This window comes from Hylobates moloch, unplaced genomic scaffold (genome assembly GCF_009828535.3).
Source record: "Hylobates moloch isolate HMO894 unplaced genomic scaffold, HMol_V3 SCAFFOLD_17, whole genome shotgun sequence".
NCBI lineage: Eukaryota > Metazoa > Chordata > Mammalia > Primates > Hylobatidae > Hylobates > Hylobates moloch.
The window spans coordinates 76,234,463-76,378,641 of NW_026652292.1; the positions used below are offsets into that span (position 1 = coordinate 76,234,463).

A 144,179-nucleotide genomic window follows, 5' to 3' on the forward strand; every position below is an offset into this window, starting at 1 on the left:
ACATGTCTCATTCCACCACCTCCCTCTGAGCATCAGGGGTCACACTAGAAGGGGGTGGCCATGCTAAGTGTCTTCCCTCCTTGTCATTGCATATACTATTTCCTCAGCCCAGAGCATCTTCCTTCCCTTGCTGATTCCTACTCCATCCACACAATTCATCTTAGGACTCCCACCTCCAGGAAGCCTTCCTGGATGCCCCTTCCCCACTGAGCTTGGGGTAGCTGCCTTCTCAGAGGCCATGCAGTGCTTCCTTCATCAGAACCATCACTACAGTAAGTGAGAGTGTGGACTCTAGAATGGACTTCCAGAATTTAAATAGTGACTTCAAGTGACTTTACTGTCCTCAGATGCCAGATGGAGATGGTCCTAATAGGACATAGCTTGTCAATTTGTCATGAGGACTAAATGAATGACACATGTGCAGCACTTGGAATGGTGGCCCCACATGCAAGTGCTCAGCAAATGGTGGCTTTCCTCTATCATACCACAACCTCATTGTTTGTTTATGTATCTCTTGACTGTGGCTCCTTGAGGCAGGGAACTGGTACGTAGTAGGTGCTAAGTAAATAGCAGTAAAATTGGATTAATAATTGCAAAATGGCCCAGGCGCAGTGGCTCATGCCTGTAATCCCAGCACTTTGGAGGCCAAGGAGGGAGGATCGCTTGAGTCCAGGATTTTGAAACCAGCCTGGGCAACATGGCAAAACCTTGTCTGTACAAAAAAATACAAAAAATTAGCTGGCATGGTGGTATACACCTGCAGTCCCAGCTACTCAGGAGGATGAGGTGGGAGGATCACCTGAGCCCAAAAAGTCGAGGGTACAGTGGGCTGTGATCGTGCCACTGCACTCCAGCCTAGGAAACAGAGTGAGACTGTGTCTCAAAAAATAAAAATAAAAAATTGCAACATGAGCAGAGCTCTCACCTCTCTGGCTTACCTGTCTCAGTGTGTGGGTTAAATGCAGGAATGGAAAAGAGAGCTCTGTGCCATTGTTCAAGTCCCGTAAAAATGTAGGAGATTGAGATTACCAGAATAATTTTGTATCAATATGCCGTTGTTAACAGTCTCGTCCCTTGGGTTTGTTGAAGCATTAGCTTCCTACTTGACAGCATTCGTGACATGATCTTCTCAAAGACAGAAATAGAAATGGAGAACCAACCCTTTGATTCAACTTTGGTTAAAGTGAAAAGGAACGGGCCGGGCACGGTGGCTCATGCCTGTAATCCCAGCACTTTGGGAGGCCAAGGCAGGCGGATCACAAGGTCAGGAGATCGAGACCATCCTGGCTAACACGGTGAAACCCAGTCTCTACTAAAAATACAAAAAAATTAGCCGGGCGTGTTAGCGGGCGCCTGTAGTCCCAGCTACTTGGGAGGCTGAGGCAGGAGAATGGCGTGAACCCGGGAGGCAGAACTTGCAGTGAGCCGAGATGGCACCACTGCACTTCAGCCTGGGCGAGAGTGTGAGACTCCGTCTCAAAAGAAAAAAAAAAAAAAGTGAAAAGGAACGAGATCACAACTTAATTGGATAAACCTGGGACAGAAGAAGTTGATTATAATGAGCACTTGAGAGTTTCAAAGTGTCTTGTTGGTGAGGTGAGCTATTTACATTCCACAGCTGCAGGAGCCCAGAAAACAGAGATTTTCCTTAGGAGGGGAAAAGGTTGGTTTACATTTAATTTTATAGAAAGCCTTTTGTCCATGTTTTCTGAGATGGAGCAAAAACTTCTTGGAGACACAGTAATTCTCAGTTCTTTTTGGATTCTCATTCATTGATAAATGGTGAATTCTTGCTAAATCTCTCCAGAATGTCACCATCAGTCTCAAAGCATGTGTACATCATTGCACATTAAGCTACCAAATATTCTATTTGCACTTTAAGCTATGAGATATTTTTTCTTTCTTTCTTTCTTTCTTTTTCTTTCTTTCCTTCTTTCCTTTCTTTTTCTTTCATTCATTATTATTATTATTATTATTTTATTATTATTATTATTATTTTGACAGAGTCTTGCTCTTGTTGCCTAGGCTGGAGTGCAGTGGCGCGATCTCGGCTCACTGCAACTTTCGTCTCCTGGGTTGGTTGAAGCGATTTTCCTGCCTCAGCCTCCTGAATAACTGAGATTACAGGCACACACCACCATACCCGCCTAATTTTTGTATTTTTAGTAGAGATGAGGTTTCGCCATATTGGCCAGGCTGGTCTCGAACTCCTGACTTCAGGAGATCCACCTGCTTCGGCCTCCCAAAGTGCTGAGATTACAGGCGTGAGCCACCACACCTGGCCTAGATATTTTCATAGCTGATGTAGCTTGTTCATTCATATTGTAACCAGACTCACCAGCCTTGAATCAATTGCTACATGCATGGTTTAATCTCCTCTCAGAAAATCTTGGATCCCTGAATCTAGTTTTTCTCCTTTCAAGCTGCAGATAATGTAAAATAATGCTTCTAGTGCACTTAAGTCCAAACAAAATGCCCATCTAGTTTCTTCAACACGGGAGACTTCTTGGCACTTTGGGGAATTAATTTTATGCAACAAGAGATAAGAATTAAGCAGCTTAGCTGCAGTGAGCCATCAGATGTGGCCAGGACCCCCCAGCCAAAGGCAATGGGGTGGAGTCTGCCAGGAGGCCCAGTGCATTCATGACACAGAGGGAGGATGAGTTGCTGGTTTTCTTTCTTTCTTTTTTTTTTTTGAGATGGAGTCTCGCTCTGTTGCCCAGGCTGGAGTGCAGTGTTGCCATCTCGGCTCACTGCAAGCTCCGCCTCCCGGGTTCACGCCATTCTCCTGCGACAGCCTCCCTAGTAGCTGGGACTACAGGCGCCCGCCACCACGCCCGGCTAACTTTTTTGTATTTTTAGTAGAGATGGGGTTTCACTGTGTTAGCCAGGATGGTCTTGATCTCCTGACCTCGTGATCCACCCACCTCGGCCTCCCAAGCTGGTTTTCTTTCAAACAGAGGCCAGCTAGAGCCAGGCATGGCAACTCGGAACGTGTCTAATGACGAGAGCCTTTCTCAGTTGGTTCACTCATTCCTTATTTCATCTATTCATTCACTGAGAAAATGTTTACTGAGTATCTGCCACATGACAGGCACTATTTTAGATATTAGGGAAACAGTGTATCTAAGACCACGATTCTCTACTCCATTATTTGAAATGGCAGGAAAGGGAAGCAGAAAGTAAACCAAATCCACAATGACTCCCATGTAAGGGACGGTGGTAAGTGCTATGAAGAGAAACAAAGCAGGTAAGGGCCAGAGAACAAGGAGTGCTCTTCTAGATGGGGAAGTCCCCTCTCTGGAAGGCGACATTTGTGCAGAGCTGGGAATGAAGTGAGAGGGTGAGCCCGGAGGTTATCTGGGGGAAGAACATTCCAGGCAGGGACTCAGCAAATGCAATGGCCCTGAGGTGGGCGTGTACCTGGAATATTGGAGGAGGAGCAGGGAGGCAGATGTGCTGGAGTGCAGGGAGTGAGATGAAGCCAGAGGGAGCTGGGACCAGCATTTCCAAGAGCTTCCTCTGATCTGGACCTAGGGGGACATGTGGGGAGCACAGAGATCCCATCGCCCCCATCAGCACCTCCGATTTGGGCGTCAGACACTCCTACCTGGAAGATGGGCATCTGGCAGAAACGCCTTGAGCTGGAAGCAGGAGCATCAGGTTTGAATCTCTGCTCCTTTCTTTATCAACTGTCACCCGACTGAGTAGCCCTTTCTGAGCCAGAGTTCCTTTATGTATAAAATGGAGCGCACCACATCTACTTTTGAAAAACTGCTGGAGGCTGGGTACAGTGGCTCACGCCTATAATCCTTGAACTTTGGGAGGCCAAGGCAGGTAGATCACCTGAGGTCAGGAGTTCGAGACCAGCCTGGCCAACATGGTGAAACCCTCTCTCTACTAAAAGTACAAAAATTAGCTGGACATGGTGGCAGGCGCCTGTAATCCCAGCTACTCCGGAGGCTGCAGCAAGAGAATTGCTTAAACCCAGGAGGAGGAGGTTGCAGTGAGCCGAGATCGTGCCATTGCACTCCAGCCTGGGTGACAGAGTGAGACTCTGTCTCAAAAAAAAAAAAAAAAAAAAAAGAAATGAAACCAATGGAGCACAGTTTGTTCTCTTCATTCCTGAGGGAAAATCCATCTCTTGCTCCTTAACACTTGGTCTGGTTCCTGCACTCTAAGCTGGGAGATAGTAGAGACATAAAATTAGAAGGTGGCATGCAGAACTATAGAACTTACAGAGCTTTATACATCTCGTTCAGCTCTTCTGGCAAACAGAGAGTGATGGATGGATGTATTACTGGTGATTATTATTTTCCTGTTTTACAGATGAGGAAACTGAGGCCTGGGACCTGATGTGAGTTGTTCAGGTGGCCAAGGGAGGAACTGAACTCAGATTAGTGTGACTCCAAAACCCAAGTATTTGGGCTGTTTTTTTCTCCTTTTGGTTTGTCACTTGTAACTTGCCTGTCCCTCTCACTGTAACACATATGGCCATGACTCTGACTTTCAGTTCACCTGTGTTCCTGTGCCCAAACCTTTGCTTTGTCAGCCTTCCCCATTAGACTATGAGGTGCTTGAGGACAGGGGAAGGTGTCACCTGTCTCCACATTTCATTGAACAAACTGGATAACACTGAGAGGTTGCGTGCTGCAAAGAGCACTGGGCTGGGAGTCTGAACCCTGCGGGCAGGTGAGGCTCCTTCTTAGCAGACGTGACTCATTTGTGGAGTAGTTGCATTAGTCAGGGGAGGCTAGGCCATGCCAAGGTGACAAATTAACAGACATCTCAGGGACTTGACACACTGAAAGCATATTCGTCATTTGTGTCACACGTCAGTGCTCTCCTGCAAGTGGTGACTTGGGGGTCCAGGCTTCTTCCATCTTGGGACATCATTGTCATCATTGTCTTAAACACATGGCTGCCAAGGTCACTTTGGAAGGTGCAGGGAAAGCGAGGATCAGCCAGGATGCTTTTTAAGGACCACCACGGCTGAGTGGCTTTCACCCCTCTGCCATATTCCTTTGGCCATAACTCAGTGCTATGGTCTCCAGTCTAACTGCACAGGAGGCTGGGAAATGCTGGCCAGGATGTGCCCAGGAAGAAATGAGTGGTGGGCCTCAAGGCTTGTCTGTGCCACAGCCACCCAATTTTTCAAATCTCACGTCGGGACGAGAGTCCAACAAAGCTAGCCATCTTATGGAGACAGTAGGGCAGGAGTTTTGCAGTTGGTATTTCGGGACTTACCATTGCCAGAGTCTCGGGGCAATTCCCTTTCCACTGTTGAGACTTAATTTTCCCCTTGATAAATATGTGGTTATTCCCCATCTGTGGCCTGTGGATCCCAGTAGGGGTGAGAGGACTGCATAGTTATTCTGAGTCTTAGCATTCCCCTATAAACCAGCACTGTGGTAGATGGAGGGAGTGTAGATGCTATAGGTACCAAATAGAGGCACACTTATTTTAAAACCTTGCTGTTTTTGTCATACATATTCTCAAGTAATATAAACATGGAAATAATTTCTATCAGGTGAATAATTGTGAAATACTTTAGGTTAAAGGTCTTCATAATGAAAAATATCTAGGCCAGGAGCGGTGGCTGACACCTGTAAGCCCAGCACTTTGGGAGGCCAAGGCAGGGGATCATTTGAGGTCAGGAGTTCGTGACCAGCCTGGCCAACATGGCGAAACCCCGTCTCTACTAAAAATACAAAAATGAGCTGAGTGTGATGGCAGTTGCCTGTAGTCTCAGCTACTCAGGCTGAGGCAGGAGAATTGCTAGATTGGACAACATGATGAAAACCCTGTCTCTACCAAAAAAAAAAAAGGGGGAGGGTGGTGGGGCAAAGGACTTGAATAGACATTTCTCCAAAGAAGATATACAAATGGCAAAGTATATGAAAAGATGTTCAGCATCACTGCTCATCAGGAAAATGCAAGTTAAAATTAGAATGAGATATTACATCACACCTATTAGGATGGATATTATTAAAAAACAAAAAACAAAAAGCAAGTGTTGGTGAGGATGTGGAGAAATTGGAACCCTGGTGCATTGCTGTGGGATGTAAAATTGTGCAGTCACTGTGGAAAACAGAATGGCAGGTCCTTAAAAAATTAAAGAATTACCATATGTATTAGTTCATTTTCATGCTGCTGATAAAGACATACCCGAGATTGCACAGTTTACAAAACATACCCGAGATTGCACAGTTTACAAAAGAAAGAGGTGTAATGGACTCACAGTTCTGCATGGCTGGGGAGGCCTCACAATCATGGCAGAAGGCAAAAGGTATGACTCACATGGCGGCAGAGAAGAGAAGAGAATGATAGCCAAGTAAAAGGGGTTTCCCCTTATAAAACCATCAGATCTCAGGAGGCTTATTCACTACCACTAGAACAGTATGGGGAAACCACTCCCATGATTCAATTCTCCCCCACTGGGTCCCTCCCACAACACGAGGGAATTATGGGAGGTACAATTCAAGATGAGATTTGGGTGGAGACACAGCCAAACCATATCACCATAGGATCAGCAATTCCACATCTGGGTGTATCCCCAAAAGAATTGAAAACACGGACTCAAACAGATATTTGTACACCCCTGTTCATAGCAGCATTCTTCACACTAACATTAACTTCCACCAAAAGGTGGATGCAACCCAGTGTCCATGACAGCTGAGTGGATAAGCAAATGTGGTTTATACCTACGATAGAAGAGTATTCAGCCTTGAAAAGGAATGAAGTTCTAACACATCCTACAACCTGGTTAAACCTTGAGGACATTATGGTAAGTAAAATAAGCCAGGGCAAATACTGTATGAGGTACTTAAAGTAGTCCATTCACAGCAACAGGAAGGAGAATGGTGGGTGCCAGGGGATTGTGGGGTGAAGATGGGAATGTTAGTGTTTAATGAGAACAGAGTTTCAGTCTGGGAAGATGGAAAAGCCCTGGAGATGGATGGTGGTGATGGTTCCAAGACAGTGTGAATGTGCTTAATGCCACTGAGTGGCACATTTGAAAATGGGTAAAATCTGCCAAGCTTGGTGGCTCATGCCTGTAATCTCAGCACTTTGGGAGGCTAAGCTGGGAGGATCATTTGAGCCTGGGAGTTCAAGACCAGCCTGGAACTGACCTTTCTCCCATTTGCTCCTGCTGAGGGCCCCAGAGGCCAGCTCAGCCAGGCCCGAGGTCTCAAAGGCATTTCTGAAATGCCTCACTCCAGAGGGCACCGCTTCCTGCCACAGTGACATGGGGGATGGTCCGGGGAACTCATCCCAGCTAAGTGACCTCTCTGGCTGGCTGGCCTCTGTCCGATGCCAGGCATCATCTGGAACCTCTAAAAAGTTCATTTAGCACGAGGGCAGAGTCATGGCATTCAGGGTCTGCCCCTTAATGGGAAACCAACTGTCCTTTAGGAAAAGGAATTAATTCAAAATCAGTCCGTGGGATCAAAAATCAACCGACACGTTCCAAAAATGTTCGAATCATTGCAACTTCAGGGGGATCTGTAAAGCTCTCCATTGTAAACAGACAAATTGTTCGGGATAAAAGGAGAGAAGAAACTCTGGTGATCCCAACTTCACAAGTGAACTGGCTCTTTTTTAAGCCAGAAGGGGTGTCTATTGTAGGAATTTTTGTTTCCTTTTCCCTTTTGTATCTTTGGGCTTCAAAGGGGATGGCGAGAGGTTAAAACACAGCGAGAGAGGCTGCCTTTGTGATTTTTTAGCCTGCTGGAAACAGAAAGATACCAGAAATCTACTGAGGTGATGTAGACATGGGGTCTTGGCTGGGATTCCTCGCGGAATCTGGGAATCATATCGGTGTGTGGGGCCATGGGGCCTGCGGCGCTTTACAGGTTTCCCGAGAGGAAAGCAAGGCCCAGGAAGCTTGAGCACCTTATCCAGGGCCACCTGGCTACTAAGGGCCAGTCCATAGTGGTGGCTGATTTGCCTCCAAATGAATTTTCTGATGTCCGCATTTCGCTGCAAGAAAGACATGAGTCATGCTGAATTTCAATCCCCGAGTTTCCCAGGAGGAGGCGTTCATTTGCTCCCCAAACTTTCACCGTGGTGGCCAGAGTCCTCAGCCCAGGACACCTCCTGTTGAGGACCTGGGAGCTGTCTGGGATGTTTGCCTGTTTCTCACTCCTCCACCCCGCCCCTGCCCTCCAGAGTACTCAGTTCACCTTTAACCAGTATCTTTCAGGCGCGCAGATAGTATTTCAACTTCAGAGGGAGCGACAGAGTTGGGGGGCCTTTATGGATCTGTGACCCCCGGCTCTTTGAGTTGCACAAACTAGCTCTCCCCCGCCCCCCCCCCCCCCCCCGCCCCCCGTCCAGCCGCTGCCAGCCCCAGCCCCCTTCAAAGGCCGGCTGGGTGCCACGCAGCAATTTCCGCTGCCGAATCTGACAGTGACAGTTCACTGGGACCTTCTCTCGCTCTCTCTCTGTTCTCCGTGCTGGGGCCTTCTCAACTTTAAGGCCGATAGGGTCTTGTCACAAAGTCTGGCTGGAATAGGCTGAAGGGAGACAGAAACTGATAAATTTTCTTTTGATCTCGGATCTGCAAAGCCGCTCAGAAAAAATAAATCGCAACAGTGGTCCCACGGTGGTTGGTCAAAGCCAGAGAAGACAGAAAAGTTTCCTTCTCCAGCTCAGGGTTCCCTGATTCCCCCTGGTACATTACATATCAAAAGGAGACGGGTGCACTGGGGAGGGATCCCTGGCTCAGAACAAGGCAAGGAACCTAATTAGGTGAAAATCATTTAAATGGTTTTCACAGCATCGCTTGATTTAAAGCATTTATCACCACCTAACGCATAATTAACAGCAGGACAAGCGATTGAACAAAGGCTCTCTTCTACTCAGAGGGATTATGTTAATTTTCATTAATCTTATATATTACCATCTCCTTCCAAATGAATGTTATCTTAAAGGCCCAAATGCCTTCTTTGATCTTGGGGAAAAGAAAAAAAGAGAGAGAGAGAAGAAAAGATTGTAACCTATGTTTGTTTGGAAATGACATTTTAACAACAGGCTCCAAGTACAGGATCAGAAGTTTTTGGTATTCAAGAGTTAATCCAGCCACAAAAAGAAGGAAATTCTGTGTAGAGGAACGAGGCACTGCGCTTGCCTGGAAACACAGGATTGGGCTAGATGGGTTGTCTGAGGTCTCCTTTAGTTTGATTGTTTATTATGGTTCTAAGGGAATATACTCGGATTCTGTCATAACATTCTCATGTTGTTGGACGTGTCTGCCCCTTGCCATTCTAGCCCGGAGGGTCCCTTACAATAATTTTAACTGAAAAAAAATCAGTGAAGACAAGTAGTTACAGAAACTGGCTTAATATGAATAATAAACACACACTGTGCTCTTCATCTGATAATTAACTACTTGACCTGTATTATGTCATCAAATCCATACCACAGCCTGATTGTCACCTCCACATTGCAGATGAGGCAACTGAGCCATGGGGAAACTGAGGTAGCTTGTCTCAGTTAATATTCGGGATACTCACCCAGGCAGGTGGCCTCCAGAGCCTGTTCGCTTGGCTGCTGGGCTGCACGGCCCGCCTGCGTGGTTGGTCAGGAATCTTGCTGTAACCCGTCTGTCTGGGCTCCCATCTCAGCTATGTCCCCAGCTTCGTGTGCAAACTTGGACAAGTGTCTGTGCCTCTGGGGCCTCAGTTTCTTCGTTACCAACTTCCGGAATATCAGTCTCCGCGCTGGGCTAACAGCTTGCATTTATGGAATGCTTTGTTGAATGTTGGTGCTGTTGTTTCCCCATTTTACAGATGAGGAAACTGAGATCTTAGAGGCCCTGCCAGGCTCACACGCTGTGAGTTGCGGAGCTGGGATTTGAACCCAAAACAGCACATGCTGAGCCTTTTCTTAATCTTTATGATCTGTTGACTCACAAAATCCAACTAGGGGCATTTCTAGCTTTAAATATTTTTTTTGTCTTTTTTTTTTTTGAGACAGAGTCTTGCTGTTAGAAATGCTTGTTCCTTGGTGCCATAAAGAAATAGCACTTGTACATAAGTTTAATTTCTTCAGCAAGGCCATTTTTTTACTTTCTGTAGAAAGGGTACACTCGTCAGCAGTTTTGCCACAAGAGTACACCTTTGTCATTTGTAACCTGACATGTCCACCTTACTGCTGTGTCCAGTTTCCATTGGCTGGAACCGGGCTTCACATTCTGTATTTGCCCTGATTGTTTTGTGCAATGCTGAGAAAGGTAAAAACACCTTCAAATAAGGAAGAGGAACAGGCTATGACCTAATGCTTGCTTGGACCAGTAAAAGCATGCCAGGGCAAATATTTAGGCTAAATTGTGGGAGCCAAGAACATAAAGTACATTAATTTCTTTATTATGGCTAGCAGATATTTAAGAATGTTAGCACAGGTCTTTGAATAAATTTTGCTTCTAAGAGAAGTGACTATTTATTCTTAGTTAGACGGGGAGGAAAGCCTTTGAAGAGGAAACTCTACTCTACTTTTTGCATTGCTCTGTCACCCAGGCTTGAGTGCAGTGGCGCAGTCTCAGCCCACTGCCGCCTCTGTCTCCCGAGTTCAAGTGATTCTCCTGCCTCAGCCTCCAGAGTAGCTGGGACTACAGGCGTGCACCACCATGCCCGGCTAATTTTTGTATTTTCAGCAGAGATGGGGTTTCACCATGTTGGCCAGGCTGGTCTCGGACTCCTGACCTCAGGTGATCTGCCTGCCTCGGTCTCCCAAAGTGCTGGGATTACAGGCGTGAGCCACGACGCCTGGTCTCTAGCTTTAAATAAATAGGATTTCTATGGGGGGGCAGGGTTGGGAGGTGGGTGTTATTATGTTAGATCTATTCAGTATCTTGACTGTGGTGGCAAATACACAAATCTATCCTGATGGAATTGTATAGAATTTAATACACAGACACTCATACAAGTAAAATTGGGAAAGTCTGAATAAGATTGGTAGATTAAATCAATGCCAATATCCTGATTGTGATATTATGCTATGGTTTTGAAAAATGTTACATGGGTGAGCAAAGTGTATAAGGAGTCTTTCTGTATTATTTCTTACAACTTCACATGAATCCACAATAATCTCAATCAATACATCAATTTAAAAAATAGAAATGGGTTGGGCACGCTGGCTCATGCCTATAATCCCAGTATTTTGGGAGGCCAAGGCAGGCAGATTGCCTGAGCTGAGGAGTTTGAGACCAGCCTGGGCAACATGGAAAAATGCTGCCTCTACAGAAAATACAAAAAAATTAGCCAGGCATGGTGGTGTATGCCTGTGGTCCCAGCTACTTGGGAGGCTGAGGTAGGAGGATCACTTGAACCCAGGAGGCAGAGGTTACAGTGAGCTGAGATTATGCCACTTCACTCCAACCTGAGTGACAGAGCCAGACCCTGTCTCAAAAATAAATAAATAAATAAACTAAAAAATATACAAGATTCTATCTATAAACACACCGAGTAACTTTATTGTGTATATGTGAAATGTTTGGAACAAACATAAGACCTGGTTCTTGCCCTAGAGGAATGTACTGAATTGATAATCATCATAATAGTAATAATTTTTAAATGACTACCATTTATTGAGTGACCATGTGTCAGACACAATCTTGAAGTGCTGTATTAATTTCCGCAGCAATCTTTTTTTTTTTTTTTTTTTTTTTGAGACAGGGTCTTGCTCTGTTGCCCAGGCTGCTGGAGTGCAATGGAACAATCAAGGCTCACTGCAGCCTCAACCTCCTGGGCTCAAGCAATCCTCCCACCTCAGCCTCTCAAGTAGCTGGGACTACAGGCGTGCACCACCACGTTCAGATAATTTTTGTAATTTTTTTTTTTTTTTGTAGAGACAAGGTCTCGCTATGTTGCTCAGGCTGGTCTTGAACTCTTGGGCTCAAGGAATCCGCCTCTTTCCACCTCCCCAAGTGCTGGGACTAAATGTGTGAGCCACCACACCCAGCCCATTATCACTTCTTTACAAGTGGAAGAAACTGAGCTTCAAAGAGGTTAAAACTTGCCCAAGATCACCCAGCACATAAGAGGTAATGTTGGTGGGCATGGGTCCAAGCCTGAGTCTGGATCCCACTCCTCAGCTGAGCCAGGGTTCCCTGAGCACCTTCTATGCCAGCACATTCCAGTAAAATAGTATCATTCTGCCCTGGCACAGTTTGGCGAGGCAGGCAGTATCATCCCCATTTTGCAGATGAGGAGACTGGGGCTCAGAGTTGGAGAAGACTTGAATCCAGCTGCCCCTTTTTCCTCCTACAAGGAGGAGGCAGAGCTGAACACAGGTCTCACAGCACTATGAGGTCGTTCTGGGGCTCAGGGTATGCCTCAAATAAGAAGGTGTCTGGGCAGGCCTGGGGTATGTGTGGGGTGCCGGAGAGTAGGCAGGACCTAGATAACTGAGTTTCAGGAGCTAAGAGCAGGGTGTGAGCTGAGCCTGGAGCTGTTTATTCAGCTTTAGGGGGAAAGATTTCATCCAGGGCCCTGGTTGGTGATAAAGCAGCTCTGTTTTCAAACCAAACATGGCCTTTCCTTCGAGGACTGGGAAATTTGGGAAGAAAGATATTGCATGGCTCTCCTGTGGATCTTTCCGGCCCTATCACCAACCAAATATCTCACTGGACTCTTAGGGGAAAGTTGAAATGCACTCCCAAAGAGATTCAGGCCACTGCGGGTAACTTCAAAGGACGGTCCTCTAGAAAGCTGAAATTTAAAAAGCCCATGACAGCCCTTTAAAGGTGGCCCGGACACACATTGTTGGTCTGAAACCCATTGTCCCTGACCCTGACCAAAAGCCTCACAGAGCTGCAAAAATGTCTGTGGGCAGGACTGGCTCTAATTCGGGCCTGGGAGGCAGGACTGAGAAGAAAACCCATGTAGTGAGCCTGTACCAGGTCCTAGGAACTTTCTACACTTTCTCTCTCTTTAAGACTCATAATAGTTCTGAAGAGAAGTCTCACTCCCATGTTCTAAATTTACAACCTAGGGGAAGAGACAAGAAGGGTCTCATTCACGATCACATGGCTGAAAAGTAAGAGATCTGAGATTTGTCTGACTCCAAAGAACTGAGTTGTAGTGGCCTGGGGGATCACAGATCATGACAATGATGATGACAACTACTATCACTTATTATTATACAGATAATATTTTCTAAAGATGGCTGTGACGATATCTCCCATTCCACATGTTCTTATAATGTGACTTTGACACTCCTCCCACTGAGTGGTGGGGGTGCCTGTATATTCCCTCCCTTTGAACCTGGGCAGGCTTGTGACTATGGCAAAAGTGACACTATGAAACTTCCAAGAAATCTTATTAGATTATAAAATGCCATGCATACCTACCTTACTCTCTTGGGTCTCTCTTGGAACCCAGCGGCCATGCTGTCAGGAAGCCCAATCTAGCCCACATGGAGAGAGCATGTGTTCTAACCAAGAGCCCAGCTGAGGTCCTAGCTGAAAGGCAGCAAAAATTGCCAGACATGGAAATGAAGACACCTCAGAATGGCTCCCACCTCTGAGTCACCCCCAACAAATAGAGTCTCCTGTGTGCTAGATGTTGGGGAACAAAGTCAAACTGTCTCTGCCCAAATTCCTGACCCAGAGAATCATGAATGTAATAAAATGGCTGCGCAATGCCACTGCATTTTAGGGTTCATTTGTTACTTAGCAACAGTATGTAGAGCAAATACAACAACCATTGAATAAGGGCTAACATTGACCAAGTACTTGCTGTGTGCTCAGCACTGTGTTAAGAGCTTATACAGTCAGAGGAAGAAGGAGCTTTGAAACTCAGCTTCTTCCACTTGTAAAGAAGTGATAATGAGGCTGGGCGCAGTGGCTCACGCCTGTAATCCTAACACTTTGGGAGGTTGTGTAATCCTAACACTTTGAGGCGGGTGGATCACTTGAGGTCAGGAATTCAAGATCAACCTGGCCAATATGGTGAAACCTTATCTCTACTAAATGTAGAAAAATTAGCTGGGCATAGTGGTGTGTGCCTGTGATCCTAGCTACTCTGGGAAGCTGAGGCTGGAGAATCTCCTCAATCCAAGAGACAGAGATTGCAGTCAGCAGAGATTGCGCCACTGCACTGGAGCCTGGGCAACACAGTGAGACTGTCTCAAGAAAAAAAAAAAAAAAGTGATAATGGGCTGGGCTCAGTGGCTTATGCCTGTAATCCCAGCACTTTGGGAGGCCGAAACAGGTGGATAACTTGAGCCTAAGTGTTCAAGACCAGCCTGAGCAACGTGGCAAGACCCTGTCTCTGCAAAAAAATAAATAAATAAATAAAAATAAAATAAAAAAATTAGCTGGACATGGTGGTGTGTGCCTGTAGTTCCAGCTACTTGAGAGACTGAAGTGGGAGGATCCGCTTGAGCCCAGGAGGTTGAGGCTACAGTAGTGATATACAGAAGTTTTTGTTTGTTTGTTGTTGTTTTTTGGTTTTTGGTTTTTTTTGGTAGGCTGGAATGCAATGGCACGATCTCAGCTCACTGTAACTTCCACCTCCTGGGTTCAAGCAATTCTCATGCCTCAGCCTCCCGAGTACCTGGGACTACAGGCATGCCCCACCATGCCTGGCTAATTTTGAATTTTTAGTAAAGACGGTTTCACCATGTTGGCCAGGCTAGTCTCAAACTCCCGACCCCAAGTGATCCCCCTGCCTTGGCCTCCCAAAGTGCTGGGATGATAGGCATGAGCCACCGTGCCCAGCCTACACAGAAGTCTTGTGTAGTTAGTACTCCTGGGAAGCCTTCTGAAAGAGAGATTTACAATACTGGAGAGATGAAAAATGTAAGTTTCCAGACCCCATCCCAAACCTGCTGAGACCACATCATGCACAGCACCCCAATGGCGAAGGCAGGGTCAGGCCAAGCCCAGGAGAAGGGTCAGGACAATGTGATTCCATTTAATGCAGCAAGTATTACTGACAGCTCTGAGTACATGCCAGGTGCCTGGACTTCCCTCAGCTATTCAGGAGGCTAAGGCTTGAGGACCACTTGAGCCCAGAAGTTTGAGGCTGCACTGAATCATGATCACATCACTGCAATTCAGCCTGGGTGACAGAGCAAGATCTTGTCTTTAAAATAAAATAAAATAAAAAGATTATTATAATGAAAGAATTTAAATAACACACAGTGTTGTAGAATATAGAATACGTGGATATAGATGACACAATGCTGATGGGGATGACAACTCATGACCATCAGGCTTGTACTGGGCCCCCTCCTGGGTTCTCTATACACAGATTCTAGTCAATTACCTTTTCACAACTGCTCCCCCCACCCTGCCCTTTCTATTTTTTAGATGCAGAGATTCAGAGAGTCTAAGCAACTTTTCCAAATCATCTAGCTGGAATTCCAGTAACTGAGCCAGGATCTACCCCAGGTCTGTCTGACTCCAAAGCCTGTGTCTTCCAGCACACACTGCTGCTGCCTGGGGTAAGAGCTCAACATTATGCTCGGAAAAAGGAGCTTTTCTATCTCATCATGGAGGGCTGGGATGTCTCCCGTGTCCACGCTCCCTTCTTTCTTAGTAATGGGCACGTTACTGTGTTCCCCAGCCTCTTTTGCAGCAAGGTGACCAAGTGAACACTTTCTGTCTAATGGGATGTACATAGAAGTCTTGTGTAGTACTTCTGGGAAGCTTTCTGAAAGAGAGCGAATATATCCCATTTTCCTCAAAAACCTTCTAGCAGGAATGTGGATATGATGTCTGGAGCTCTAGCAACCATATCAGACCACAAGGATGAATGTACATCCCAGGAATGGAAGGGAGGAAAGCCAGAAAAAGACTTGGTCTCTGAAGGCTGCAGAGCTACCATACCTGCCCCTAGATCTTCTATTTCTGATCATCTTCTATGCAAGAGTGAATGAACTCGTATTGTGTTAACGTCACTGTGATACTGGGTCTTGTTTCTTGCCAGTTGAATGTGATCCCAAGTGATACAATGGGTCAACTGAGAGAAGGAGAATGAACTTGGGTTGGACTTTGAAAGATGGGTAGGACTGAGACAGGAATGGGGGAAGAAGTTCCTTATAGGTGTTGGGAACAGCAAGAGTGAGAAGTGTCCTTGAGGTGGCATGTGGAGTATAACAAGGAAGATGTAGGGGCTAAGCAGGGTTAGAGCAATGTTTTGTAAAGAGCTTTGGCTGCCAGGCAGTCAAGATACAATTTCAACTGTTAAGCACTGGGGAGCCATAGAAGGTGTTTGAGTGGATGAGTGATGTGTTTGGTACTGGATTTTGCCTTGATGGAGATCTGTAGGCAGAACTGGAGAGGAGGAAGCCTGGGCCAGAATTGGAGCCCTAGGGAGTGGGAATTGCTTGGAAAGGAGGTTTGGAGACCAGCTTCGGCAACGGTCCATGGAATCACTATTGCATTAAACAGTGGTGTGCTAATACTGTGGATGATTTGGAAGCCACTGAAGCAATGATGCACAAGACAGTGTGATAACATGTCAAGCTGCTCACGGTATATTGTTATATGACAAAAATAGGTCTCCAAACAGTTTGCACAATATGATGAGTTCCTGAAAATTCACTCCATGCATTTTATTTAAAAGCCAAGAAGGTGATTCTCCAATTGTTAATAATAGTTACTGCTAGGGGGGAGTTTTTAGGATGATTTTTCTTTCTTCTTTTGCTTGCTATTTTCTAAGCTGGTAGTAGTAGTAGTAGCAATACTAATAATAATAATAGCTAAGCACTCCTGAGGGCCCACAGAGCTCGGTGCCAGCCTCATTCTCAGTGTTAATTCATGCATTTAAATCCTCATCGTCCTCCATGAGGGAGGGACTTTAATTTTCTTCTTTTTATATTTGAGGAAACTGAGATTCAGAGAGCAGGAGCCTATGACTAGGGGAGAGCAGCAGTGGAAAGAGAGGTGAAAATGAGGATCTGAGAGAGGGGACGTCCTAGCTGGATGGAGGAGTTAGGGAGTGAGGAAGGAAAGGCCTCAGAAATCCCAGGGGATGCACGCATCGGCCTTTACAGTTTATAAAGCACACCCTGTACGTTCGCTCTTAAAATGCGCTTGTTAGGAATTACGATTGCTATTTTATGGGAAAGGAAACAGGCTCAGAGAGGTTAGGCAGCTTGCTCAAGATAACAAGGGTGAGAATTGGGATTTGAACACAGCGCTCTGTGCCTGACTCAGCTTCTATCTCTGCCACACCCAGCCAGAAAAAGGGGGCTAGTTTCAGTGTGTATTGGAAATCTGTCTGTTTGACCCCTTGGCTCCCTTAAGCCAACGGACTTTGTGTTAGCAGCTAAACCACTTAAAAAGAGCAACACAGCAAGACCTGGAAAATTTTTTAAAAACCAGCCAGGTGTGGTGGCGCATGTCTGTAGTCCTAGCTACTCAGGAGGCTGAGGCGGGAGGATTGCTTGAGCCCAGGAGTCTGAGGCTGCAGTGAGCCATGATCACACCACTACACTCCAGCCTGTACCACAGAGTGAGACCCAACCTCTAAAAAAAAAAAAAAAATTAAATAAAGAAATAAAAAGAGGTTATTGACCCCTACCTTTTGGCCGAATCTTAGTCTTGAACGGCTTGCCTGAACTGTCAGGAATTTCGTGGCCCAACCTGACCCTGATTTCAACCAATTCTGTTCATTCCTTGTGCCCCACCATCCATCCTGCTTCCTTAGCTGCCTTCTTGACTGAGTCTGAGCTACCTTTGACCTCCTGGGGTAATGCTTCTGAGACAGGAGAATAGGGTCTGGAGGCAGGAAACCTAAGGTAGTTTCAGGCCGACTTCCTAGAACTAAATTGAAAGAAAAACCCGGGCCAGGCGCGGTGGCTCACGCCTGTAATCCCAGCACTTTGGAAGGTCGAAGAGGGTGGATCACCTGAGGTCAGGAGTTCCAGACCAGCCCGGCCAACATGGTGAAACCCCGTCTCTACTAAAAATACAAAAATTAGCTGGGCATGGTGGTGGGTGCCTGTAATCCCAGCTACTGGGGAGTCTGAGGCAGGCGAATAGCTTGAACCCAGGAGTCGGAGGTTGCAGTGAGCCGAGGGCCTGCCATTGCACTCCAGCCTAGGTGACAAGAGCAAAACTCTGTCTCAAAAGAAAAAAAAAAAAAAAAAAAAAAAGAAAGGAAAATCCTAACTTTCCACACCTAAGTAACAAAAGGTCCAGAGGCTACTCCTTTTGCAAATCCCTTTTCCACCAGGCAGATGGGAAATTGGCTGTCTGCAACCAATCAGACGGATTGAGGGCAGAGTCTTCCTTTGCATAGAAGTGGAACTTTGTAACTTCACCTTAGCCTTTGATTGGTTGCTTTTTGCAGCCAATCAGGTGTTTGCAGAGGAGTGTGACTTTTGTAACTTCACTTCAGCTTCTGATTGGTTGTTTTCTGCAGCCAATCACAAGGATTGCAGGCCACCACTTCATTTACATGAGGGGGCCAATGGGAAACCTGTAGGGGGTATTTGGACCCGAGAAGATTCTGTATCCGGGCTCTTGAGCCGCTGGTTGGGCCCCTCCCACACTGTGGAGGGTACTTTTGTTTTCAATAAATCCCTGCTTTGGTTCTTTTGTTGCTTCATTCTTTCTTTGCTTTGCTGGGCTTTTGTCCAATTCTTTGTTCAAAATGCCAAGAACCTGGGCAACTTACAGTCAAGACCCTCACGGGCAACACTTCTACCCCGCCTGGCCTGGGCCCTGAGCTGTCTCCCACAGCCCAAGCCCTGGCAGGTGGCTTCCCACCGCCTCTTCCCTGTCCAGGCCCAGCCAGCTGGGGATCTGGTTTTCCCATCCTCCACTCTCCCTGCCTTTCCCAGCCACATTCCACACCCACCAAGGCCCCTCCAGGAAAAGGCCCCAGAGAGCTCTCTGTCCTCAGTCAGACGTTTCCCTAATTCCCCGTGGCTTGATCTTTCGCTGTTTCAGTTTATCACAAATGATTTTCCAAGCCAGTGGATTTAATTATATTATACACTTAGGGAAATTGGTGCCATTTCTTAATTACTTTTATAGTTGAAAAGCAATTACTTAGCAATCACATGAAGGACTTCTCGTGTTTCCTGGAGTTCTGTAGAGAACCAGACCTGGCTTTGAAGAAGTTGGGTTTGCCCCGGGGGTAACCCAAGGAACTGGGGCAATTGGGTTTGGGGAGACAGGTAAGCTTTGTGGTATAGAACTGGATAAATAAATATTTTTTTAAAAATCATGATCCACCCAGTTGCTTAAGCCAATGCCTGACAGACACACTTAACATCTCCATCTTCCTCAATTCTGTGTACGTCGACACTGGTGAAGTGCTTGGATTCCACCTCCTGGTACCTCTGAAACCTGCCCATGACTCTGCTTCCCCCTGTCCAGTCCAGGCCACCACTGTCATGCACCTCTTAAGTGATCCTCCCTTGTCCACCCTGGCCCCCTGAGGGGAGTGGAATGGTGGTCTCCAAAAGATCCATTTATCCCGAACCTAGGAATGTAACCTTATGTGGAAAAAGGGCCTTTGCAGATGTAATTGAGTTAAGGATCTTGAGACAAGAACTTCCTGGATGACCTAGGTGGGCCCTCAATCCAATGAGAAGTGTCCTTCTCAGAGGACAAGAGGAGAAGACCCACAGAGGGGAAGCCATGAGAAGATGGATGCTGAGGTGAGTGATGTGTGTACAGGCCAAGGAACACCAGGAATGGCTGGGAACCACCAGAAGCCAGGAGACAGGATGGGCAAATCCTCCCTCAGAGCCCCCTGGAGGAGTGAGCCTGCCCATCACTTTGATTTTATTTTATTTATTTAATTAATTTATTTATTTATTTTGAGATGGAGTCTCGCTCTGTCACACAGGCTGGAGTGCAGGGGTGTGATCTCGGCTCAGTGCAACCTCCGCCTTCCAGGTTCAAGCGATACTTGTGCCTCAGCATCCTGAGTATTTGGAATTACAGGTGCTCGCCACCATACCCAGCTAATTTTTGTATTTTTTGGTAGAGATGGGATTTCATCATGTTGGCCAGGCTGGTCTTGAACTCCTGACCTCAAGTGATCCGCCTGCATCAGCCTCCCAAAGTGCTGGGATTACAGGCCTGAGCCACTGTGCCCAGCCAATCACCTTGATTTTAAACTGCTGGACTCTGGAACAGTGAGGAAGTAAATTTCAGTTGTTTGAAGCCATGCAGATTGTGGTTATTTGTTATAGCAGCTCCAGGAAACTCACACAGCCACATTTAGTCCATTTTTCAACACGTCTGTCCCGTGCCAAAGCCCAGTGGCTCTCATCTCCCTTAGAATAAAGAATTGCATTTTCCTGATGAAGAGTACTTTCATATGCCTATTGCTATTTGAATATTCCCTCTTTTTTTGTATCTGCTCAAGTCTTTTGCCCATTTAAAAAATAAGATTGTTTCTTTTGCTTATTGGTTTATAGGCATTCTTTATATATTCTGGATACTACTCTTTTGCCAGGTGTATATATTGTGAATATATTCTCCCGTTCTGTGGGCTGCTGCTACACTCTTTTAATGGTGTTTTTGGATAAAGTGCTTAATTTTAATATATCCCACTTTATTAGTTTTTAATCTTGTAGTTAGCCCCCTTTCTTGTCCTATTTAAGAAATCTCAGGCCGGGCGCAGTGGCTCGCGCCTGTAATCCCAGCACTTCGGGAGGTCGAGGCAGGTGGATCACGAGGTCAGGAGGTGGAGACCATCCTGGCTAAGACAGTGAAACTACCGTCTCTACTAAAAATACAAAAAAATTAGCTGGGCATGATGGCACATGCCTGTAGTCCCAGCTACTCAGGAGACTGAGGCAGGAGAATCACTTGAGCCTGGAACGCGGAGGTTGCAGTGAGCCAAGATCGTGCCACTGCACTCCAGCCTGGGCGACGGAGTGAGACTCCATCTCAGAAAACAAACAAACAAAAAAGAAATCTCAGCTTACTCTGAGTGAGATCATGAAGATGTTATTCTATGTTTCCTCTAAAACATTATTGTTTACCTTTCATTTTATTTAATTAATTAATTAATTAATTTTTGAGACAGTTTCCCTCGTGTTGCCCAGGCTGCAGTGCAATGGCTCTCGGCTCACCGCAACTTCCACCTCCCAGGTTCAAGAGATTCTCCTGCCTCAGCCTCCTGAGTAGCTGAGATTACAGGCATGCGCCATCATGCCCGGCTAATTTTGTATTTTTAGTAGAGACGGGGTTTCTCCATATTGTTCAGGCTGGTCTCGAACTCCCGACCTCAGGTGATCTGCCCGCCTCGGCCTCCCGAAGTGCTGGGATTATAGGCGTGAGCCACCACGCCCAGCCTACCTTTCATTTCATATTTGGATCTGTAAGCTATCTGGAATTGATTTTTGTGTGTGGTGTGAGATGGAATTCAGCTTTGTTTTTTCCCCACATAGACATTGAATTGACTGATCACTGCAATGCTATCTTTGACATAAGCAGATGACCATGTATGTTTGGGTATGGTAACTGGTTTTTAAGTTTATCCTGCCCCTGGAATCTCAGCTCCAAGGCAACAGTAAGCTTTTATTGACAGGAGGAGGCCAATCCATAGCCTTGGGCTGCAGGACTGATGAGGAGGAGGCAAGAAGGGTGGGGCTCTGGGTCCCTGGTTCTTGTCAAGCAGATCAACTCACAAGGTGTCTGGGTTCCTCTTTGGCTTAACTCGTGAGCCTGCTTGGGGAGGTGGTTGGTCCCAGGTTTGCAATGGCCTGTCACTTCTATAATCAGAAAAGCAGTTCTCAACCTATGGATAATTAGGAGTTGATAGTAACCACATTTTGATCTGTAAGTGCTTACATTTTAGGCCCTTTCCAGGCCCTCTAGGGTAGTGGTAGGAGCAATGATTCCTTTATCAGGAGTAGAAGGGACCATGAAGGAAAGCTATGAACAGGGGTGCCATTTGACCTAGGCATTGAAGGATGAATAGGAGTTTTAATATTAAAAAAGAAAGAAAGAAAGAAAGAACAAACAGGAAGGGCACTGCAGGCAGCACAGGGAATAAGCATGGGCAAAGGCAGGGAGACATGCATGAGCTTAGTAGGGGAGCAGGGTAGGCAAGCCGCGGTGGCTCACACCTGTAATCCCAGCACTTTGGGTGGCCAAGGTGGGTGGATCACCTGAGGTTGGGAGTTCGAGACCAGCCTGACCAACATGTAGAAACCTCATCTCTACTAAAAATACAAGATTAGCCAGGCATGGTGGCACATGCCTATAATCCTAGCTACTCGGGAGGCTGAGGCAGGAGAATCGCTTGAACCTGGGAGGTGGAGGTTGTGGTGAGCCGAGATTGCACCATTGCACTGCAGCCTGGGCAAGAAGAGCGAAACTCCATCTCAACAAAATAAAAGGGGAGCAGGCTGAACTTTTCAGGGTAGATATAATAGCAGAGGATGTAGGGAAGGGAAGGAAAAATGCAAAGCAATGTGAGTTTTAATAAAAACCACATGGTCCTCCAGCCTTAGAAGACGCTATGGTCTGAATGTGTCCCCCAGATTCGTATGTTGAAATTTAATGGCCAATGTAATGGTATTAAGAGGTGAGGCCTTTAGGAGATGATTAGGTCTTGAGGGTTCCACTCTCATGCATGGGACTAATGCCTTATGTTTTAGTCCGTTCTCCCACTGCTATAAGGAAATACCTGAGACTGGATAATTTACAAAGAAAAAAGGTTGAACTGGCTCATGGTTCCATAGGCTGTACAGGAAGCATGATGGCTTCTGGGAGGCCTCAGGAAAGTTTCAAACATGGTGGAAGGTGAAGGGGAAGCAGGGACATTACATGGCTGGAGCAGGAGGAAGAGAGAGACAGGGAAGGCGCCACACACTGTTAAACAACCAGATCTGAGAACTCTATCATGAGACAGCTCTAGTGGGATGGTGTTAAGCTATTAGAAACTGCCCACATGATCCAATCACTTCCCAGCAGGCCCCACCTTCAGCATTGAGGGTTACAATTCGGCATTAGATTTGGGTGGGGACACAGATCCAAACCATATCACCTTAAGAAAGAGGCTTCATTGCATACGTCCCTTTGCCCTTCTCTTCCTCCCACCATGTGAGGACACAGCATTTATCCCCTCCAGAGGATGCAGCAAGAAGGCACCATCTTGGAAACAGAGCAGCCCTCACCAGAACTGAACCTGCTGGTGCCTTGATTTGGGGTTCCCAGCCTCCAGAGCTTTGAAAAATACAATTTTGCTCTTTATAAATTCCCTAGTCTCAGGTAGTTTGTGATAGCATCAGAACTGACTAACGCAGAAGGCTTAGAATGGATGCAACCCTCCCACCTGCCATTCCTCCTGGCCATGGAAGCCGTGTGCTGTCAATAACAACAGTAACTACAATCTGCACATTGACAGGGGGCCAGGCCTATCATTTCATGCATTTGTGTGTTTAAATCTCCATTTCGCAGAATTGTTCAATGACTATTAAGCTTGGGTGTTTGGCAAACTTGGGTCTCACTTCTATTCATGGGCTGTGTGGGGCACTTACTGAGCCTCAGTTTCTCCACCTGTGAAGTGGGGTCACAGTGTTACCTACTTCACGGATGTCGGGAAGATTACACTGAGCGGGATCATTTAATCCTCATACTCAGGAGACCCTGATCCTAACTTATCTAAGAACTTTACAAGGAAACTGCTGAATGCTGAACCACTTTAGGGCCCTTGGTTGGCCTCTCTAAGATTCTTCTGACCTTTCCCACACAGTCACACGGTGTCAGCCTGGCTCTGAGCATCATCTCCTCACCCAACAATAGCACAGCAGGAAGGGAGTGACAGGGAACGCTCCCCTCTCCTTCCTCAGTGAGGAAAAACTGTCCCAGAAGCTTCCCTGCCCTGAAAGACATCACTGATGTCTCACTTAACAGACCTAGGACAAGGGGCCACTCCTAGTTGTCAGGGAGGCTGGGAATACGAGCATCTAGCTGGCGGTCTCGGCTTCTCCTGTGGGGCTGGTCTGCAATGAGAAAGCAGGGAGGGGATGAGCTGTGGGTGTATTTCAGTGTTGGCTGTTCTGAGGTGGGAACTGAGCAGGTGAGAAAGGTCTGTGCGTGTGTCTCAGAGGTAGAGATGACAGTGGGGGTGAGAGAGACAGAGCAGAGAACTGCTGCTGTCAGACAGATGTGGGGGCTTAGACACAACATTGCCTCTCCAGTCATTTTATAGAGGAGGACCCTGGGGCCTGGAAAAGGAAAGGATGCCCACTCAGCGCATGGCAGCCTGGGGAGTCAGGACAGGCCTGCCTGGAGTGGAGCTTGCAGGATGGGAACCAGTGGCAGATGAAGTTAGGGTGCTAGAACAGCCTCGGAGGAGAGGCACAGAGCTGGGGCAGAGACTGCTGCCCACTCTACATCTCTTTTCTTTTCCTTAGTAACAAAACCTAATGAATTCAGGGCTATAATATGCCCAAATAAAGAGTCTATTTCCTGGTTCTCTTTTTTTTTTTTTTTTTTGAGACGGAGTCTCGCTCTGTCGCCCAGGCTGGAGTGCAGTGGCGCAATCTCGGCTCACTGCAAGTTCCGCCTCCCGGGTTCACGCCATTCTCCTGCCTCAGCCTCTCCGAGTAGCTGGGACTACAGGCGCCCACCACCACCCCCGGCTAATTTTTTATATTTTTAGTAGAGACTGGGTTTCACCGTGGTCTCGATCTCTTGACCTCGTGATCCGCCCGCCTCGGCCTCCCAAAGTGCTGGGATTACAAGCGTGAGCCACCGCGCCCAGCTATTTCCTGGTTCTCTTGAAGGCAGATGTGGTCATATGGCTAAGTTCTGGCCAATGAATGAAAGCAGAAGTGTCAGAGGGTCTTCTAGGAAGTTTCCTTAAGGGAGCTGACTCATCCCTATCGACCATTCCTTCCTTCCTCCTTCCAGGTGTCTGGAATGCAGATGTGATGTCTGGAACCCTAGCAGCTCTCTTGTATCCTGAGAGGACTTTGGGTCTGGAAGCCACATGCTAAGCTGGTGGGACAGCATGATGGAAGGAGTCTGGGTCCTGAACTTTCACATGTGTCTTCTATGTGGTCTTCATGAGATTCCTGATGGTGGGTATCATTGCCTGCACTTTACAGATGAAGAAACTGAAGGAGAGAGAGGCAAGATTCTTACCCCCAGAAAGGCCGAGATTCAAACCCATTCTGTCTTACGTCAGAACTCCTGCTTGTATCAGTTGGAATTCTGTTTGGAAAAGTGAGTTTATTTTTCTCATGCAACAGGAAACCCGAAGGCAGGTGATCGCTGGTGTTGATTTAGCAGTTCAAGGGAGTAGGACTGACATGCCTGTTTTTCTCTTCACTGTTTTCTCTTGGTTGCAAGATGGCTACTGCTGCTCTGACCATGACATTCCTGTTCAAGGAAGAAAGAAAGGGGAACAGGGGCAGTACCAGCAACATGTGAACCTTTCACTGAAAAAGTCAAAGCTTTCCAGAATCTGCTAAAGGCTTCTGCTTAGCCCAGCATGGCAGATTGTATTTTCCAAAGATGGTCCCAGTGATATTTCCCATTACACATGCTCTTCTGCATGGTGCCCTTGCCACTCCCCCATCAAGAGGTAGGGGCTGGGCCGAGAGTGGTGGCTCATGCCTGTAATCCCAGCACTTTGGGAGGCTGAGGCAGGTGGATCACCTGAGGTCAGGAGATCGAAACCAGCCTGGCCAACATGGTGAAAACCGGTCTACACTAAAAATACAAAAATTGGCTGGGTGTGATGGTAGGTGTTTCTAATCTCAGTTACTTGGGAGGCTGAGGCAGGAAAATCGCTTGAGCCCAGGAGGCAGAAGTTGCAATGAGCAGAGATCACGTCACTGCACTTCAGCCTGGGCAACAGAGTGAAACTCTGTCTCAAAAAAAAAAAAAAAAAAAGGTAGGGGTTCTTTCTCCACTGTCTTGAACCTGGAAAGATTCTATGACTACTTAGAACACAACGGAATTGTCTGTGCACAGCTCCAAGTGTGGCCTGTAACTGGCTGGGAGCTTCCACCTCCTCCCTCCACTCTGCAAGAAGTCAGATAACTCAGAGGCTGCCATGTTAGGAGAAACTCTGGAGAAGGAAGAGCCACCTGGAGAGATGGGGGAGCTCAGGGGTCTGAGGCTCCAGACACGGGGTGAGGAGGCCATCCTGGAGGTGGGCCCTTCAGCCCCCGCCACCTTAACTGGGCCCACGTAGAGCAGAGACAGCCACCCAGCTGGCTCTTCCGGACTGCCTGACCCACAAAACCATCAGCAAAATACAGAGGTTGTCCTAGGCTCCTAAGTTAAGAGGTGTTTGGTTGGACAGCGGTGGGTACTAGAACCTCCACACTGGCCGAAAGATAACTGGCAGCAGTAGATCACTGGAACCTCCACTTGGCCATGCCTGACCTAAAAGGAGGTTAAGAAAACAAGTGTTTAGTTTTTCCAGCCCCGAGATAAATGGAGGTAAAGGAGAGGCTCCTCCCACCAGGTGCCCCTGCTTCTCTTTACTTTTGTGATTGAACTGAATAAAAACATCCACCACCCACTGGGCCCTATGTGCCAGGCACGCGCAGCTTCTTGCACAAGGCAGGTGGTATTTGTGGCTCCCATTTTGCACATGGTAATTACCCAGATTGTCCAGCTAGGAAGAGTTTGAGCCTGGCTTTGGACCCATGAAGGTCGACGCCTTACCCATCTGCTTTGTGGCTATAGCTATATTGGGGAGTGAGTAGGTTAACAGCTTGGGGAACAGCGTTTTTGGTAGAAGGAACAGCCAGAGCAAGGATACACAGAATGATGACACAGAGAGGCTGGGGCGGGGAACAGGGGTTGTGCAGGATGTGAGTCAGAGACCAGACTGTTTTGCAGCCTCAAAATCTTGTACTTGACCCTGGAGGCAGCAGGGAGCCACTTCAGGGTCCGTTTCTTTAATTAAAACATTTCAATCAACAGTACAGTCACATGGCTCACAAACCAACAAACATGTGAGGGAAACGGAAAAGTTTCCCTTTGACGTCCCCACTCCCATTTTCATTAGTCTCCCAGGTTAGTTTTCTGTGTCGCCTTTCAGAGTCTAAGTGAAACAATGGTGAATGAAGATTCTTATGTTTCCTGTTTGCACAAAATATTATGGTGTCATTCTGCACCTGGTTTTTTTTGCTTAGTGATGAAAAATTTACCCTTTAAAGTGTATAGTTCAGTGGTTTTTCAGTATGTTTACAGAGTTGTGTAACTGTGACCACTATCTCATTCTAAAATACTCTCATCACCCCAGAAAGAATCCTGACTTTCTACTTCCCTTTTTTTTTTTTTTTTTTTTTTTTTGAGAGAATCTTGCTCTGTTACCCAGGCTGGAGTGCAGTGGCGCGATATGGGCTCACTGCAACCTCCACCTCCCAAGTTCAAGCAATTCTCTGCCTCAGCCTCCCGAGTAGCTGGGATTACAGGCACCTGCCACCATGCCTGGCTAATTTTTGTATTTTTAATAGAGACCGTGTTTCACCATCTTGGCCAGGCTGGTCTTGAGCTCCTGATCTCATGACCCACCCTCTTTGGCCTCCCAAAGCGCTGGGATTACAGGCGTGAGCCATCACACCCAGCCCAATTTTTGTATTTTTAGTAGAGACAGGGTTTCACCATGTTGGCTCGGCTGGTCTAGAACTCCTGATCTCAAGTGATCTGCCACCCCAGCCTCCCAAAGTGCTGGGATTACAGGTATGAGTCATCATGCCCAGCTCTTTCTATTTCCTTTATTGCCCTGGCAACCATGAATCTCTTTTCTAATAGTTTATCTTGAAGATCTTTGCATATCAGAACACAGAACACGATTTTTTTTTTTTTTTTTTTTTTTTTGGAGACAGGGTCTTGCTGTCTTACCCAGACTGGAGTGCGGTGGCACAATCACAGCTCCCTGCACTCTCCTTGACCTTCCTGGCTCAAGTGATCCTCCTGCTTCAGCCTTCCAAGAAGCTGAAACTTCATGTGCATGCCACCACGCCTGGCTAAGTTTTAAATTTTTGGTAGAGACATGGATCTCCTTATGTTGCTCAGGCTGGTCTTGAACTCCTAGGCTTAAGGCATTCTCCCACCTCGGCCTCCCAAAGTGCTGGAATTACAGGAGTGAGACACCACACCTACCTAGCCTTTCCTTTTTTTTTTTTTTTTGAGTAATAGGTAGGGTCTCAATGCACAGGTATACTATGATTTATTCACAATCCCATAAGGACGGCTATTGGGTTGTTTCTAGTTGTTCTCTGTTATACACAGCCCTGCACTGAATAGCGCTGGACCACAATGGATAGCAGCATTTTGCCTGCACATAAGCAGCATAGTAGGACACATTCCTAGATATACAATTGCTGGGTCAAGGGCTCCATGGGAATTTGCAATTTTGATATATATTTCCAAATTGCCCACCACAGGGTTGTACCACATGGACTCTCAGATATGGAGGATAGATTGGGGCCAGTGTGGCTGTGGTGGGGTGGCAGGGCTGGTGGGGGAGGGGACTACTGTGGCATTCCAGCTGAGGGATGAGGACACTTGGAAGGTTAAACCCAAGGGACAAGGACATGGTGACTGGTTAGAGACTGTGAGGAGAGGATGGTGAGAGTTACTCAGGATGATCCCTGGAGGTGGCAGTACCCCACTGTCCCCCACTGTCCATTCTCTCCTGCTTCTACAGTAATTGAGTTCTCAGCTGGCATGTGGCTGCCTAGCTGATGCCTACTTTCCCAGACCCCCTTGCAGCCAGGTGTGGCCATGGGATCAGGTTCCAGCCAATGAGCTGTGAACCAAAGTGATGTGTGCAACTTGCAGGGCATGTCCTTCCTCTGCCCCTTTTCTTCTCACTGGCTGGAGTGCAGATGTGAGGGCAGGAGCCAGAGGAACCATATTGGGCCATGAGTGGGAGTTTCCTGTTAGACAGAACAAGAAGACAGAGGAAGCTTGGGTCCCTGGTGAGAGAGAAACAAACCTCTCTCTTGTTAAGCCACGATTATTCTGGGTCTCTCTTAGAGTCACTATACATGAATGACAGTTTCTGTTCTCCTGCCAGTGTGTGCCTTTCACTAAGCCAGAGGCTGCAAAGAGACAGCCAAGCTGTTTTTACTTTCTGGATATTGAGATCTCACTCTGTGCCAGGTGTGGTCCTGGGTGGTGGAGTGTGGTGTGGCCAGGGCAGATGCAGTCACCTTACCTGGGGACCATCACACAAGGGCCTGCAGGAGGGGCTGAGCTGGAATGGGGCTCAAAGGTCTCCTGAGGAGGAAACACTTAAGCTGAGACCTGCAGGAGGAGTAGGTGGCAGGGCCAACGCAGGAAGGGAGTGTAGTGTCAGGCAGAGGAAACAGAGAATGGCAAATTTGCGGCTTGGCAAGAAGTTGTGGATGGAAGTGGAGAGTGCAGTGACACAGTCATGGCTGCTGTGTCGCCGGCCACTTTGTCCAGGACAAAGTTTAGGATAAAAACTCTCACACGAAGAGAACACAGCCTGCCCTAACTTCCCCTTCTGGGTGGGTTGTGGTCATTGGGAAATATTTAGTGATTGGCCATTTAACTTAGAAAGATTCTTCCTAGATTCGGGACCCCGTGAAAAATTAAACACCAACCCGCATCTGGAACTTTTCTTCCCAGCGTCAATGTTACGAAGTTATCCAGTGGGCCCCTCTTGGTCATCCCAAGCTAACCACCCACACGGAATTAATCATATCGCTGTTCCTGCCAGCAACAATATTCATTCAGGAGAAAGCAAACAGTCAAAATTGCACACTGATAAGATGGTTTTGGAAGCTCATGAAGAAGAGAATTTTCTACAGCTAGACAAATTATAATTTTCTCACCAGGCACGGTGGCTCACACCTGTAATCCCAGCACTTTGGGAGGCTGAGGCGGGCAGGTCACCTGAGGTCAGGAGTTCGAGACCAGCCTGACCAACATGGAGAAACCCTGTCTCTACTGAAAATACAAAATTAGCTGAGGCAGGAGAATCGCTTGAACCGGGGAATTGGGGACGCAGAGATTGCGGTGAGCTGAGATTGCGCCATTGTACTCCAGCCTGGGCAACAAGAGCGAAACTCCGTCTCAAAACAAAAAAAAAAAGGAAAGAAATATATAATTTTCTTACATGCACATACCGAAAAGCAAGGGCTCATGAGGCATGTTTCATGTCCAGCTTAAAGGGAGCCCAACATAGAGAATTTACAGGGATTTTCCCCTTTATTTATCTTTGCTCTTTTAGGGGACAGAAGGCCTTGCTGGTTTCCTTTTCTCCTATTTCTGTTCCTATGTGGAGATGTGACCTTTGAGGTGAAGTTGGGATTCATATGGATGCATGTTTGGGGAGACTGTTGAGATTTACTCAGTTATTTATGGAGCATTTATTCATTTTAGGCATTTATTCACTCAACACGCATCCCATGCATCATTGGCTGGCAGAAGGCTGGGGGCCCGGAGGTGAGTGGTGCACGACCCCTGCCCTCAGGTGGTTGTGGGTGAGTCCTGTGAATGGACAATGACAGTACTGTATGACAGGTGCTGTGTGAGGGGCTGTGGGGACACAGAGGGAGGCCCTGAGCCAGGCTGGATGGGGCTTGGGGAAGCTCTGTTGGAGCCTTGAAGCAGGGTCGAGTTGGGTCTTGCCAGTTGAGTGAGAGCTGGCCAGGTGTAGAAGCAGGATGGATTAGACAGGGAGGGAGAACAGACTAGTTGAGGGCTGGGGGCTGGCAAGGCATCCCAGTGCCAGTCCAGGAACATGCAAAGACCCAGGGTAGCTGAGGCTGAGCGGATGGGGCCTAGGGGCCGGTGATGAAATGCAAGAGGCAGCCGGACACTCGTGGGCAGGGCTCATATGTCCAGCTGAGTGAGTGCAGGCTTCACTGCTCATACTGAAGCCCTACTATGTGCCAGTAAAGAGAGCAGGCAAAGCTGTGGACAACCTGGTCCCCACTCCCCCTGTTGCTGACAGTGTGCAGGACATGCCACCCCAAGACATAGGACCTCAGAAATGGAGAAAACAGCAGAAGCAGGAAGGCCACTATCTGCCTTTCCCAGGCCTTGCTATATGACCGCTGGCATGGAAGGATTCTCTGACCCACTCCCCTGAAAGTAGAGACCCTCATCTGACAGGTTTCCTGACCTGTACCCAGAGGAAAGGAATGAAGACACAGACATGCCAAGAAGCATCTGAACAAACAGGACCTTGCTGAGCACCTCCAGTTTCTGACCCTGAGATCACACCACCTCTCTCCAGTCACACGACTGTCCGCTCTCCCGCAAACCTAGGCAGAAAAATGCATCGTTTTCCTGTGTCTTTGAGTCTTGATTTCTGGAGGTTCGCATGTCACATAAAACTTAGATGGAATCAATGCATCGCACTTTTCTCTTGTTAATATGTCTTTTGTTATAGGGGTGTCCCATGAGGGAGGAAAGGTTATAGTTTTCTCCCCCTGCAATGCTCAGAGTCCACTTGGGAAACCATAAGCAGGTGATTATCATTGAGGCTTTAGGAGGTGTGTTAGTTTCCTGTGGCTGCTGTACAAAGTGCCACAAACTGGGTGGCTTAAAACAACAGAAATGATTCCCCCCTAGTTCTGGGAGCTGGAAGTGAAATCCACATGTCCTCGAGTCCATGTTCCCTCTGAAGCTCTTGGGGGTGGGGGATCCTTTCTCTCCTCTTCCAGCCTCTGTGATTGCTTGTAATCCTTGGCCTTCCTTGGCTTATGGCTGTCATCTCTGCCTCTTTCTTCACATGCCTCCTTCTCTGTCTGTTTCTGTGTCCAAATCTTCCTCTTCTTATCAGGACACCAGTCATGGGATTAGGACCCATCCTAATTGATGTGACCTCATTTTACCTTGATTGCATCTGCAAAGGGCCTATTTCCAAGTAAGGTGACATTCACAGGCACTACAGGCTAGGATTTGAACATATCTTTTGTGGAGACACAATTCAACCTGCAGTAAGATGCTAACCAAGCACACCCCTCTCCTCTGAATCTGCCTGAGCTCTAAATCCACTGAAGTCAGGTGGACAGCACCAAAGTATCCACTGTGCTGTGTCTAGAAGCTGGTGACTGTGTCGGATAAGTGCTGCACCAGTGCACCTCCTCTGGCCACCCCAGAATCAGGCAGGTTCACCCACGCAGTCCAAGCCAAACTGCAAGGCAGGAGGGACGAAGACGGCTATGAATGTCCCTCTCATGGAACCTGGAGCATGCAGCCAGGGCAGGAGGTTGCCCTATCTTGAAAATTCCAGATGATGAGCATGGGCTGTGCAGTGCCCAATGGGAACAGAGGACAGACGCAGACACCCCCAAACACGGTGCTTGGGTCTGTAGAGGGGTCCAGGAAAAGAGATGATTGTAGATGGGACAGATAGGAAGGAGTCAGAAGGAGTGGAAGGGCTCAGGAGTCTTGGCAGAAACCCTGCAGTGAGAACTCCGCTGGATGGGGGAATAGCACTCCCCCTGCACCCCACAACACATTCCCCTCACATCCTCACTTCTGGGATGTGTTCTTTTCAAATTGTCAAAAGGAGGCAAGCACGCACGGTCGGTAACCCATCCAAAATGAAATTGAACAACCCAAGGTCCTCCTGAGAACCAGCTAGGTCCTGACCACTTGCGCATTTGAATCATTTCTGATCTGGGTTTCTGGCCTGGGCTCTGCAGGCCTTAGCGCCCAAGGAGGCCGACTCACTGAAGTAGCCTATGCTTCAGTGTTTGGCTGTTTGCATTTCTTGACAAAGGAAATTTGTTGGGCTTAAGTTGCCAAGGGTTTGCATCTGGATCCTATGATGTTTGGCTTCGGGAGGGCTGTGCGCAGAACCCGCTCCGGGGCCTCCACCGGCCTCCACGTAATTAACTTAAGTGCTTCGAAGATGAAAGCTTATTTGCCTGATCCTGGATTATGGCATGTGCCAAGAAGGTAGGCAGAGCAGACCTCGCCAGTTATCTCTCGCTATTGAAGTTTCCAAAGAAACCAGTGGTGGACAGTGGAAGTCAGGAAGTTTGGGCATGTTGGAATTTATTAAATTTGCAGTTAAAAAAAAAAAGTTCTGGTTGCCAGCACAAAGAGGTTAAGTGGAAACAACTTTACATAATGAAGTGGTTAATCATATTTTGCTTTAGAAACACTAATATCATAAATTGGCCTCATACTTTTGTGCTTCCAGTTTCAACAATAGAGCAAAGACATTAATTTCCTGGTTTGGTATAACTTCTGGGATTTTCCTTTTGTGCCTCCTCCTCCTTCTCCTCCCTTCTCTCCCCCTCAGCTGGAGTGAGGAAGATAGCTTTGATCCTAGATGCTCTGGAGGCCTGGGGGAGGTGAAAGGGGGGATGGTGAGGATTCCTACAGGTGATTTTTAGGCCTGAATTCCATTGTGACAGCAATGATTTATTTTAACTACTAACCCAGGAAAGCAGGCGCCACCAGGATGAATACCTCCATCAGCTTCTAGCAGACTAATTTTACTGTTTATGAATCACTAATATGTTTAAGAAAAAAAAAGGGAGTACTATTTTAGATAAGTAAAAGTAAGACTTCGAGAAAAGACCTCATGGTGCTCAAACAGTTCCACATGGGAAAGATGACTTTGGATTACAAGATAGAGAACACATGGGGTCCAGAGAGCTGCCCCCAACCTCCGCAGCGGGCAGAGGCTACTGGCAGATGAAACACTTTCATCTCTCCCAGGGAGATAAACAGGCCGGTCTGGATGGGCCTCTTTATTTACAAAAGAAAATTAAATCCGTTTTAACACTTGCACCATTCATAGGAAACACATGTTGGCTGGTAATTGTTTTGAACTCATTTTGAGCTGAGCTGCACCACGTTGGGCTGCCCTTGCGTTTTCGCACTGGCTTGAGATGGCCGTGGAATTTGCAAGGAATTTTCTTCCCAATTCCAGAGGCTACACGATGGGGACGTTCCTTGGCCGAGCTGGCAGAAGAGCACTGTTTGGCTTCCTGCCTCCTGGAGGGAAGCACTTTCCCCTTATTGGGAGAGGTCTGTCCCCAGCGCCCCTTGGCTCCGCGTTCTTATCGGGAGATTGGAAAGAATCAAAGGGTCTCACGGCCCTAATTGAGCCTGACGGGCTTCCCTCCCACCTGGGAGTTTTCTCAGAAGAAGAAATAAAAGGTTGGATGATTTTCCCAAGAGTTTCTGTTGGAGTTTTACAGCTGCGAGGAGGCGTCATTCCGAATTTGGGTGTTACCCAGCTTTTCGAATGTTAATATGCATACGATTTCCTGGGGATCTCGTGAAATGTAGATTCTGAATCAGTGGGTCCGGGGTGGGACCTGAGATTCTAACATTCTCGCTGATTGGGCTGATCAGAGTCCCGTACATGACGTTCTCAGACCTTCCCTTCCAGCGCATCAGAATCGGGGCTCGTTAAAATGCAGATCGCGGGGCCCCTCCTGCAGAGGCTCTCGTTCCACAAGTCTCGGGTGGAACCTGAGGATTTGTGTCTCTAGTAAGCTCCCAGGTCACGCTGACGTTGCTGGTTTGCGGAGAACACTTTCAAAACCACTGTCCAAAACCAATGCCCTGAGAAGAAGTGAGCGCGTTTTCCCATGAGGTTCCCTACTCTCCAGGCACCAGGAATGGCTCTGCTTGAGGGCAGAAGACGGGGTTTGACTGAGAAGGTCTAGGCTGCCGTTCTCCATTGGATGTATTTTCTGGAGCTGTTCGCTTACCCTGGAAGGCCCCTTTTCTTCCTCTGTCTCCAAATTGCCTCCCACTCATTTCCAAAGCTCAGCGCTGGCATCACCTCCTCCAGGGAGCCTTCTTTTCCTCCAGGCCTGAGTTTGTTTCTGCAGTACATTTTGTATGTCTGTATCATCACTTCATTTCACCACAGTGACTTATTTGAAGGTAATAGATGGTGCGGGAGGTCCTCTCCGAAACCTCAGAGAACAGGACAGAGAAAGTAGCAAGCAGATATTTCTTAAATTAATGAACAAATATCCTCCCAGTGGCATCTTCGCCTGCAGTGTGTCCTTGGACAGGTTATTGAACCTCTCTGATGCTTGGGTTTCCTATCTAGAAAGTGAAAAAGGTAATGTCTACCCCACAGGGTTGCTGTGACTAGTTCTAATATATGTAAATGGGCCAGGCACAGACAAGTCGTAGATGAAGCTTTTGTTGTTTTTGATATTTTTAGTGTGAATTTTTATTATTGTCCTCAAGGTCAATATTTTTATCCTTAAAGTCACTAATTTGATTAAGGTTTTGCCCCAGTTGACATAAAACATATTTTGAAGATGTTAAGCCATTGGGGGGAGATACAAATATGACTCATATGTCTTCAGCACTTTACAGTTTGCCTGACAATTTTGCCACAAGTTAAGTCATTTAATCCTCACAAAAGTCCAGCCTAGCCAGTACTATCAAGTTGAGGCTGAGAGAGGTGCCGGCGCTAACCCACGTTCACACGCGGCCCTTTTTTAACCTCGTTGCCTCCACGAGGCAGAGGCGGGAGCTGTGCTCATTGAGGATTTGGTCTCCTTTCCCCAGGCCCACAGCTCGAGGACGAGAGACCTCACTGTCTTTTCTAGCTTAGAAAACAGCTCCTGCCGAAAATCGCAGAAACCCCTTTTCTGAGGTTCCAACGTGTTTTCTGAGGAGTGTTTATCCTGGATATGTGTTCCCTCCCCAAAAATTCTGGGGTTGGCTAGGCTTGGGAGCTTGGTATCCTCTGCCTCCTTCCTGAGGCCCTAGACACCCCTCAGTGAGGAAGCCCGCCTTCATTTCGGGAGGGTTCAGCATTTTCCGGACTTCACAGCTGTGGCATTTCCGTTCCTCGACGCCAGTGGGCGCTCTGCTCGCCCGTCTCCGTTCCTCCGAAGCAGCCTTGGCTCCATTCTCAACATGTTCTTCCCACCGCCTTGGGGATTTTGGAAGGCCGTTCTCCCTTCCCCACTATTTCTAGCTTCCTCTAGGTCTCTGAGCAGAAAGGCCTTTCCTGACCAGCTTATGGGCAACGGTGACCCCGCCCCTTACCTTCACCCTCCCCCATTTTACTTTCCTTCATAGAACTCATGACCAGCCAGCTGACACGATTCCTGTTTTATTTTCGTGGTCTGGCTCTGCCCAGTAGGATACAAGCTTCATGAGGGCTGCGACAATTGTACTTTTTCTCCACTGTTTTCCCGGTGCCTACAACAGCACCTGGCTCACTGCAGGCACTCAATGAACATTTGTTGATGAATGAATGAATGAGGCTGGATTTGGTCAGAGGTGCTGGAAACAGAGCAACTCCATCTTGAATAGGGGCTGGGTAAAATAAGGCTGAGACCTGCTGGGCCGCATTCCCAGGAGGTTAGGCGTTTTTTTTGTTTGTTTGTTTGTTTTGTTTTTTTTTTTTGAGACAGAGTCTCACTATGTCACCCAGGCTGGAGTGCAGTGGTGCAATCTCGGCTCACTGCAAGCTCCGCCTCCCAGGTTCACGCCATTCTCCTGCCTCAGCCTCCAGAGTAGCTGGGATTACAGGCACGTGCCACCATGCCTGGCTAATTTTTTGTATTTTTAGTAGAGACGGGGTTTCACCATGTTAGCCAGGATGGTCTCGATCTCCTGACCTCGTGATCCGCCCGCCTCGGCCTCACAAAGTGCTGGGATTACAGGCGTGAGCCACCACACCTGGGTGACGAGGTTAGGCATTCTGAGTCACTGGATGAGATAGGAAGTCAGCACAAGAAACCGATCATAAAGACCTTGCTGATAAAACAAGTGGCAGTAAAGAAGCCGGCCAAATCCCTCCAAAACCAAGATGGTGATGAAAGTGACCTTTGGTCATCCTTATGGCTCATTATATGCTAGTTATATTGCATTAGCATGCTAAAAGACACTCCCCCCAGCACCAGGACAGTTTACAAATGCCTCGGCAACGTCAGGAAGTTACCCTATATGGTCTAAAAAGGGAAGGAATCCTCAGCTCTGGGAACTGCCCACCCCCTGGAAAACTCATGAATAATTCACCCCTTGTTTAGCATATAATCAGGAAATGACCATAAAAGTGGACAGCCAGCAGCCCTCAGGGCTGCTGTGCCTATGGAGTACCCATTCTTTATTCCTTGGCTTTCTTAATAAACTTGCTTTCACTTTATGGTTTCAACTCAAATTCTTTCTCCAGCAAGACCCAAGAACCCTCTCTTGGGTTCTGGATCAGGACCTGTTTCCAGTAACAGACTGGCTGCATGAGTGTCACTCAGCATCTTCCCAGTTGGCTCTGGCCATGGGCATCTGGTACCCAGATCCTAGTGCTGGCTCCTTCCAGGCCCAGGCCTGAGCCCTGCCACGGAGGCAGCCCTGGAGAGGCAGAATTGCACCTCAGTGTGATCGGTTGTGTTCAAGAGGCAGGCAGCATAGAACAATGAAAAACCAAGGGCTTAACAGTCAGGCAGATCTGAGTTCAAATCCTGGTTCTTCCTCTGCTTAGCATTGTGGTCTTGGTCAACTTACTTTGGTGTCCTGAGCCTCAGGCTGCCATTGTTAAATAATGATTCCCACCTGGCACGGTGGCTAATGCCTGTAATCTCAACACTTTGGGAGGCCAAGGCCGATGGATTGCTTGAGCCCAGGAGTTCAACAACAGCCTGAGCAACATGGGGAAACCCTGTCTCTACAAAAGAGGAAATGTGTTCTGTATCCTCCTGCTGGCTCCCAAACCTACCTCTAGCTTACAAAACCCAAGCACTTTGCGCTACCCTGGACATGGCTAAAGCTAATTCTTGAAGCAGAAGTTGGTGGAATAAAAAAAAGCCTTTGCTAAGGAGTTGACCAGGGGAAAACTCCAAGCTTGGAGGCCTCCCAACTGCTTCATTCTCAGAGCAGTCTCCCGACCAGGGTGAGAGCTCCTGCCATTCAGAAGGGACCTTTCTCTCTGGTGAGCTTTGAGGATGGGCCTGTGACCTTTTCCCAGCACCTTGGCTCCAGAAAAAATGTGCAGAAGCCTTTTTTCCTAGAAGCCTTGTGATTACTCTGAAACCAGTGCTCATGGGAGTGGTTGCAGGAATAAATCTTGAAGATGTTTATCCTGAAAATTCCAGGTCTAATTTATGTCCTCCTCCAAACAGCATCTTGGCTTGCCAGCCATTAGGGTCATCATACACAGAACAGCATCTCTGGGTCTCAGAGCATAAATACCTACTGTCAACTGGGCTGGGAGAGGGCAGGCTCCTTATGGGTGGGGGATTGGGAGTGAGGGGTCTGCTGGGCTTCCAGTTACTTTCCAGCCCCTTCCAGAGGAGGTGATACTGCTTTTATCAACTCCTTGTAAGATGAGATTTAAGCCTAGTCAGTCCCCTCTAGGGACTTCAGACAAGTACAGTATTTGTCTTTTTGTGATGATTATTTCATTTGGCATAATGTCCTCGAGCTCCATCCATGCTGTGGCATGTATCAGTATTCCCTTCCTTTTTGAGGCTGAATAATATTCCATTGCATGTGTATGTATTACCTTTTTTTTTATTTTTTTTTGGGACCAAGTCTCACTCTGTCACCCAGGTTGCAGTGCAGTGGCGCGATCTCATATGTATTACCTTTTATTTATCAATTCATCTGTCGTGGACATTTGGGCTGTTCCCACCTTTTGGCTATCGTGAATAATGCAGTTATGAACATGTGGGTGCACCAGCCTTTTAAAGATTCTTAATAAGCTTTATCATCTGGAAAAGTTGTACCAATTTCCATGTCCACTAGCAGTGGGTGTGTGAGTGCCTATTTTACTATATTCAGCACTTGACAGCAATTTTCAAAATGGAAGACCTGTGAATATTGAGGGGGACATGCTGTAATGAAATTACATGTAAGAACAGGAAAGGGCTTATTCTCTTTACCCACCCACCTACCCTTCTTCCTTCCAAACACCTACCCATCCACCTATCCATCCACCTGCTCACTTACCCACCCTTTCTTCCATCCACCTATCCATCTACCTATCACCCACCCACTTACTCACCCATCTACCCACTCACTCACCTGTACAGCTATCCACCCATCTGTCTACTGGTCTTATACATTTAATCCACCTACCCATCCATCAGTCCATCCATCCATCCATCCATCCATCCATCCATCCATCCATCATCTATCCACCCATCCATGCATCTATCCAGCCATTCATCCACCCACCTATCCATCTACCCATCCACCCATTCACCCATCCGGTTATCCGCCCATCCATCTATCCACCCATCCATTCATCCACCCATCCACCCATCTTTTCTGTCATTTCCAGCTCCATCTTCTTGAAGCTACTCTCTTATTTGTTTACAACACAACAGAATAAGAAGATGAGAATATCTAAGAATCGTTCTCTCTCTGTCCTTTATTCCTGCAGGGGCATCTGAAAGATCACACTTTATTACCTTTCTAAGTCATTCCCCTGCTCCCCACCTTGGGCCCCCAGTCTCTTTGAAATTCCTCCATTGAATCTTTGAATCTTTTTAATAAAGATCAAATTTCTCTGCCTCCTCCCACCTCCTAGTTTGCACCATGTTATGAAGATACTTTCAATTGTTACTGTGGAGTTGCAGTTTCACCAAGGAGCCTCCCCTGCTTTTGTTCTTTCCTAAGCAGGTGGGTTGGTGAGGTGGCTGCCTGTGATTCTAGTGGCTTTTATGGGGGCTTTTGGCAGAGGAGGAGTTTCTGAGCTCTGAAATATCTCCTTTTGCAGATAGCATCTTGGGCCTGGAGCTAAGAGAATTAAGAGGTATTTACAATGATTTACAGCAAATGTTATACTATGTTACAGTCTCACTTTTCCTGAAATTTGTAAGGCAAGATCTGGTGTGTGTGTGCGTGTTTTAATGTAAGCGTAATGATAGGCATATTATATGGGGGCATTTCTATAAAAAGTAGAAAAGAACTATAATATTTATATCTCTATTAATTCCCTAGAAATCACTCTAGGATGGATTTAAGAAGAGAGGCTATCTCAAATAAATGGAATAAATAATAAGCAAAAAAGCATTTTAGAATGAGGCCAACTTAGCATCCAAAACAAAGTGAAGGATAACAAGAAGATGCTAAAGTTGGCTTAACAAATGCTTTGATCTTTTACAAATGAGTTTCTCAGCTAAAAAGAAAATAGAGAGAAAGGTGTACTGTCATAGAGTTCACATTTTACAAAGCAGGTCATTTCAGACTCTGCTGGAGGGTGTGCTGCTCCCCAGCTGGAGTCTGCACTGACTTCAGACAGGAGTTGTAATGGAGGGCACATGATTCATGCACACTTCAGTGTGCTTCTCCATCATCTTTTATAGCAGCACCCCCACTTCCCTACTTGTTTACTTCGAGGGCAATTTCCATATCAGTCCAATAGGTACTTGAGAGAAAGAAGCCCTTTTATACAATTTAGCTTACGATTAAGCCAAAAATACCACCATGTGGGGAAAGATTCCGGTTCGAATCATTACCTGTGTGTGTATCCATGCACAAGGCTCTCGGCTTCCAACTGCTGTGGGGAGTTCATGGCTAATACCGTCCATTTCCAAGAAGCCAGCATTGATCACCGTCGAGCACTGAGGAGATTGGAAACAGGGCACAGTTGTTATTTTAGAAGCAAACCACCCCCTTTCCTACTCCCTTTCCTAAGGACTCTCTTGTAGTTGGGTTTCCTGGGGCTATTTCAGTTCTTTTGGGCCCTCCGACCAAAAAAAAAAAAAAAGAGTTCATTTAAATTTACTTTTTTCAAATTTTCAAATGACATTTGGAGAAAAGAGGAGGCGAGCTGAGGTAGGACAGTGTTTGCCTCAAAGTAAACAACTGAGAGAGTGGGGGTGCCACTATAAAAGATGATGGAGAAACACACCCAAGTGTGCATCTTCCCCCAAATCCATATGGAAGAGTCGGCTTCAGGAGGACATTTCCAGAAAGGTCTTCACTTACCCCTTCAGAGAATTTTCACAGCCATTTCTTCTCTAAGGGAGCAAACTTATTTCCCACAGCTTCCCATGAGCACCAGTGTCACAGCCATTCTCAAGTAAGTGGCACTCGGCATGGCGGCCTCATGCAGAAGAAAGGCTACTTTTTGAATAACGCGTGTATTGTCATAGTTTTTACATCCTTCCCCCTCCTCCTTACCTTCTCAATTTCACTCTTCTATGTCATATTCTTTAGTAATGTTTTTTAAAAAATTCCCTCTTTTCTTGTCTGTCTTTTCCTGTTCTTAAATATGTAGCGTTACTGGCAGTTACTGATTCTTTATGACTAGGATCATATCTGTTGTGAGGTTGTGAGTCTTTCCCAGTGCCTTGCCTTCCTCCCCACCAAAAAAAAAAAAAAAGGCTCCGACTTGATAAGAAATTCTTTGACATTTTGAGCTGGGAAACCTCATTCAGAGGGATATTGCCGGCAGGAGGTCTCCCACCCAGCTTAGGGTGCAAGCAGGGCTGGGGTGTGGGCGTTTTCCTGGGAGCTCCTGATTTACATCGACCTCAAGTATGAAGCCAGTAAAAGTGCCAGCGATGCCGTGTCTTTGAGGTTAAAAAATCTCTTGTGTTGATATGGCTACTTCTGAGCCACATGTAGTAAAGTCTGCAGAAATGTATTTTCAGACTCAGAAAATCTCCAGGCTAAATTTAAATGCTCTACCTGAGTGCGCTTCTCAGTGAGGCTTTTGAAAATCGATATGTGAAATGAATCGCAGATCACTTTAAAATACGTTTATTCATCTTGGAAAAAGTCTCTCCGCTGAATTCTTTAGCCTCTCGGAGCCAAAATGTCTGTGCTGCATTAACACTCCCCGCCCCCACCTTTAGCTCCAGCCGCTTTCCAAGTGTGTCTTCTCTTTTCCTTAAAAACAAAACATTCTTCCCTTTTTCCCATTATGCAATTCAAGCCGGCAGTTAGCAAAGGCTGTAATTACTGAAAATATCTGAATAGCTTCATTACCGTGGACATGTTACTGTCAGTACCGTATATCAGTTTACAGCCATCTTTTCTCACTTTTCCCACACCGCTAACAATCCAGCAGTTAATACACATCTTTTAGCCACCCGATGTTGTTTGAGATACTTGTGGTTGACAACAAAGAAGAAGTATTAGGAAACATACTTTGCAAAACATGTATTCCCCTTGCAAGATGTAAATAAAGGATGCCTTTGAGCAGCGATGACCGCAGTGGGCTTGTAGTTCTCCGGTTCTACACAAGAGGGCACTTTGGTATCCCCTTGCACAAGACCCTGAGAATGACAGGGTGCTGTGTGGTGGTAACTTTCGTAAAAGTATTTCATATCCACGGCCTGCTTACTTTTGGCAAAATTACTTCCAGCCACAATTAAGAAAAGGGAAAGTTATATTTCTACAGAGTCCTTGTTTTACTTGTGTGCTCAACTTGCATAGATGACTTAGTTGCTTAATGACAGTGCCTTCTAAGGAAGGGACATGGATTATCCAACTGAGGTTGTGTCACTTTTTCGAGCAGAGTCTACTGTGGGCAAAACCAGGGAATGTTCAAAGGTTGTCCTTCAAAAGTCATCTCATCTCAAACTGTTATGCAGGTGGTAAAGGTTCTAAATGAGCACTATCCCCTTCCTGTTTTTCGTCCTTATCTCATTAATTAAACCCATGATCCATACCAGCACCTGCACCCCACATACAGCTTCTCAGGTAGAGCTAAGCCAGATTTTGAGAAAAAATGTATGGCTGAATTATTAATAATTCCCACCGAGACATGAACTAATCCTTCCATTCCTACCTAAACTCTTTTCAGAATTAAAAACAAACAAACAAAAAAAACCAAAACAGTTCAGGGCCAGGCACAGTGGCTCATGCCTGAAATCCCAGTGCTTTGGGAGGCCGAGGCAGGAGGATTGCTTGAAGCCAGGATTTCCATTCTGGACAACATATCGAGACCCTCTCTCTATAAAAAACTAAAAAATTAGCTCAGTGTGGTGCTATGTGCCTGTAGCTACTCCGGAGGCTGAGGCTGGAGGATCACTTGAGCCCAAGAGTTTGAGGCTACAGTGAGCTATAATTGCACCTCTGCACTCCAGCCTGGAAAACAGAGTGATAGCCTATCTCTAAACACACACACACACACACACACACACACACACACTTAACAGTTCAAAAGAGGGTACCACATTTAATCATTGTTAATAAAATTCAGACCAATGAAGTAAACACTGGTATAGCAATGTGGATAAAAGTTTTTATATTATATAGATATGGGTTGAAGTTCAGATCTTCCCACAAGGTGACTTTGGAATAGTCACTTTTCAATAATGTACTCAACAAATTTTATTGAGTACCTACTGTGTGCAAAGCACAAGGGATGCAAAGATGAGCTAAACCAGATGGGCCCTGTTCCTAGGAGCCATAGTCTAGTGGAGGGGTAGATATTCATCAGAGTCACACAAATATGTGGACATTCAAAACCATCATGGCAGTTACCAGGGATGTCCCCTCATTTCCTTCTTTTTTTCTTTTTTGGAGGTGGAGTCTCACTCTGTCGCCCAGGCTGGAGTGCAGTGACATGATCTTGGCTCACTGTAACCTCCGCCTCCCAGGTTCAAGTGATTCTCCTGCCTTAGACTCCTGAGTAGCTGGAACTACAGGTGTGCGCCACCATGCCTGGCTAATTTTTTTTTTTTTTTTTTTTGGTATTTTTAGTAGAGACGGGTTTTTTTCTTTTTGTATTTTTAGTAGAGACAGGGTTTTACCATGTTGGCCCGGCTGTCTCAAACTCCTGACCTCAAGTGATCCACCTGCCTCAGCCTCCCAAAGTGCTGAGATTACAGGCGTGAGCCACTGCACCCAGCTTGTCCCCTCATTTCTTGTTGGACACATGGTATGATTGTACTTTCCCACCCCATTTGAAGTTAGGCATGTCCATGACTTGTCTGGCCCATGAAATGCAAGCATAAGGGCCATGTGTCTCAGTGATGGGTAGAAGCTTTACAAGCCAGTGCACCGTTTGCCACATTCCCTTTCCACTGCGGCAGTGAGTGTGGAAGCGGGTATTAAATTAAGCCTCTTCTAGGCTTGGGTCCCAGAGTGGCTCCGATGAATTACACTCCCACCCCCTGGCATCCCACAATGAACACATAGCATGAGGGGAAATAAACCTTTGTTAAACCACTGAGATTCAGAGCTTGTTTGTTACTGCAGCAGAGCCTGGCCTATCCTGAGTGATGCAGCTGCAAGACAGGCAGGTACCTGGTGTTGTGAAAGGCTATCAGAGGGCGGATGGGCTGCTGGCAGGGTAGAAAAATATCTCTGAAGATGTGAAAGCAAAGCTGAGGTCTCAAGAAGATAGGTAGGGGCCCCAAAGGAAGAGCATTCCAGAGTTTGGACTAGGGGTAGAAATGAAGGTGGAGAGATTTGTATGGATCAGCCTCGCTGAGCTCATTGGTACATGGGGCTCATAGATTTGTAGAGAAGATGAGCAATAACAAGGCAGGGTGCCCAGCCTGGGGCCTAGAATGAAGTAGGTGCTCAGTGCATAGCAGTAACTAGCAATATGTGCCAGATACTGTGTTAAATGCTGCACATATAGGAACTCATACAATTCCCACACAGTCCTATTCTTTAGGAACAATTATTATCCAGCTTATTAACTGAAAGACAGGGAGGTTGAGTAACTTGGCCAAGGTCACTTAGTTACTGAGTGATGACACTTGGTTTTGGACTCCGAGTCTATGCCACCTGACTTTCACTGTTGGTTTTGTCATTACTAGGATTTTAGTCATAAAGGCAAAGGGCCTATCTTCCTCTCTCAAGCTATACCAGGAGCAACTGATTACCAATTTAAAGCTGTGTGTGATGATGTACAACTATTTTTAAGTCCCATTGATAGCCTGTTTTAGTCAACTATTGCCTGGTAATGCGGTGTAACAAACAACCACAATATTCGGAAGCATTCAACAATCAATATTTACTTCTTATGGGGGTAGAAGTCATCTGGGGCAGTGCATTTGGGCTGGCCTCAGCTGGGCGGTTCTCCTTCAAGCTGGGAGTCTGGTGGCTGAGCTTGGCTGGGATGGCTTTGCTGTGTGTATACTCATTTTTTGTTATCTCTGAAGGAACATCAACCACTTGGGGACTCTCTTCTCAGGGTGATGGCAGAAATGCATAGAGAGGAAGTGCAAACCCATGATACATCTTCAGGCCTTGCCTGGAACTTGCAAGTGACTTGCTCAAGGAGGCAGAGCTAGGAACTGCCAGGGCCAGATTCATACCCACGTCTGTTGGACTCCAATGCTGTAGAAAACTCCACATCGTGCTGCCTTGCTTAGGTGGAGTATGATCCTTAGACGGCATCCAGGACAGAGGTGGTCACATTGCATACATTTGTATATTATTACATTAATAAATAGATAATTTATATATATACTTATCACATACATGCACCTATGAATGTCTGTGTTTCCATACAATTGCTGGATGTGAAAGTACCCAGAATTATCTGAGCAGGGGGCGGCCATGGAAGGTACTGTGGACGGAGCATGGTCTTTGGCATTTAAAGCTCTTTGCACTTATGTTTCATCTAGGAGACTGTATGGCTGTTCCAAGCTGAGACATTTGACTTTGACACCATGGCTGCAAAAAGCCCTGCAGACTTGAGCATCCTATGTTAATTTTCATCTAAGTGATGTGTTAGCTGACGGGGTTACTCTAACAGTAGAACAAAGTACTGTGCCTATTTCTTTAAAGTTTTACACTTTTTATTTCCTTTTCATTCTCTTTCTTTGTCTTTTGTTTTGTTTTTGTTTTTGTACAGGATCTCGCTATGTTGCCCAGGCTGGTCTCAAACCCCTGGGCTCAAGCTATCCTTCTGCTTCTGCCTCCCTAAATGCTAGGATCATAGGTGTGAGCCCCTGTGTCCAGCCTTTCCTTTGATTTCTGTTGATTCTCCCTCTTAATAGTTTCATTGGCTGAGTTAACTCAAGAGTAACTTCACTCAGCTGGCTTACTCATAGAATGGGAATAGCATATCTACCCCAAGGGCTTCTTGTGAAGATAAAATAAGACGATGTATGCCCAGGGCAGGATGGGGATAGTAGTCTGCTGGGGCTGCCATGACAAAGTACTGTAGACTTGGGGGCTTAAGCAATGGAAATGTGTTTTCTTACAATTCTGGAAGCTAAAAGTCTGAGATCAAGGTGTCGACAGGGTTGGTTTCTTTTGAGGCCCGTCTCCTTGACTTGCAGACAACCCCCTTCTCCCTGTGTCCTCACATGTTCTTCCCTCTGTGTGTCTGTGTCCTAAAATCCTCTCCTTATAAGGACACTGATCAGATTAGATTAGGGCCCACCCTAATGACCTAATTTAACTTTAATTACCTCTGTAAAGGCTCTATTTCCAAATACACCCACATTCTGAAGCCCTGGGGGTTAGGACTTCAACACATAGATTTTTTTGGGAACACAAGTCATCCCCTCACAGCAGGTGATGTGAAGTCATGAGCTCCACCCTGGCCCTTTAGTAGCCACATCCTTGATCAAGTCCTTTCTGCTACTTGGTCTCAGTTTCCTCATCAGGGAGGTGGGATTGATCCTAGGGGCCTTCAGTGGAGGAGGCTCAAGGAAGTCCTTCAAGCAGCTCATCGTGAGCAGAGGGGCAGCTGTCTTTTTTCTGCCATGTTTCAGTTGGGGCTGTCGCTTCTGCATGCTCTGGCTGGAACGGACCTCTGAGGTCAGGTCAGGTGGTCTAGGTGACAAGTGAGGGTGGTGGTCGGTTGACCTCTGTGACAGCTGCCACTCTCCTTCCCAGCCAGACTCTCCCAGCTATGCCTGTTTCAGGAGTGGGAATGGAGTGCAATGGATGGGAAGGCAGGAGAGCTAGGGGCCTAGGACCCAGCTGCAGACTTAACTCCCAGCCATTCATTTCCAGAGACAGGGCAAAGACCTTTATATTTTTTATTTCCTTCTTTTAACTTAAATGTCATTATTATTATTATTATTATTTTTGTTTTGCCAAGAGATGAGTTTTCACTATGTTTGCCTAGGCTGGTCTCAAACTGCTGACCTCAAATGATCCACCCGCCTTGGCCTCCCAAAGTGCTGGGATTACAAGCGTGAACCACTGTGCCTACCCCTCCCCCACTTTGACCCTGGTGAGGTCAGGAAGAACAGCCAGCATGGGAGAAAGTGAGAGGGCAAAGGAGGATGGATTCCCCTTCCTGGGCGGGTGCCCCATCTGGAGCCAGCCTGGGCTAGGGAGAAGAGAATTCCAAGTTTAAATTGAGCTCTGAGTTTTGGCTATTACCTGGGATTGGCTATTTGATGCCGAATTGAAACCAGGATTATGGCTTAGAGTGATGGCAGAACTTTCTATTGCCTAAGAAGGTGCAGGAGAGTTGTGGAATTATGGTGTTTTCACCGGGGCAGAGGATCAAGGGCAGGCAGGCAGGGACTTCGAGAAACAAAACTGCAGCTGCTTTTCTGATTACACCACAGGAATCCTCTGTGTTCAAAACTCTGGTTACATAATTTACATGAACGTGCACAGGTCTTTCATTAAAATGCATGTCCTTCTTCAGGCTCCCTGCTCCGTGGGGGCAGGGGTTAAGTCTGCATCGCTCCCCATTTCATCCCCAGGGCCTGGAGCATAGCAGATGCTCGGCAGCGTTTACCGAGTGAGTGGATGAAAACAGGGGCAGCCTAGATGTCCAGCCACGGGAGAGTTCATTTCTCGTTGTAAATTAACACTTGGTATCTCAACCACATGCTTCGGTCCCTTGGGACTGTAAGGAACGTGCAGGCTGCTGGGAGGCCGGTCAGTTGTGGGGTCTACTGACTGGCTCCTGGGTCTGGATGCCTCTAAGGTGGAGGCCTGGGTGGGTGGCAGGTGCCTTCTGGCAGGACTTGCCTCAGTGCTCAGGTGTGCTTCTTCCCTTGGGCAAAAATGAACCAAAACTTTCTTCCATGAGGAAGAAAGCGGAGCCTCGAGAGGAAGGTCCAGACAGATCTCAGCTCCACCACTGAGTGTCTGTCTGACTCAGCTTCTATAGTTGTAAAACAAAAGGGTTTTATGACATCCACCTAAGGGGAGCAATGGGAAGCAAGTGTTGTCCCAGGTTCAAGTCTGAGCTTCTGTTCCATGCACTGGCTAGAGTGTGATGACCCTGGGCAGGTCACTAAAATAGTAAATAACCCTTATTTATTACTACCTACTGTGTGCCAGGGGTGTTTAGTGCTTTTAATATAGAGATATTAACTCACATACTCTTTACAACAGCACTATGAAGTTGGCCACTTCATTTTACAGTTGAGGAAATGGAGGCACAGAGAGGTTAAGCAACTTGTTCAAGGTCACACAGCTAATAGTGATAAAGCTGATATGGGAACCTGTATCAATCTACTTGGGCTGCCGTAACAAAGTGTCACAGACTGGGTGGCTTAAACAATCAGAAATTTATTTTCTCACAGTTCTGGAGACTGGAAAGTCCAAGATCAAGGTGTCGGCAGAGTTGGTGTCTCCTGAGGTCTCTTTCCTTGGCTTACAGAAGGCCACCTTCTTGCTGCATTCTCACATGGTCCTTCTCCTGTGCATCACACTCCTGGCATCTTCCTATTCTCCCAAGGACACCAATTCTATTGCATCAGGGCCTCGCCCTTATGGCTTCATTTGCTTCCCTCCAGGCTCCCAAGTTTCAATTTTATCATGTATAAAAAGATAATTGTGATGATATCTACATCAGAGAGCTGTCAGAGGATAAAATGAGACAACATCCAAAGGCCTTTTAAAACAATAGGACGCTATTGATATGTGAAGATATTAAACAAATAAACCTCATAACCCCCAGAGATTGAAGACATGTGGGTTGACGCTGGGGACCACATATTGGCTGGCTCAGCTGGAAGGACACTCTTTAATTGTCTCCTGACAGAATTCACAAGTTAGCCCTCCTTTAGATGTCTATCTCCCCTTGTCCATCCCTCCCCATCATCCTTGCTGTATTGGGCCATCTCCCACTGCTTGTTTGAGTCTCAGTTCAAGTGTTGCCTCTTAACAGGAAGGCTTCCTGGGTTTTCCTGGACTGAGTGGTCACCTTTGTTTTTGCACAGCTTCCTGTTAGCCCTAGCACACACCACAGGTACTAGACAGCCTGTTACTTTTCAGCCTGTCCCAGACTGAAGCTCCCGGGTGGGCATGATTTTTTATCTTATTCTGCTTGTGCTGTACTGGGCATGCAGCGTGTGGTTAGTGAAATGTTTGGGGAAATGGACTGAATTTCTTATTTTCCAAAATACTTTTTCCTTTCACTTCCAGCTTTCATCCCTTATCTCCCCCGCCCCATTTTTTCTTTCTGCATTTCTAAACATTTTTCTGATTTCAAAGCATACCATGCCCTTCCTTAAAAAATTGGCAAATTTGAAAAAAAAATCACATGTAAAATAAAAATCTGTGATCCCACTACCTGGATGTTTTCCTTTACACAAAGTTCCATCCAATCATTTTCCCCTGTGTGTGTGTGTGTCTATACAGCTATATCTACATTTGTATCTATATCTATATAATGCATATATGTATGTGTGTACACATGTGCATATATGTAAGTATATATATTTGTGATAATAATCACCTAACTACATATGCAATTTTGCCTCTTTTTCCTTTTCTTCACTTCTTATCAAACACATTCTCATGCCATTAAAATACATTTGTAAACACCAACTTCCATGACAGCTGCACATTCTGTTCTTTGTGATATCGTTGATTTTCCCCTCTCTGTTTCTGAGGGCTCCCTTCATAAACCACCTGTGGGTTCCCCTCGTGTTCCTGCCTTCCCTCGTCCCTGGCTCCACGCTCCTTCAACATCTCTCCCTTCAAGCCAGAGTCACTTCTTCCATAGCTTACAAATCGGTCCGGGCACTTTGTTCTTGGAGAATCACAGAATTTCATGTCCACAGATTCTTTCATCTTGAGGACCTCAAAGGCCTTTTGAAAGATGGAGACAGCTCCCTGGAGACTTACCTTGCCTGGGAACTTCGTCTTTATTCATCCCTAGTGCTTCCATCAAGTGAGTAGGTGTATAACATAGGAAGCCCCATTTATGGATGGAAACACCAAGGCCCAGAGCGACTGTTTGCTTTTCCCAAGGAGTGGACTGTTGCTTTCCAGTTGGCTGGTGCCCGGTCTGCTAGGCTTTCATTAAGGATCACACCACCGTCTTTGCTTTTCCTTTCAGTCTAAACAAAGCCTAAAATAAAGTGCTCCCGAACACTGCATTCTTTCTAATGATTTCAAGAGGGCAGCCCAGTCAACCTCTAGAGAGGCAGCTCCCTGGTTTGTTGCAATGTGAGCTCTCCCACTGCCTCCGATGTCTGCTTCCCTGTCTCCCCATTTCTCATCCCCATTCCTGCTGTTGTCCAGCTGTCTCCTCTCCCTAGAGTCCTTTCTCCTTTTTCCCTGACTAAATTCTTAACCTCTGAGACTCCTCTCCCAGGCCGCTTCCTCTGGAGGCCTTTTATCCTCTCCGAGTTGGAGTTCAGGGCCTCTCCCTTGGTTGGCTCTGCCCGTATTCAATCCTCCTGTCTGTGCTCACGTCTCCACCAGGGTCGGCAAAGACCGTGTAAACAGGAGGAGAAATGTCCTACTCGTGTCGTGTCTGTATTCCCGTTGCCTAGCACAGTGCCTGGGGGATGCTGAGCACACAAGTGTGTCCAAATGAAGCCCCTCAGTCACAGCTATCTACCGTGTGGATTTTTGTGACATAAAATGATAAAAGAGACAAGGGGAGATAGGAACTTTAGGAGAGGAGAAGGCAAGATTAAATCAAATTGAGACAATGATCCATACACAAGACATCTGGCTGAGTCTACCTTCTGGACCCCGTGCCAGTTACCTTTCTCATTGTAAAAGGGTACTTGGGGCCAGATGCGGTGGCTCACACCTGCAGTCCCAGCACTTTGGAAGGCCAAGGAGGGTGGATCAGTTGAGCCCAGGAGTTCAAGACCAGTCTGGGCAACATAGCAAGACCTCATCTCTACAGAAAATAAAAATAAAATAATTAGCCAAGCATGGCAGTGTGCGCCTGTAGTCTCAACTACTTGTGAGGCTGAGATGGGAGGATCACTTGAGCCTTGGGGTTTGAGGCTGCAGTGAGCTGAGATCACACCACTGCACTCCAGCCTGGGCAAGAGAGTGAGACCCTGTCTCAAAACAAATAAACAAAACAGAAGAGAATTTGACATGCAGTTTATCCATCCATGTCATATGCATTGGTCCCAGTGGAGCAGTCCTCCTCCGTTCTCCAGCCTGGCCACCTCTGGGAACCCTTTTCCAGGTGGTGCCATTGGGACACCATGACCATGTGAAGCTGTGTGTGGACAGCCAGAGGCCTCCCCCTGGAGCACCAGACTCCATTGTCTCTCGCTCTTGGTCTTTCCTCACTCAGGTTTCCACCAAGTATTGCAGAGAGCTTCCAAAGATGACCCCAATGATTTCCTCCTCCTGGTACTCACACCCTTGTGTAAGCACCTGCCCTTCACTGTGGGCTGGACCTAGCGAATCATTTCTAACCATAGAATATGGCAAAAATGATGGGATGTCACTTCTGTGGTTAGGTTCTAAAAAGACCATGGTTTCTGTCTTGCTAGCAGATTCTTTCTGTTGACTTCTTGGCTTGCGTCCTTTGATGAAACCAGCAGGAGGCCGTGTGGCAAGAAACTGAAGGTGACTTTCAGCCAAAAATCAGTGAGGAACCGGGGCCCCCAGTCAGCAGCCACATGGAACTGAACACTGCCAACAGCCACTGAGTGAGTAGACCCTTCCCCCTTGGAGTCTTCCCATGACATCACAGCCCCTGGACTGACACACCTTGATGGCGTCAGCCAGAGACTGTGAAGCAGAGCACCCAGATAAGCTGTGCCTGGATTTCTGACCCACAGAAACCACGAGATAATAACTGTTGTTTCAAGCCACTAAGTTTTGGGGTAATCTCCTACACCATGATCAATAACTCATACAGCACCCACTCTGTGCCATTGTTCTAAATGTCTTCTTTGGACAATTTGCATCTATTTGTATCCCTTCCTATGAACTTCCCAACCCTGCTAATTCATAGGGGATGAAATGTATTTCCTATGTTCCCTTGCTGCTAAGTTTCTGGATAAAATTTAGGCTCCGCCAGCCTGGCGCGGTGGCTCACACCTGTAATCCCAGCACTTTGGGAGGCTGAGGTGGGCAGATCACGAGGTCAGGAGATTGAGACCATCCTGGTCAACATGGTGAAACCTTGTATCTACTAAAAATGCAAAGATTATCTGGGCATGGTGGTACACACCTGTAGTCCCAGCTACTCGGGAGGCTGAGGCAGGAGAATTGCTTGAACCCAGGAGGTGGAGGTAGCAGTGAGCCGAGACCACACCACTACACTCCAGCCTGGGTGACAGAGTGAGACATTGTCTAAAAAAAAAAAAAAAAAAATTAGGCTCTGCCAATGAGAAGCACGTGTGCACATTTGGAAAGCAGAATTTGCTCTGGCAGTGGCAGCTGGTGGGCAGGCTCTGGCAGGAGTGAGCTTTGCAGTGGTCATACTCTCTATCAGTTCATGGGTGAGGGACTAGTGGGGCATCAGCTGGGATTGCCTACAGTATTCTGAGTTCAGCATCAAAGCAAAGTGACCTTGAAGCCTAAAGCCCAGTAACAGCCTTATCACTTTCACTCCTCCAGCTCATCCAACAGTTTTCTAGCACCTATTTATTTCCTCATACTGAATGCCTTGCTGCCAAAAATACCTAGACACATTTCTGTTTCCTTGACTGAACTCTGCTGATAGAGCCATTCACTGTGCAAAGCCCTGGGGCTACAGGTGAACCTGACATAATTAATTCCATAACACAAGACACTAACACTCTAGTGATGGAGACAGAAAGTTAGAAAGTAATGTCACTACAATGTACCTGTCTGTTAGACCTCACTCAGATGTAAGTATACAGTGAAGCATGAAGCTTAAGCTTCAGTGTCCCTCACTTGCATGGGTCTCTACCCAGGTCTGAGAAAGGCCTTGCGATTTTGTTTTCACAATTTTCTGGGTTTTGTTTCTCTTTCTGTTTTTTTTTTTGTTTTGAGAGAGTCTCTATCTGTCACCCAGGCTGAAGTACTGAGATGCAATCTAGGCTCACTGCAACCTCTGCCTCCCGGGTTCAAGCGATTCTCCTGCCTCAGCCTGCTGAGTAGCTGGGATTACAGGCACCTGCCACCAAGCCTGGCTAATTTTGTTGTATTTTTAGTAGATACAGGGTTTTACCATGTTGGCCAGGTTGGTCTTGAACTCCTGACCTCAGGTGATCTGCCCACCTTGGCCTCCCAAAGTGCTGGGATTACAGGTGTGAGCCACCACACCTGGCCTTGTTTCTTAATAAGCACTTCCCCATTCTCCAAATTGTATAAACTCTGGACCCCTCAAAATCTGTCTCAGGTTTGGCCTCTGGGGACCCTCACCCACTCTGATGGCTTTGCCCACCAGCTGTTTGGGCAAAAACCTCTCAGATCCATTCAGTCAGCTAAGCCTGAGCTTTATGGCTTGAGCCACCCTAAGGCATTTCTCCCAGCAGTCCCTCGGGACTTCCCACTCAACACTTTTTCCTTCCCTAAACTGGCTCATCACCCTGGATGTCCCCTTTGTTAAATGATATCATTGTCCACCCAGTGGCCCAAGGCAGATGTATGCTGCTCTGTGGAGTAAAATGCCCGGGAGTGTTGAAGAAAATAAGTGAGAATGAGGCACATTTGGCAATCCTATCGCCAGAAGGCTGGCCCAGGGGAAGGCGTGGCTGGGCTCAGGGTCCGAGGGATAGCACCTACCTGAGTGACTCCAGGCAGAAAACGTGATGTAGGGACCTTGGAACTGGCCCCAAAGTCTGATCTCTGTGGCAAGGTGTATTAGTCAGGGCTCTCCAGAGAAACAGAATTCATAGGATGTGCACACACACACACACACATACACACACGCAGACACACACACAAAATTTATTATGAGGAATTGGCTCACGAGATTATGGAGGCTGAGAAATCCCCCACACTGGAGACCCAAGAAAGCTGGCAGTGGAGTTCAGTGCAGTCCAGAGGCCCAAGAACCAGGAGGGCTGATGGTGCAAGTCTCAGCCTGAGGGCAAGAAAAACCCAAGTCCCAGCTCAACCCGTCAGGCAAAGAAAAGGGACACATTCTCCCTTCTTCCACCTTTTGTTCTATTTGAGCCTGCAACAGATTGGACGAGGCCCACCCGCACTGAGGAGGCCCACCTGCCTTTCTCAGTTCACCCATTTAAATGCTCATCTCATCCAGAAACAACCTGGCAGGCACACAAAAAATAACGTTTAGCAGAATATTTGGACACCCCTTGATCTAGTTAAGCGGACACATAAAATTAACCATCATGGCCAGGCGCAGTGGCTCACGTCTGTAATGCCAGCACTTTGGGAGGCCAAGGCAGGTGGATTATCTGAGGTCAGGAGTTCAAGACCAGCCTGGCCAACATAGCGAAACCTTGTCTCTACAAAAAATGCAAAAATTAGCCGGGCGTGGTGACATGCGCCTGTAATCCGAGCTACTCGAGAGGCTGAGAAGCATGAGAATCAATTGAATCCAGGAGGTGGAGGTTGCAGTGAGCCAAGATTGTGCTACTGCACTCCAACCTGGGTGACAGAGCAAGACTTTGTCTCAAAAAAAAAAAAAAGAAAAATTAACCATCATACAAAGTGGGAAGGAAAGTGGAAACATGTCACCAGGTGAGTACCCAGATAATTGAAAGAGGTGCAGGCCAGGCGCAGTGGCTCATGTCTGTAATCCCAGCATTTCGGAAGATCAAGGCAGATGGACCACTTGAGGTCAGGAGTTCAAGACCAGTCTGACCAACAAGGAGAAATCCTATCTCTACTGAAAATACAACATTAGCCTGGCATGGTGGCACACACCTGTAATCCCAGCTACTTGGGAGGCTGAGGCACGAGAATTGCTTGAATCCGGGAAGCAGAGGTTGCAGTGAGCCGAGATTGCACCATTGAACTCCAACCTGGGCAACAAGAGGAAAACTCTGTCTCAAAAAAACAACAACAACAAAAAAAGTGCGATCCAGTGGCAGGAAGAAGTTGAGAATGAGTCAGAGGTGAGGCTTTGAGTAAAAATGTGGCCTGGAGCTACCCCTGCCTCTTTCGTTTGGGGGTTCCCCTTTTGCACGGCACCTGTTACTCACAGGATGGTATCTAAATTTAAATTCCCCCAAACAGATCCTGAGACAAGGATTGGTTCAAGCAATTTATTTGGTGATGATCCAGGAAGCACAGGGAAGGAAAGGAAAGTGAGGCAGGAAGGGAGGGAAAGTCAATCAAGGGGGGAGATGGTCAGGTCTTCAGTCTTCGCTGAGGGCAACTGGGGCTTAGCCCCCTGGGAGCCCCTGCAGGAGGACGTGGAGGTGCAGCTCAGAGTTGTCCCATGCAGAGTGAGGAGCATGGCGTGTTTATCCCCCAACTCTTGTCCCTCATTGGTTGAGGGTCACTCCTAGGATGTTCACTTCCTGGCACTCCCGACTTGCTCTGTGTGCCAAGCCAAACAAGCCCCTGCAGCCAGAGAGAGGGGAGCTCATGGGCTTGTTTGAGAGTGATCTGCAGTGAGCTCTGGGCTGTGGGATGCTGCGGGCCAGGCATTGATTGCTCCTAAAGGCTGGCCGCCTTCCCTTTGGTGCAACCAGTCTGTGGGAATGCCTACCTACTCAACCCGGATGGTGGGAAGTGAGGGGGGGGCACACTTCTTCTCCTCGGGTCACTAAATGGCTTCTGGGGTCCTGCCATGGCCAGGAGCAGGAATAGTGCAGGCTGAGAAGAGGACTCACTAGCTTTGAGTTGACAGACCTAGATTTAAATTCTGGAATCACCTCTGGAAAGCCTGTTGCAATTTCCTTATTTTTGGAGCCTCGGTTTTCTCCTGTGTGAGGTGGGGCTAGGCCGAGCACCTGCTCTACAGGCCGTTTGTGAGAATGACAATGGATCCCCATCAGCCCCTGTCCCCTAGTGGTGGTTAATGAATAGCGACAGGGATTGGAGGATTCTGCTGACTCAGTGGCTTCCCCCTGCTAGCCCTGACCTTAGCCTGAGGGCTTCCCCCAATTCCCAGCTCCTGCTCCCGCTCAGCTCTAACTCTCCTTCCTTCGTGTCTGTTTAAAGTGGGCCTTCCAGGGTAAAAAGTCCATTCTGTGCAGGCTGCAGGAATCACCGCATCTGCTGGACAAGGACATCAGTGTCTTTGAAGTGCCCTGACTGGCAGAATTCCCTGCCGTTTTGCGGCAGTATGGTTCTCTCTTCTCAGCTCATGGAATGACAAACTTGCAGGAGGCCTCAGTGGCCTTGGCAGCTGGCCAGTGTTTAGACAGTTTCTTGTACTGTTTTAATAAGAGGCATGGTGGAACTGGGCCTTTGCCTCATTACCTCTCCTGTGACTGGGCAGCCTGGCAGCCTGGAAGCCCATCATCTGGAGCTGCGTGCAAAGCTTCCTTCAGCTCCTGAAGAAGCTTTATAGGTGAGGAACCTTCCAGAAGGCACCAGGGCTCTCGTGCCCTCCCTTTTTTTGTAGGTGGTTTTCTTTTGAATTGCCTTTTTGGGCTCCTGAGCCCCCAGGATGGCTTTGGAAAACCTTTGCCCTGGAATGTTATGTCTCACCAACATCCATAAACCATAAACCATAAAAGAGACAGAATGGCCCTCACATGTTATTTTGGAGGCTTAGAGAGATTAAGTGACTTTTGCCCAGTTGCACAACCAGTTAGTGACAGAATCAGGGCTAGACCCCAAGTTTGCTGACTTCAAGTCTTCCAGTATCTGGGTTGTGTTAGAGTCCAGGTGAGGGCAAGACTCACCTGAACCGACCTTCCTATCTTTTGAGGATTCATAAGATGAAGACTGACTGAGGCAGCACCACGTGTAGCTCAAGCCAGAAACAAAGGTGTTCCCTCCCTTCCCTACTCCAGATCCCCAAGCAAAGGGCAGGGACTGTGGGTGGTATAATCTAGTTTCTGTGCTACAAGTCTAGGAAGCAATAAATGACACCAGGGAACTTAAAAAGAGGGAGGAGCATAGTGAAATGGGCCAGAATCTCGCAGTCTTGGACCTGTGTGATCTTGAACAAGTCACTTCCCCACTTCAGGCTTCTGGTCACTTGAAGAGGAATGGGTGGATTGAGCTAGCCACCTCCTTGTAGTTCTGGAGTTCTCTCCATCCTTCCATCCATGCATGTATCCATCCATCCATCCATCCATCCCTCCATCCATCCATCCATCCCTCCCTCCGCCCTTCCATGTATGTATCCAGGCATCCATCCACCCATCCATCCATTCATCCACTCAACCATCTTTCCATCCATGCATATTTCCACCCATCTACCCATACATCCATGCATGCATCCATCCATCCATCCATCCATCCATCCATCCATCCATCCATCCATCCACCCACCCATCCATGCATGTATACATGCATCCATCCATCTGCTCATCCATCTCTCCATCCACTCATCTATCCTTCCATCCATCTCTAGATTAAGAAGCCTATAGCTAGGTCTCCACAGTTGAGGAGCTTACAGTTTTGTCCAAGGTCAGTGGGCCAGGATTCCATCCCAAAGCTGCCTGAACCCTGAAGCCACTAGGCTTTAAGGTACCTTGACCTTTGGACCCTTCCTGCTTCCATGAACTGTCGGACCATAAACCATTCTTCTGTCCTACTCTGTGTCCCATGCAGGGATCCCACTCCACATGCATTTCCACTTCACATGCTCATGCCAATCTTGTGACATGGGGCTTTCTCTACTTACTTAAAAGAGGAGAAGACTGGAGCTCTGAGAGACAGAGAGCTTAGTCCAGGGCCTCATTTGTGACATCTGTCCTGTGCTCCCACTGCAATTCTGATGCCTGGTTCAGATCTTGGCTCTGCATCTTGGGAAAGTTACTTCCTTCCCCAAGTCTCTGTTTCCTCAACTGTGAAATGGGATAATAACAGTCCCCATCTCATCAGATTGTTGTGGGCATTATATGGCCTATGGCATGTGAATGGCACATTATAAACACCCAAATGTTGGTCATCACGATCATTATACATAGTATATTCTTCCTGTCAAGGTCAGAGAGGCAGTAGGTAAATTTCAAAGGGAGGACTGACTGCTTCATAATATTTGATGGATGGAGGGTGGAAGGAAGGAGGAAGACTTTCTCTCAAGGCCACAGTTAAGGCCAGTGTGTTAGGAGCAGGTCCATGTATGTGCAGCCAGAGGCTCCATCTTCTGCAGTGGGAGGCAGGCACGGGAGCCACAATTAATTTCTTTTACCACCAAGCAGCAGGCATCAAGCCTCATTACCCTGATGAGTCCATGAGCCGGGGGATTTGTGTAATCTTGTTTTCCCTCCAGCTGGCCTCCTGGAACGCCATTGTGCTGGCACTGAAGCCTCAGTGACCCCACCGAATTGCCCGTGCCCGACGGAAGCCTTGCCTCACTAAGCCCTGTCTGCTTTCATGAGAGCCCCACAGATCACCCCTCTGTGCTCAGTCTGGTCAGGCATTTCCAACCCCTCTCAGCCTCCTCCATCCTCCACTCCTGGGTCAGGCAAAGTGGGATGAAGCCTTTCCACACCCTGAAATTGCCAAGATATATTCAAGCAAATTGTGAAACTCTCAAAGTTGCACAGGACTGAGAAGAAAAGGGAGACTTGTGTTCCATGAATGTTTCCTTATGCCAGTGACTTGATACCCACTTAATATCCAGAATGTGGAGGCCCCTATCAGAGTGACTTCACAGACTACAGAGGATCACTTGGAATCCCAGAGGATGGAACTGCGAGGGTCATGGAAAGGTTTTGTGTCACGCTGGAGTTGATTCCTGACTCCCTCTCTTCTTGGCTGGGAGACCTTGGACTATTTTCTTGTCTCTGTGAGTCTGTTTTCTCATCTGAAAGCTCTACCTCCCTGAAGGTAAAGAGGAAGAAATGAGACAATAGCTTGTAGGAGGAACTCAAAAAATATTGGTTTTCTTCCTTCTCATTTGTTCATGTGACAACTTGGAACTTACTAAATGTCAGGCCCAGTGACAGCAGTAAACTGGACAGTCACCTGTTCTGTCGGCTCTTCCCTTCTCTATTATCTCATGGGAGTGGTGAACACCAAACAGTGAATTATACACATCATTTATGAACCACCAGTGCGAAAAGTGCTACGAGGCAGCATCCACAGGCAGATAAGAGAGCCAACCCAGAGGGCGCCAACCTGATGGGGCCTGTCCTGTGGGAGGTCAGATCGATCTATCTATCTATCTATCTATCTATCTATCTATCTATCTATCTATCTATCCATCTATCTATTATCTATCTATCTATCTATCTATCTATCTATCTAATCTATCATCTACCTATCTGTCTATCTTATCTATCTATCTATCTATCTATCTATCTATCTATCTATCTATCTATCATTTATTGACTCACTCTGTTGCCCAGGCAGGAGTGCAATGGCAGGACTGCAGCTCATGACCTCCTCAGCTCAAGTGATCCTCCCACCTCAGCCTCCTGAGTAGCAGGGACTACAGGCATGTGCCACCACGCTCAGCTAATTAAAAAATGTTTTTTTGTAGAGACAGGGTCTTGCTATGTTGCCTAGGCTGGTCTTGGACTCCTTGCCTTAAGTTACCATCTCACCTCAGCCTCTCAAAGTGCTAGGGTTACAGGCATGATCCACTGTACGTAGCCAGAGGTCAGTTTTAAACAGAGACTGATCTACTGATTTTGGAGAATTTGCCCCGATGGGGTAGGGGAGCAGTCCACCAGAGAGAATGACCTGTGTGGTGCTGGAAGTGACAGAGTGTAGGTGTGATGCAGTGCAGTGGGGCAGAGAAGCAAAGGCTGTGAGAAAGAGCTGGGGAAGTGGGTAGGGATTCTGCAGCCCTTTCCCCACATGGCCTGCCTCCAAGCCTCAGGAAGCATTCTCAGGATAAAGCTCTGCTAACAAATCACATCTTCCCAATAAAATCCATCACTGTTTATTTTTGATGGATTGTGTGGCTGGCAATATCCCCTTGGGCCTTTGGATATTGATGTTTGCAAATTGTCCTTTCATTTCTCTGCAAGTCTGTGTTGTTAAAGCCAGATATTTCATGCCAAAAGCACAAATGTAATGTGTTCCTGGTGGACTCTGGCTCAGAGCAGGGAGATGAACTGATGAAGGTCTTCCCATCACAACACTGTGAGTCCTGGAATCATGTTCCCTCCCCAGCCGAGGGTCTGATGATTCTCAATGATGGAAAGCAATTTCTTCTAATGGGTGGGTCCCCAGTACTTTATGGCACTAATTCCATTGAGTTCCCCTCCACACAGGTGGAGCTGGGATGATCTCCCCTTTCCAGATGAGGGAAGGTTAACTCACTCACTGAGGGATGTCTAGCTTGAGAGGTGGAGTAAGGATTCAAGCCCAGGTCTCCAACCCTGAGCTTTAAGCATGGCGCTCTGTATCAGGTCAGTCAAACAATGTGAGTGGTTAAGAGTTATGAGCGTTGCTGGAGAGGCTGAGAAGTATGTTTAGGTTTATTTCATGCACAGGGAAATGGTCAATGAAGTGTTTAATAGAGAAAGTGAACCAGCACTTTGGTCTCCCAAACTCAGCCATCAACTCCTTAAGCACAGCCTTTAGGGCTGGGAAAGACATAATATTACTTTAGTTTGAGCTTCTCTCTATTTGTTGATGAGGAAACAGACCCAGGGTGGTCAGGGAAACTGCCAGCTGCTATAAAGCTAGTTGGGGGTGGAGCTGGGCTGGAGGGTAGGATTTCTATGTCCCATTGGGTGAGCTTCCCACCTCACCTCAACCACATCAAAATTGACCTTCTTGAGGCAGCCACTTCCCACCTTCCACCCTTCCTTGGTGAAATATCTGCACAGATAATCCTGCTACGAGACACCTCATTAAATGACATTTCATCCCTGGGATTGGTGTTTAAGGTAACATTTGATTTGAGGTTTCGAGCTCTAAATCCTTCATATTCAAGAGGTATTTCACGTTGAAACTTGAATCTAGGGGAAGGGTGGTAAATGCAAAAGTAAGAGTCATAATGAGGAATCTTAAAGCATAGGTCCAATTCAGACCCACCAGTTGTATGAAGTTGGGTGAGCCATTAAATCATGGAAGCATTTTGTACTCATCTACAAAGTAGGGATAAAAATAGTTTCCTTCCCCTTGACCTCACATGGTAACCATGGCAATTAAATCCATACATGTATACAGTAGGTGAGCAATAATTGCAGTCCTAATGTGAAGAGCGATTTTTGTAAAGCATTAGTATGAGCAAGTTCTATCTTTTATTCAAATTCTGCAGTGGTTTTCTTTTGTCTTCATTCATTCATTCACTTATTCAACATTTACTGAGCATCTAGTATGTGCTAGGCACTGTTTTAGATACCAGAGACAAAGGAACAAAACAAAGTATCTGTTTTGAACTTACAATATAACAGAGAAAACAGACAACAAGCAAGATGAATAAACAAGATGGAATAAGTAAAACAAATAGTAAAGTCCTGGAGTGATTGGGGAACACAGGATGCCCTTGAGTCTAGAGTGGGAGAGAGTGGGACTATAAAAAATGAGGACTGAAAGACAGTGAGGGGTTGGGGGATGCAAAGTCTCATGGCTTTTACTCTGCATCAGATGGAAAAGGCTTTGGAAGATTTTGAGCAGAGGAGAGACATGATCAGATTATGTTTTAACAGAATCACTCTGATTGCCAAAGTGAAGACACTGCAGTGACAACAAGGGCAAAATCAGTCATCCCAGGTAGAGGAGGTGGTGGCTGGAATCAGGTGTTGTCAGGAAAGTGGTGAGAAACAGTAGGTTATGATAGTTCTGTTATTTGCACTTGGTTGCGTCTGTCAGCTTGTTCCCACTGTTTTGTGATTGTGGTGTGTGAGCTTATCTTCAGCAGACATACCTTGCAGCTAAGGTTGAGGAATACATCTCCAAGGAAATTTTGCATATGCTTCTTCTGGGCATCTCAGACACTCATCCTCATCAACACTGGGCTACTACCTTAATTTGGTAAACAATCAACAAATATTGATTCATGAGACGAGCCTGGCCTTTTAGGTAGATTTCTCTGCTTCAAGGTTCTTTCAGCTACATGGGAAGTATCAATGCTAACAGTAAATATGAATGCAGACAAGCTATGGGTGTGAAATATTTTTTCTAATTTTTTTTTTTATTTTCATAGGTTATTGGAGAACAAGTGGCATTTGGTTACATGAGTAAGTTCTTTAGTGGTGATTTGTGAGATTTTGTTGCACCCATCACCCGAGAAGTATACACTGCACCCAATTTGTAGTCTTTTATCCCTCACCCCATTTCCCTCTGAGTTCTCAAAGTCCATTATGTCATGCATATGCCTTTGCATTCTCATAGCCTAGCTCCCACTTACGAGTGAGAACATATGATGTTTGGTTTTCCATTCCTGAGTTATTTCACTTAGAATAACAGTCACCAATCTCATCCAGGTTGCTGCAAATGCCATTAATTCATTTCTTTTTATGACTGAGTAGTACTCTGTCATATATATATATACATATATATATGTATATATATATGACATTTTCTTTGTCCACTTGTTGGTCGACGGACACTTAGGTTGGTTCCATATTTTTGCAACTGTGAATTGTGCTGCTATAAACATGCATGTGCTAGTATCTTTTTCATATAATGACTTCTTTTCCTTGGGGTAGATAACCAGTAATGGGATTGCTGGATTGAATGGTAGTTCTACTTTTAGTTCTTTAAGGAATCTCCACACCATTTTCCATAGTGGTTGTGCTAGTTTACATTCAGTGGATGTGAATTCTTTTTTTTTTTTTTTGAGACTTGCTCAAATGCTGGAGTGCGGTGGCATGATCTCAGCTCACTGCAAGCTCTGCCTCCCGTGTTCACACCATTCTCCTGCCTCAGCCACCTGAGTAGCTGGGACTGCAGTCACCTGCCACCATGCCCGGCTAATTTTTTGTATTTTTAGTAGAGACAGGGTTTCACCATGTTAGCCAGGATGGTCTTGATCTCCTGACCTTGTGATCTGCCCGCCTCGGCCTCCCAAAGTGCTGGGATTACAGGCGTGAGCCACGGCGCCCAGTGAATTCTTAAAGGATGATACAGTTGAGAGAGACCAGCTTGTTGGGCAGCTGCTGGGGCCAGTGGGAGGTTCTTCTAACCCACTCTTCTCCAGGGTTATAATCTGTTAAGGGTCCCTGCTTTATGGTGATGTCCTCAATTCTAACTCCCCATCATGCATGGGCCTCAGGTCTTGTCTCCTGACCTCAGCTGGCCCATGAACACCCCAGCCTTTAAGTTACCAAAGCCTACCCTCTAATCCCTGCCCCAGGGCAGCCACAGGTAAGCTCACATGGATTGCTCTGGTTGTCAGTTCCTGCCACTCCTTTGTGCCCTGCAAGTTTCCTTTATTTGACTTTATGAACTTAACTCTGCATTTAATTAAGTTTTGCATGTTTTTCTTAAGCAAATAGCAGGAGGGTTTTCAGGTTATCTGATCCATCCACTATGCTGCTGGAAACCCACTTGATTCCCTGTGTCATCATCAATGTCTCTTGATAGGATTAATTTAAGGTCTATCACCGTCAGACTCACCTTGGAAATGTGTAATTAATAAAATGCATATTCTCTGGTTTCACCCCAGGACTCTCAAATCACACTTTTGGGAATCTGGAACTTGCATTTTAACAAATGCCCACTGTGATTCTGATGCACACGTAAGTGTGTGAGCCACTGTGCGTCTGGAGATTCAAGCTCCCGAATTAACCCAACACACATTTATGAAACACCTTCTGTGCCCCAGCACCACTCAGTCTTCATGGGATGTAGACATGAATAAGATTATTTGTTTCTTTGAAGGGCTTTTTAGCATAGGTCAGGTGCCGGCAAAGTTTTTCTGTAAAGGGACAGATAGCAAATATTGGAGGCTTTGCAGGTCATGTAGCTTCCTTCACAAAAGCTGCCACAGACACTATGTAAACAAATAGGTGTGGCTGTGTCCCCAAGATTTTATTTAAGAAACAGGTGGTGGGCCAGGCATGGTGGCTCATACCTGTAATCCCAGCACTTTGGGGGGCCAAAGTGGGCAGATCACTTGAGGTCAGGAGTTTGAGATCAGGCTGGCCAATGTGGCAAAACCCTGTCTCTACTAAAAATACAAAAATTAGCCAGGTCTGGTGTCAAGTGCCTGTAGTCCCAGCTACTCAGGAGGCTGAGGCAGGAGAATCACTTGAACCCAGGAGGCAGAGGTTGCAGTGAGCCAAGATTGTGCCACTGCACTCCAGCCTGGGCGACAGAGCCAGACCTTGTCTCGAAAGAAAGAAAGAAAGAAAGAAAGAAAGAAAGAAAGAAAGAAAGAAAGAAAGAAAGAAAGAAAGAAAGAGGTGATGGCCTGGCTCACCTGTGGTTTGCCCACCCTGGTGAAGCTAAAAGAACATGCCAGAGAAAGGATCCTAATGCAAGCAGTTGCTAGGGCGGAGGTGTGCGAGAGATTTCGGAACCAGAGAAGAAGGAGCCTGAACCTGCTGGGGCTGTCAGCAAGCCTTCCCACGTGAGCTCCCACTGGAGATGAGCCCCGAAGGGCCATCCATCCCTGGACGTTTAGGTGTTTCCATTCCTTGCTGTTATAAACAGTCAGAACAAACCACCTTCCACTTTGTAGGCTGGTCTGATTCTTCCCTTAGCCTGAAGGCACAAAAGGCTTTGATAGCCCATTTGCAGGGTGCCTTCTAGAAAGTTCATACCACCTTCACACCCTCCAGGAGCATACACTGGGGCCCTCCACCATCATCAACACTAGGCTACTAACTAATTTAATTTCTAAAACTAATAACAAATATCAATTCATGGAAAGAGTCAGTGATATGGTTTGGCCATGTCCCTACCCAAATCTCATCTTGAATTGTAACTCCCACAATTCCCACATGCTGTGGGAGAGACCTGGTGGGAGGCAATTGAATCATGGGGGCTGGTCTTTCCCGTGCTATTCTCATAATAGTAAATAAGTCTCATGAGATCTGATGGTTTTATAAACAGGAGTTCCCCTGCACAAGCTCTCTTCTCTTGTCTGCTGCCATGTGAGACGTGCCTTTCACCTTCTGCCATGATTGTGAGGCCTCCCAGCTATGTGGAACTGTGAGTTTATTAAACCTCTTTTTTCTGTAAATTGCCTAATCTTAGGTATGTCTTTATCATCAGTGTGAAAACAACTAATACAATTAGTCTGATCTTTAATCACAAAACTAAGAATGTAGACTGGACAACCTTGCTTGCCTTATTTCCCTGAGATATTCCAGTTTTTACTTCTTCATATTGGGCAATGAAGACTATATATTTTTGGTAGCTTGAAGGGTTTTCCTGGGTTTGGGTATGACTCCTTGGAGTGTGACCTAGCAGGAAGGTCGACGTCCAATCTCTCCTTTGCTGTGTGAGCAGTGCAGTCCACCAAGGCCACTCCACTCAGCAATCAGCCTTTTCTACCGTGGCTAAACGCGCATCCACATCAGTAGAGGGGAGGCCCTGAGGAGCATGTTTGATCTTAGTGGAAAGCTGGCCCAGGCTGGCATTCTGACATTTGGAAACAGTGAATACAATTACCCATCTGCAGACCAAAAGGGATTTTTTTTCCCCTTGAAGGGAATTGAAGGTATTTTGCCCTGTGGTAGTTTCTCTCTTAAGAGGCCCCTTCTCACTTGAGTAGTGTGGAGAATCTTCTTCCAGATTTAATTCAGAAGACTGTGCTCCAGGAAGAGAGGACAGGCTAGTGCCTGAAGCTCTGTCTTCCTTTGGAGTTGACCTTTTAATGAGAGAAGGGTGGAAGACAGACCAGCAAGAGCCACACGCCCTTTACGGCTGGCTCTCTGCTGTTGCAGACATCATTTCCTCTGTCTCTAACCTCAGCCCTTGAAGAACGTGTGGTTATTTCATCATCAGCAAGTGGGGCGAATGAGATCAGACTTCATGTGATTGTCCAAGGTTCCACAGCCAGCCATGCAGGGCTTGGACAGGAAGTTGAGGTTCTTGCCTTCAAATTCAGTTCTTTTCCCACTTGTGTGTTTCTCAAAAAGTTATACGCTGTAGTCCTAACCTCCAGTACCTCAGAATGTGACCTTATTTGGAAATAGGTTCATAGCAGATGTAATTATTAATAATTAAGATCAGGTCATACCAGAGTAGTGTGGGCTCTAAATTTAATGACTGGTGTTCTTCTTAGAACTCTTTTAGAGATAGAGTCTTGCTTTGTTGCCCAGGCTGGAGTGCAGTGGCATAATTTCAGCTCACTGCAGCCTCAAACTTCTGGGCTAGAGCAATACTCCTGCCTCAGCCTCCTGAGATTGGTGTCCTTATTTTTTCAAAAAGCCAAGCTGGGCACAATGATGGGGACCTGTGGTCTCAGCTACTTAGGAAGCTGAGGTGGGAGGATCACTGAAACCCAGGAGTTTGAGATCAGCTTGGGTAACACAGCAAGACTCTACCTAATAAAAGCCACATGGAGAGACAGAGACACATACAGAAAGAAGACAACGTAAAGACACAGGGAGAAGATGGATGGTCATTTACAAGCCAAGGAACTCCTGCAGCTACCAGGAGGTGAAGAGAGATGTGGAGTGGATCCTCCCTCAGAGCCTCCAGAAAGAACCAACCCTCCCAACACCTTGCTTTCCAACTCTTAGCCTCCAGAGCTATAAGACAATAAATTGCCACTGTTTAAGCCACCTGGTCTATGGTTCTTTGTTACAGCAGCCCAATAAATGAATCTACCACTCATCATGGTAAACACATTGTAGTTCTTAAGACAATACAATTTATTGAGTGTGTGGCAATAGAATTTATGGAGACTTGTGTTCTCTCTCTGTCCCAAACATTCTAGAGCAGAGATGGCTAACTGCTCTCCAGTACACATTCTCCTTCCTTTTATTAAGAGAAACAGCCTCCCTGATTTTAATAGCCAGAGACTACATTTCCTGGCTTGCCTTGCAGTAAGATACGGCCATGAGACTATGTTCTCACCAGTGGAATATGAGTGGAAATGTCGTGTGCCAATTTCAGCAACATTTTCCTAAATGCAAATTGTTTGCCTTCCAAATTCTCCCTCTTTCCCCTGGTTGCAGCCTGGAATGTAATCATGGATAGCCATGGATGATCAGCTTTCTTCATGTGGGCATGGAACAAAATGGAAGGAAGCTGGGGCCCTGAGTGACCTGTGGAGCAGAGGCCTTTGCCCACCCTGGGCTGCCTGATTTCCCCTGGACTATCATGAGACAGAAGAAAAAGCTTCTATCTTATTTGAACCACTGTATTTTGGGAAGCTTGCACTAGAGCAGCCTAGCCTTCATACACTAACAAGGTGTATGTGTCTGCTCTTTGTTGCTTTTGTAGATGGTTGTGTTATAAGCCTGAATGCAGAAGTTGTCCCCCAGACTACTGGATTTGCTGCCTTTTACAACAGGTTTATTGAACTATAATTGACATACAATGAACTGCATATAGGTAAAGTGTACAATTTGATAAGTTTTGACATATGTATATACCTGTGATATCATCACCATAATCAAAATAATGAACATATTCATCACCTTGAAAAGTTTTGACTCAGTGCTTTTTGTTTTTTTTTTTTCCAGAAGCTTGAACTCTGATAGGAAGGTGAGAGAAAGAAGTGCTTTTGGAAGCATTTGGAGGGAAGAGAGAGACCTTGAAGCTGGGAAAGGGGCAGAGGTAGTGAATTATAAAAGACTGGGAATCTATACCTCCTTCCTTGATGACACCCAAGAGAGTGATGTTTTTGTGGACTATAATTTATATCCACTAGGTATATTAACTCATGTCTCCCTCATAGTGTCTCTTGAACTTAGAGGACAGGCAAAAGCTGGAAGGGGTATGATTTTCATTATACCTAGTCCACTGAGGGCACTGGAGAGACAGGTATCTCTCTATTCTTAGGCCTTGATTAAAGGAAGGGGTGGAGAGATTACAGTTTATGCCTTTTAGCCTTTTACCAGCATTATGAGTTCACCTGTGTAAAGAACTATATAGGGTCTGGGATTTCTCCCTACTTGCAAGCTAACAAGTGAGCCCATCACAGTTTCCTGGATGCTTGCAGAAGACATGAGACTCTTGGATCAGAGACAAAGGACAGTATACTACTGATGAGATAGAAGCAGGCCGAATATCCTCATTTTCTTGTGCAATTCCCCAAGCCCTGATTTCCATAAGGTGACATGAGGAGGGGCAGGTGATGCCTACACAGGTTGCATTTTAGGTGAGGAGCCTTGAGCTTAGGAAATCTTTAATAATCTGCAGTAAACTTTCATCCTCTTTGTTTTGGAAAGCAACACTATCTTTATCTTCCAAGACTGTGAGCAAATCCACCCTTTGTTCTGGAAGAAGACACTCTATAGTCTCAGGCTGTTTCTTTACCCACATCAACAAGCTAGTCTTAAACAGGAACCTCAGTGACTCACTTCCAAGACAATCAAGAAGATTATTTCCCAATATTCTACTAGTAGAGGGTCAGAAACAGAGTTAAAAATTCTCAGACTAGAGGTAGAATTGAAACCCCAGCTGAGAAGTATCAAGGTGCCCTCCTTCCTCAAAGCGACATATTCTTGTATCAGGATCTTACCAGGAAATGGAAGGCACATTTACACAGGGCAGCCCAAGGGACTGTTTCAAAGGAAAGCAGCAAGATGTGACAAAGCACCCGGAGACTAGCGACACTGGGAGACCTTCTCACTTGACTTAAAGGGCTGGGGCAAGAGAGTTACGGGACCCAGTATTAGCTGTAGCCAAAGCTCTGGGCAGGGCCACCTAACATGAGCTGCACCCTTCTCTAGAGCAGCACAGACCTTGTACATCTGAGGCCCAGCAGGATGGGGCCTTCCTCATCCTTCCCTTGCAGATCTTGCTAATGCTTCCTGTTGCCTGAACCCAGCTGGAAGCCAGAGGGCAAGGGAAATCAATTGACACAGATGATGGAGGTAATCCCCTGGGCACAGGGCAGCATGGCAGAGGTAAGGAGTCTGTCTAGAGCCACAAAGGAAGCCCATGGAGCATTCAGAGGACTGAGTCCAGAGGAGAAAGTAATCACATATCCCCAAAGACACCTGCCACACATTTGGGCTTTGATTTATCAATGAGAAGGCTTGAGGGACAGTGGGAAAAATGATGAGGAGTCATTAGCTCCTTGTGGAAATGGTGACCTTGAAGGATGAGCCTGTAATCACTAGGTACACGTGGGTGGATGAATGCTGGTGTAACAGGTGGAGGGAATGAAAGGACAGAGAGAGCATGAGAACACTGTAAGCAGAGCAGAAGTCCATGCAAAAGCCAGAGATGTGAGACAGCACAGGTACATATAGGGACCTGCAGGTGGTCTGGAGTGGCTTTGCTGTGGGTTGTGATGAGATATCCACTGTGTTGGAGCTCTTGAACAAAAAGGAGATCATCTAAGCTGCTTGCTTCTGTTTTTTTCTTTTCTTTTTTTTTTTTCTGGATGCATTTCAATTAGGCGAGGGGTACCAGGCAGAAACCCCTCCTGAATATAAACCCTCTGTCTTATTCTACCAGTTAAAGATGAACGATGGCTCACTTCCTATTGGGTACTATGTTCATTATTTGGGTGACAGGATCAATAGAAACCCAAACCTCAGCATCATGCAATATACCCATATGACAAACCTGTATCCCCTAAATCTAAAATAATAATAAAAAAAGATGTACCATAGCTCTTAATTGCTCTTCAAAGCACCCACACCATTAGAGAAAGCTATTTCCGCCCCAATCTGAATTAAAGAATTATACAATCTCCTGCAGTCAGAGAGACGTCAGCTAAAGAGAAAGCTGGTGCTCCTCTTGCTAGCTGAATGAATTCTGATCCTCTTTTTCATTTTTATTTTCTTGCTTGAACTCTGCTTTGTTAAATCAAACACCAGCCCAAGACTGAGCCCATGGATCACCATATTGGCAGCCTTATCCTAGAATCTCAGGGCTGGAAAGAACTCCGAGCACAGCATTCTCCAGTGTTGGGTGTCTACAGGAGCAGAGCTGGTCTCTTCTGAGAGCTTCCTGGAGAGTCTATAAAAGCCTAGCTTTGGAACTCTTATATTTGGAGGCTGAGATTCAGAAGGCCTGGGGTGGGGCTTGGGAATATAGATTCTTAAAAAAATTTTTTTTCTTTTCCTTAGATGAATCTTAGAAACCAAAGGGAATTGAATTCTTAAGAAGACTTGAAAATGATTCTAATATAGTCGGGTTAGGGGAAATCTGGTCTTGAGCTTTTTCTTGGGAGATGTGGTGAGTCCAAGGCAAGCCAGGCTTCAATTCTGAATCTATGCTCTTTCCACACATCTATGTGGCCTCTGTGCAGAGTCTGAGTTTTATGTTTTACAAAGAAAACTAGGAGAGAAACTGTTATTCTTCTGATTAACAGGAAAGTTGTCCAACTGGCTACACTTGAATTATATCCCCTGATTATTAAACTCAGCCTTCTTTAGTTTTCATTTATTTTATTGCATAGCATGGAGATGTTTTAAAAGAGGAAGGCAAGGGATGTGGGGGAAGGATTCTGGGATAGTAACCATTCTCACTACATGCAGAAGGCCAATACTGCTTCCAGAAGGAGACACAAGGAATCCTTCACTGAATGAAAGTTTTTTTCTTCCAGAGAATATCAGTATTCATACTTTATAACAAGGCAGGAGCTTTTTCTGCTTTCTGATTTAAAAATTGATTCCTGACTGCATAGTTCTCACACAATAGCTTCCTTCCCGCAGGGGCAGTGTGATTACCTGGAATATGAATTCTTAGTGGGCCGACCAGGGATCACGAGCAATTATTATGTTCTCTGCTGCTCTTAACATTTTGTGATTCTCAATAAATAATCCAGAGCCAAAGCATGGTGTTTTGTTTTGCTTTGTCTCAGTGAGTTTTCCAAACTGTATTTACTATCTCAAAGTGAGAGCATCGCAGTTTTCTGAGCCAACTGCAGCAATTTTCCAGGTCTGGAGAGTATTTTTGAAGATTATTTCTTTGAAGATTTTCTCTCTCTTTTTTTTTTTTTTTTTTTTTTTGAGACGGAGTCTCGCTCTGTCCCCTAGGCTGGAGTGCAGTGGCACGATCTCGGCTCACTGCAACCTCTGCCTCCCGGGTTCACGCCATTCTCCTGCCTCAGCCTCTCCGAGTAGCTGGGACTACAGGCGCCCGCCACCACGCCCGGCTAATTTTTTGTATTTTTAGTAGAGACGGGGTTTCACCATGGTCTCGATCTCCTGACCTCGTGATCCGCCCGCCTCGGCCTCCCAAAGTGCTGGGATTACAAGCGTGAGCCACTGCGCCCGGCTGAAGATTTTCTCTCTTATTTGGTTTGTTTCCTCTTTGATAATTTTTATTATTCATATGTTGAATTTCTTGAACAGAGCTTTAATTTTCTTATCTTTTCTCCTTTTTTCCATTTTTTTCTTTGCCACTTTTCTCCACCTTCTGGGATATTTTCTCAAAATTTTTCTTCTAAACTTTTATCTTTTCTGTGATTATAATTTTAAATTCCAAAATACCTTTTTTTGGAGGGGGGAGTGGAGGGAAGTGTTCTCTGACTGTTCCTTTTATATAGTAGCCTGTTCTTATTTCATGGATGTAGTATCTTTCCTCTTTCTTTTATAGTCTGTTTTCCCCAAGTTACTTTTTTCCCTTGTTTGTTTATTTGTGTCTCTGTATTTCATCTCGGAGCATTCCTTAGGTGTTTGGTGATTTCCTCCTTCTCCCTCTCTCTTCTCCCTGCATTGTTATAATTATCTCTGAGCTGACCTCCCAACTTAGGTCTTTCTCATTTTCTAGTGAACTTGGCATAATCCTGTGAAACCCATCTTTTTTAAGTCCCCAATTCAACATGTGATTCTGTTGGTGAAAAGCCTTTAGTGGCTCCATATTTCCCACTTCATCAGAACTTAACTTTGCCATTTTTGACATTTTCAATCTCTGACCCCACTCAGGCTAGGCACCACACCTCTTGCCGCAGAATGTGGATACTCTTGTGTGTTCAAAGTTGGAGATTAGGAAATAATACTATTAAAAGTAATAATAATCAATGATGATAAAGCCTTCATATGCTTTATTCACAGACATTATTGACTTCTCCTATTAGCTCTGTCATGCTTACATCATGATGCCCATTTTTCAGGTAAAGAAATAGTGGCTCAAACAAGGTAAGTGGCCAAAGATAACATAGCTTATATGTAGCAAAGCAGGGACTTTGATCTGGGTCTGGGTCCTTTGTCCACCACGGTGTCCACTGGTTGACTCAGGTGATTGACCTGGGTAACAAGGCTTCCTGAAGGCCACCTGCTGGTAAATGTCATTGCCAGTTCATTGATCGGGAGCCTCCATGTGTTTCTACCAAGACCCCGCTCCTCTCTACACATACAGTAATCTGTTGTATACACTTTGTACCTCACCCACAAGCATGTGAAAAGCCTTAGCTGTTCTGGTGCCAGGAGTAATGGGAGCTGCTTACAGTCTATGAGGACAATCAGACTTGGCCTCCTGCCTTCTTTCCATATAATTTTTAATAAGCCAGTAATATCTCTCCAAGCACTACAGACCTCTGGCTTGGACCAAGAAACCTGGAACTGTTTAAGAGAACATTAATTTCCTTTGAGCTAGGATTACAGGCCATCTAAAACTTCTTAATGAATGGCCACACTGCCTTTTTGAAGCATTTGTGTATTTGCCAACACAGACTTGAAGGTTACATTAGATACTGGGAGTTGTCTTTTCTGGACGTTAGGGTCTTCTAGAAGCTGACGGGCAACGGAGGCCTAACGCTCTGCCATTTCTTTGGTGAGACCTCTGGACTGCTTTGTTCATAGTCCTCTCTCCCACATATGCTCCCCTGATGTCTTACTCTTTTATTTTATGGGTTTTTGGTAACTGAAACATTTTAAGACTCAATTCCGCCACTTTGTTGAAGATAAAATCAAGTTCAAACCCTGCTTTATTTTATTTTTCGATTTTGTTTTTTGACTGAACTAGTGAGGAAACTGTGTGTGCAACCCCCAGAAAACCCACTTGAGACCTGATGCTAATTGGCTGGATGATGTTCAACAGGACACGGCTCCACTGAGCCTCAATTTCCTGATGAGGGTTAAACTGATGATTCTTAACTGGCTCTGACATTCTGTAAATTAAGCATACTTGCTTCTGATTTCACAGTTTCCATGGGATCAGAGGATTGAAATGTCAAGGAACCGCCCTTGATGTCCCCCTAAGACTAAATTGAACTGTGATGAGGACCCTTTTGGGAATCTTTCAGTGACCCCCTTATCTAGGGAGGAAGGGTGAAGTATGCTTTGTAAGCGAGATTGTCTATTTGACTTTTATCTCCTTATTTCAAACACAGTGGTTCTGCTAAGATGCATCTTTTTTGTTCTTTTTGCTGTGAAAATAATTTTGTCAGAAAATGTAACCAGTGCAATTATACTGAAATTTCATATGAAATGTTAATAAAATGGATGTGTGACCAATAAAATACTTGATGCCAAATTAAATAGACCAAAAGGGAATTCTGCTTTGGAGCAAACCTCATGGGAAACAGGATAAAAAAGAAAATAATATCTTTGAGCTACTATATGAATTTCCCCAGAAATAAAAATATTGTTTATAATAAGTTGCTAATCTTTGGCTTGCTCAGAGGGAATAAAACATAGTGGCCAAAGATGTAGATTGTAAGGGCAGATTTCTTAGGTTCAAATCCCAGCATTGCTAGTTCTTATCTGCTAGCCCTGGGCAAGTTACTTAACCTGTTTGTGCTTCAGATTGCACTCTGTAAATTGGGGCTAATAACAGTATTTTCTCCAAAGTGGTGTTGTGAGGATTGCGTTTATACATATAAGGCAGTTGGTAATGCCTGGCACATAGGAAGTGTTCAGTTTGCATTAGTGATTATTATTAGAAAGTCACAAACTTGAAATGAAAATGGTTCTCGAGTGTGAATATGAATATGTATGTATATTCATGAATTCATATGTATTCATATTTCTTCTCTAGGGCATAAGGTTTGCTTTCATATTTTACCAAGAGGGCATCTGGGACCTTAACCTATTGAAAGATTTTCCCAAGGCCACATGGCTGATCTGCAGTGGGAAGAAAGAAATATTAGCATTTAGCCTGAATGACCTACAGATACCATAATTAGCGCTCCTTTGTGGAGCAACAAATTGACAATTACCCAGAATGCTTAGGAAAAAACATTCTGGTTAATTTAATCTTCTGGCTAGCCAGTGAAATTTTTCTAGCATATCTGGGTGAGTAAATTACAATAATGACTGCAAAAACCTCTGAAAACAAGATAACTAGGAAGTTCACAAATTTTAGGAAGTTCAGCAATTATACTTTAGAATGTCAAATTAATAAAATTTAGAAAATCCAAATAAAAATGCCAATGAATATAAAAAACTGTGGGATGCAGCTAAGGGTATACTTCGAGGGAGATTCTTAGCCTTAAATATTAGAAAGAAAGAAAGGTTGGAAATTGAAACATCTGTAACAGACACTGTATTGCCCAGGTTCTCCCATTTAGGACTGAAGCTCTCATTGCCTCAGTTGTTGGGAATGCCTGCAGCTAATAGCTTTCAGTTGAGTCTTCTTTGGGAAACTGCCCTTGACTAATGAAAGCCACCTTGTCCAGGCCACATTCTCTACTCAGGGATGGTCTACATCCAATAGCTAGTTGATGAAGAATAAAGGTCTGGCTGCATGCGTTGGTCATACCTGTGGAATTTTAATTTACAGAGGTGACTGGGGGCTGGCACAGAGAGGCCAATGCCCTGAAAGATTTTTGTTTTCTCTGTATTTCTTTATCGTTTCATTAGCAGCAGAAGAACGTGTTGTTATATTTTTAAGATTTTTAAGTTTTGTTTTCAATTCAAATGCAATACATAATTACTGTTAAAAATCAAGTACTGCAAAAGAAAATTTAAAAATTTTGAATATCGCCCCTTCATATCATTTCCCAGAGGAAATGGCTATTAACAGTTTGGCATATGGTCCCCTTGACAGATTTTCATTGCTTATGTTTCCCAAGAGGAGGGGGCACTCCATGTCACACAGGGCCGTGTGGGGAAGCACCTGGATTGGTCAGGACATACAGCAAGAGTGAGGACCAAGTCTAGGCAAGAGATTGTATTAGAATTTCTGCAGGAAAGGGAAGGCAGAGGCAATGGCTTAGGATTGTCTAGCTTGAATAATTCTGGTAGTCCTTGGGCCACATGGGCTGTCCTAGTTATCTGGTACCTGGCCCTGGGTTGATTTAGGGCAGGGAAATATTGACTGGTGTGTGAGTTAGACAGGGAAGTGGTTCAGAATGAGCTCTGAATCTCAGGGCAGCAGGAAACAACTTGACCACAAGTTTGGTCTGTGACTAACGGATGCCACATGCACAAATAAAGAATGTCAGAAGGCACAGAACACCCCTTGAACCAGATGGCTTATCCCAGTACTAGTGCTTGACCCTTTGGGCTTGGCAGAGGCCCTTGCTGGGTCTGCATTGCAGTTCAACTTCTCCCTCTGCCCCATCCTGGTTTCCCTCCCTTACAGGGACTGATCTACAGGCACGTCCTGTACCCAGATCTTAGAGGGAGTCTATTGTGCAATAGTATTTGCCTAAGTAAGTTAGTGCCTTCGTCCATTTGGGCTGCTATCACAATATACCATAGGTTGGATGGCTTATAAACAACAGGAACTTATTTCTCATAGTTCTGGAGGCTGGAAGTCAAAGGTCAAGGTGTTGGCAGATTCAGTGCCTGGTGAAGGCCAGCTACCTGGTCTGTAGACATGCTTCTTGTTGTGTTTGTATGACAGAAGCAACCAATGAGCTCTTTGGGACTTCTTTTATAAGGGCACTAATCCCATTCATGAGGGCTCTACTCTCACGACCTAATCACCTTCCAAAGGCCCCACCTCCAAATACCATTGCCTTGGGAGTTAGGATTTCAACACATGAGCTTTGGGGAGGACACAAACATCAGACCACAGCAGTTACACAACAGACAAAATAAACACAAATAATGCAAAAGGGAGGGAATAATAGAGGTGGGAGTCATAATTACTACAATAGAAAAGAAACATGCAATAGAATCAATAAAGCCAAGGGTTTGAGATTTGAATAGGCTGATAAAATTGATAACGCTCTTATAAGATTAAGAAAAAGAGGATTACTGTGTAATACCAGCGCTTTGAAAGTCTGAGGTGGGAGGATCACTTGAGGCCAGGAGTTCTGAGACCAGCCTGGGCAGTGTTGCCAGACCCTAACACTAAAAAAACGAGAGAGAGAGAGAGAGAGAAAGACAAGGCACAAATTATCACTCGGAAATATCTAGAAATCCTATAAACAAGAAAAACACAACACAGGAACATTATGAAAAATCAGCAGCAAACATACCAGAGTATTAATATTTGTTAAATTTAGGTAGTGCGAACATAGGTGGTTATTACATTAACCTGTATATCTGAGTATATATTTGAAGAGTCTAGTGTTATAAAGTAAATAAACACTTTTTTTAAGAAAAACAAATTCAGTTTTCCAGTACTCACCCAGATTTTCTTCTACTATTAATAATACAATCATTTTCCTTCTTTTTATAATTATTATAGATGAATAATTCTATTCTAATTCTATTAGAAGTATTTTCTTCTACTACTAATAACAAAGCCATTTTCTTCTTTTTATAATTATATTATAATTATTGATGAAAAGAGCAAAGTTTTTTTTTTTTTTTTTTTGAGATGGAGTCTATTTTTGTCATCCAGGCTGCAGTGCAGTGGCGTGATCTCGGCTTACTGTAACCTCCGCCTCCCAGGTTCAAGTGACTCTCGTGCCTCAGCCTCCCGAGTAGCTGGAATTACAAGCATGTGCCAAAGCACCCAGCTAATTTTTGTATTTTCATAAAGATGGAGTTTCGCCATGTTGGCCAGGCTGGTCTTGAACTCCTGGCCTCCAGTAATCTGCCCACCTCGGCCTCCCAAAATTTATAGGTATAAGTCACAACGCCTGGCTGGAGCAAAGAGATTTTGAGCTTCTATTAAGCAGTGGGCCACTTCTTTAGGAACTTTCCCTGAACTTCACTGAAGCCTCGTGACAACGCTATGAGGTCATAACTATCCCCATGGAAACAGAGGAGTCAGTGGAGACTAGTCAGAGACTAGTGGGCCGTGGTTACCAAGCTATAGTGAGTGTAGGAGCTGAGATCTGAATCCATGAATTTGACACCTGAATGCCAAATGATTAGTGATAAAGGTGTATAATGCAATTCAGTAAGTACTCACCACACCCTGGGGATATGGGATGCACAAGGCTGATGTAGTCCTTGTGCCATGGACAGACAATTAAGTGGTTCCGATGGGGGAAGCGTGCTGAATCCTCAAATGTGAGAAGAGCAGAATCCTCTGTTCTGTTTAGTGGGGATAAAGTGGGTTCAAATTTTCATTTGTTGGGGTCAGTATCAATTTTTGTGGCTGCCTTTTTTTTTTTTTTTTTTTGAGACGGAGTCTCGCTCTGTCGCCCAGGCTGGAGTGCAGTGGCGCGATCTCGGCTCACTGCAAGCTCCGCCTGCCGGGTTCACGCCATTCTCCTGCCTCAGCCTCCCGAGTAGCTGGGACTACAGGCGCCCACCACCACGCCCGGCTGATTTTTTGTATTTTTAGTAGAGACGGGGTTTCACCATGTTAGCCAGGATGGTCTCGATCTCCTGACCTCGTGATCTGCCCGCCTTAGCCTCCCAAAGTGCTGGGATTACAGGCGTGAGCCACCGCGCCTGGCCGTGGCTGCCTTAACAAATTATCACAAACTGGTAGTTTGAAAACAGCGGAAATTTGTTCTCTTGGTTCTGGAGTCTAGAAGTTCAAATCAAGGGGTTGGCAGGGCTGCACTCTCATGAAGGCTACAGGGAGACCTGGTTCCTTGTCTCTCCCAGTTTCTGATGGCGGCTGGCAGTCCTGGGGTCCCTTGTTTTGTAGCCCAATCACTCTAATCTCTCCCTTCATCTTCACAAGTCCTTCTCCATTGTTTGTGTGTGTGTTGTGTGTGCATTGTGTGTGCATGTGTTGTGTGTGAATTTTATCTATAGCAACCTGCCGAAGTGTTCAAATTCAGAGATGGTTGAGTATGTATCATTTTCCCCCAATACAATACAATGATTACAAAATGATGGGCAGTTCCAATTTTCTAAATGGAGTCACATACTTTTTTCACATACTTTAATATAAAAAACATACACAATGTCAAGTCCTTTCGTTCTAATGATATAAGGGGTGAGACTGTATGGACTTTGAGTCAGACCTGAAACTGAGCCCTGGCTTCACTCCTTTCACTTGTGTGTCCTTAGGCAAGTCTCCTGGCATTTCTGAGTCTTAAGTTTTCTCATCTGCAAAATAGGCCACTTGCCTGGCAGGGCTATAAGTCCTCCGGCCTAATGCCTGGCCACAGGAGGACTTCGCTCATGCTAGGCTCTTCCCCTGGCTTCTTAGGCACTCACGGACCAACAGAAAGAAACCATCCTGATGCTCACAAGCTGGAAGGAGGATGCAAGCTGATGTTTGACAACTGCCAATGCCCCTGCAAGGGTAGCAATATAGACAGAGATTTAAACCAGTTTCTTCTGATTGCAAGTAACAGAGATCCGCAGGCTCCCTCAAGCATCAAAGGGGGATTTATTGGGATGATGGCGAAGGGAACGATATCTCATGCAAACAACAGGCAGAAGCACCTGCTCTCAGAATAGGATGAGCAAGGGTTTTCAGCCTAGGAGCTACAGATGTTCAAGGGTTGTATCTGGAATTCTGGGGAGCTCTTACACTTGAATGAAAAGCATTGCATCTTTAGTTTTATTAATCTTGAATTGAAATTTAGCATTTCCTCCACTTATGAATATAGACAACAAACCAGAGCAATATTAGCAATACCTGTGAATTTGTTACAAATAGAAATCACAGATATTTCACATCACATGGTTATGACCATTTGTGCCCATCACTGCCTCAAAATGAGCACCTTAGCTCTGATGCCGGATGGTGTCTTCTAGTGTGGTGAAGAAAGCAGCACATATGTTACTATTTCACAAATGTATTTTTAAATATTTTGATAATGGTATCTTAGTATAATTGCTTTCCTTGATAATCCTCTTTATTTTATTTTAATTAATTAATTTTTTTTGAGACAGAATCTCACTCTGTCGCCCAGGCTGGAGTGCAGTGGCATAATCTCAGCTCACTGCAACCTCCACCTCCCTGGTTCAAGCCATTCTTCCACCTCAGCCTCCCGAGTAGCTGGGATTGCAGGTGCCTGCTACCACGCCCGGCTAATTTTTTGTTATTTTTAGTAAAGACAGGGTTTCACCATGTTGGCCAGACTAGTCTCAAACTCCTGACCTCAGGTGATCTGCCTTCCTTGGCCTCCCAAAGTGTTGGGGTTACAGGCGTGAGCCACCATGCCCAGCCCATTTTATTTTATATGTTACCTTCCCCCTGGCCCCCCAGAAGAATCCCTAGGCTTACACAGGCTGCTAAAGAACTCATGACATCCAGGAAATTAAGAACCCCTGGGTCATACTCTCTGTCCATGGCTCCACTTGGTAGGTCGAATTCATAGTCTATTTCTCCTTTTCTCTCTCTGGACTGGCTTATTTTGCTTGTCAGTTTGCACAGTAAACATAACCTCGTGAGAGCTGTGCTAAGCATTTTCTCACATGTCATTCCTGCATCACCGCTACGAGGTTCTACTCTAAGTAGGTTCCACTCTATTCCTTGGAGGGTCTCTATCAGCACTAAGCCCAGGTGCCACAGTGGTGACCTTGTATTAGCACACCCTCTGTTGGCTTCTCCATCATCCCTATTTCAGATGAGGAACAGTGACCCCGAATAATACATCCACCCCGGGGGGGTTGGTGGGCAGCCAGTGGGATTTGCTCCACAGTTGAGGCCAGATTGCATGCACGAACCGTTAAGGCATTTGATGAGTATTCTCTGTCCACACCCTGAAAAAGGTACTGGCCTCTTGCGTTTCTCTTCTAGATAAATCTCCAGGATTCTATCCAAGAGTGGAGAATCCAACATGCACAAAGGAGTTTTTACTGTGTACCTGGCCTCGGATTCAGTGCTAGGACACAGCTGTGCACTCTTGCCACATGGAACTCCTGACTAGGAAACAGAAACACATATTAACATGTATAACTCATGCAGCACAGCATACAGAGTGTGGCCAGATCATTTGACTTTTGGGTCTGCACACCTTTGCTCCAGTTGTTTCCTCCACAGAAAACAGCTGAGGGAGGAGAAGATGAGATAGGGAAGGAGAAGCCAACAGGGGGTACGCTAATGCTGGGTCACCACTGTGGCCCCTGGTCTCCACCAGCTCCCTCTCCACAGGCAACAGCAGATGCATCCTTTCTCCAGCTTCTCCTCTTGGTGAACTTCCATTCCTCCTTCAGGATCCAGCTGGACTTCTTTCTTTTTGGAAATCTTCCCTAACTCTTCTCCCCTGTCCGCACGTCCCCATGTCCCCATGCAACATTAGTGGCAGGGACTTCTCCTCCGTTCTGCTGGTGTCCGGGCTCTTCTCTGCCATAACGTTTCGCTCACAGCATTATGTCTTAATTTATCTGTCTCACCTGGAAGAAAGAACCTGTTTATGTTTCTCTGTTCAGAACCAGGCCTGCCACAGATAAGGCATTCAGGAAGTATCAATTGGTTGAATCAAATGACTAATTAATCTTTTGGCACTGTGGAATGGGTTCCCAGTGTGTGCACAGTCACCGGAATGCAGCAGGTCTAGCTGACAGAATGTGCTGACTGCACAGTTCTTCCTCCGTGCCCCGGCATCTCCTCCACCCCAGCTGTGTACCAGGCAGGGATGGCTCACACGTGAAGGATAACTCAACGGATGGCTCTCCTTTTGTCCTCACTCAGCCCATGTTCCACAAACCCAAGGCAGGTAATCACTGGGCTCCTCTGAACTCTCCTGTGGCCATGGTGGACAATTCCAGAAGAGTCCACCTCTCTGCCTGGGGCCTTTTGGGGTACCCTGAGACCTAGCCTGTTTATTTGCAGGACAGCTGGGAGGTCCAGGGATTTAACATCCCCCAGTGAAAGACAGGAGCTGGTGGATGAATACCCCAACTTCCTCATGGCTTGTTGGAACAGCTCTAGGTGGGTTCCTCTCTATTCCTTGGCGGGTCCCCAGCAGGACTGAGCCCAGGTGCCACAGTGGTGGCCCAGCACTAGCGTACCCTCTGTTGGGCTTCTCCTTCTCTATCTCATGCTCTCCTCCCTCAGCCAGCTTCCCTGGACCACCTCTCAAACACAGCATCTGCTGGTCCTATCTCACTACCTGCTTCCAGGGGAACTCAACCAAGCCACCCTCCTGAACTGGTCTGTGTCAGTGAATGGGTGTCTCTCGATGAGTGTAAGCTGGAGGGAAACAGGACTCTCTGGCCCCTGCACACAGGCCCTCCCATCCACAGGCTGCCCCTTGATTGCTTTTGCACATCTTAAAAGATGGGGCTTTTTTCTCTCCCATCATGTACTCCTCAGCAGAGTGGAGTATGGTGTGGTCTTGTCTCCTTCTGAAATGCCTAGAAGTCCAGCAGGTCTGAAGGCCGCTCACAGGTCCATGAGGACAAGAGGCAAGAGCCTGGGTGGAGGTTCCAATCTGGGGCGAGTCCCTTCTCCTCCCTGGGTCTTAGTGCCCCATTTGTGAATGAATAAACAGACCAGAGGGTCTCTCTCTCTCCCCCACAGGTCCCTGAGGGTGCACCACAGAGTGTATCTGTTACTTAATTGACTGGTTTGAACCCCAGTTTCCTAATCAATAAATAGGAATAATAACAGTTGCTTTGCAGTGGGATTATGCAGAAAACGCCTGGCTCTGGCTTGCCCCACTTGTGCCCTCCCCTCGCTCGCTCTGCTGTGGACTCTGCACTTCTGCAAGCATGCTCACTTGTGGCTGTACACGCAGGGCCTCTGTGCTGCGGGTTCCCTCTGCTGAGAGCACCTTCCATGATAGCCATGGGGCTCACCTCCTGATGGGGGCTGCACTGTGTCCCTTCGCAAATGATACATTGACATCCTAATCCCTGGTGTCTATGAATGCAACCTCATCTGGAAATAGGGTCTTTGCAGACATAACCAAGTTAAGAGGAGGTCATACTGGAGTAGGGTGGTGTCTTAGTCCATGTTGCGTTGGCACAAAGGAATACCTGAGGCTGAGTAATTTATTAAGAGGTTTGTTTGGCTGAGGAATCTGCAGACCCTACGAGAAGGATGGCATTGGCACTTGCTTCTGGTGAGGACCTCAGGAAGCATCCAGTCTTGGCAGAACGTGAAGTGGGAGTGGGCGTGCCACATAGCAAGAGACAGGGCGGGAGAGAGATGCTGGGTTCCTTTAAATAACCAGCTTTCGCATGAGCGAATAGAACGCAAATTCACTCACCACTGAGGGAATGGCACTGAGCCATTGGTGAGGGATCCATCCCCATGAGCCAGTCACCTCCCACCAGGCCCCACCTCCAACACTGGGGATCACATTTCAGCATAAGACTTGGAGGGGAGACACATCAAACCATATCGGGTGGTGTCCTTATAAGAAGGCTGTGTGGAGACTCAGGGACACAGAGACACACCATGGGAAGGAGGAGGCTGAGATTGACAGCAATCGCCAGAACTGAGGGAGAGCCTGGAGCAGATTCCCCTGCAGTCTGCAGAAGGAATCCGCTCTGCTGCCACCCGGCCTCCAGAATGGGGAGGAAGAGTCTGTGATGTCTGAAGGTGTCCAGTGTGGCCCTGTGATGCAGCAGCCCCGGGAACCGAGCACAGCTCCCCACTGCCTCCTGAAGCAGGCCCTCTGGACCATCTCTTCCCACTGCAGGCCACCCCCACTCTTCTTCCAGGCCTCCCAATCCCCCTACGCCACTGTCATTTCTCTCCCCTCCTGGAGCCAGGACAGATTCCATAATTGGCAGGGCCCTGGGCAAAATGAAAATACAGAGTCCCCTGTTCAAACATGATTTAGAATTTCATCTTCCCAGTGTTTGGAGGGTGATTAAAAGAGGAAAAAAAGGGAGAGGACAGCATGTCACACAAGCGAAGACAATGTCTAAGCGTGTGTCCCCAGGCAGATGCGCCAGCCGTGAGCCTGTGAGTCGTGTCTGATGACAACCAAGAGGTGGCTCCACTCCCTGGCCCTGCAGGAGCCTCTGTTATGACTTAGAGGACGAGTTTTGAAGACTCCACCAAAAAGCTGAATAATTGATTTGAAATATTTGAAATCTGGAACATGAAACCTATGAAGCTTTCATGTACCTTCCTCTCCTCCATAACCACATGGAGCTTATTTCAAACTCCAGAAATAACAAAAAGAACCGGGGGGACCACCCCCTTAGAGTAACTCCCCATAGGTGATGAAAGGAAGGCATATCAAATTCACTTTAGGATAGAAAGGATTCTGAGAAATGGATTTTCACGATGTCCAAATGGAGTTGGCCTATAGATTTTCCTCCGGATTATACTGGCCTGCTTTGCCTTCAGATGAACACAGATGGTCCCATTCATGAACTGGAGTTGCTGAAAACACATTTTAAGGGGGCTTGACATGTTTTAAAACAACAGGAAGTTCTTGAACAAAATTACTTGTCAGCCAAACTTTTTTTTTTTTTTTTTTTTAAGTAAGAGGCTATATGTTTTAGAGCAGTTTTAGGTTTTTAGGAAAATTGAATGGAAAGTACAGAGCTCCCGGGGCCCCTCCCCTCCATTCCCAAAAGTTCTTATTATCAGTGTCCTGCATTCACTTGATGCATTTGTTACAACTGACAAGAGCCAATATCGCTACTTTATTATAACTTAAAGTCCATCGTTTACATTTGGGTTTATTCCTTGTGTTGTGCACTCTGTAGGTGTGGACAGATGTATAATGATATGGATGCCCCGTGAGAGTGTCATACAGAATCATCTCACTGTCCTAAGACTCTCCAGGGCACCATCTGCTCATCCCTCCCTCTCCTCGTCCCCAACTCCCGGGAACCACTGATCTTTCTACTGCTTCCGTAGTTTTGCTTGAAGTTTTGCCCTGCATGGCTTATTGTACCTTGGGATATAAGCCAATAATAGTAGGACATGTATTGAATTTATAAAGAAAATAATCAGTATATATTAATGGTGCAAATTTGTTTTACTAAATGAGGACCAGATCCAAAAAAACATGGAGACTACTGCCCTAGAGATGAACTGATAACTAAACTACTTTCTATAAGGGTCTACAAGCTATTTTACACTTTGAAATAAAAAATTCATATTTTAAAGATATTATATTTTAAATAAGAAGTTAGAATATTTTACCACTGAGGGATGAATTTTTGAATTTGCAAAGTGTCTTTGCCTCCGTTTTCTCATTTTACTCCTTTGTGGAATGAGAAAGCAAGGTATTTTTTACCTCTCCTTTAGTGGCAATATTTAAGTGACTTTCTTGGCCTGTCTCCCTTTCTTCCTCTCCCTCTCTTTCTCTTTCTCTTGTAGTGATATGCGCAATAACAGAAGTTTTTTTTTCCATTGACCTCACCTTGTCTTATGACTCTCCCAGTTTTTTCATTGGGGATAAATGCATTTTTGCCAATTCCAGGTAACTCAGTCACTCCTGGTTTAAAACACAGCTTCTGTGGGGCCTAGTGCATGTGGCCCAAATTCTGGATTCTCATCTTCCTGCCAAATCCTTTCCCCACCGCTTGGGGGTGACATAAGTTCCAAGGCCGCTGTATCATCCATATGAGTATTGCGTTGTCAATGAATCTTTCATGTCCAGGACCATATCTTGTGCTCAGTAAACACTCAACAATGAACATTGTTCAATGAACAATGAACACAGTAAACATTGAACACCTTTCTCTTAGGAATTGGCCTGGATGGTTAGACTTTAAAAGCCCCAAACTGAACTCAGGTCTTCCTCCCGTGATCCCTGGGCCAGTGCTCCTTCTCCAGGGTTCCCCATCTGAGATGTGACACCATCTACCCAGTTGTTCAAGCCAGAGATTGGGTGATACTGGAGTTAGCCCCTGGGTCCCTGCTATATCTTGGCTTTCACTGCCTATGTGCAAAATCTATGGGTTATACAGTAACAACTCTCATTGGTAATCCGTCCATAGAACAGTAGGGACAGCCATTTGTGCAGACTAATGTTTTTCATTTTTGCAAATCTGCCTTTGTAAACATCCATCTTTAGTATAGACTTCTTGTGGGCCACCGGAGCCCTACTGGCTAGTGCTCACCTTGGCCATGCCTGAGGAGACAGGGAGGAAAGGAGAGGAAACTTTAGATGAGTGTCCCAACTCTTTTCCCCAATTTTAAAGATGACTATCCTATCCTTCAAACAAGTTCTGTCCTCTAGGGCAGTGATCCCCAACTTTTTTGGCATCAGGGACTGGTTTCATGAGAGGAGAATTTTTCTACAGACCAAGGAAGACTGGTTTCGGGATAAAACTGCTCCACCTCAGATCATCAGGCATTAGATTCTCAAAAGGAGCTTGGACCTTAGGTCCCTCACGTGCACACTTCACAATAGAGTTTGTGCACCTATGAGAATCTAATGCTGCTGCTGATCTGACAGGGGGCATAGCTCAGGCAGTAATGCTCACTGGCCCAACGATCACTGCCTGCTCTGCAGCCCAGCTCCTGATAGGCCAGGGACTGGCATCAGTCTGCAGTTCAGGGGTTGGGGACCCCTATGCTAGGGCTCAGAGAAGAACATGCTGCAGAGGTGGGAGCACATGTTGTGCTGGTTTTCTTGCTTCTCTGCTGCAGGGACTGTTGTTTGGAAGACCAGGGGCTATGCTGTCCTGGACACAGCTTCCCTGGTACTACTGGCCATAAGGCTCTCCCTTTCCACTCCATTTCCCTCTCTCTGGGAGCTTGTAAGATGTGTGGGGCATGGCATTTTGAAGATATGCATTTATATGGAAAGTGGATCTTAGAAATCTTCCAGTTTTAGTCCTTCCTGAGTCTGTGAGAAAAGAACTCCCCAAGCTCCTAGAAAATAAACATTCTGGGTTTCAAGAAATGTGCATCAGACACAGGCAAGGAGAGCCATGGTAGCCAGGGTAGAGGCTCAAGACCTCACACAACTGTCCCTGTGTGACTCTCCCCTTCTCAGGCTAATCCCATGAACCCCCTTTTGGATCTGGGATGCAGAAACTGGTGCAGCTCCTCGGGGGGGCTGAGGACCCTTGACAGAGGAGTCACACTCAGCAGCCTGGAGTCAGTGTGTGTTGGGAGGGCAGTGTTTGCATAGAAACCCTGCAATGGTTGAGGACTTGGTGGCCAGGTAACCTTGTTTCCAAGTGCTTCTTTTGGAGAAGGGTTCTGCCTTGTAGCTTTATGGCCTTTTAAAAGAATCTGTTTCATATTTTTTAATGGTAGGCTTCGGGCCAGCATTATCATCTCTACCTTACCAATGTGGAAAATGCAGATAAGGAAATGCCAAGATGTTAAATGAGTTGTCCAAGATTTTGTAGCCAATGGCGGTAGAGCCAGGATCAGCATCTGGGCCTTGTAAACGCTCTGGTTGTGAAGGTGTTACCCGTGTTGGACCGCATCAGGGCCTCCATCTCTCCAGAGCAGCTGTTTGCCCCTGGCTGAACCCCGAGGGGGTATCTGCAGAACCAGAGGCAGATGGACCATCAGACTTGGAAGGGACTTTAGAGCAGCCTCTTATTTTTAATGAGACTTAGAAAGATGAGTGACCTTCCTCATGTCATATATCTAGTTCATGGCAGACTGATCCCAAAGATTTGGAACACAGTCAGAACTTTCTGCTTTCCCATAAGAACCAGATGGCGTCAACTCGGAGTTCCTCATAAACTTCATTCAAATATAAAAAAGGCAGAACAGAGAAAATTATTACTTTTCCCATCTGGAAGAAGCATGGCAATTAGGATTTCTGGGCCTCCATCCATTTATCATAAAGAGATGATGAGGGAACAATATGATAAATAATAGATATTATCAAACTTTCATTTTAGTATCATGGTTGACTTCTGCTGGAAGTTAATAGCTTGGCATTGCTAAGCACACTCCCTAGAAGCCGTTTTGTTCTTGGCTGATCAATCCAAAAATGGTTTTAAAAGTTTGGAATGTAGTCTGGTCCTAAGTTAGCTAAGATGGGCTGAGGATTAAGGCACAAATCCAACTTTACTTTTCTATTAAGAAATAACACTTTTATTAAAACATTATTACAGATTATAAGGGGCATATTAACTTTGGCACTAACTGGCTATGTGAACTTGGAGAAGTGACTCACCTTGGTATTCTCATTGTGCATGTAAAACACCCACCTCCCAGGGTGAGCAGAGAATTCAATCAGGTGAGAAAATTTATGCAAAGTGCTTTTAGCAGGCCCAAAACTGATCTGTCTGTGATTGCTTCTGGTTACTAGAAGCTAATCTGGGATTCTTGGCTCTTAGGAGGTGGGCAATTCATCTCAGAGCAGATCATCTTTGTCCAGGAAAGGATCCTTTGGGAGTCTCTCTTGGTTTGTCAATGCAGTATACGGCAAATGGACCTTCATTTTTAGACAATGTAGTGGAAGTTACCATCTTGCATACAAAGCCCAGGGACCCAGTCTACTGTCAGGAAAGATGGAGGTCACCTGATTATGATCTGCAGGCAGAGAAAGCATCAGAGGCTGAAGGAGAACTTATGTGACAGTCAAGAACATCAGATTGAAGTCTCAATATAGGGATAGAGGGTTCTTCAGAGACACAGCACCAATAGGATGTGTGTGTGTGTGTGTGTGTGTGTGTGTGTGTGTGTGTGTGTGTGTGCATGCAGAGAGAGAAAGAGACAGAGAGACAGAGAGAGAGAGAGAGAGATTTATTTTGAAGAGCTAACTCACACAATCACAATTATGGAGGCTGGCAAATCCAAAATCTTCTGGGTGGGCCTGCAGCCTGGAGACCCAGGGAAGAGCCAATGTTGCAGTTTGAATCTGAAGACCTTCTGATGTCACAATTCCCTCTTGCTTGGTGGGGAGGTTAATTCTGTGTTCTATTCAGGCCTTCAACTGATTAGACGAGGCCCACTCACATTATAGATGGCAACATGCTTTACTCAAAGTCCACCAACTTAGATGTCAACATCATCCCCAAACACCCTCATAGAAACATCCAGAAAAATATTTGATCAAACATCTGGGTACTATGGCCCAGCCAAGCTGCTGTGTAAAGTGAACCATCACAGAGTGTTCACAGGGAAGGAGCTGGTTTGGGCAGAAGTTGAGATCTATTCAGAAAATTATTTTGGACCCAGTCACCCTTGCAAATGGTGTGTTTGAGGTAAAAATAGCTAAGCAAAAGATATGGGAATGTGAACTGCAAGATTTGTATTGTTGGTGCCTAGAGTGAGGCAGCATGGTAGCCTTCATAAGTAGGTGCAGCCCAGCAGCAGGAGCAAGCTGCACAGAGCTTGTCTGTGTTAGGCAAGCTGCACAGAGCTTGTCTTCAACAGCGACACCTGTGGCCATGCAAGGCAATGACAGCAGTAAATAGATCAGACTCCACTTCTCCAAGTGAACCTCAGAGGCAGGAATGACCCCTTCTAGACTGAGCAAGCCTCTAAGTATTTCAAACAATTATGATACAGGTGCAGGGTGGGTTCAGGTGTGTGGAAAGGTGACATTAGAGGGAAAAGAGCTTCTGCTAATTGGACACAAAAGCCTTTGGTGATTGACTGGCAAAGTTCAGGGGTGTCCACTGTGCCCTGAGTTGGTAAAACAAAGAATACAGGTTGCTACATAAAAATTAATAAGGGATGACTTTCTCCCCTCACTTTCCAGCATGCACAAAAATAGCAGAAGCTTTAGCAGAGTCCCCCATGCTGTAGGTGACAGAGCTTGAGCCTTGGCTTCTTGTTTCCCTTCTGGCTTTTCCCAAGAGGCAGCTTAGGTTTGAAGCAGCATTTCACTTTCCATCTCTAAACAAGCACCATATGTTTACAACTTTCGGAGTTCTCACTCCTCTTTCTGGAGTCAAGGGTGTTCCCCGGGTGGTGAGGGAGAGGGTGTGTGCTTTGGAAGGTCGGGAAGGTGACATTTATCAAGTGTCTGCCGTGTGTCAGGACAAAGCTGGCTGAATGTTTAACCTCTATTATATCTTGATATGGTTTTGATGTGTGCTGCACCCAAATCTCATGTCAAATTGTAATCTCTAGTGTTGAAGGTGGGCCCTAGTGGGAGGTGACTGGATCATGGGAGTAGATTCTTCATGAATGCCTTAGCACCATCCCCTTGGTGCTGTTCTCGTGATAGTGAGTGAGTTATCACAAGATCTGGTTGTTTAAAAGCATGTAGCACATCTTCCCTCTCTCTTCCTCCTGTTCCAGCCACATGAAGACACCTGCTCCTGGTTTGCCTTCCACCATGAGTACAAGCTCCCTGAGGCCTCCCCAGAAGCAGAATCACCATGCTTCCTGTACAGCCTGCAGAACCATGAGACAGTTAAACTTCTTTTCTTTATAAATTACCCAGTCTCAGGTATTTTTTATAGCAATGTGAGAACAGACTAATAAATATCTACGTATCCTCAAACCACCCGAGGAAGTGGGTCCTGATGCCCTATTATATATGGGGAAACTGAGGCACAGAGCACTTCAGTAACAAATTCATTGTCACCAACCCCACAAGCATCCATCAGAACCTGGAAAGGAGATGATTTTCTGCACTGAAGCTAACCTGGAAATGTATGAATTCTGTTGGATACTTTCTTAGGAAGCATGGGAATGCTCTCATCCCCCAGAAAGAACCCCTTGGCATGCAGACAAGAGTCTTTCCACCACAACAATTTGCTTTCAGGATTTCTTCTCTTAGGCCAGTGGAGGAACGTGGGTAGGATTATTTTTCATGGCTCAGTTACCCAGCAATCTGCAATTGCAAGATGGTGGGAAGGACTCCTTTTACTTTGTGGTAACCTAGAGCAAATCCTGGGCATCTCTCTGAGGACTGGGCTTAGTGACAGGTAATGGGCTTTTCCCACCTCCCCCTCCTGTGCTGTAGACCCTGCAAGTGTACCCTATAACAGATTTCATCACAGAGAATCATATAAAAATAGTAAAACCACTTATGAGCCTGTTTTGGAAAGGAAATAACTTAGTTTGGGAAAGGTTCCTTATATTAAAATTACCAAGCTGCTTCCTACCCATAATTTTTTTTAATTTAAATAATTTTATCTCCAAATAAGAAAATTTTGCAGGCATGAGGTAATACTTGCCTAGGATTTGAGGTTAGATGTTCTTGATTAAAAGTCTGATGTACTCTGTACAAGACTGGGCAAGTCAGTGAATTTCTCTCAGCCTCAGTTTCCTCATCTCTGAAAGGGACTGTAGCGTCTGTGCCTGGTTGCTGTGAGAGCCAATTGCATTTAGGGAGGTGAAAAATCCATAAATTGTCAAGGGCTGAAATAACGTGAAGTGTTATTATTATTCTTAGTAACAAGATATAGATCTTAGGATATCATAAGGGAAGTTTTGCCCTTCTGGGGACTGGCTGAGTAGATCACAAAACACATGGCAAAAAACCATACGAATTCTTCAATAAAGGGTTCAGAATCAGCACCGGAGGGCGCTGGCCGGAACCTTTTCCCCCTGTGGCTCTGAGCTGGCATGGGTGGGGGCTGGGGTGGCTGAGGCTCCTGCCCCCAATCACCCGGGGCAGCTTTGCAAATTGGGTGGGATGTCATGGCTTGCCACAGAAGTGGGGGTGCTGAGGTTAGGCGCAGGGTCTCTGGAGTCCACCTCCCTGGATTCAAAGCCTGACCTTGCTATTTTCTAGTGTTGAGGCTTTGGGCAGTTGATTTTTACCTCCTGGCTCCTCATCAGCAAAATGAGGATGCAATGGTAATAATAGAATATTCCTCATAGGGTCACCATGAGGATGAAGAGCTTCAATAAGCACAGTGGGCAGTGCCCATTGTGGCATAGGGGCAGTGTGGAGAGTGCTGGCTTTCATGCAGCCCTTTCTCTAAGTGCCCATATCCAGCATGGCTGCTGGCTGCTGCCAGTCACTCTGTAGCTCCTGTCCACTCCCCACCCTCAGCGCCACACCCTTTCCTCTGTGACAATCTGGGAAGCAGCAGGGCACAGTCCACCCTTGCCTGATTCCCCTGCCTGGGAAGTGTCCCCCAGTGTAGACAGTAGTGTACACAGCCTTGTGTAGAGCTCTTACTTGGGTCAGGGCAATCCCTTGGGGTCACAGAGGATTACATCCCTTTAGGGGTGACACTCAAGACCGGGTTCCACTTGGGTTTTCCCTTGCGTTGCTCAGGGCTTGAGCCTTCTGCGAGGGGATCCCCGCCCCACCCCTGTCTCATTGCCCTGTCTGAGCCCCATCCAGTTCCCTCTCCAAGCCTCTCAGCGTGAAACTTTACCCTTTTTTCTGGGAATGGATTAATGGTGCAGCGAGGGAGTCATCCATGGGTACCCTGAGCTCGACAGCTGGGAGGTGTGCAGCAGCCCTAACCTGGGTGGGCGCTGGTGCTCTTTTCCGCTCATGAATCATCTGAGCTCAACATTGGCTAACACGCCCCACTGGAACCTGAGCTCCCACCTCAATCCGCACCCCACCCCCAGCACCAGCAGCAGGCTGGCAGCCCTTCTTCCTGTGATCCATCTTTCAGAGATGTGTGCCGCTTGGCTTTGGTGACCCCATGGTCTATTTCCATCTCGAGAAAAGATGATTTTCCCTGTCGGTAAGGCTAGGACCCTGCCCTTGGGAACAATGGGGCCTATTATGCCCATGAGGAGCAACTGAGTTAGCAATGGAGTTAGGGACTGCTCTGAGCATGTTACAAAGACCAGAATCTCCCTCGGCTGGTGCTGGCTTTTGGGGATGTGCAGGCAAATCACGAAATCTGACTCCCATCTTCATGCTCCTGCCTTCTCCTAGGGGCTTACCTTGGAGAATGGCACCACCGTCTGATCAGTTACTCAAGCCATGAACCTGCTGCCATATTTGAGTCTTTCCCCTCCCTCGGAGCCTACATCCGACTGCTCAGTGGTGTCTCATGTCGTCCTTATTTTGTCACTTGACAAGCATTGGCTGAGTCCCTGCTGTGTGCCCTGCACTGCACTGGGCATTCGGAGTACAACACAGTCCCTATACTCAGGCTCTTGCAATCCCGAGGGATCAAGATGCAAAGATCGTTGAGTCCATCAGCCCTACACCCTGCATCTCCTGCTATGGGAGCAGAGTGGGAAGGACACCGAGGCTCACAGAGGCTGTGCACAATCACGTGGCGTCAGCAGCAGAGCCCCATGCCCAGGCACCTGGAAATTGCATCCATCCCTGGACTGTGGTGGGTCCATGGGGCTCAGGGCGGGGATGGGGCTCCTTCCCGGGCTTCACAGGGGTGGGCTCAGCCACCCCTGTGGGCTGTTTCAGCTCCAGCATTCTCTGGGCCAAGATTAAATGTTAATTTGTAATGGAGTCTGCTGAAGGTATCTTTGGTTGCAGCCGCGAGGCAGATTACTCTGGAATCTCAGTGGAATGTATCAGAGGCCTGCTTTTGGCAGTAAGCATCTGAAGCTTAACCAGGGAAAGATGACAATTTATGCTGCGTCAAAGAGGACGATAGCTTTCTTGTTTTACTGCCAGAAGAACACCATGGGGTAGGGGTCTGAAGATGGAAAACCAAAGCTGTGTCGGCTGGAAAACTTTTGTTTTTATTTATGAGACTGATTTGTATATGTTAAGGCCAATTGGTAGAAATTGGTCCATTTGCAAATTGGCAGACAGAGAAAAATCTTGATTTAGGACTAAAAGCAACGAAGCTAAGACAATAAAAAGAGAATCATTTGCATTAAGTTAAAAAATCAGACTCCTATTCAAGCCTTTTTTCCCTTAAATTCTTAACTTCTCTCATTGCAAATGAGTGAGATAGTTTACAAGACACAATATAATAGGATAAAAATAAATAGATTAAGAAATCAGGATGAAGGGAAAATAAAGAAAGGATAATAGAATAAAGCCAGAGAAAGATAATCAACAGAACTATATATGATACTCTTGGGAGCATTAAAAATAATATTTAAAAAACTTTTAAATTGAGGTATAATGTGCATATAAGTAAGGAAGTCTTAAGTGTTTCACTAGCTCAGTGAAGCTTGTGGACCCAAAATTACCTGAGACAGGTCTCAACCAACTTAGAAAGTTTATTTTGCCAAGGTTAACAGCCTCAGGAGGTCCTGACGACATGTGTCCATGACGGTCCTGGTACGGCTTGCTTTTATACATTTTAGGGAGACATAATACATCAATCAATACATGTAAGATTTACATTGGTTTGATCTGGAAGGAGGGTACAATTTCAACTGGGATGGGGGGCACTTCCTGGTCATAGGTAGATTTAAAATGTTTCTATTTGGCAACTGGTGGAAAGAGTTACTATCGATAGAAAGGAATGTGTGGGTTATACTAAGGGATTGTGAAGGCCAAGGCTTTATCATGCAGCTGAAGCCTCCAAGTAGCAGGCTTCAGAGAGAAAAGTTTGTAAATGTTTCTTATCAGACTTAAGGTCTGTGTTGATGATAATGCTGGAGGGTAGATGAGGCATGTCCGATCCTCTCTTCCATCACGTCCTGAACTCGTTTTTCAGGTTGACTCTGGAATGCCCTTGGCCAAGAGGAGGGGTCCATTCAGATGGTTGGGGGGAGGCCTTAGAATTTTATTTTTGGTTTACAGGTTTTACATGTGTGGCCACCAGGTGACCACCACCAATAAAGGTATAATACCCTTGTAGATTCTGTTAGGCTTCCCCTTCTCATCAGCATCTCGGAAGAGGTGGCCACTATTCAAACTTTTCTCACCATATATTAGTTCTGCCTGTTCTTAAGCCTTCATGTAAATCAGATTACACAGTAAATACTCCTTTGTATCTGTCTCCCTTCACTATTACATCTGTGAGATTCACTCACGTTGCTGTAGGCAGCTGTACTCTCCTCTCCCTCACTGCTGCATAGTACTCTTTATATCTCATGTGAACAACTTATCCATTCTACTGGGGAGGGAAATTTGGGCCATTTCTACTTTTTGGCTTTATACAGGAAGGTGCTGTGAACATTCTTAGGCATGTAATATTGTTTGGATCTATGTCCCCACCCAAATCTCATGTTCAGCTGTAATGCCCAGTGTTGGAGATGGGGCCTGGTGGGAGGTGATTAGATCATGGGGGCAGAGTTCTCATGGGGGGGTTTAGCATCTTCCCCCACTTGGTACTGTATAGTGAGGAAGTTCTCATTGGGATCTGGTTGTAAAAGTGTGTGGCACCTCCCCCTACCTAATCCCCTGCTTTTCTCCTGCTCTGGTAATGTAAACTGCTGGCTTCCCCTTCACCTTCCACCATGATTTTAAGTTTCCTGAGGTCTGCCCAGAAGTGGATGCTGCCATGTTGCCTGTACAGACTGCAGAACTATGAGCCAATTATATCTCTTTTATTTGTAAATTACCCAGTTTCAGATATTTCTTTATAGCAATGTGAGAACAGGCTAATGTAGTATGACTCTTGAGGGGGACATAAACACTCATTTCTGCTGGGTATATATACCCAGGAGTCGGGTTGCTGGGTCATATTGTATGTGTATGGTTAGCTTTAGTAGAAAATGCCAAGCATCTTTCCTACTTACAGTACAGGCATACCTCACTTTATTGTGCTTTGTGATAAGTAGTTGTACCATTTTAGACTTCTATCAGCAGCACACAAGAGTTCCTGTTGTTTCATATTCTTGTCAACACTTGATGTTGTCAGTCTTTAATTTCAGCCATTCCCATGGGGGCATGGTGGTTCTAGAAGACTTTTTCCCCCTTTTCAGCAATCATTTCCCCTTCTTTGGATGAAAGCATTGATTTCCAATAGAATCCATCATTCGCTAGCCCTGAGAAGGATCACATGACACAGATCTAAGACAGGGCATCACTTTGCCCTGACATAGTAATTGGTGTGGTTTGAGCCACTTAGGTAGATGTCTGAGCTGGTCCAATAAGAGTGAATCTCCAGCCTTTTGCCAGAATTTAGTTAGCTATTCTGTAGCTCTGAGGGGAGAATTGGTCTAAGAACAGGGTTAACATGAGAGAGTGAGCCAAGAAGACAGAAGCAAAGGCAGCTTGCCAATACCGTTTGACCTCTGACTGTGGTTGTATCCGGAACTACATCTACCCCTAAAGGCTATATTTTCTCTTTCATGCTTCAGCCAGGTTGAATCAGGTTTTCAATTATTTGTCATCCAAAGAGTCCTATTCAATGTCCATCAAGTCCTAAAAGCCCACTTCAGCATTATTCTGAATACAAGAGGCTTCCTCACTCGTGAATCTTTTCTCCACTTTCAGAGCCTCCACGGGGGCTATGACCTCCCCAGAGAATGCTCTTGCTCTCGCAAGCCTGGATCCTTCCCATTCTTTAGGGAAGAAATGTCCTCTCCTCCAATATTCTCTAGCAGAGTTCCCTCCTCTTATTTCTGCAAGGCACTTGTGCTGTTCTTTCACAATTTCTCATTTGTTTATTGGTTATTGATGGAATTTTGCCATCTCTCTGTGATTTTCATGAGGTCAGACACAATCTTTATTTTGTTCTCACCAGAAACCTTGTGCCTAGCAGAGTGCCTGGCCCATCAAGGCGTACAATAAATGTTTGTTGAACGAATGAATAATGAATGAATATAACTGTGTCTTAACCTCGGTCTGGGCTCACATTGACCTGGCCTGGAATGATCCAGCTGTCAGGTGAGTTCCCCTGGGCCCATCCCACACATCTGAGTTTGGATTCTCCCAGAAGCAGAACCTGAGACAGACTTGAGAGGAGGTGGGAAGTGAGATAGGGAAGGGGAGCCAGGCAACCAAGAATGTGTTAGAAAGCAGGTGTGGCTCATGCCTGCAGGGAGCTCTGAGAACAAGTGTAGTCAGGCAACCCAGACTTATTTCATCCAAGGGAGAGGGAGCTGTGGTATTTATACCCCAACTACCCCATGTCAGTGACTAAGGGCTATTTACTGGGAGGTATGGATTCCTGACACTTCTAGCTTTGCCCATGGTGGCCAGAGAAAGCCATCAGACAGGAAAATACAGGGGCAGGCATCGGGAAATGGGGCAGCATGCTTTGCAAGGTAAGGGTGAGGGGATAAAGGTGTGACCCCCATAGCATCTGAACCACAGCCTTATTGAGGTTCTTGCCATTACCTGTTGTCCTGGGGAAGCTAGTCTGAAAGGCAGAGCACCTGCTCTGTTCCTAGTCTGAACCTACCACCTCCTTTGTTGCTGTGTGGCTTTACCCAGTTCTCTTTACTGGGATGGGCTTCAATTCCCTCACCTATGAAATGCAGATAGCAGGCCACACCTGCAGTGTTGCTGGCAGGACTTCAGGCATGGATAGCTGCTCAGCACCTGGCAAAGGTTCTGGCCATAGCAATTGTTCAACGCTCAGTTTCCTACCTCTCTGCCCAAGGGCTGTTCCTTCTAGCAGGCTTGCGCTGCACTTGTCCTCAAGGACAAGGTGCAAAACAGAACCTCAGTGTGACAAGTCTGAAGTGAGGGTTGTTTAAAATGCTGGTGGCTCCTGAACATCCCATCTCTGGGCTCTTGTAATTGTGCTTACTGGAGGACATACCTTTCCCACTGACGTGCACTAGGGGCCCACGGCCGGGGATGGCCACTAGCCAAGAGAGGATTAGACCATTTCTGAAAAGTCTTAAGCAAACAAATAACTATCCCCACCACTCCCCTGCCATGCCGGTGGAGAATGCCTTCTCAGTTTAATTTCAAACAGCTCCTCTCTGTGGGCCGAGCAGCCGCAGGCCACATTTTTTTGAGGCACAGGACCCTGAATAGACTTCCCTTTGGATCCCAGCAGAAGACTTTGCCTGGGGGACTTTTCCCATTGCCAGGAAGGATAAAATTGCCATGACTCGACCCACAGCTCAAGCCCTTGACAGTTCTCAAAACCCTTTCTTGTCCAGCTTCTGTTTTGATTTCTGAAGTCAGCCCTACTGTGAGCAGGCCAGAGTGGCTTCATTATATCAACTTTGACAAAGATCAAGGGAAGCCCAGAGAGGGAGAGCTACCCATCTAGCATCACACAGCAAGAGCCAGAGTGGGGACCTTGCCTGCTGGCTCCTGCTGGGGACACATTCCCCAGCATGGCCCTCTGCACCCCAATATCAAACCCCCCAAGTTCCGGAAGGGAAGCGACCCCAGGTCCTTCCTGCTTTTAAAGAGACTTCTCTTCTTCTCTCCACCCCCTTCTTTAGTAAGTAGAACCATTAGTTTTTATTGACGGGACTAATGCTTTTCATTTAGGGCCAATTACAATAGGAAGGGAGACGCTTAAGGGTAACTGGGTGATGAAAGGCCCCCATTAGGGAACAAGCTCAGAAGCTGCTGTTTCCCATTTGTAATGCTGGTTCCACATGCGAGTCATATTTAAGCCATAAACGGTGGCGCCCAGGGAGCACTCGTGGATTGCCTTGAGAAACCCAATACTTTTATCAAATCTCCAGATGGCCGTGTATTTGAGAAACCATTTATTTAATTTATTTTTTCCCCTTAGAGATGCTTAGATTCTCAGAAGCTGGCTCCACCTAACCCCATGGACCTTCCAGTAGCATCTATGCTCCTGCTTGAAATAATTGTCTTCTGGGTTTTACTGGCACCCCAGTGGCTGCTTGTAAACTCTTGCTCATTTTTTTTTTCCTTTGCTTTTTGCAATTTTGCTCCATAGGGGAGAAAATAAAGATGTGCTCAGTGCTTTCCTGGTGTTGGCTGCTGGGTTCCACCTTTCACTTACCTTAGATCATTTGGTCTGTGTAGGACCCCACCAGTTGCACCCATTTCACAGATGAGAAAACAGAGGCCACTTCTCTTGCCTAAACCAGGAAGTGGCAGAGGAGGGACGCCAGCCCAGGGTTGTCTGCCTCCTTTCAGGGCTGCAAATAATTTGCAACCTACACTGAAAATTTCTAATAGCCTGATATATTGTCTATTTACAAAGTATTTTTCCCCCTTTAAACCAGAGACTTGGCAGGGCCCCGTGATTACGTAGTGGTTCCCCAGATGATTATGATGTGGTGTCTGGAATTCGTGGAAAGTTTTGGCATTAGTGGCTGCCTTTTGTTTTTTCTTTTCTTAGGGTTTGTGGAGGTAAACTGGCGCTTGCCCTGAGGGGCCTGGGCAAGTGGGGGCTGGAGCTGCTGCAGGAGGGCTAGGCAGGCTGCAGGCCCAGGAAGGGAGGGCTAACATAAACAGAGAAATGAGAGTGTAAACAGCAAATCAGCCTGGGACAGACACTCAAGGGATGGGTAGGAAGGGAATTCTGTCTGGGGTTGGTGGAAAATGAAGAAGGAAGTTGGAATCTGCTTTAAATCCTTTGAATCCTGCGGGCGGACTGACTTCAGGAGGGTGGGAAAGTCCAGAGTGCGTGGGGAAGTCTCCTGTTCCTGCTTGAGATGTCATTCCCAGGGTTGGAGAGTGCCCATGCCCAGCCCAGGAACTACAAGGACAAATGCCCTTCTCCTCTGACGAACTCGAACTAGGGGCAAAGTGCGGATGAACAATGGAATCAGCGCATTCAGTATGTTCTGCAGCAGATAACACAGCCCCACAATTGTGTTCCCATTTCATTTGACACTGCAAGGCTTTGCAGTACCAGTACTGGTCTCATTTTAGGGACAAGAAAGTTGAGTTCCAGGAGGCTGTCATTGGCTAATATCTCCTAAAGTGTAAGTGGGAGGCTGGGATTCGAACCCCTTTTCAGATTCCGAAATTGGAGAGTTTCAGCTCTCATCATTGCACAGAGCCACCTCTCTGGTAGAAGGCAGAGAATGGAAGAAAAGGCACCAAAGAGGGAGGGGACCACCCAGCTTGAGGTCAGGGAAGGCTTCCAGGAAGAGGTGATGCTGGAACCGAGGTTTGGCAGGTGGAAGGGGCAAGTATTCTAGGCAGGCAAAATGGACTGGGCAAAGGTCTGGAGGCTTCACCCTACCCAGAGTGCATAGGCAGCTGACCAGAGTTTGGAGAGGTTGAGGCAATGGAGGCTTTGGTGGTGGAGTGAGGAAGGTTGGAACCCCAAGCAGCACTGCCTGTCACCAAGCCAGGGTGACGTGAGCTCCTGATTTCACCTTTGTAAGCGAAGTCTGATGGGACAGTGGAGCATGCACACGGGCAGAGGAGCTCCATGCTATGTGTGCCCAGTGTTCCTGTGACCCTTTTTGCACAAAGCATCTGTGAGGCCCCAGAGGCACGGGATGCATAGGAATTCGGTAGGACTCAAATAAGTCCAAGGAAAGCAGGTTACATGGGTGGCTATGGAGGTCGGGGCGGGGTGGGGCGGGGGGCGGGCAGTAAGAAGAAGCTACACTTTCTTTTCCAATCAGGATGTGCTTCAAGTGCAGAAAGAAGACAATGACATTCTAAGCAACTGGAATGACCCATTCTATCCTTGCCTTTTCCTGCTACTTCCTTGGTATAAGACAACCACCTATGCTGACAATGATGACAAAGAAAGAAAAAGAAGGATAGGGAAATCACAGGCTTTTTTTCCACTCAGTACTTCCTTAGTCCTCCATAAGCTGAAGGTAGAAAGTGGTGGCAGAATGCATGCATATCAAGACGTGAACTAAAAACAGCTGAACTGGCTTTGTGCAGCGTTTCCAGTTTTGGAAAGAAGGGCATGCACAATACGCCACATGAATGTGTGATTTCTGTGATTTCACCTACAAGTTAAATACTCTTATATGTGCATTAAAACTGGCATCACACACTATGAAGTTGAACCATGAAATTCATGCTAATAATATGAAATTTTAATTTAAAAAACTTACAATGTCATTAAATAACAAATTAAAATACACCACAGCAAGTCCAGCGAGAGTGCAGAAGAATGGAAAACACTTTACATTTCTGTACATTTTTTTTGTTGTTCTGTTTTTACAACAACGGGCCCTGAGCTCAGCTCCTGGGGGGCTGTTTGCTTTTAGGCCATGGCTTTGTCTGTTGGAGAAGGAATCTTCACAAGCCCTGACACCTCTCCAGGCCTCAGTCTCCCCACTGTTAAAATCAAAGGAGCAGGAAAATAGATCAGAATTGTGGACAGAGACTAGACTTGGTCAGACAGAATGGGGGTTGGGACCCTGGCTCTACCAGCTCACAGCTGTGAGTTTGGACATATTGTTTAATCCCTCAGAATCTTGATTTCTTCATCTGAAGAGTAAGGCCACCCATGCTCACTTTGCAGTGTGACTGTACTCATTGACCGGGCGTGTGCTGACTCTGCGGGCAATCTTGAGCAAGTTGCCTGACCTCAGCTTTAATGTCTTCATCCAGAAAATAAGGAAAATCATACTCCATAGAGTTGTCATCAGACATTTAGCACCATAGATGGCAAAATACTAAATATTAAGTAAATGATTGGGTGCTATTATTTTAAATTAATTAAAATTATTTGAGACAGAGTCTCACTCCCTCACCCAGGCTGGAGTGCTGTGACGTCATGCAGCTCACTGCAGTCTTGACTCCCTGGGCTCAAGCAATCTGCAGGCTTCAGCCTCCTGAGTAGCTGGGACTACAGGCCTGCGCCACCACACTGGCTTTTTTTTTTTTTAAAGTAGAGAGAGGGTTTTGTCATGTTGCCCAGGCTGGTCTCAAACTCCTGGGCTCAAGCAGTTTGTCCAGCTGGGCCTTCCACAGTGCTGAGATTACAGATGTGAGCCACCACACTGGGCTTTAAATTAATTTTTAAGATACATAGTAGATGCACACCCATGGTGACCACCTGTAGTTTTATGTGCTGGATCCCTGCCCACACAACTTCTTGGTGCAGCACTTATCTGCTTCTAGAATGTTCCCATCCTCCCATTATGTGGTTTCCAGAGGCAGCCATGTTCCCAGGTGATTCCTCCCCTCTGGCCACTGTTGATTAGTCTGTGGGTGTCCCATGACCAACCTCCAGAAATGTGAAACATAAATGTCTGTTGTTTAAGCCACCCAGCCTATGGTATTTTGTTACAGCAGCCCAAATTGAGACACCCACCCCTCCTACCCATATATGGTCAACTGATTTCCAACAAACATGTAAAGATAATTCAGTTTCATCAAATGGTGTTGGAAAAACTGGACCTCTAGATGCAAAAATATGAGCCTTAATCTATACCTTGTATCATACAGAAAATGCAAAATGGATTATAGACATAAATGTAAAACTAAAAGTGCTAAAACTTCTAGAAGAAAACATCATGGAAAATCTTTGTGGCTTTGCTTTATGCAGAGATTTCTTAGATACAACACTAAAAGCACAGTGCATAAAGAACAAATTGATGAATTGTACTTTATTAAAATTAACAACTCCTGCTCTTCAAAAGACACTGCTAAGAAATTGAAAAGGCAGAGATTAAGAGAAAATATTTGTAATTCACATATTAGTAACAGTTTTGCTTTCAGAATATGTTTAAAAACTCTTTAAAATGAGAAAATAAACATTGGGGAAAATATTTGAACAGACACTACACCAAGGAAAATATGTGTATTAAAAGATGCTCCCCGCTATTAATCATTAAAGAAATGCAAATTAAAACTACAATAAGACACCACTACATACCAACTGGAATGGCTAAAATTAAAAAGACAGACCATCCCAAGTGTGGGTGAGGATGGAAAGCAACTGGTGGGATCTCATACACTGGTGGTAGGAATGTGAAAGGGTACAACAACTATGGAAAACTGTTATTTAAAAAGTTAAACCTACACCTACCATATCACCTACTCATTCTATTCCTGTGTATCCCCAAGAGGAACAATGGCATCTGTGCACACAAAGGCGTGTACAGGAATGTCCATAGCAGCTTTTTAAATAATATGAGAAACTAGAAACAACCTAAATATCCACCAATGGGAGAATGCATAAACAAATTGTGGTACATCTATACAAGGGAATACTTAACAACTAAAAAGAATGAACAACTGATACATACAACAACATGCATAACACTCAAACGCATTATTGCTAAGGTTTGAATATTTGTCCCCTCCAAAACTCATGTTGAAGCTTAATCCCCACTGTAGCAGCATTGAGAGGCAGGGTCTTTAGGAAGTGATTGGATTCATTCATGGACCCAATGGGATTAGTCCATTTGTGAATTAATGAATTAATGGGTTATCATGGGACTGGGACCAGTGGCTTTAGAAGAAGAGGAAGAGAGACCTGAGCCAGCACACTCAGCCCCCTTGTCATGAAGTGCCCTGTACTGCCTTGAGACTCTGTAGAGAGTCCCTGCCAGCAAGAAGGCCCTCATCGGATGAGGCTCCTGGACTTTGGACTTCTCAGCCACTATAACTGTAAGAAATAAGAAATAAATTCCTCTTCTTTATAAATTACCCAGTTTCAGGTATTCTGTTATGAGCAACAGAAAACAGACTAAGACACTTATGCTGAAAGAAATAAGCCAGATTAAAGAGTACACATGTATGATTTCATTGATGCAAAATTCTGGAAAATGCATATTAATCTACAGTGAAAAAAAGCAAATCAATATTTCCCTGAGTAGGGCGTGGGAAGGACAGGAAGAAAAGAGTACAGATAGGCATATGGAAAGTTGGGGATCATGGATTTGTTTACTCTCTTGATTGTGATAGTTCACAGATATAGAAATATGTCAATTGTATACAATTGTACACTTAACATATGTGCAGTTTATTATGTGTCAATTATACCTCAATAAAGATATAAAGACAAAATTGAAGCAATGCTAAGCACAGTAAATGTCAATGATTGCTAATATTTTTCCTGATAGGATAACTGAAGCCCAGAGAGAGATGTGACTTCATCTCACATTTATTCTATTCATTCACTCATTCATCCTTTTACGCACTTTTTTGCCCCTACAAATATTTCTTGTGCACATACTATGTCCTCAGCCCTGGTTTAGGAGCCTGAGATGCAAAGACGAATGGAAAAGCATCCCTTTCCCCTCTGGACCTCACAGTGGTCACAACTTAATGATCCTAAATGACAGGCAGCCCTCAGCATTTCTGGGCCTCAGTGGCCTTGCATGGGACACACAAAGATTACATTAGTTGCTGAGAATCCTAGAGACCTATTGGTCCTCACATCCAGATCTCAGACTTCCCCTGATTTGCTCAGTATCTACAGAGGCTGACTCCCACAGGCTGCAACTCCCAGGCTCCATGTCAGCTTAATGGAAGGTTCAACTAATGGAAGGTTCTAGAAGGACACTCAAGGGAAGATTCAGGGAGAAGTGGTGCAGGATCTCTCCCCTTCGTCTTCGCCTCACTGCGTCTCCAGAAGCAACAACACCTCCTGCATGGCTCAGCTGCCATCCTGGGATACAGCACAGTCCACTAGTCCTGGCTCCACTAGCACCATCTCCCTTTGCCTCTGCAATGTAGGGGTGCCAGTGTCTCCTGCTGTTGCAATCTCTGTACATCTGTACATCTGCACACATTTCCTACCTTGTCAAGTCTGAAAGTGGCTTCTACTTTCCTGGTTAAATCTCTTCTGGTTTCTTCCAGATTAAAAAAAAAATTCAAGAATTTCATACTAGAATTTCAAGCATGGTGTCAGGCAGGGAGGGAGATATTTGGGGGTTGGGAGGGCCTCCTAGAGGCCTCTGCAGGCTCATCACACAGACAGCTGCATTCCTTCACAGCAGGACCCCTGAGAAAGCGTGCCTGGGGCCTGAATCCAGCCCCGTATCTGTAGTTCAGGGAAGCATTTGGCAGGAAGCTTAGATGTGTTTCCATCCAGAGTTCAACGCAGATCAAAGTGGTGTGGCAACCCCATGCCCTGTCACTTCAACTAAACTGATCCCAAGGTGCATTGAGGGGACATATTGGGTCCAACCAGACTCTGCCATCCAGCATTAGCTGGGAATTTCAAGTGGAACAGCTGCTGTGTCTCTGTACATATGTGTCTCTGTACACTCACGTGTGCGTCCTCAAGTCTAGGAATCCTATTGATCCTGTGTAACTCTTCTGAAACGGAGATGCCCAGAACTGAATGTACTCAAAATGTTTTCCTTCTTTTCTTTCAAAGAAAGCTGTTACTAAATCCATGATGCTCCTGATAATTGATGGTGCCTTAGAATTGAGGAAATAGGGACTCCCCTCCCCAAGAATACCACTCTGGTTAATGTGCTCCCAGGAAGAATCTCCTTGGTTTTTAATATCCAAATTTTATAGACTGTCTATATCTCATAGTACTTTGTTTTGAGGGACCAGTGTTTACATTTAAAAGTTATATTTATGTCTAAATAACTCAACATAACATTTTCCCTAAATAAAATGATGAGTACGAAAAGTCTCCACTTACATCCCAAATAAAATCCACAGACTGTCAGAATCATATATACACATGTCAACCAAAGGAGTGTGTTTTTCAGATGATGTTGGCACCGAAGGAGGCCTTCCATATTCTGCCCGGTGTGAGCCATCTGTGCTGTCGTGTGCTTGTCCACAGTGATGTCAAAGTGCGCCCTTGCTTTTGCCTGGTGTTAAACAATATGTCCCCTCAAGAGTTGAGTCTTATGGCAAGGAAAGTGGTTATGGTGGAAAGAAAGATGCTATCCAACAAGAAGTGTATCAGCCAGCTATTGAGTAACAAATCACCCCCAAAGCTCAGTGACTTAAAATACCAATCATGCATCTTCAGGGTGGAGGTTGGCTGAGCTAGGTTGGGTGCAGCTGGATGTTCTAGGATAGAATTGGCATTTACTGGGAGGGGAAGACACTAGAAATGACAGGTTGTGGGTACTGGGAGCCTCAGTGGTTGGGTCAAGGGCATGTTCAGTTTGAGAGAGTGAGTAGACATCCAGATAAAGCTGTTAAGCAGGAAGTTGGAGAATTGAGCCTGGGCCTCAGGAGAGAGAACAGGCCTTGAGATTCAAGTTTGGGGAACATCTGCTGATATTTAAAGCCATTACATAGGGTCAAGTCAGCAAGGTCATGAATACGGACAAGAAGAGAAGATACCTGAGCGTATCCAGGACAAGGAGGATCTGGTGCAGTGTGGATATGGGAATTCGCAGAGCATTACTCCACTCCTGAGACTGAGGGCAATGAGAAGCAGAAATCACTGCTGCCTCGACTGGCTTCCGAGTGCTTGCCCAAGGGCTGTAAAGTAGCGAGCCCAGACATGTGCTTTCTCAAACTTCATAGTGTTTTTTCAAAGAATTTGAATTAGCAACTGGCATTCGAAAATTGAACAATTTCCCCAAAAGGTCTAGATGTTCAGCTTCTGTTGACAGATTAGAAGCTCTGGGCATCATGGGCCTGTATTCCTACCTGGCAACACTCAGCCAGAGCTGAGAAGTAGTTGCCATGGAGGCAGGCCAGAGCAGAGATGTGGTAGCCATGGAGACAGGCCTGGGCGCCTCAGTTCCCCCAGCCCCACCACTCCCTATTGCCTTACACCCATTGCACTTGGCTCATTTGTGTTTCCTGCCTAACCCCTGTGGGCCCTTAAGTGTGTAAGTCCCTGGCTTAGTCTATGGAAGTTCTCTGCATATCTGCACATCATGTCCCCAGGATTCCTGACCTCAGAGAAGATTTGGGGCTTCTTGAATCTGCCCCACCCATAGCCACGGAGCCCATGGGGTGGCCAAAGCCTCCTGGATACCTTACAACATATCTTTGGAGCATTGGAGCATGAGTTTGCCATTGAGGACCTAGACTGCAAGGCTGTGTAAAACATTTTATGTGAGAAGTGAGGAGCTTTCCTTCTCGGCTATAGTTGGGCTATGTCAGAGCCAAGTCCAGAGTTCATGTTATGGACTAAACTCACCCAGAGGCCTTTAGGAAATGAAGGAGCAAAGCGAGAAGGAAGGAGATGGGCATTTCTCTGCATCGCCCAGGCCCCTTGCAGGCCCTGCCAGCCTTCCCCTGGGACACTTACCTTTTCTGGTATATCAGGGTCTTGAATGACTACAGCATGAAAATGGCAAAGCAGACATTTTTCCCAAGCTCCGTCCTCAAGGCCCAGAGGAATTTTAAATGGCTCTGGGTTGGGGTACTTGGCATAATTTGCAGCACTAAATCCAAAACAGGTTTGAGCAGCCACAGCCACAGAGCCACAGTGCTGGGTCCCGGGTCTGGAATGTCGGTGGGAGCAGAAGTTGCCCAGCTTGTTCTGGAAGAATGAGGAGCACTGGCGGGAGAATGGAGTGGAGGCGACACAGCCTTCTGGGCAACAGACGCAAGGTGGCCGAGTTGCAGCACTGCAGTCATGGGCAAATCACTTGGCTTTTCTGGACCTCACTTTTCTCATCTCTGAAATGGGAGAGGGGTTGCAGTTGATGATGCCAACGAATTACAGTGGCTCAAGGAAGTGGTGTTGAGAGGATTCCCACCTTGGCCCTCAGCAGCCCTATGGGACACTGGGGAGTAGTGTTTAGGGGACTTGGCACCAGACTGGATAAGATTGAGTCCTGCCTCTACCACTTACAGGCTGTGTGGCTTTGGGAAAGTAACTTTACCTCTCTGTGCCTCAATTTCTTCCTCTGCAGAATGGCGATGATCGTAACCCACACCATATAGGTTGGCAGTGAAGATCGATAATAACGCTAAGATCATGGATGCTTGCCATGGTCCGGGCTCTGTTCTAAGTGCTCTGCAGTTTGTGGAGTTAAAACCTGTTGTGGGCTCAGCACAGCCATGACATGCCACTCTGTTGGATGCAAGCTGGCCATTGTACTGGGTTGACCAGTGTTCCCCCAGAATTCATGTTTACCTGGAGCCTCAGAATGGGATCTTATTTGGAAGTAGGGTCTTTGCAGATGTAATTAGTTAAGATAAAGTCATACTGGATTAGAGCGGACCCTAAATCCAATGACTACTATGCCTAGAAGAAGCCATAGGAAGAAAGAGGCAGAGATTGGTGGGATGCTGCCACAAGCTAAGGAATGCTCGGAAATCCCAGGAGCTGGAAGTGGCAAAGAAGGATCCTCCCCTGGAATCTTCAGAGACAGCATAGCCCTGCTGACACCTTGATGCCAGCTGCTGGCACCTTGATGCCAGCTGCTGGCCTCTACAATTGCCAGAGAATAAGTTTTGATTGTTTAAAGCCACCCGGTTAGTGGTGTTTTGTTACCACAGCCCTAGGAGCCATGTTTATTACTTTATGGATAAAGATAGGGATAATAAGAGATGGGGTGGAGGTGGGGTGAGGTGAACATGAATGCAGAACTTAGCAATTTTCCAGGTATTTGGGAGCTTAAAAAAAAAAAGTAGAAGGGAAAGAGGAAGGAAAGTGCTACTTTTTGAGTATCTCTGAAGGGTTAGGCAATATGTGATTTTATTCCTATTATCTATAAGAAAATCAGGGCTCAGGAAGATGGAGCAACTCACTCCTGGTCACAAATCTAAGGGAAGGAGGCTGAGTTTCAAACCCTGTCTTGGTGACTCCATTGCCCTTGTACTGTCTACTGCCCCTCACTCCCTTCTGCTCACAGGGACCAGGCCAGGTTTGAATTCTCCGTGACTGGCACAGAGTGAGCCAGCTGTAAATATTGGCTGATGAATGAATGAATGTCCAGAGTTCCCTAATAGTACTGGAATTCTAGGTCTCTAATTTTTCCTAGTTCCTTTTTCTTAGTTCCGAATTTTATTCCAACTTCAGTCTTATGATTGTGACTCCTGGGAAACAGGAAGGGGATTTTCTTCCCAAACATAATTGTGCTCCCAAAGTTGTGGTCACACTGGCTGCAGCCCCTCAGATCTCCCTGTGTAGAGAACCAGCCATGAGGAGTGAAGTTGGGTGCAGCCCCTGACTGCTGCACCTTTGGGATCTGCTGCAGTGTCCACGCCATGGCCACTCTCCCCCAAGTGGCTCCTGGACAGTGACCTCTCAGAATGGGGCTAGGAGAGCTAGTCATTTCTACCCAATGCCTGCCTCCCTGCTCTTGCTTTCAAATTTTCTTTTTTCTGTTTAGATGTAGAACTCTTTAAAAAATTTCAAATAGATTCTTATATAGGGTTCTGGTAAAATAAAAACTATATGAATGGCCTTTTATTAGTCTACAATAACATTTACTTATAAAACTGTACAATGAGGAAAATGGAGTGGTTATGAACACAAACACTTAAAATAAGGAGTTATGTCTGAGACAGTCTCTCTTAGTCTCCAAAGCTAATTTATTTCTGATTTCTGAAGTTTGTTTGGATTCACTGTATTGCAAGTACAAATGCTCATTCACAAAAATAAATATATGCAAATGGTGACATCCTTCAAACATCTTGTCTCACTGTCTCAGGCAATGCATTAATTAAATACAGATGAAAGGAGGAGGTTTTTGAGGTGTTTCTTTTTCTTAAGTCTGAATGAAACCTAGTTAACCTGGCAGTCCAAGTTATAACAGATTTGTGGTGGCCCCCAATGTGTTAAAATCTGTCTCCATCCATTGGATTGTATGTTATTTTTTATTCCATTTTTAGAAGAGTTAACAATTCTATTAAAACATTGAAATATGAAACAAACATCTGATAAATTCTTAAAGAGCAATTTAAAATCACTGGCTGAGATTTTATGAGGATCCTTCCCAGCTCAGACATGCTGTGGTAAGGGGACTCTGTTATTTATTACCACAATAATGCTGCATAATAACACAGTCCTCAGTGGCTTAAAAGAAGAAAGCATTTCTTTCTCTCATGAGTGGCTGTTGATTTAGGCTGGGCTCAGCTGGGCGGTTCTTCTGGTCTTGGCTGGGGTCACTTTCATTTTTGGTGACTGGTGGTAGGCTGGCTAATCTAGAAGAGCCCTTGCTGGGGCAGCTGGGGAGATGGGCTGCTCCACGTGTCTCCCCATCCAGCAGGCCAGTCCAGGTATGCTTTTGCAGCCAAGGCTGAGAACAAGAGCAGATGGGAAACACATCAGCACTCTTTCAAGTTTGTGCTTGTGTCACATTCACTCCCATCTCTTTGGCCAAAGCAAGGCACTAAGATGAACTCAGACCTAGGGGTAGGGAGACGGGCTCAGTTTCTTCAGTGAGAGGAACTTCAAAGTCATGTGGCAAAGGATGTGGGAAGAGGTAGATCATCAGGGTCATCAATGCAGCCCTATACCATACTACCCTCCCCAAGTTCTTGCCTTGACTCACTGGAATAAGGAAGTTCAACCAATCTCTGTTGGGTATATTAGGTATATTAGTTTGGGGATAGTGGGTATAATAGTTTGCAGGGCTTTTCAAAATAAAATATCACAGACTGGATGGCTTAAACAATAGAAATTAATTTTCTCATAATTCTGGAGGCTAGAAATCCAAGATCAAGGTGTCAGCAGCTTGGGTTTCTTCTGTGGCCTCCCTAGGTGGCTTGTAGACAGTGTCTTTTCCCTGTGTCCTCACATGGTAATCCCTCTGTGTGTGTTTGTGTATCAGTCTTCTCTTCTTATAAGGACCCCAGTCATATTGGATTAGGGCCCACCTAATGACCTTATTTTCACTTAATCACCTCTTCAAAGACTCTATCTCCAAATATGGCAATATACTGAGGTACTGGGGGTTAGGACTGCGACATATGAATTTTGGATTGGACACATTTCAGCCCATAACAGTTGGAAGAGACTTTTTCTCTTCTCACCACCCCTTATAGGTAAGATTGGACCTATAGGGGCTGGGGTTTTTACACCATGCAAAAAGCAGGCTCTGCTGCCTCTCTCTGTGTCTCCTGTTCTCTGAGAATGCCTGTCCTTGGCCAGAGTGAATTCATTCTGCACTTCTTGTCTCCCGAAAGGGGGCCTCCCATAGAACCTTCCCAGCCAGTAGAAGAGGAAGTTTTCTCCAGCTTCATAGCCCATACTTGCTGGATAAGCCCCAAGTGCAAGAGGAGTGAGCTCCATTAGACCCTTGAGGCAAAGCTGTTGTCCTCCAACCCAGCTTACCAGGGGTAATGCACTTTGGGTCACAAAGTTCATGCCACAAGCAGGAATTAGCCCAGTTCTTTGTGTATCTTCTACCTGGGAGGTGGGAAGCATAGCTGATAGCCTACTCTAATCTGTAACATCTCCAAGTCCGTCACAATGAAGCCCCTGGGCACGTCCCAGGTGCCCCCAAGTCAATGAGGCTAATACGCAGTTTTCTGAGCCCTGGTTCCTCTCTCCTGTGAAGACAACTATGTGATCAAGAGCCCTGGCTGAACACCACACCATGCTCCCTCCGGTTCCTGCCACTGCTAGAGCCAGGGAAGGGCAATGTTGGCAGAAACCATGGGAAATACTGGGATGGAGCCATTTTTGGTAATAGATGTGATCTTCTTCTCTTAATACAGCTGTAACATAATGGAATGGCAGGAGGAAAGCTAGATGGTGGCTGGAATTCTTCCAGAGCTCTTAAGTCTAAGGTGAAAAGTGGAGAAATCCATGAGATGACCACAAGGGCTCTGGATGGCCATGGCCGTCCAGTGTGGCTCTTTGCACTCTCTGTCTCCCTGAATGCCTGGCTTAATATTGACTGTGTAAAAACCTAATATATCACTTTAGCAAATTTGTTGGAGCAATTTTTATGAATGGGAGGGATGCGGGCTGGGAAGCAGAATGTTGGAACAGGAAAGTTTAATTGACTTATTTACATTCTGTTATTTCTAAACTTCTACTTCACATCAAAAAGGATTTGAGGCCAGGCATGATGGCTCATGCCTCTAATCCCAGCACTTTGGCAGGCTGAGGCAGGAGGATTGCCTGAGGCTAGGAGTTCAAGACCAGCCTGGCAACATAGTAAGACCCCATCTCTAAAAAAATAAAAACATAAGATTAGCCAGGCATGGTGGCATCCACCTGTAGTCCCAGCTACTTGGGAGGCTGAGGCAGGAGGATTGCTTGAGCTTAGGAACTCAAGGCTTCAGTAAACTGTGATTGCACCACCACATTCCAGCCTGGGTGATGGAACAAGACCTCAACTCTTAAAAATAAGATTTGAAACATCATGTTAAGATGTATTTAATACCATAAGAATGGAAACAAAATCAAGGGCATTTAGTGCAATAGGAAAACAGAGGTAAGAAAATAAGAGTGAGCCAAAGCTAAGTTCGGTCTTTGGAGGGAAGCATACCATAGGTAGTGTGTATTTGCCACAGCCATGCTGAGAGGTCGGTCTCTGTGGTTCCTTGTGGCCAAAGCAGAAGGTAAAAATGATCAGATACAAGATTCACAGAGACTCTAAGACAAAAACATTTGCTCAAACATTTGAAAACATTTGCTCAAAGGAAGCTCAACTGCTCCCGGTACGGAGACCTGTGAAGAAATTTTTCCTGTAAGTCCTCAGAAAGCAAGCCTCTCCAGCTGAGCTCCACAGGGCTGGGAATTCAGGCCTGTCCTGCACATTGCATGAAGCCAACTGAAGCAGGAGGAACGCATGGAGCAGAGAAGCAGAGAGAGGCAAAGGAAGGGGCTGTCTCTGCATCATCAATCACACAGATGCAGAGTCTACCCTGTCCTGGGGGTCGCCGTGGCTTAAGCATGGCTTCCAGACCATTTTTTTTCAAGGTTGGGCAAATGTTTGAGTCGAAGGTGGAAGTGGGTGGCCAAGCCTACCCTGGCCCCGCTGGGGAGTAAGGGGCAGATTAGGGGGGTCTCTAGGTCTCTGGATCCTTCTAGGTGGGGAATTCCCATAAACCCCCTGACACCAGGCGGGCAGAAGCAGTGGAGTCTGTGAGTTTGGGGTTTTGTTTCTTGGGGGAAGAAGTGAGTTTGTTCTAAGTTTGGGGTGAGATGTTTACTGAATATTCAGTGTCCAAAAAGGCAGGGTGTGGAGTCACTTCCTCTCTTTGGTGAGCACAGTACAGGAGTCTCTCCCCGCTTATCTTGGGGGGATATGTCATATGACCCCAGTGGATGCCTGAAACTGCTGGTAGTACAGAACCCTACGTATACCATACAGAAATTTCTTTTTTTCTTCCTAATTTCACAGATAGAAGATTCATTCTTTAAAAGATCTTGGCAACCTCAGCACATATTTTTTTCTCTTTCCTTATAAGGTCCAGAACTTCACCTTTTTGCTTGGAGGAAACACTTTATGTGCTCTTTTGCACATCTAAATGGCCAGCATCACTACTCCATGCTTCAGAGACATTATGAATAAAGCGGCTGTAGATCTGATAACTGAGGCAGCTGCTAAGTGACTAACAGCATAGTGTAGACAGTATGGATACCTGAAGGCTGCAAATTTCATCAAACGAGCAATTTAAAACTTATGAATTGAATTATTTGTTTCTGGAATATTTCGTTTAATATTTTCAAAGCCCTGTTGACCATGGGTAACTGAAACCACAGAAAGGGAAAGGCAGTTAAAAGAAGACTAATGTACTCAAAGCCCACACTCTCCAGTCCTCCCCTCCCCCACGGCCGACCCCCGTGCTCCCTCACCTTGTCCCGTGGAGTCACATTACTGGTTCTGGCCAATGGATTAGAAGTGGAAGGAAGCCACGCCCCTTCTCAAGCCACACTCCTCCTGGTCAGGTGTGACCCCCTTACTGTGCTGTTTTTTGGACCAGGTGGCCCAGTAACCTGAATACCTGGGGTTGACCAGACACACACCGGCCATCTAACTCTCCACATCACCGCTTGAAAGGGCTGCTTGGAGAGCCACCAGGCCAACCGACTTTGTGTCTCTAAGATTGAACACTTAGTTTATTACTGCCACAGATACAGTGGGGGCCAAGGCAGACAGGATAGTAAATCTTAGCACACTCCATTGCTGTGGGGACTAAATGAGAGGCCTCCAGCATGCTCTGGAGCCTGTCGGCTTGGGTTTGAATCTCAGCTTTGCCCCCTACTAGCACTGTTACTTTGGGCAAGGAATGGCACCTCAGTTGCTCCACTCGCAAATGGGGATAATCACAGCCCCTGCCAAGAGGGCTGCTGAGAGGGTCTCAGAAAACAGGAGACGTAGGCACCCAGTGCCTGCCAAGCACTTCAGTTCACATGTGTATGTAAGGTGCTGCGCACAGTGTGGCACAGCTGCCAGCTCCCTGCCCCCAGTCCAACATCCCCACTTCTCCAGCCTTCCCCACCTTGTTATCTCATCCTGCATGGAGGGGAAGAGCCAAAGATGAACAATAAACAAAGCTAGACCAAGGAGGTGTTCAGTCCTAAGTGCCTGCAGTGGCTGCACTGATGTGCTGTGTGACCTTGAGTAAGTCACACAACATCTCTGCGTGGCAGTCTTCTCAGCTCTGGAATGAAGGCTGTGCTGGAGTGTGTGTTGTGAACTTGCCTCCCTTCTGCGGGATGGGAACTGCATTTCCCAGAACTCCCTCTCCTATATCGTCCTGTAGAGCTGCCCAATAGGGAAGCTCCGAGTGGGATGTGGGAGGTGGAAGGGAAGCTGAGGCCACTGATCCCGGAAGATCATGTTGGCCACACTTGGTGGCAGACTCGGAGGTGTGTGGTTGGCTTCCGCATGTCCTTACTGTCCTGCTCTCTGCATCTAGTTCATCTTCCCAAGTGACAGTCCTGATGGCAAACATCAGCCCAAGCCTGCCACTAGGAGCTTGGTTGCGGGCAGCTTGGAAAGTGGCAGCTCCCAGAGGAGCCAGGTTCTCCAGGCCTCTGCCCCTCGGGTGCCCTTCTCCAGATGCATGCCACTTCTTGGATTTTCCTGCAAGCCTTGGCCTGTCCAGCCCTGCTAGTGCTGGACCTGTGTGGCAAGGTGCTGAGTGATGTCTCTCTCAGGTCCTTAGGCTGCTGCTCCAGACCTCCCCTTCCAGGTGGCCCTCATCTGCGTGCAGGCTAATTCCTGTAAGAAATTCCCTCTTCCCCTAAGACTCCTGCAGCTCTGCTGAACCCTGAGTGCAAGGGTAACCCCCGGCCCCAGGGCATCATGGAGACAGCCAGGGGAGGGTTGACTCCCTCCTTGCCAACCTTGCCACTGTTCCTGCTACAGGGCCGGGAGTGGGGGTGCCCCTTTGGCACGGTGGCATGCCTTTCTCATGTCATCGCAAATTCTTTACAAAGATAAATATTGAATGGCTGCTGAGCGGTCCATTGACTAGATGACCCTTAGTTTATTTAACTAGTCCCCCATGGTTGGACGTTTCTGTTATTTCCAATCCTCTAATATAATTAACACCATGGTGGAAGCTTTTGTTCCTGATCTTTATTCAAATGTCTGGTTCTTTCCATATGATAGGTTTCTAGAAGTGGAATTCCCAAATCAAAATTGTTTGAGACTCGTTGTATGGACAGTCAAATTGCCGCTAGAAATGTGCCTTTATTACAGGGCTGCAGACTTGGGGCCCAGGGAGGGACAAGCTGCCTGGACTCACAAAACAAGTCTGGGCAGTGTAGGCCAGAAGGCAGCTGGCGCCTGCCAGCAAGAGAACCCAGGAGTTTGCTGGGGGGCTTGGGTGATGACAGAGCCTGGGGTGGGGTGGGGTGCAGCCAGGGGAGATTGCCAGGAGCTGACAGGGCCTTATGCTGTGGGGACTAAAGACTCTCCGGCATCGTCTGAGCCGGTCATTTTCAACATTCGCTTTGGCTCCAGAAGCAGGTGTGTGTGTGGGTGTGTGCAGATCAGTTCATTTCCTCCAAAGATGGGTAGACAAGCAGACTTGTGCAAAGACTCATCTCAGCGTTCATCTCAGTGTTATCCATACCAGAGAAGGCCTGGAAATCACCACTACCATAGCTCTGATGACTGGGGTGGGACCTGAAGCCACTCTCACTCCCCTGCCCTGGCCACGAGGTCCCCACGGCCCCACCTGGAATGGTCATGGTGCACCCTTGCCTCTGCTCCCCTGAGCTGGCTCAGAACCCATTCCTGGTTGGGCCCTCCCCAGTGCAAGGCTTGAAAGGCCTGGAGAGAGGGGACAGATACCCACAGACATCCCGACCAGCTCAGCACATCCTGGTTCAGGCTGACATCCCCCTCTGCATTAAAACAGCCCCGGCCCAAAGACAAACAAGCATCCTGAATTTATGGTCCTGTTAGCACCACAGCAGCGCAGCCAGGCGTTCCTTCTGGGCCATGCTCTGCAGAGGGCTCCCTGTAGGTCTCCCCTCCTATTAGAGAAATGTCCCACCCAGGCCTCCTCCCCCTGCCGCCAGTTAAGTCTGGGGGTCTCAGGCCACTCCCAAGGGCTTGTTCTGTGTGCACCAACTGAACAGCAGCCTCTCATTCAGTGTGCAGGTTAGGGAGAGGAGAAAAACAACCAAAGCCGCTTGGGCGGAAAAAACCAGGACACGATTGATTCCCAAAGGCCATATTTTATTTGCACTGTTTCCTTCAAGTCTGTGGCCCAGGCAGGCAAGGAGTAATATATTAGCTCCGTTGGTTTAACTGGACAGCAGCATGAGCTTGTAATAAGGATGTGGTAATACACCACGAGAATCTGTAGGCTCATAAAACTTGACCTTATAAATCTCCAAGTGTATCAATTCCATACAGCAGCCACTCCCTGCAGTGGAAGCCACAGACTTATAAAGTGGCTGTTGATAACAGAACAGTTTACCCCCAACCCACCTCCCTTCTTTAAAACTCCCCAAGACAGACTAATCAGGGCACATTCATAATTCCTCCTGAAACAGGAATGCCACATCAAAACATACAAGACCCGAACTGGTCTCTAGGATCAGGGAGTAGGGGCCCAAGAGGTTAAGCAAGCTCATTAACAATTGGGATAAAATGTTCCCTAGGCAACTTCCTCTCTCTTCCCCCTGCCTGTCTTCAGCCTCTTTGGGTGTGAGGGCAGTGGTGCTACTGCTATATGGCTCCCTAGATCAGGATTTGTGAAATGTTTTCTGTAAAGGGACAGACACTAGATATTTTAGGCTTCTTGGGCCATTTGGTTTCTGGTGTCTGTCATAACTACCAACTCTGCTGTTGTCAGGTGAGAACAGGCATAGACAATGTGTAAACTAGCGGGTGTGGTTCTGTGCCAATAAAACTTTATTTACAAAAATAAGTAGGCAGGATTTGGCCCTCGGGTTGGCGTTTGCTAACATCTGCTCTAAATGGTGCATCCTCATCCTTAACATCCTGGTCACTGGCAACTCGCCGTCCGAGTGATAAGGGGGCCAGCCTGCAGAATTCAAGTCAGCACCTGGGATTCCCAGCAAGGGCTCCTGACACCCAGAGGTGTGTCAGACTGTTTTCCACACCTCACCTCATTTGACTTGGAGAGGGCGGTGTCATTGCCTCCTCCTATTCCACAGATAAGAAAACTGAGATCCAGAGAGGTTAAGTGGTTTTCCCAAAGTCATAGAACTAGCATGGGTCACGACACGATTCGAGCCGGCAGCTCTGGGCTCACGTGCTCAGGAGAAGGGCAGGGAGGTAGCAGTGACAATATGTGAGGCACTACGGTGACATCATTTCATTAGCCCCAGAATAACATGCGTGGCATATTGTGTCTGGTTTTCTCAAATCCCTGCAAGCTCTCGGGTCTCCCATCGTCAGCCTTCCTCCTGGCTGTCACCACATCCCCACACTTATGTTTTATGTGTCTGTCATTACTGCTCTTTTAGAGTTGATGGGTCCTCGCTCCCAGCTGTGTAGACTTGAGCAGTTACTTAACCTCTCTGACCCTCATCTGCAAAAGGACATAGAAGAGCCGTACTGCAAGATCGTCACAAGGATTAAACAAAACACGTGGGAAAGTTCCTGGGAAACTAAAATGCTGAGTAAATGTTAGTTTATCTAATTTTCTTAACGAGTCTGGGCAGATGACTTGACAGACCTCTTTTCTGAATTAAAAGGCTCTATCTTGGCATCTCCTTTCTGCAGTCCCCCATCTTGGCACGATGCCTCTGCAGGTGGAGCTGAATGTGAATCTGATTATAGTCCCCAGCTCTAAGCTGAAAGTGGACGTGAGCTTTGCTCGCCCCGCTGGCCCCAAAGGGACTTTGAACCCATTTCGAACAGACAGGCCGGTGCAGGGGGCAGCTCCCTGCCGTCCCTTTAGAGGAGGCTCCCAGCAGCATGGGGTTCTACTTAGGGAAGCTGTTTCCCTGTCTGGGCAGATGGCCTGCAGGAATGGGGGCTTGGCTGATCTGGTTTCAACTAATTCTATTAAATGAAAAGTTCTGTAGAGCGGATTCCTTCGCAAGCCTCTGTCCACATGGTGATTTAATCGAGTAAAATTAAAACATTGCTGCTTTCTGTCCAAATTGCTGCTTTCTGCGGTGGCCTTGTAGAGAACTTGGCGGGGGAGGAGGGGAAGTCTGGATCTGGGGTGGGGGTTGGCCGGAGGTGGGGGTGCTGTATGCTCCTGGAGACAGAGGCAGGGCAGAGACGGTGGAAAGCGGGTGGCAGGGAGAGGACCCTGGCCAATTTAGAATTGAGATGGCAGAGCTCACGGGATGCTTCAGACCATCCAGTTCACCCCTGGTGGTGCAGATGGGGAAACTGAGGCCTAGAGGGGAAGTGATATGATCAAGATCACCCAGGGACCTGAGAATGTGCAGCGATTTGAGCAAATCAGACACAAGGAGCATTTCTGCTCCTGGAGCCATTGCTCTCTTGGGAGCCTGAGGAGGTCCATGTGGCATCGTCACATCCTGGGGAAACAGGATTTGTTTCATCCTTATTATTCATCAAGGAGCTTGGATTCTTCCCCTGCTAACTCTTGTTCAGCAGTTCTGCCTAGGGCTATTTAGGGGATTTGTGTCCCCACTAAGTCCACCAGAGGCACTGTGCATTGTTGAGCTTCGGCTTTTAAATTTCTCCGTCAAGAACTAGAACTCTCTTGCACTGAAACCTCACGATTTACCAGGCCAAAAAGAGCAGAGTTGAGTTGGTGGACCCCAAGTTCTGCCCTCCTTGGCCTCTCTTTTTGCCTTCCCCTAGGGGTGACCCTTAAGGGATGTTCTCAGGCTCCTCTGGTTCTTCAGGGCACTGCGGGAAACTCACTGAATTTGGAAAAATTTGGACTTGGCATTTGCTCACTCCTTGCTATCATATCAGGGGAGCCATGTAAAGATATGTTGCCTTAAATTCTCTCATTCCACAGTATTCCTATGAACTCGGGATGCCTTTGATGGACATGCCCTTAAGTTCTCCCATTCCACAGTATTCCTGTGAAATCGGGATGCCTTTGATGGACATGCCCTTAAGTTCTCCCATTCCACAGTATTCCTGTGAACTCGGGATGCCTTTGATGGACATGCCCTTAAATTCTCCCATTCCACAGTATTCCTATGAAATTGGGATGTCTTTCATGGACATGCACTTCACAGTTTGCACTTCACTTTTACCCATCATCTAATTTCCTGCCTCCCACATTCCTGTGAGATACTCAGGCCAGCTTTAGGGTTGTTCTCATTTCGTGGATGAGGAAGCTGAGGCTCGGAAGGGTGACCTGAGGGCCCGCAAGCTCAAATTCCCACCTGGTTGTGCTATCATCTGTGCAGCTATCCATAGCTGGAGACAGAGTGGCTTGTGATGGCCCCCAGCAGGGGATGAATAAGGGGGTGTGGGGTCAGTAGAGGGTCAGTCCTAGACAAAGCTGCAAAGAGAGAAGATTCGGGTTTCTGTGTCCCTCCCCTATTCACTGCCACGCCCCTCATCTAAGCCCCATTTTTACCACGTTGTCCCCAGGGTTAGTTGATCTCTAGGCTGCTGGCAGTTAGGAAGGGCTTAGCAACACTTCAGGCGGGACTCACTGCCAGCAGAAGGGCAGCTACTCCCACCTGCCGTGGGGAAGCAGCTTTGCCTGTGAGGGCAGAGGCCAGCCGGGGGTCACCTCCTGGCCCTTTTCATTCTGCTGGTTGCCGTGAGAACGTGGAAGAGAACAGGCAGCCCCAACCCTCTGCAGGTGCCTGCACTTCCGAGAGCCATTCTGTAAGCGCAGTCTGTGCCTCCTTCTGCCAGGGCTTTCATGAGAACCTGCTGAGCCAAATGATCCAGTGGATCCACTTCCACCATCAGTGTTTTGACCTTACTCACTGTCATCAGTGGGTGGCCTGGATGGATGTCAACCTTCTCATCCTACCCCAGATTTCACTCTAGCATCCAGCAACCTTCTGTTCTTTATAGGAGTCAGGGTCTCTTTCTATTGCTGTGTTTAACAGGAGCCAGGGCTGTGGTGCACATGGAGAGGGGATCTCAGCGTGGGCCGAGGTGCTGTCCACTGCTCATGGGCAAAGATTTCTGGGCACACCTGGCTGCTTGCGGAGGAACATACCCAGGTTGAATCTGGGCAGCTGAGGGTCTGCTGAGGAGGAACACAATCTTAGCAAACAGGGGCTGGGATGCACTATTTTCTTCTGCATGTATGGCCGTTGGAGAAAACCACTTAGTGACTAAGCCCAGTCATCAGCGAACAGTAACCCAGGTTCAGGTAACAGCTAACTCAAATCCGTCCCCTGGACAGACCCACATGTGGCTCTAGAAGGAAGACAGCCTCTAGAAAGAAAAATGGCAGCCCTTCCCCCTGTGCCCACTGGGACCTGAGCAGCACAGCCAGGGACCCTATAGCAGTGTAACCCAAGGAGGGGCAAGGACACTATTCCCCAGCTCTTACAATAGGGCACAGTCTGCCTTGGCACGCTGAGAACTTGGTGAATGAGCTGGAGCCACCATGGACACAGAGATGCCAAGCAAACGTGGGGAAGTGAATTTCAGCAGCACCTGAAAGGAAAGGACTTAACCTGAGATCTCTCCTGTAGGCTCTTGACAGCCCTGGAGGCTCCCTTTGGAGGCCGAGGGCAGGGGTGGGGAGCTAGTGACATGCTAGGGTTAGTAAGGGTATGAGTCCCTCACCTCTTAGGATCAAGACTTGGGGAAATCATGTCTCTAGATCATTGAGACTTGGGGGAAATCGGGTTTGCACTGGGGCATGATTGCTAATCCATGCAACAACCCTATAAAATCACAGATGAGGATCCTGAGCTTCTCCATTTGGGGCAGGACTCACTGGGACATCTTGAAACCTCGAAGTGTTAGCGCGACATGCACCATGCAGGCACTGAGAAGCAGTGCAAGGCAGCAGCACAGGTGTTTGCAGGAGTGAATCTCGGCTGCCACTTGTTACTCTGAGGCCTTGAGTGAGTTCCTTGATCTCTCTGAGCATCAGTAGCCTCCTCCACAACACAGGATGTTGATATCTAATGTCTCAAACACAGCACAGAGATAAACAAATGCAAAGTGTCAAATGGAACCTTGGAAGAGTAGAGTGCAGCCTGGGAGGTCAGGCTTTTTATCGCACTCATAAGGACAGGACTGGATTTGGCCTGTCGGAGAGAATAGTGGGAATTTCTGTTCTTTTCTTGCATGACCTTCAGGCCCTGGTTAATGAATCTGGACAAAGTGTCACTTAAAAGGCACACTGGTCCTTTGTTGCCAGAAGAGTTCGATTCAAATCTCTCTGCTGGGCCAAAGCAAGCCATATTTATGCCTTTGGTTCAGACATGGAAGAAACAGAAAATCGATTATGTTCCTGTTGGTTTCATCAAACCCATCATATTCTTGGTATCCTCTGACAGTCTGCAATAAAGCAGTGAGATCTCAACCCTTCCCAGGCCATGGGGATGATGGAATCTGGGAAGCTGGCATCTTCAACAGCTGCTCCCAAATTGGCTGGGCTGTGAGATGAATCCTATCTCCATAAGAAGACACACAAGGATGATTCTCTCTTCCGGATCCCCTTCCTGCATCTGGGCCAGTGAGTCCCTTTCTGGGGAACCGAGTCACACAATGTTAATTCTCTCAGCTCGTCACTTCTTCCGTATTCATTGAATGCTAAGCAAGTGTAAATGGAGTCAAGATTTCGTTCTGCAAATGCCTTAAATATGTAATTGCTCATTTCAGAACCGCTCACCTTGCACACGCCCATGATCTGAAACAGGTTTCTCAGTCGCCTGCTCCTGAAACAGCCCTACAGGTGCCCTGGCTGATCTCTGCGACCTCGGAAGGCTTAGATGCTTTCCAAGGCCTCTCTGAGCTGCCGTTGTGGTGTGAAGAAGCTGGAGGAGGTTGGTTTTAGAAGAAAACAACCCAGCGGTTGTCCAGCTCTGTGGTCCAGCTCTGCCACTTTTAAGTTTTGCTTCATGCTGGAAAACCTTTTTCTTCTGTCAAATTTCAAGCACTAAATTTCCTCAACATACTTTCGAAGCCTCGTGTTTTATCCGTTTTTAATTAACTCATTTTGAAGCTTTCATACTTGCCCCCAAAATATTTTCTTGGCATTTCATGGTCATTGTTTTCCTTGGGAAGGCCGCCGGTGCTGCGGAGGAGGGTCACCGAGCAACATGGCTTGGCATTTGGACACGCTTTTGTTCCCTTCTCCCCGCCAGGCCTCTCTGGGGCTCTTGCATTTACTGTTAAAATATTACAGAGGCCCACACCCGAACAGCCATAATCCCCGGTGCTAGACTGTCTCTAATTGATTTAATTATTCATAATTGCTCAGCTGGGCTTATGCATACATGTGCGTGATTATGGTGAACAGACGGGTCTGTGGCGGATGATGTGTCCCTTCCTGATTAGCGGGTGGATCTGGAGTTTCTGGGGGCCTGTCATGGCCTTGTGGACACTTGGACAGCACCCTTAGAAAGTTGGGATGAAACCCCTTAGCTTGTTGGCTTTAGTATGGTGCCACCCTCGAACGTTTGCTTAAAATGGTTTGGGAAATTAGAATTCTTGGTGCCAATGGAATTTAAAAACAAAAGACAGACAGAAACATTGGCAAAGGGTGGGGAAGGGCAGGGGGAGTTGGGTTCAAAGGAAAGGAAAGTAGGAAAGCAAGACATGGAGTCAATGCAAACAGACACCTGTCAACTAGATAGACCCTCAGCTCATCCCTCACGGGGCTGTCTGTCTCTCCACGTGCCTGTAGAACCACGAATCCAGCCCTAACATATACCTGAGATACTTTGGGAAAAAACAAACCTGCTGATATCTGGGGGCATGCAGGGAGGCAAATGGGATGCAGAAGCAAATTCCATCCCAACAAGATGAGATATCATCAGCCTGAGGGTCCTCTAATTGTCCCCATACGAGTCTTCTTAATTAATTCAAGACAAGTAAATGATACGAGGCCTCATAGGCTTCGCAGGGCAGCTTCCTGGTGACTAATATTTGAAGCAATAAAAGGAGCCAGAGCATTCCTGCTTCTTAATGGTCTCCAGTCATCCCCACCCTCGACCCAGCCCCACACAGCCCCAGCCTCCTCCGGCTTGGGTCAGAAAATAGCATGGACCAACTTTGGGATGCTTCTGGCTTTCTGGTCATTTACAAAGTGCATTGGCATATTTTCCCTTGTCTGAGCCTTGTGTCAAGTCAGGTAAAAAACAGGAGATTTGGCAGGGCAGGGAGTATGATTCCCATGATACAGGGAAGGGAACTGCGATTCTGGGAGTAAAGTGAGTTGGTGGAGCCACACTGAGGGAAGAGAAGTGAGGACTGGGTTCTAGGCCTGGGAAGACGCTTTCCTTTCATCTGTTCCCTCCTTCCAAGTAGAGGCTTGTGAAGAGCTCACCAGAATATCTCATTCTGGGTTCTATGTTCCTAGGGAATGATGGCAGTCAAAGAAGCCAGGTAACCCACAGATCCTGGAACCCATAGATCCCGGAACTCAGAGATCCCGGAAACAGCCCCTCCAAACCACGGAGCGGAGTGAAGGAGGCAGTGTCCAGATCGCAGAGTGCTTTCATGCTCACTTTCTCCTAACAGCCTTTTAAATGACCCTGCAAGGCATGCATTCACCCAGGTCAGAGCTCAATAAATACTTGTGGTGTGAGTAAATGAGCCCCAGATTATAACTGGGGAAATTGAGGCCAGGAGAAACCAGGTAAAGTCATAAGAAAGAGCCAGAACCCCACGGCCAGTCATCTGATGCTCCCTCCACCCCATCACACCTCAAGGGCCTCTGCAGGCAGCAATTTAATCTGAAGCAAATCCTAAAATAGTCCTCAAGAAGATGAGCGCATCCCAGCTCTGATTCGCCCTCCAGGTGCCTCGAAAGATCTTTTCTAACAAAAACACAGAAATGATTTTTACAATCCAACCAACCATCAGCTCCATGAACCTTGAGAGAGATGGGAAGGCAGCCGCAACCTCTGCGAACTGAAATGTATTATCAGAAGGATGTAATTACAAGTATTTATGTACACTGATTCTGAACCAGAGAATCCCGGGATGGCGCTGGGGCCAAAAGAAAAAAAAAAAAGAGGGAGAGAGACAGAGAGAGAGAAAGAGAGAGAAAAGGCTTAAAAACTCCTGACAATGAGCAATTCTTCATGGAACAAAACTATTACAATAGCCAGCCTTTGATCTTGCCTGTCTCCTGTTGCCAATTGTATTTTGTCACCATTGGACTGTCACCCGCGAGGGAGCACTTTTGAATTAAGCAGTCTACAGCAATTTAGTCTGCACCGGCTTTGAAGTGCCAACATCAGTCAGGCCAGGACTAACTTTTTTCATTAAAAATTTTTCAACTTCTCTAAGGGAGCTTTTTGCCTGTTTTTTTTTTAAGCCTGCCGGGGCATTTAGATAAGTTGAGACTCCAACCCATGGCCCCAAGACATCAAAAGGCACGGGGTCCAGTAACGCTGGAGGCAGCCATCACTACGCCCTAATGGAGTGCTTCATTAAGATCGCTTCAAAGGCCCCCGTTTACAGACTCGGAGATTGACTAATTTACACATTGTGGGAAAATTGCTACCAGCTCTGCCCACACCCCAGCAGGGGGAGAGAAGCCCTCTTTCTTTGAAAGGCAAGAACTGCAAAAGGCCCCTCTAATTGCAGACTGGCCTTTTCAAGAGAAAAGCTCAGGCCCTGCCCTAAATTTTGCATTCGGCTGCCTTAGCACTCTGCATCCTCGCACCGACCGTTTGTCCGGAGGCAGCATGGCACCAACCGGGCTGTGTGTGCTTTGGAGCTGGATACTCCTAAACACGTTTGGGTTTGAACTCCAGCTCTGATCCTGCCAGCGAGGAGCCTTAGAGCAAGTGACTTAACCTTCTGGGCCTCAGTTCCCCTCATCTGAAAATGGGTGTGATAGAGTCACCTCCCAGGGATGTTTTCCAGGATGAGAGGTAAGGACGGCAGGAGAAGCTCAATGTGCTGGCTATTTTTACCTTAGCGTAAACATATAAGAGAGCGAAAAGGCATCCCTGAAACTGAAGCCATGTTTTCACAAGCTGTCTTTACGGCTTATTGATTATTTGAGATGTTTGCACACAGATTGATCGGGGCATGAGGTCCACAGACAGGTGCGGGTCAGGCCCGTGGCTGTTTTGAGAACTGTGTTACGTGGCCTCAATGGCAGCACGTAACAGCATCAATTCATGTATTAATAGTTTTCCTTTGTCATAAAAGCAAGTTGGGAAGGGCGTGTTGAGGCGAGCTCTCTGGGATGCTGTCATGTGGATTCACCCATGAGTCTGAAATCAGGGCTGGCTATGGAAGGTTGTTCATCAGAGGCCCTGTGGGAAAAGCACCAAGCTCAGGGTGCAGTCACCCTTCCAGCCTGGCTCTGTCCCCAACGTGCTGAGCAACACCAACCATGCCACCTGTCCTCTCTGGTCAGCAGGGTTCTCCTGGGACTGAAAAGGCAAGGCCTAGGTATGCCCAAAGCCTCCTCCCCAGCCTGATGCCTCGGGGTCTTCACCCCGCTTGTGGCCTCAGCATCTCTGGGACCTTGTGAGAGATGCATGCTCACAGGCTGCCCCGGCCCTCCTGAATGGGAATCTGCATTTGGATGATCCCTGGTGATTCGGGCACACAGTAAAGTGGAGGAGCTTCTTTGGCCCAGGAAAACACAGTGATGGTTATTTCCTCAGGGGATCCAGCCCGGTGACTTTGGCCTGGGAAGTCATGATTTTTGAGACTAACAGCCTGGCCGGCCCCTTGCCCACCACCCAACTGGAACTCATTGTGTTCACATCAGTGTCACGCAGCTTTACTCTCTAGGGTCATGTGGGGTCCCAAGCGAGGTAAAGGAAACCTCTGCATCACTCGTTGAGCACCTACTGTGTTCAGGCGTCCTGCTGGGTGCAGCGCACCTGGTAAGTAACTGAGATTGTGAGTCATTTGGTCTTCTGGTTGAGTCAGTTGAGCAAGATTGAGTGACTTGCCCAGGGTCACACAGCCGGTGAGTGGCCTCCTTCCAAGCACCCCCTGCACCACATACCCCCTCCAGGCTGCACAGAGGAAGCCCAGGGTGCCCATTTCTGGAGGTGCCCCCCAGAGAGGCTGGTTAGATGGGGACCCAAGGGGAGGCCTGAACTGCCACAGCCTCGGGTATTGTCCCCTCCCCCTCTACTTTCTATTTGCCCATCTTCCTAATTAGAGAAAAACAATCTACACTCACTTCCTCTATTCAACCTTTCACTTAAAAAAAAAATGCAACTCCCACCCCCCTGGTTCCCAGCCTCGAAGGGAAGCCGCCCTGGCCAGGGGCAAGCATCGCAGCAAACCACTTAGCAAACCGCAAATTTCAGAGGCCTCGTCACATCTGCATTTTATCAGCTTTTTCCGGATAGTATTACCCTGAGCAATTGTCTGCAGATCGGCCGACAGCTGAGACGTTCAAGCGCTGAATTACGGAGAAAGGGCCGGAGATAAAGCCGAGCACATGTATCCCATCAAAGTAATGAAAGCCGCCTGCCGCCAGGCCGCCCTGCTGCCTCCTTCCTAGCCGCCCTGCCGCCCCGCAGGAAGGCTGATTAACCCTTGCGAGGCAGGGGAAGAAGAGCAGGGGTCATCCAATACTCAGGCTAATCAGGGTACCAAGAATGGGAGGGGGGCGGAGGGGGTGGGCCGGAAAGAACAGCCATCGCAGAGGGCCACTCTGACCTCAGGATTAGACCTGCTGCATTTCCTGTCACAGGACTTTGGTGGGACGGCAAAAAGGTAAATGAATAAAGGACTTGGTGTCCACAAGGTCCCAGAGACGCTGCCTGGGTATTAAGCATTCCTAGAGGAGTGAGGGCAAGCAGTTTCCTATGAGCGAACCTGGCCTTGCTGTGAACGGATGCCATGTTTGCAAGAGTTGGTAATAATGTTTGCTGAGCACTTACTATGGACTGGGCACCTTTGTTCCCCTTGCTTCCTGTCCCACCGCATGGTGTGCTATGCCTGGAGCTCGCTGCATTGAACTCCAGTGTTTCCTAGTGAGGGGTGGACAGCAGGATGTCCCCAGTCCTCTGCTCCCATGACCAATGCTACTTGGGTATCTGTGTTCTGCCCTTCTAGGGGCCTATGTGACAACTTCCCTGGCATCCACACCTCTACAGCCCAGAGTGGGGTCTCCGGGATGTGAGCTGTACCCAGGACTAACTTATGTCCGGACTGACCAGCGCGCCTTCAGAAAGACTGTCAGGTTTACAGTACACGAGAGTGCACAGCTCTCCAAGACATTCCAAGCAATGGTACTTCATTGACTTACGGAAATTTGCCTTTCTCGTGGGAAGTCTAAAGCAACGCCGCTGCTTTCAAAACGACCAGTCCTTTTTGCTGAGGAGTTTAAACATCTTATTATCCTTGTTAACCATTTAGACCTCTCTTCTGCCTTTCACAACCTGTGGCTATTTTTCTATCAGATCTTTGATGTTTTTCTTATTGTTTGGTAAGAGTTCCGTGTATATTCCAAGTAGTCAGCACTCATCAGTTTGACTCTTTGCAGCATCATCCCGTGCGTCCTCTGTCTGCTGCGGTGGCCAGCGGTGCCCTGGGTGGACAGGAATCCTTAGTTTTCACGCAGTCCAATTCTTCATATTTGTCTCCTTCTGTCTTGTGTTCTTAGGGTCTTTTGGAGTGGAATCATTCCTTTTTAGGCACAAAGATATCTCCTTATGCTTTTTTGATTGGCTTTATAATTTTAACTTCACATTTAGGCCTTTAATCCATCTGGAGCCCACCTTTTGAAAGGCTTAAGGAAGAGATTATCCATTTTTATTGAAGTAAGACAGCTCTGTCTGATGCAGTGTGCTGTTGGCTGAACTGGACCTTTGATTTCCCAGCAGGGACCTCAGCTTGCTCTGGGGCACTGTCCTGCACCCCAGGTTCCCCATCAATGTCTTGGGGAGGGGAGCATCACTTAAAGTCTCTTTTCCCAGCCACCTTCTCCACTTCCGTAAGCTGCTGCATAGGTTTGGACATCTTCTCTCTGTTTTGTATTCAACCACAATACACACAAACTAAAGGAGGCCAAGATGATAGAAGATGGTCCTGCAGTTAGGACCTCTCCCACCCACCTTCACCCCAGCATTGCAGCCTTGTGTGCATCCTTGCCAGGGATCTTTGCCATTGCAGATCCCTCTGCTGTGAGGGCTTTTCTTTCTTCAGTCCTTCCCATCTGACTGGCCATCTTTCCCCTCAAGAGTCAGCTCATTTGTTCACCAATCTGTGTGATCTGTGCACTAAAGAATAATGGATATGCTGTATCTGCCAATTTTCTGGGGAAAAGCAACACAGATGGACGCCAGCAAACCTCATGCAACAAAAGGCGCTATTTCCAAGATTTGGAGTAGCTCACAAAAGTCAAGAGAAGTTGAACCATCAGGCCGCAGGAAGACAGGAGTTGGGTTGCTCTGGGTTTCTACAGAGTAGGAAGTAAGGGGAGGTCAGAAAAACTTGGTATCAACTCTTATCCCCCGTGGTGTGGCTCTCTCATGCCTGAAGTTCTCAGCAGGGAGCACAGAATTCGTTCAGCTTGGGTCACGTGCTCAAAAAGGGTCAGACACCATGACTGACCTTCTGCCAAGACCACTTGAGACAGGAAGGAGCTGGCTGCTGGAGGAAAACACCTCGCAAGGCTTCTGGCAGCCCAGACACGGGTCATCCCTGATGGGCTCTTTATCCCAGATGTGGCCTTGATGAGTGCCAGACCCCTAGATGGGTCCCACAGTGCCTGCTCAAGGACCTCACAGCCCACTGGAGGAGGCTAGTTAAGTAGAAAGTGCTCGAAACAAGGTAAAGAGTGCTGTGACATAGGGGCACATGGGTAGGACCCCCTAACTCCAGGCGGAGCATCAGAGAAGGCTTCCTGTAGGAAGCAGTGCTGTGCTGGGCATTCGCAGAGCTGTAGTAGCTGGTTGAATGGAGAAGCGGGGGAGGGTGTTCTGAGCAGAGGGTGAGCAAAACACGCAGTGAGAAATAGACAAGCAGTTGATGTGGGAATGCATTTCCTCCTGAGTAACAGAGGGGTCCTGGAATGTTCCATGTGGCCTCAGGATCTCTGGGGGTCTCTGGGGCCCCACTCAGGGTTGGGTTAGAGAAGCCTGAATGCTGGGTGGAAGGAGACTTCCTATGTTCTGATCTGGCTTGAGAACTTTTTGATGGCTGGGAGGGCCAAGGACTCTTTCTTAAGACATTGACATAACAGCTCCAAAGAGCTGACTTGATCATCAGGGCCAGACCCCTCACCTCAGAGTAGATGAGAAACTCCAGATGAAGGGGAATCTATCTGAATGACTCATCTTTTCCTCCCCTGGGACTCCAGAAAGGATCTGCACTATTCCATTTCGGTGGCAAGATATCTCCATCCTCTTCTCTCTGCCATTTCCACAGAGCTCATTTGAGACACACTAATCTAAACCAACCGGGTCATGTTACAGAGGGGAAAACTGAGGCCCAGAGAGAGGAAATCCTGGCCACAGTCTGTTCCTTGAGTCTCCTTGTTGAGCTTATAGAGGGTCAAGCCTGTGTGGTCAATGCTTGTGTTAAAAAAAAATGTCACATCCTACCTTCATTTGAAAACCATGTTGTTATCCATTCACAACCACTAGGCTGGCTAATTTAAAAAATGGAAGATAAATGTTGGTGAGAATGTGGAGAGATCGGAACCCTTGGGTGTTGTTGGTGGGAATGTAAAATGGTGTATCTGCTGTAAACAACAGTTTGGTGATTTCTTAAAAAGTTACACATAAAGCTACCATATGACCCAGCAATTCCACCCCTAGGTATATGCCCAAGAGAAAGGAAAAGCGATGTCAACATGAAAACTTGCACATGAATGTCCATAGCAATGCTACTCTCCACTGCCAAGAGGTAGAAACAGATGTCCATCACTGATGAATGGATAAATAAAATGTAGTCTATTAAGGCAATGGAATATTACTCAGACATAAAAAAGAATGAGGATCTACAGTGTGGGTGAACCTTGAAGATATTGTGCTAAGGGAAAGAAGGCAGACACAAATGGGTAAACATTGTATGATTCCATTCATATGAAATTTCCAGAATTTGTCCAAGAAAATCCATAGTGGAAGAGAGCTGATGAGTGGTTTACAGGGAGTTGGGAGAGGGAAGAACAGAAGTGACTGGTGAATAGGTATGGGGTTTCCCTTTGGGGTGATGGAAATGTGTTGGAACTAAATAGTGGTGATGGCTGCATAGCATGTGAGTGTAATGTACTAAATGCCATTGAATTGTACACTTTAGAATGGTTACTTTTATGCTAGGTGAGTTTTACCTCAATAAAAATTAAAACCAGGCTGGACGCTTACACCTGTAATCCCAGCACGTTGGTTGGCTGAGGCAGGAGGATCACTTGATCCCAGGAGTTCAAGACCAGCCTGGGCAATATAGGGAGACATTGTCTCTACAAAAAAAAAAAAAAAAAAAAAATTAGCCAGGCATGGCGGGCGTACCTGTGGTCCCAGCTACTTGGAAGGCTGAGGTGGGAGGACAAGCTGGGCCCAGGGGGGTCAAGGCTGCAGTGATTCTTGATCGCACCTCTGCACTCCAGCCTGGGCATCACAGTGAAACCCCAGCAACCCCAGTCTCTAACTAAATAAATAAAACCATGTTGTTTATGTCTGAGGAACTTTTGAATGCCATTCTTACACTATGTCGATCGAGGATGATGTGAAGTCGCAGTGGAACACTTACCAGTGTGTGCCCTTACAACCCTTACAGCTCTTCTAGTTCTCACAGCAGCCCTGTCACAAAGCTATCCTCATTATTACCATTTTACAGAGGGGGGAACTGAGGACCTGAATGATAAAGCAGATAGCCCCATGTCATCAAGGAAGGGTGGAGCTGGGATTTGAATCCAAGCAGTTTGGCTCCAGAGCCCATGCGCTAAAGCATCACAGTGAGACCCTGACTTCGAGTAAGAACCCACACCGCTCTGAGCCCTGATGGTGCAGTGTGGATCAGAGGACTAGGGTGGCGGTGAGGATGGATACCTGGGCCTTGAAGGTGCTCCGCCAGGCCCAGAGCCACCCTCCATCAAAAGTGCCTTGCTTGGGCTTGGTGGGCCTTGAAACAACAGTTTGAGGCTTCCTATCCATCCCCAAGGGTTCCCTGGGTAATCATGATTAATGCCAGGACTAGGAGCTGGGTGCACTCAGGGCCCTGCTCACAGTGATTGGCCCTGTGATCACCCACCCCGGCCCTTCGTTACCGGCCCCTGCTGCATAGTGGGCAGCCCGTGGATTCCCTAATGAATTCTATCAGCCCAGCGTGCAGGAGATGGACAGATAGAGAGGCCAAATCCCAAAGTGGATTTATAAGCGGAAATCCAGGGATAAATGTGGGGTTGGGGTAGGTGAGGGGAGTTGACCACATCCACTGATAAATCTCAGATTCCAAGAGGAGCTTAATTCGTAAGGCTATGTGCTAGAAAAGTCTGCATTAGCCACTTTGGCGTGAGTATATCTCTAAAACCACTAATGAAATTGTACTTTGGTCAATCAACATTTCTGGGGCCAGTGGCATGGGTAATCACTGGGCTTGCATTGTGCTTTTAGACAGGGAAGCCAATGTGGTCCCTGGAACACGCAATTTTCTTCAACACTGAATGTTTATTTTTCCATCTTGTGGGTAGTGAGCCTTTCTTGAGCCAAAATATATGTAGCTCACCCATACAACTTGTATTTTGCAGAAAAGGGAGGATAAAAGCTCCATTGACCAAGCATCTGTCTCCTGCCACACTCTGCCTGAGGCAGGCCCATGTGGATTATTGCTTGAATCTGGGAAGTGGTTATTCTTGCAGGTGGGAAACTGAGGCTTTGGGAGATGGGGTACCGTGTGCAGGGTCACAGAGCAAGTTGGGATGAAACAAAAAACCCGATCCAGTTCTGTGAGCCTGAAAAGTGAGTTCTCTCTGCTTCACCAATGGTTCCCGGCAAGTGCCGTGGATCCTCGGGGAGTTGGAGGGCTGAGACTGTCTCCAAAAGTCGGCTTTGGACTGGATGGGGTGTAGGGAGTGAGTGGCAGGAGCTAAGTACAAGGCAGGATGGGGCCCAAATGCCTTGCTCAGTGTCTGCAGTGCCCATCAACCTGTTTCCCTCTCCTGGTCACTGGGGAGAGGACTTTGGAGTTTCTTGGATTCTGGAGGTCAAACCATCAGGCATGCACTTCCAATAAGGCCTTACACCTGCACGTCAGTTGAAACTCCAAAAGCTGCAGAGAGCTTTGGAGGACACATCCTGGCATGGCCGCTCACAAGCTGTGTGACTTTGGGGCAAGTTGCTCAGGTTTCTTCTCCTACAAACCTAAACCTTGATCTCAGTCTATTGTCAGCATAGGAATAGCTACAATAACAAAATAAGGAAAAGAAAAGAAAAGAAATTACTATTGGGATGGATGGAAAAGAATACCTCTCAGCCATGTACCAGCTGTGTGCCCTTAGTCAAGTTACTCAGCCTCTCTGTGCTCAGTTTCCTTATCTGTAAAATGGGCATATTTTACCTACTTTGAAGATATTGCCTGTCATTAAATGAGATGACACATTTAATGGCATTAAATGGGTGCTCATTAAAGCACTTAGCAAAGCTCCTTGCACATGATGTTCAAAAAACTGGCTGTTTTATTGACATCATCATCATCACCATCACTATAATTACCATCATCATCACTGCCATGATTTCCACTACCATCCCAGTTAGCATCAGCATTATCATTTCATTACCATCCTTATCATTGTCATCATCATCACCACCATCACATCACAGCCACGATCATCACCATTACCATCATAACCATCACCATCATCACCATTACCACCACCATCATCATAATCGTTAGCATCACCATCATCATCACCACCACCATTACCAACATCATTAATGTAGCTATCACCATCACCATCATCACCATTACCACCGCCATGATCGTCACAATCATTACCGTTACTATCATCATCATCATCATCATTATCACAATAGTTACCATCATCATCATTGCCATGGTTTCCATTATCATCACAATTAGCATTAGCATTATCATTTTCATTACCATCCTTATCATTGTCATTATCATCACCATCATCACCATTACCAACATCATCATCATAATCATTATCATCACCATCATCATCACCACCACCATCATCACCAACATCAACATCATAACTGTAACCATAACCATCATTGTCACAACCATCACCATTACCACCACCATTGTCATCACCACCATTCCTATTATTGACATCATCAATTGTCATGATCATCATGACAATCAGCAGCATCTTCATCATTATCAATTGTCATGATCATGATCATCATGACATCAGCATCATCTTCATCATTATCATCCTTTTCATCATCACCACCACCATCGTCATCACCACTATTATTACCATCAGATGGGCTGTTGGTGTTTCCATGGGACAGATCTGTCATGGTAAGTCTGTGTGATGGTTTAGGACTTGAAGCTGATTTTTTCTGGCTTGTGGTAGTTAAAAATACTATCCTGGCATTCTCTCCACTGTTTATTGTTTTAGAAAATCTATTAGAAAACTGCTTTCTTCCCAGTATGGTTCTCAAATAGCCAGCAACAGGATTTTCCACTGGCATCTTGGAATGTTCTCATCAGAAATCTCCTGAAAGACATGATCGTTGAAGCTGGGAGATTTGCCCAAAGGCTGTCTGGGAACAGAGTTTCTAATGCCAATATTATTTGCTCATGCCCAGCTCTTTCCAGCAAACAGAGGCCTTTCAAACTATTAATATATAAACCAACAACACAAGCGCTTTGAAAGGAGAAGGGTGTGGGGGCAGGGTGCATTCATCTACCTGAGCTGCCATGACAAAATACCAAAGACTAGGTGGCTTAAACAACAGAAATCTATTATCTCATAGTTCTGGAGGTTGGGAAGTTTGAGATCAGGTGACAGCAAATTTGGTTTCTAGTGAGGGCTCTCTTCCTGGCTTATAGACGGCTGTCATCTCACTGTGTCCTTTCCTCTGTGCTTTCGTAGTGTTGTGGGGGGTGGGAGGGTGGGCAGGGCAGGGGAGAGAGAAAGGGAGAAAGAGAGAAACCTGGTATCTCTTTCTCTTCTCATGAGGACATCAGTTCTATCAGATTAAGGTCCTATCCTTATGACCTCACCTATCATTTATTATCTCCATAAAGGCCCCGTCTCCAAATATAGTCTCATTAGGGTTGAGGATTCAATATGTGAATTGGCGGGGAGACACAAATAAGTCCATAAGAGGGGGAAAGGGCATATTAATGAAGCATGTGCCATGTGCCAGGCATTGAACCAGGCACTTTCGTAGATACCATTTCATCTGAGTCTCAAGAGGACTCTGTGAGGCAGGCAGCATAATCTCCATTTTATGAATGAGGAAGCTGAGACCTAGTGGGTGTAAGCAAATTGTTCAATACCACACAGCTAGTAGGACCTGGGTTTCTAGTTCAGGTCTATCTGACTTCAAATACCACACCTTTTTAAATATCAATTATTCTCAGCAAATGGCCCATGGACCCCTGGACATTCTCTGAGGTCTTTGAGGTAAAATCTTGTGTTAATAGTAATATTAATATCATATCCTAATGTTAGTATTAATACTAATACTACTAACACTAAGTTATATTTTACTCTGTTGACTTATCACTGATGATACAAATCCAACAGTGGGCAAACTGCTAAGACTTAACTGGAATCAAAATGCTGGCCCCAAACTATGCTATGCTATGCTATGCTATGCTATGCTATGCTATGCTATGCTATGCTATGCTATGCTATGCTATGCTATGCTATGCTATGCTATGCTATGCTATGCTATGCTATGCTATGCTATACTATACTAATAGTTACAGTATTGTTCACCATCATGCAGTCAGTAAAACATAAACACATAATCTTCAATGAAGCAATAAAATTCGTTAAGGATTGTCAAATCTCAATCTTTGAGAATGTCTTTTTAGCATTCTGTGTGACAAAATGGGAAGCCTGCATAAAGCACTTCTGCTGCAGACGGAAGAAACACAGTCGTGCAGTCATTTGAGTGGTAAGCGAAACTCACTGCCTTCTTCACGGAGTACCCTTTTTATTTGAAAGAATGACTGACAGGCTAACCACGGTTATTCGGACTTGTGTTTTCGGTAGACGATTTTTTTTTTTTTTTGAGAAAAGGACACTAAGGTTTTAATAAGGGGAACAAAAAATTGTTTTCACCAGTGTAGATTCACATTACAGTACACCAATGTTGACAGCATTCTCTTGTCTATTTTCGGTACAGAAGATGGTATCTCTCGGTAGACATTTTTTGAGAATGAACAAAGTGGGCCTGTCGCTTCAAGGGAATAGCTAATAGTATTTATCTGCAGAGAGATTTGATCTTTTTTTTTTGAGACAGAGTCTCACTCTGTCACACAGGCCAGAGTGCAGTGGCACAATCTCGGCTCACTGCAACCTCCGCCTCCGGGGTTCAAGCGATTCTCCTGCCTCAGCCTCCTAAGTAGCTGGGACTACAGACACACGCCATCACACTCAGCTTATTTTTGTGTTTTTACTAGAGATGGGATTTCACCATGTTGGCCAGGATGGTCTCGATCTCTTGACCTCATGATCCACCCACCTCAGCCTCCCAAAGTGCTGGGATTACAGGCGTGAGCCACCATGCCAGGCTGAGATTTGCACTTTTAACAAAACTTAGAATTTCAGAAAACTTGTATCCATCATTGTGAGCTTGTTCTCCAAATTTAAAGACTTTTTTTGATGGTAGTATTAGCGAATGTGCTTTCTTTTGATGTTGTAAAATTCAGTGTGTCAACATTTGGCAAATCTTGTAAGTCGGTGAACCAGCATTTTCCAATGACTAACGCATGATGTTTCAGAATCTCACATAGGCAAAAGATACATCCAAAGTGCTAGACAGACTAGTGGATTTTAATATGACAAAGAACAAAATGTTCACTGATGTGTTTTCAGATTCCACGTTAAAATACTATACTACTGCTTGTCAAGTTTTTTGTAGTATCAAGAAATTATCTGAAAAGCCTATAAAGATACTTGTCCTGCATCCAACAACATATCCGTGAGGCCAGATTTTCTTTATATACTTCAACCAAACAGTCTATCTCACAACAGATTGCAGAAGGAGATAGGAGAATTCAACGATCCTCTATTAAACCAGAAGATAAAAAAATTTGCAAAAATATAAGACAATGCCACTCTTCTCACCGATTTTTTTAAAAATAAAAACAAGTTATTTGTGTTAACGCATACAAGTTTTGTTATTATGGTTTTTAAGTGAATTAATAAATATTTAAATATATTTTTAGTTTTAATTTCTAATGCTGGTAGATTTAGTACATAAGCAAAAGCTATTTAGGGGTCCTCAATAATTTTTAAGAGTACAAAGGAGGCCAGGTGCAGTGGCTCACATCGGTAATCCCAGCACTTTGGGAGGCTGAGGTGGGCGGATCACTTGAGGTCAGGCATTCAAGACCAGCCTGGCCAACATGGTGAAACCCCATCTCTACTAAAAATACAAAAATTAGTCAGGTATAGTGGTGGGCACCTGTGATCCCAGCTACTCAGGAGGCTGAGGTGAGAGAATCGCTTGAACCTGGGAGGTGGAGGTTGCAGTGAGCCAAGATCACACCACTGCACTCTAGCCCGGAAAACAGAGTGAGACACTGTTTCAGAGAGAAAAAAAAATAGTACAAAGGGATCCTGAGATCAAAAAATTTGAGAACCACTGGTTAGTCCATTTTGCAGCTGAGGAAACCAAAGCTGTGAGAGGCTGGCGATGTGGCTGAGGTCGCCATGCTGGAAAATGACCCAACATGATGGCAAGGGCTGGTGATGCGCTGCCCAGATTCCCTAGCTGTTGGAAGATGGAACTCAGCTGTCGGCCCTCTTTGGGGATTTTTTGGCTGAAGAAAACTGAACCTGGACTTGGGCTGGAGTTATCCAAACTCACGCCCCTTTCCAGGGTCAGCTCCATCCATGGCCTGCCCAGCTGGGCATCAAGACCTGGCCTCTAGTCCCAACTGGGACGGCTCTGAAGGATCATCCCTGATACAAAGCCCTGGGGGACCTGCACTGCAGTTCCATGCCTTCCTCCGCTCAGCCTGCTCCCTCCTTGCCCACCCCATAGGTGTGGAGCCCCAGAACACACCCTAAGAACCATCTTGCCCACGTCCTGGGAGACCCACTGTGACAGCCAATGGGAATGCAAACTGGGCACCTCAGACCCCAGTCCCAGGCTCTTCCACTCGAGGAAGGTCTCACAACATCAGCGGAGGGTTTGGTTGACACTGAATACATTTGTCCCATCCTTGATTTGTAAGCCACCACAAAGTCAGCTCCTGATACTCCATTGTTTGATCGACGGGTCGAGGGAAGCCACACAATATTCAGGATCCTTCATACTGGTGGGTCATTTGAAGAAAAGACAGTCCAGTAAAGTGCTGCCTAAAGGGAACTGATTCATTACCCAACTTTTCTCTTGTACCTACTGTGTGCTAAGCATCTTGCCAGACCCCAAGGAGCTCTGTCCCCTTTCTGAGAGGAGCCAGGGGATGGCGGAGAGAAACCTACAGCTACCATTCTCTGCTGCTCAGTTGAGCATTCTTTTCCTGAGAACCCACAGTCCAGAGTTTGAGGTGTGGCTTCAGAAGCCAGCACTCTGGGCCTCAAACACCCCTCTGCGACTCTCTGCCTTGGTTTCCTCACCTGTAAACTGGGATAGTGATGCACCTACCTCCTAAGGTTACCTTGAGGAACAAAGAACACATAACAAACCTTTTGCCGATGTGCGCTATTATTAGAACTTCTCCATCCAGCCCAAGTCCAGACGCTGCATGGGGGAGATTTTAGGTCATCTGTAAAAGGATGGGGAAGGGTATTCTGCCATGAGGGACCAGCATTAGCGAGGACCTAGGGTTGGAAAATGTGTGGCTCCATTAGTCTACCAATGTTCCTCAAGCATCTGCTCTGTGCCGGGTCACACACCAGGCAGGAGGAAGCAGACTTGGCAGTGGCTTCACAGTGCTAACAGAGTTATGCTGGACGTGGCATCAAGCAAAGCACTTAAATAATCACTGTGCAGCCACCACTGTGGCTATTCAGAGAGTGAAGAGGAAGGGAGGGACTGGCTGGGGCTGAGCTTAGGCCTATGTGGACTTTGATGGAATGTGGAGTGAGAGGGGTGGGGAGGGCCCAGACCAACTACAGTCAGCTCTGAATTCAGATGGAGGAATGCAGACCTGATCTTCTGCTAGCACTAACCAGCCTTCATCAGATTCACAGCTCTCCTCTGCCTGGGTTTGGGACACTTCAGGGTCAAGGACAGAGAACCTAAAACTCAGAAGAGCAGCTTTGAGCCTATAATTCTGGCACTTTCTACCTCCATTCAAAGTGCATGAGAGATGAGAACTGAGCTCCTTCAATGTGCTTGTGTATAAGAGGGGAGTGGTTATCTGATCAGAACTTCCGTCTCTCAGAGATAGGAGAAGTCTGTGCAGCCATTCCTGGATGCATGAATCCACCCTAGGACTTCCCAGACACAGGTACATGCAACCCTCCTTGCACACCTCCAGCGGCAGTGAGCTCATTACCTTACTAGCTGGGAAGCTCTCTGCATTCTCCTGCTGAGGCGAAGGCCTTCCCTTTGCTGAAGGACTTCCTCTTCTATCTCTTGCTTTTATTGTGACCGATTTCCCTTCCAGGTTTGCTTCTGATTGACTTTCTCCCTATCTTTTGCCCTTTTGCTCTTCTGCTTCCTTCCTTCCTGTGTTCCCCAGGCCTCCCGCTCCCGTGCTCTCCCTGCATCAAACCCCTGGAGTCCCATTCGCTCACTGTTACCTGAGCCTCTCCTGCATGTCGCAGGAACAGAGGGGTTAACTGGGTCAATCCTTGCTCTCACGAAGCTCACAGTGCAGTAGGACCCTGCCCACGTGGTGGATGAGGTGTGAGGGGTGAGGGAGAAACCATTTATAAATAAATCTCTCCCAGCCAGAAGACTGGAAAATCACAGCATGGAATGAACACGGAATTCAAACCCAGATCTGCCTGAGTGTGAACAGATCCCATTTCTCCTGCCCCTGTCTGTACACCAGTGACTTTACTTTTCTGAGCCTCAGTTTCCTCATCTGGAAAGCAGGTAGATTACGATCTACCTCTCTGGCCTGTTGTGAGGATAAAATAAAATCTGGTGTGTGAGCCCCTGGCACGCAGTAGGTACACAGCCCCAGTAAGTTGGGGTCCTCCTGTCCAAAATCAGCAGGGCCTTGGAGCAGCTCCCAAATTCTAGTGCCTGGCAAGTGGCTGGCGGGTCAGATTAGGGACATATGTTAGCAGCTTTCCGGTCAGCAGAAGTCGGCCAAGCAATTGGCTCCACCAGACTCTGGGCTTCCCTTAACCAATTTAGACACGAGGAACAGCCACAGCACAGACCTCGGCGTTCCTCCTGTAACCCCAGCTCCCACACACCCAGGGAGGAGCCGTAGCCTCCAATGGTGTGGCCAGGCTAACAAAAGAGGGCCAATGTGCGCTGGGCAGCTGCTCCTAGGGGTGGGCACATGCTACCACTTGAAGGCCAGTGTGGCTGAGCCCGGTCTTTCATGCCCGGGGCCTCTCCCCACCACCTGAAAGGCTCGGCCTGGGCTCTGGTGACAGATGCACCTTGATTTAAACTCCCTGCTGCTATTTTCTAGTTATGGTCCTCTGGGCAAGTCATGTCACCTCTCTGACCTCAGTTTCCCCTTCTGTAAAATGGGGGTAAAACGATGCACACTCCACTGAATCACTGTGAGGATGAAATGAAAGAAAGGATACTTAGCACTGCACAGGTGGTCATTTGGGAAATGCTATTTATTAAGGTGAGTTTTCCCATGAAGGCCAATGCCAGGAACAGAGCTGAAGAGAATCTGATCGCTCACATCTACAGAGAATGATAAAAAAAATGGAGCAGGACCTAAAACCATGCCCAGGGGGTAACAGTGAATAGCTGGCAAGGCTTGGCCTGGGGCGGGGGGCTGGCAGGTGGGAGGGGCTCAGCACATACCTGTTGACTAAAGGAATGAGAAGTCGCTCAGGAGGACTTGATCTCTGCCTTCAACTACATGTGAGAAGGAAAAGCCAGCTTCATCTCTGAGGGGCTAAGAGGCAGATCAAGATGAGAAAGATGTGAGGAGGCAGGGCTCAGGGTAAGGAACTGTCTTCCTGCAGCCAGGGCAGTCCAAAGATAGAGAAAGAAGCTTCTGGGAAAGTGAGCTCCCCGTCACTGGAGGTGTGTAAATCTGGTTGGAAGAATTGTAGGCAGACATGTTATAAAGGGATTCCTGCACTGGGTGGAAACTTTATGTCTGGGATGTCCAAGGTACTTTCCAACCCTGAGAGACTATGATTCTAGGAGAAATTTTCTCTTCCAACTCCATAGTGAAGGTAGCCTAATGTCGTCTCCAACAACTTCATCACTCATTGCTTCATGCTGTGGCAGCGTATTTCTTGGCCAAGTAACAGCTCCATGCAGGTACTTACCAGTAGCCTTCCTCCAGGTGGTGACTCAGGCATCAAGGCTCCTTCCACCTGTGGTTCCACCATCCCTCAAGTCTCTGAGTTCTTAGATGGATCCTGTGCATGTGGCTAAACAATGTGGGAAAAGAAAAAGTGGAGGATCACACGGAAGATTTTCACTGACCAACCTTAGAAATGGTGCACTTAATGCCTCCCCATAGTCCATTGGCCAGAACCTCAAGGGAGGCTGGAAAACGCAGTCCAGCTGGGTGCCCAGGGGAAGAGGAAGTGGGCGTGGTGAGCAGCTAGTCACTACCTTAGGAGCTGGGGCTCTCATTTGTGCATTCATCCTTCATTTATCCATCCAGTGAGCGCTCAGTGAGCACTTACTGTGTGCCAAGCCTGTGCCCTGGGATATAAACATGAATTGGACACAGTCCCCTCTCTGGGAGTCCACACCTATGTTTGCAGCCCAGGCACATCCACCAGCTATCGCCTGAAGTTTGGCAGTGACAACCATGATCTAAAGACGGGATAACTGATGACCTCCATCCTAGCACCACCATGTGATATGGAAATGATCTCTCAGGGCCCGTGTCCTCATCTATAAAGCAGGAAGAATACCACTGAGCTCAAAGGATGATGCAATACAAGCAAAGCATGGGCAGCCCTCTGCAAATGGGAGTGAATATTCCCTATGTCCACGTCCTCCAGTATCAGTCCTCTCTGAGTGTTTTGGGTTGCATCAGGAGATGCTGGGTACCACAGTACAATAGTGGTGGCCTTCCACCACCCCGCAGTGTGGGGCGTGAACATGCGTTTGGTCAGGGATGCAGGAGGCTTTTGCCCTTAAATTCTTGGCAGGTTGGTAGTGACCCCTCTGTCTTCACAAAGAGTGGCCTGAACAGAGGTGCCCAGTCCCAGCTCCACTCACTTCAAGGACTGGGGAGGGAAGAGTCTGAAGGGAAAAGTGCCTGGAGCCGATGTGCATATTCCTCCATCCCTCAGCACATCAGCCTCACTAGGGAGAATAATCCAGGGCAGTTTCTCTTTTATCTCAGAGCCTAAGCTCAAAGGGTTGCATTACACAGCCCTGTGAGAGTTTTCCCAGAATGGAAAAGCTTAATATCAGAGAGGTTTAGCAAGTTTCCTGCTGTCGCAGAGCTGAGTGGAAGAGCAGGGATTGCCACCCAAGTTGGCCTGCTTAATGACATCTTTAGGGACATGAGTGTCAAACTCCCAGGGGAAACCCTGATTCTAGCTCAGCCCTTTTTGCCTCCTGTGTAAGCACTACTTACTTTCTTTGAAAACAGAGATGATGGCAATGTCTTCCCATCTGGAGAGATCAGTGAGAAATATTTTGTGTAAAATCTTGGCCCCAGGTCCAGCATGTAGCTGAGACCAAACTGGAAGGTGGTACGGTAAGGTAGTTAGGTGCATGGACACTGAGAGTCAGCCTCCGCCGCTTAGTGGCTGTGACAACTTATGCAAATGCATCTTCTTTGTGCTTCATTTTGCTCATCTGTTAAATGGAGATGGTGAAATACCTGGTAAGTATCACGTAGGCATAGTTTTATTCTCATCTGTACATTGATGACGTTGATTCCTATTAGTTTGTTAAGCTACCTACTCTTTGCAAATAGATAAGATGAAGGTGTCTTAAGCTAGAGTTTTGCATTTTTACTTTATGGTGCCATAAATCTCAGCTCTGGGAAGGATGTTTGAGTAGAGAGAAGATTGAGTCTAGGAATTCAACTTCCTCCACTTTACTGATGGGGAAACAGAGGTCCAGAAAAGGAAAGGGGTTTACCCAGGAGCTTGCAACTCACTCAGTGCTACCCTTGTACGCTTTGCCCACCTCTTTCTGTCTTAGAAAATGATGCCAAGCCTTGGTTAATGTGTGTGATGGAAACTTGCAGAGGCTCTGATGAAGCAGTCCTGGGCCATGATGGGGAAGCCTTGTCTGTCCGATGTTAGCCTGGGCTTTGCATTTATTCTCAATGTGAGTCTCCTTTCTTCTTTCTGTCTTATGCCCTGCACATCCCCTCTCAGGCTAAGGCAAACAAGTTGGAGAATTTTAGAATCGTAGCCACATAGACCCTCAGGCAGCAAGAGGTTCTAGACTCCACATTTCAATCCTACAAACATTTATCATATTAGGCGCCAGACCCTGAACTAAGGGGATTTAGTAGTAAATAAAACAGACATGGCTTCTGAGCTCCCAGTCATGCTGGGAGACAGATGCTAAACAAATAACCACAAACAGGTCTGGGCTGGGCGATCTTGAGCAAGTTGCCCCTCAAGCCTCAGTTTCTCCATTTGTAAAATAAGATGAATGACCCCTACTTCCCAGAGTTGACCTGAGGATGAAATGAAGTGGGTTGAGACAGTGGCCACCACATTAGTAGACATTCTAAAAAGTGGAATTCTTTCCTGCTCTCCCTGACTGCGGAGGGAAAGACTGCACTTGGATTTCTAAGGCTCCTCGAGTAGCTGAAGAAGAAGAGGGTGATACAAATAAAGAGGAGGGCGTGCTCTGTGCCAGGCTGGGCCAGGGCCCTCTTGGCATGGCAATTCCACTAGGTCTGAGAAGTTGAAAGCAAAGATTATTAGCTGAAAATGCACCACTGAGCCTGTTCGTTCTCCAGATAATCCAGTTTATGTATCTGATAAAATGGGATCAAAATGAGAAACACATTTCCAAAAGAAGTTGGAAACAGCATTGTCCTTCCTCCAAAGCATTTTACAACTGCAAAATCTTGGTGATTCATGAATATTTCATGTGATCAATCCTCAAGCAGCAGCGAGCGCAGCACTGCAGTTACCCAGGCTAGGGGTGGACTCCGGCTCCACCACATGGAAGCTGGGCAGCCGTGTGGGCGAGGTACAGCTTCTGTGAGCCCTAGTTTTCTCAACTGTGAAAATGGAAATAATCATATCTGCTGAGCAATGTTACTGGCATGTAATTGAAACTCAAAGGGAACTTCAGAATGTAAGTTTATGAGAGGGAAGATTTGGTCTATTTCATTGTGATACCTGCAATGTTAAAACAGTACTTAGAGCATACTAGGTGCTTATTAAAATGTTCATTGAATGAACAGTACACAGCAGTGCTCAGCAAATACTTGTTGAATGAATAATTGAATAAATATAGGCATATAAGTATGTCTTTCTAGCCTCACAGCATTTCTTGGAGATTTTTGTTTGTGGGTTTTTGTTTTTGTTTTTGTTTTTGTTTTGGTAGCTGAGACATTTCGACTCAGGGAGGTGAAGTAATGCATCCTGGCCCATACACCTAATTAGGGGCTGCCTCTTACCTTTGAACCCAGTTGTGTTTGGTCCCGTATGCCTTATATATTCCATTGCATCTAGAAGTTTCTTGGAAGTTATATCAATTAGGAATGCTTTCAACAGTATCTTAAGCTATAAAGCGTAACAGTAGCTTAAGCGATAAAGATGGACTCCTCTTCCACGAGGAGAAGTGGGAGCTGGCAGTTCAGGACTGGGGCAACAGCTGGGCATTGGCATCATGGAACCAGGCTATTTCCAGCTTTCTCTTCTGTCATCCTCCACCAGTTGGCTTTTTGTCCTAATGGTTGTTGCTTTATGGTCACAAATGGCTGCTACAGCTCCAGGCATCACAACCAAGTTCAAAGGCGGGAGGCAGGAAGGAAGGAGGGGGTGGCGAGTTTCCTGAAGTGCTTTCTTCTTATATCAGCAAAGGAAAAAGGGAACCAGAGGCAGCTGTCTCAGAAGACTTCCCCTTAAGCCTTGCTTGTTAGATTGGCCACATGGCCAACCCTGGCTGCAAGGGCGGCTGGAGAAGTGGGCCTCCGGCAAAGATGGACGGGATGGCCAGAGTCGCCCAGGCCAATCACGATTGTTCCACAGGGACAGGCTCACTGCTGCTCTGAACAAAATTGGGGCCAGATGGTGAGGGGAAGGGAAAGGGGTTTCTCCCTTTGAGTTTCAATTACATGCCAGTAACATTGCTCAGCAGATATGATTATTTCCGTTTTCATAGATGAGAAAACCAGGGCTCACAGAAGCTGTGACTCGCCCACTCGGCTGCCCAGCTTGCGTGTGGTGGAACCGGAGTCCCCCCCTGGACTGGATAACTGCAGTGCTGCACTCGCTGCTGTTTGGGGGTCGATCATATGAAACATTCATGAATCACAATGATTTTGCAGCTGTAATGGAAGGGAAAGGGGGTGTGGAAGCCCAGACAGACCTGGAAGAGACTTGGCCACACCCTCATTTAACAAGCCAGGAGACCTAATCCAGTGTGACTGCCCAAAGATAGGATCTGGAGGAGATCTAGCTTTGTACTGATTTTTGGAAGCAATCTCAGTGGGCAGGGTTCCTAGAAGGCACCCCACATGAGAGTGCTGATTTTCTCTGCGTGCTGACACAGCATTCTGCAGCCAAGCAGGAAGGGAGAGTCCCCTCATTCAGTCTGCTTTCAGTTCTTCAGATCACATCTTAGAGAAATGATCAGTAAGTACAATGAATGATCCTTGATGATTGCTGGGATTTGCAAAGAAAAAGGATCTAAAGAGTATGATTGGGTTAATTGGGAGGAAATTTTAATGTAGATTAAGAAGTACGTGA

General features: G+C 46.5%; 1 long non-coding RNA gene across 2 annotated transcripts; it reads left to right on the plus strand.

The window, feature by feature from the left end:
* Positions 1-15,336: 15,336 nt before the first annotated feature.
* Positions 15,337-70,897, plus strand: LOC116457021 (uncharacterized). Of its 2 annotated transcripts, XR_004244882.2 has the most exons (6): positions 15,337-15,453; positions 24,848-25,017; positions 51,484-51,639; positions 62,112-62,145; positions 64,967-65,065; positions 67,042-70,897. It is a non-coding gene; the product is annotated as an uncharacterized LOC116457021 (long non-coding RNA). The 2 variants fall into 2 exon arrangements; XR_009210659.1 differs by lacking the exon at positions 24,848-25,017.
* The last annotated feature ends 73,282 nt before the right edge of the window (positions 70,898-144,179 follow it).